The sequence below is a fragment of the Phyllostomus hastatus genome, unplaced genomic scaffold, assembly GCF_019186645.2.
Source record: "Phyllostomus hastatus isolate PE091 unplaced genomic scaffold, TTU_PhHast_1.1 phas_scaffold_555, whole genome shotgun sequence".
Lineage (NCBI taxonomy): Eukaryota > Metazoa > Chordata > Mammalia > Chiroptera > Phyllostomidae > Phyllostomus > Phyllostomus hastatus.
This window is the reverse complement of record NW_025334036.1, coordinates 13,009,104-13,151,233: the sequence shown is the minus strand read 5'-3', so window position 1 is coordinate 13,151,233 and position 142,130 is coordinate 13,009,104. Positions and strand designations below refer to the sequence as shown.

General features: G+C 53.4%; 1 protein-coding gene across 1 annotated transcript; it reads left to right on the top strand.

Annotated features, from left to right (window-relative positions):
• Window positions 1-37,065: 37,065 nt before the first annotated feature.
• Window positions 37,066-138,645, top strand: ATP10A (ATPase phospholipid transporting 10A (putative)). The gene is given in 22 exon segments (XM_045825045.1): window positions 37,066-37,643; window positions 77,751-77,955; window positions 98,188-98,273; window positions 103,796-103,902; window positions 104,507-104,638; window positions 105,667-105,797; window positions 108,544-108,796; window positions 111,580-111,797; window positions 114,808-115,002; window positions 115,848-116,424; window positions 122,213-122,316; window positions 122,477-122,603; window positions 123,273-123,457; window positions 125,389-125,719; window positions 128,400-128,476; window positions 130,311-130,436; window positions 134,041-134,241; window positions 136,615-136,695; window positions 136,772-136,876; window positions 137,468-137,655; window positions 137,799-138,286; window positions 138,289-138,645. Coding segments are annotated over 22 exon segments (4,521 nt in total). The 5' UTR covers window positions 37,066-37,200; the 3' UTR covers window positions 138,450-138,645.
• Window positions 138,646-142,130: the final 3,485 nt, after the last annotated feature.

Here is a 142,130-nt window from a genome sequence, read left to right as displayed (position 1 = left end):
CCATAACAGGCTCTTTTCTCTTATTATTTTGGAAGCATTCTCTGAATAAATTCCGAGTCAGATTTCTGACATAACCAACAACACTCTCCTCCTCGATTCCGTTTCAGTCAGGATATTCCCGGGGAGCAGATGCGGTGAGAAGCAGCTAAATCTTGTTAACGATCTTGTATGTACAAAAAAAAAAAGTTTCCTAGAAAGTGCTCAGTTGCAACAAAAATGAGTGCAGGAGAGAAAAAAGAAAGAATTCATCTGTGCCCTTGGGTTATTCTTGTTCTGGTAGAATTAGCGGTATTGATTTTTATTTGTAAGCATAAAGCTGATTTCATTTTTTCTTTGTCCTTGACTGAATGAATACATGTGTCAGCTAAAGTTCTCTCCTAGGGAGTCACAGCCCCTGGAGGTGAGACAGAGCTCTACCGCATTTACCGGTGGTTCTGAGAAATTGCCGAATCTCTCTGGGTGCCTTTGCACGGACAACAGAAGCAATTATGTTCTCAGAGTCAAGTTAGATCAGGCAAGGGAGAGTGCATGCATAAATGGAAAGCATTCAAAAATAGAAACTATTATTGCTATTTTAATTTGCATTCTCTTAACTAATTCATCCTGGGATTAGGCCGACAAGGAATCCGAACATCTGGTTGACCCATCCACCGCATTTCTGTAAAAAAGGATCCGGCGGGTCTCTGTTGTGGAGTGAATGACGTCTGGTTCTTTAATTCTCTACGCGTTGCCTACAAATCTTGTCATGCCTGGTTTTCTCTGCACGCAAGGATATTGAGACAGATGTCACAGATGAACAAGGAGGTTTTCAAGAGAACAAACACTGGGGCCCTGATTGGGTAACTCAGTTGATTGGAGCATCATCCTGATATACCCAGGTTGCCGGTTCGATTCCCAGTCAGGGCACATACAAGAATCAACCACTAAATACATCAATAAGTAAAACAATAAGTCAATGTCTCTCCCTTTCTCTTCCTCTCTAGTAAACATTGCCGAATGTTTCCTTAATTCTCCATGGTTTTTCTGAGCCTCTTAAAGCGGCTTTTGTTTCACACTGCCATTTCAAGGATATTTGTATAGCAAACAGCTTTGCAAACAGACACAGCATCTCCCTCTGGGGCAGCTGGTAGATGTATTTCCTGACCAGAATAATACAGATAACATTTCCTTCTGTGGCACTTGTTGGGTTTTCCTAACAAAGTCACTGTCCACACTATTCACGGGGGAGAGGGCCTCTGGGGTGAGCCAAGGAGAGAGGCCTCAGGAGAAACCAAACCCGCTGACACCCTGACCTTGCACTTCCAGCCTCCAGAACTGTGAGTACGTGTCTGTTGTTTAAGCCTGCAGCATGATGGAAGCCCTGGCAAACTAATACACTACTTCACAATTGAAGAAGTCCTCAGGCTGGGTAGCTCAGTTGGTTAGAGTGCACTTCCTTATATGCCAAGGTTGCAGGTTCGATCCCCAGGCAGGGCATTTATAGGAATCAACCAACGAATACATAAATGAGTGGAACAACAAATCGACATCTGTCTCTCTTATTATTCTCTCTAAAATCAGTCCATCAGTAAAAATTCTCAGAATCCACATTCTCAGTGATTCCTATGATCCCCAGAGAGTGGTAGTATTTTATAACCTTATCAATTGGGAAGTACTTCCTTAAAGCTTGTCACATTATTACCCTGCTGGGATGCAGGCTCCTCTCCTGGTCTTCTTTTAGAAATAGTGAAGAAATGGCCGCCACTCGCCACATAATAGCCCTCCACAAAGATGAGCAGTCTGAAGAAATCATCGTTTCCAATCTGAATCAACGACCCTCCTAAGAAGCCCGCCAAGAAAAAGAAAATGAAATCTGTCTGGTCTAAAAGGGCACCCAGTAAAAGAGCTGGGGGAGGGGCGGCAATCAGAAACAGTGGCGCCCAGGAAAAGTGGGCAGCGGGTTTCATTTCTCCTTCCCTTCCTGTGGCGCGTGGCGTTTAGTTTCCATGGAAATCCAGGACTGTGGGAGATTTCTCCCCACGGGAGCCCGAGGCAGATTTTGAGGTTAGTCTAAGACAGTGATTTATGGAGCTGACGGGAAGCGGGCAGGCAGGGTGGGGGCGGGGAGGGGGCGCTCACCTGTGGCCTGCAAGTGCCCAAGAGTACTCAAAGCATCCGAAGGGCCCACTGTCCCGAGCCTTAAGCCACCAACTGGAGAAGTCTTTGTCGGGTAAAAAGACAAACCTCTCCTTTTTTGCTCATGGAAATTTTATTTGCAAAATCCAGACGGGCTCCCTGGAATCTCCAGCTGTTACCACACATCCGTCCACACCCCCGCCTGCTCCAGGCCTCTGCTCTGGCCTGGCTCCCGGCGCCAAGGTCCTGGAACCCTGTGGACCTGATGCCTCCTCCCACCCTAGCTTCGCGTGAAGAACGACCTGGGGAGATTTTAAAACTCCCAATTTCCTCGCCCCACCCCCCTCAAGCCCGCTCTCCCCAAATCAGAACCGTCAGCCTCTGGGGCGCACGCGGCTGGGGCGCAGGCGGCTGGGGCGCACGTGGCTGGGGCGCACTCGGCTAGAGCGCACGACTGAGACTTGGCGCAAGGGTGCCCCGGCTGGGTGCGCTCTGCGGCCTACAGTGGGGCTCGCGGTGATGGCAGGGCTGAGGCACCCGCGATGCTGCCTCCTGCCGTCCTCCTTCCCCTCCAAGTTCTGCCACTCCCCCACGCCCTCCCGGCTGGTCGGGCTCCGCTCTTCCTTTGGGGTCTCTCCCAGGGCAGCTGAAATCACAGGTTCACAGTCCCGATTTTGTCACCTTGGCCGCCCTGCCAGGCAGCTGTCTGGCCAGTGAGGTGAGAATCGTAACAGCCCTTCCCGAAGTGTTTTTTCTCAGATGCCAAGTTGCCACAGGAAAGGTTAAGAACGCCCCACATGGATTCTCCCCAACAGGATCAGATGACCCAGGAAAATCCGTGCTCAGCCTGTCCACGCAGAAGTCCTGATAGCCCGTTTCCAGCTCACCCCTCCTGGGCTCCCTTGTGGCAGCTCACCGTCCACCCCTACAAGCTGGGGACTCCCCGGCTCTCCTCCCTCACCCCACATTACCCTGGCCCAGCCCTGTCCTGTCTAACGCCCTGGCACCCCTCGGATCCAGCCCCTCCCCTCTGACCCTGCCCTGGGTCCCCTTCTCTCCTGCTGCACCAAGGGAGCAGCCTGGGAGACCCCGGGGTGGGGTGCGGGGCTGCTAACATTGCCCCTTCCTGGGCCAGTCAGGATAGCACAGCTGCTGTCTCCATTGCACATACCCAGGTTGCGGGTTCGATCCCAGGCTGGGGCACATACCAGAGGCAACTGACTGGTGTTTCTCTCTCGCATGGGTTTTCCGCTCCCTCCCTTTCTCCCTCCTTTCTCCTCTCTCTAAAATCCATAAACATGTCCTTGGGTGAGGATTTTTTTTTAATTAAGAAGTTCATCTAAATGATTTTGGAAGGCACTTCCAGCTTCCAAATGTTATGTTTCTATGGCTATAACACCAAGTGCCTCTTCCTCTTCACAAACGAGGCCATGCCTGAGCTAGGCTCTCAAGAAATGCACTTCACACCCCCACGGGGGAAGGAATTCATCCCTCCCGGGATGTTTCAAGGACCTTTGTACAAACTTGCACTCTCGAGCAGCCACCTAAGCAGATGTGGGAACACTCGGTGGGGGGGCCAGGCCCCTGCAGAGTGGGCGGGAGGTGGGGTCTGCAGTCTGGCCCCACAGTCTGCTGAGGAAGACAAAAGGAGCACAAACGAAACCAGTGGTAGGAGTCAGAGGCCAAGTGGACTCTGCGCTTCAGCAATAACGGTTCTGGAGGTGGAGTCTTCCCGGGGGCCACCCACTGTTGGCTTCCCTTTGGTTTAAGCCCCTCCCCCTTCCCCATGTACCTGCCCTACTGCTGGGACCTTCCCAGGCCCTGGGATGCGAAGACCCAGCGGCGGGAGAGAACTGAGTGGATGGAATGACCTTGTGGGTATGACTTTCCATCCAGCTCTAAGAGTCTCAGAAGCAGGAATAAGGCACTTTGACCTTGGGCCAACAATTGTCCTGCAGCGGCTGTGCGCTGTGAATGTGCAACTATACATACATTTATTTTTAATTATCACCTGACGATATGTTTATGGATGCTCAGAAAGAGAGGAAGGAAAGAGAGAGAAGGAGAAACGTCGATGTGAGAGAGAAACATCGGTTGCCTCCCATACACGACCTGACCAGGGATCGAACCTCCATAGCCTTTGTATCTCTTCATCAGGGGATCTCGTGCATTTACCTCAGCGTTTTTGCAACATCCCTGAAGGTCATTATCACTTACACAGAAAACATTCATGGTTGGTCACACAAGTCTATGGCCTAAACTTTCAGTTCCAATTCCAGCACCTGTGTGGTATTAAAACAGGGTTGTGTCTGCCCTGGTCTGTGCAGCTCAGCTGCTTGGAGCATCATCCCATAAACCGAAAGGTCCCGGGTTCAATTCCCAGTCGAGGCACACCCTAGGTTACGGGTTTGGTCCCCGGTTCAGGCCTGTACAAGAGGCAACCGATCGATGTTTCTCTCTCTCCCTCTCTCTCTCTCCCTTCCTCTCTAAGCATGTCCTCAGATGAAAATTTTTTAAAAAAAGAAAGAAAAACAAAACAGGTTGTATCTTCCCATCAGGGTGGGAAGCTGAAAACACTCTCCGAGGTTAAACATAGAATGAACCAACACAGCCACCTTGCTCAGAATTCTGCAGCCACCAGCAAGGCCTGAATTTCTCTTGCTAAGCAGCCATAGAATCTCTGAGAAACTGTCATGAAATGAACAGTAGTGGCAGGAACTATTTTTAGAGACAGACCTCACATCTAAAACAAATACCGAAAAATCACAGTGGGATACGATTTGAAGTTCAAAGGACAATTCCATTCAATCGAGACCTGCTCCGCCCCCCCACTTTAGCCCCTCGGGACAAATGGCCGTCTGAGAGAAAAAAAAGGAAAGAGAAAGCAGAAACTTTTGTTCCTCTCCAATAATCTCTCCGCCAGCTTCTGTTCATCAGCTCCTCCCGGGAGCAACGGTGTGTTTATGGCAGAGCTTTGGTCACCATGGAAACACGTCACAAAAGGTCCAGTGCGGAAAGAGCTGAGGTTTTCTGGTTGCCATGGACGATGTTTCGCTAATGGTTTTTCAAGGCTGGGGATGGAGGGACGTGCATGCCTGTTTGTATCACAGATGACAGCCTGTCGTGTGTGACTTTCAGCATTCGCCTTCGGTCACATTTTCTTCTCCTTTGTCTGAATTCCAATTTCAGAGAACCAATGAATCTCCCAGAATGCTATAAACACCACACACCACCCTCAGTAAGGAATGTTATTTGTTTCATAAAACCCAATGGTAGGAAAATAAAATACTGCATCTTCATGAGCAGCAGGTGGGGGGGGCATCCTTTTAGGTTGTGCCTCTCAGCCTGGGGTCTTCACGTCCAAGCAGGGACCCCAGAATCTATGGGCACTTAGAGCCATGACAGGGAGGAAATTCTGGGGGGTTGTTTGCCTCCCGAATTTGAGTTATAGGTTCTGGCAAGACAGGGGCTGCCCGCGCCTTCTGTCGAGCCTCTGTATCCATGGTGACTGGCAGAATGCAGGCTCTTCATTCATTCATTCATTCATTCATTCACTCACTAACTCCTCTAAAAAGCATTTATGGAGCACCCACGCTGTGTAAAGCCTGGGCACAACCTGAAGTAGACCCAAACATGAACTCAACATTGTGTCATTTGTCATGGTGCCCCTGCAGACACAGTGTCCCATGTCCAGGGACAGAGGTTTGAGTAGGTAATGTCTTTTTAAATGGCTTACGACACAGAAGCTTTTCCTGCCGATAGCTAAGGAACAAACGCACTAACTCAGAAAGAATGAAGAATGAACCCATTCCTGCCACGTTGGAGGTCTCCCTAATGGAGCGGCTACAGGAGAGGGAAGGACCCTTCACATGGCCACGTGACCTTCACAACGGCATCTGCTTCCTTAGCCAAGTTTCAGCAAGACGCTCTGTGTGTTGTGGCGGGCTATTGTTGACTCCTTGTGTTCGTGTTATTTTGCCATAAGCACGCAGCTTCTGTGGTGTTGGAGTCCACAGGGGTTGGGGGGAAAATTCAAAAACCTTGCCATCCACTCATGGATTCAACTAGGACTGAGTGAGATCCCCAAGGAGCCAGAAGGGCCTTGAGGTCTACGTGCGCACAGCATCCCCCCGACTTCTGAGGGTGCGTCAGCCAATCCCAGCGAGGGCCTTGGGACATCCAGCCGGTTCTCGCTGTCATCGCCTTCCCAGAGCCCAGCTGGGTAAGACCGACCTTCACAGCGAACCCCGGAGACTTCCACCAACACCACCACCGATGAGGTCAACACAGAGCAGTGTGGGCGAGCCCTTCTGTGTGGGGACACCTGGGGATCCCCGGGCTGTGACCTCCTTTAGGTCGCTCTGGAGGCAGCCATTCTCAGCAGGGTCTGTGGCATGCACAAGCATCCTCTCCACCATGCTTTTCCCTCATAAGACAAAGACAGGCTCATCGCCTGATTTCCCAGCATCTTCTATTTCGGTTGTCTATGAACCCTGAGGCCCGACTACAGCAGGGTTCCTGCCTATGGATGGAGACTGTGTGACTGCCTCCCTGCTTGTCCCCAAGATGACTGTGGCATCTCAACAGCAGCTGACAGTGTCAACGCCCTTCCAGCAAGCTCGTCTTGGGTCTGGGAGCAGAGACAGAGCCATCCCCTTGAGTCAATTCAGCAACTCGAAGAACACTCTGGAACAAAACCACTCTCCCTCCTCCTGAGCCAAAGAAACACTTATTGCTGCCCCGTCCGATCTCCATCGGTTCTAGAGGGGCCACTCTTAGGGCTCGTCCATCTGTCCCCACTAACACGCGCCTCCACCTCGCTCGTCCAGAGTTTGTCTTTCAAACGATGAACCCGCCTGGAGGGACCATAAGGAAGTCTTTCTCATTTCCTTCCATTAAGGAAACTCCAGTGTGCCAAGTTGTCTCGTGCATCCCGACTTTTTTATTTATACCCCCCATCGGAGTCTTGCACCTTCGTGCATTGCATTTACAGGTAGGTGCCCCCCAAATTCGAGCCCCGTGATAGAAAACACACCTCTGAAAGGCATCAAAACATTTACACTGTAATCCAAACAGAGTATCCATTTCCACTCCGAATGCGCGCTCTCGAGAGTGTTCTCTCCCTCTCTCCCTCTCTCTCTCCCTCTCTCTCTCTCTCTCTCTCTCTCTCTCTCTCTCTCTCTCTCTCTCTCTCTCGATCATACTTGGGAAATGGCAGTCTCGGGCTGGCCAAAGTCCATTTCACAGCACTTGGCTCCTAATTGAAATTTCACAGCACAACACTTAAGACACGGCTCCGAATTGCATCGAGATTTAAGCAAATGTGTTTTCCCGGTCGCTTCACTGTACGTGACTTCCTCTCAGCTGTATGCTTCTCATGATTTGCTGTCAGCTGCTGTTACAATGAAGACCTTCAGTACTTGTTTCAGGATATTCTAGAATGTTCTATGTCCCTGTAGGTTGAATTCAACTCAATAGTGTCCTTAACAGTCTCACCCTATTGGGTGCCTTTAGTTTTTTTTTTTAATTCTCAGGTGAGAAGATACTGATTGAATCTGGAGAGAGAGGAAGGAAGAGAGATGGAAGGAGGAGCTAAGAGATGTGGAACATGGGCAGCCTTTATTTTATGTTTTATTGATTTGAGAGAAAGAGAGACAGTGATTTGTTGTTCCATTTGTTGACGCATTCACTGGTTGATTCTTGTAAGTACCCTGACTGGGAATCGAACCTGAAACCTTGGTGTATCGGGATGATGCTCTAACCAACTGAGCTACCCGGCCAGGGCTAGAAACACGTCTTAGCTTTTTTCCCTTTCCTTACTTAGGTAAGAGTGGGAGGCTCTAGCCTTCTGGAGTGATCAAGCCCCTCCCCCAGGCTCAGAGATGTCTCTGGAAAAGTACTTCCTCTTGAGATCAGTGCTTCCTGTGGACAAAGGCTCTGGGCTCTCATTTCACGTGGCTCCTTATCTCCTCCCCTTGCCTGAAGTGTGAGGATATTTTTCTCTGGTTTCCCTGCAATGAGGTGCTAAGTCCTCTGTAGTAAAATCAATGAAGCTTTGAAGGGTCCCCAGGGGTGGCGTGCCCAGGAGTTTTTAACTCTCAAGCTGGTCTACACACATCGCCACGTCAGATCCCGAGCTCCGGACTCCACCGGTCTCTGCTGTGGGCCTGCTGCTCTCAGCTGTCACACCCAGTGTCTGACGGTCTTTCCGGTTTGGGGGTGGCCCTTTGCCCCAGGACCTCGATGTTCTGATGGGTCTAGAGAAGTCGCCGATTTCCATTTGTTCTGCTTCATTCCTTTCAGGGAGGAGGCACATGATGGCTTCCGGACTCTTGATGCTTGAGCGCTAAAACCAGACGTCCAGATGTGTGATTTGAGACATAAGCAATCTACAAAATATAAACCCAGGCGGCCAAAAAACATGTGATCAAGTAAGTATCTTGCAAGATGAGGGCCTTTAGGACCCTGCCCCCACTTTCCCAGGCACATGGAGGTTTTGTCTTGTTCCTTTTTCTTATGCGTTAGTGTAACAGGGTGTGGCCAAGAGGGGGCCCCAAATAGGGATTTGTAATGGGGTCCAGAAGAGCTTGGAGATGACAGGCTTCACACCACAGGGCCACACCTGCCCGGAGTGCTGGCAGCTGTGGCCAATTGTGGGCGGAGCCTGAAATGCGGCTGCAGAGGAAGATTGGCGCTGGGATTTAAACGGAGGTGCGGCAGACATTTGGGGTCTCTCTCTTTGGGACCACGCATCTGTTTAGGACCATGAGACTTTGGTGTCTTGGTTGAGACCAAGTGGCTTCAGAGGTGCTCCCTTTGCCACGGGGAGGGTGCTGGGAGGACTGTGTGCATTTGTGGGGAACTTTAGTTTGTGTTATTTCAAATAAATAATGAATTCCTTTCCTTTTCACTGATCTCTGGTATTAAGAGACATCTTCCCTCAGGCGGCGGGCAAAGCGAACCTAGTACAAGAAAGGAACCCCTGGAGAAAAAGGGGGGTCTTTTATATGATTCAGTCCCCCCCCCACCGTCTGTTCTGTAACATTAAGACAACTTCCAGAATTCACGATGTGGCCTTGTGGGTGATCTATGCGCCAGGTCACCCTCGTGCCCCCCATTCTGCTGGGCGCCCCCAGAGCATACAGTTGACATCCTCGTGAATAGAACATGCCAGCCTCAGCTCTTTTCTTGTTTTCATTCAGTTTTATTATTTAGGTGTGGTAAGGCCAACAACAGGACGCGTCTGTCACTGAAGATATCTGTTACACCAGGTGATCCCAAGAATGACACCACGCCTCGGAGAGCCCCACAGGGGAGCACCAGTGTTGGTCAGGAGGCAGAGGGAGTGAGGAGGAAACAAAGGCAAGAGCCCCGGCTGGGTGGCTAGTGGGTTGGAGCATCATCCTGTAAACCGAAAGGTCATGGGTTCGATTCCTGGTCCAGGTATATGCCTGGGCTACGAGTTCGCTCCCCAGTCTGGGCACATAAGAGAGGCAATGATCAATGTTTCTCTCCTCTCTTTCTGTCCTTTCCCCTCTGTCTAAGGTTAATAAGCATGTTCTTGGGTGAGAATGAAAATGAATGAATGAATGGGGAAAAAACCATAGGCAAGAAGTTTTATTGTGGTTTTCACAGGGAAAAAAATGAATGAAGCAGGTGAGCATTCTTAGGATTGGCTAGTTGGAATGACTTCTGTGGATGCTGGGGCCAAAGTACCATCCTCAGCTGCCCACTGCCCAGTCCTGGGCTGAGGGGGGCAGGTGGATAGTAGCCTGGAGTGTCAGTGCCCCACAGAGGGGGTGGTTGGTTGGTTTGCATTTGGGAAGTGAACACTTAGGAAGAAGATCCCCCACCCCCACCGAAGGAGAAGGTGAGGGGTGATGAGGGATGATGAGGTTGACAGGGGGCCAAGGCCAGGGGACTCGGGCGTGTCACCAGGTTGTCTGGAACGAGGAGCATCTGGCACGCGCATGCAGCAGAGATGTTACAGCGTCGAGGACACAGAAGTTAGAAACATGTAGAGTCTCTACGCTTCTCCACACAGGTGTGTCTGTTGGCAGCCAGAGAGATGAAGAACCAGTTCCTGTTTGCCGTAGCCAATTTCACAGGCGTCACACCAGCCACGGACTCTGCCCGGAGCCCACAGATTAAAACAGTCTTTGGCTGTCCCCACAGCTCCCCTCTGCTGGCACCCTCAGGAGACATTGGTAGACCAGAATTTCATGGAAATGCTGCTTGTTTTCTGACTTGCGCATGGGGGAGATACATGCCTATCGTAGACCTTCATACTCTCAGAGCAACCCTTCCCTTCCTCGGGGAAAGAATCTACATATGTTCTTAAAATATGATTATTTTTTAAAGATTTTATTTATTTATTCTTAGAGAGAGGGAAAAGGAAGGGGAAAGAGAGGGAGAGAAACATCAATGTGTGATTGCCTCTCATGCACCCCCTACTGGGGACCTGGCCCACACCCCAGGCATGTGCCCTGACCGGGAATCGAACCAGTGACCCTTTGGTTCATAAGCTGATGCTCAATCCACTAAGCCACATCACCCAGGGCTAAAATATAATTATTAATGTAAGAATTGTGAAATAGTGATCCCTACCAATTCATAAACAGTGTTAAAAATGTCTTTAAGCACAAAGGATTTGTAGGAGCGGGAGTCCTGTCGCTGACATCCTAAGACAGATACCAATTTGGGATACAATTAATTTGGGGGCCGTTGGAAAGCAATGCATTTTACATGACAGCAGATGGTCACAACTAATTACTCTGTGAGGAATACTTGTAACTTGGTTATTTTTTCTTTAATATAGTTTCTGTGATCACTTGAACTCATTTATGGAAAGAGCTAGCTTTCTTTTTTTTTTTTTTAATTTTACCATGTGTTGCCATGTACAATGTGCACTTTTTGGCCCAAGTTTTTGAGGGAAAAATAAGGGTGCCTGTTACACATGGATGTAATGATTACATACCATGGGGTATAATAATCCCATGTATAGTGTGCACAAAATGTGGGTGCACATTATACACAGCGAAATATGATATTTATTGATTTGAGAGATGAGAGAGAGAAGGGGATAAGACAAAAACTGAAATAAAAATTCTAAAAGAAAACTATTTTTAACAGCATCCATTTTATTCTGGTCCTTCACAGACCTCCTGTCTTCTCCCCGTTTTCTCCTCCGTGTGTGCTGAGGACGCTCCGTGGCGTCTGCCTCCCAGCTGCCCCCGATCACAGGGGGTCCAGCAGCCTCCAGCCTGGCACCGTGGAGCCCAGGCTGCAGTGGAGGGGGGATGGGGTACTGTGTCTGGGGGAAGCCCAGGGGCCCCCACTCTGCCACACAAACACACCGAACCTCAACTACCTTTGGTATTTTGAGGTGACCTTTGGGGCCACCAGGGACTCTTCCCACACCCCCATTCTGACTGCACATCTCAGCATTTGATGTGAGATGCCCCGCCCTTTCTTCAGGGTGGTCTTCCCTGCCCTCCGCACCCCCCTATTTTGGAGATGAGGAAGAAGAGGGGAGCCGGTAGGGGGCCCATTCTTTAAGCATCTTGACTTCTCTGCAGGAGCGCCCTGATGGGCGCAAACACCCAAACAGCTTCTCTGAGGCTGAAGATGCTGGCAGAAAGCAAGGAGGGGGTCCCCCTGCCTGACCTTCCCCACCCCCCCCACCACATTCATGGCCACGTCCAACCTTGACCTCCTCAATCACTGAGCATGTCCTTTTCTACTCTGGTACTGCGACACTTGGCAGGAGGCAGAAACAAAATCTCAGACCATGAACTAGAAAAGAAAGGTAAAAACAGCATTGACCCTGGCTGCTGTAGCTCAGTGGATTGAGCACGGGCCTGTAAAGCAAAGGGTTGCAGGTTCAATTCCCAGTCAGGGCACATGCCTGGGTGTGGGCCAAGTCCCCAGTAGGGGGCGTGTGAGAGGCAACCACACATTGATGTTTCTTTCCCTCTCTTTCTCCCTCCCTTCCCTTCTCTCTAAAAATAAATAAATATATAAATAAATAAATATAATTTTTTTAAAAAAAAAACATCATTGGGGGCAATAGCAGTTGCTGAACATGCTCTATCCATCAGGGGACCAGTGAGTCTCGAGTCTCGAATGCGCTCTCGGAGTCCTCAAGGTACGTTTCAGCCCTGCGCAGGGACCCGGCCATAATTCACTTCCTCTAATGACTTCCCGCAGCCTGCACACACAGAAGGGGACTGTGCCTTTGTCCCACGGTCTCAGCGCTGACCGAAGCCTTCCTGCCAACGGCTAAAAGCCCTTTTTTCTTTCTGATTTACTTCAACAGTTGTGCCCAATAGTAAGTGGCCAACTTCCACCTTCACAGAGTAAACAGTGGGCTTGGAAAAATGCACACTTTTTTTTTTAATTTCAGCTGGTGGCCTGAAATATAGATAGATATATCTAAACAAAGATATATATATCTTTGCAGGAAACAAAAACTTGGGGATACAAACTACTCCAGTTTATGTGTTAGAAAGGGATCGTGGCCTCTGAAATCAAATCTGCTGTGGACGGAAGAAGGTTCCCCTGGGTCATGACAAGTTGCCTTCTGTGCCGCCTCTCTTCCGTCCACGCCTCTCGCTGAAGGCACGTGCCTGGAATATCTTTTAAAACAGAGTATCATTGAGTCCTGGCTCAGTAGCTCAGCTGGTTAGAGCATTGTCATGAAATGCCAAGTTGTGGGTTCAATCCCTGGTCAGGGCACATATAAGAAGCAACCAAGGAATACACAAATAGGTGGAAGAACAAATCAATATTTTTTTCTCTCTCTCCCTAAATATCAGTAAATATTTTTTTAAAAAGACAGGGCATCATTTATTTTACAATCATATATCATAGTGAATCTCCCTAGAAGACATCCAAGTAAACGGATACTGAAACATTCATAACTGAGGTGGAAAATTAGCAAGAAGCAGAGTGTCACGGGACCCGAAGGTAGGGAGGTGACATGGAGGATGAGCCTGAGAAAGGGTGTCTGGAATATTAGGGACAAGCATCGCATAAGCTGGCTGTTCTAAGATGTCATCAGAAGGGCACATTCTAATTACATTTTTTATTACTTTAGAGAGAGATCGAGAAGCATCAATTCATTGTTCCACCTATCAATGCGTTCATTGGTTGATTCTTGTATGTGCCCTGACTGGGGATCGAACCTGCAACCTTGGCGTATTGGGACAACAGTCTGAGCTGCCCAGTCAGGGCAGAAGTGCATGTTGTATATCAGGCTAGTCAAAGGGTCATTGTGAGGAATGGTCTCATGTCATCATGGGCTTCATGAGCCAGACTTGTCTGCAAGATTTGATTTACGTGAAACAATCCATCAGCATTCACACCCAATACATATACATCGCATATATGGACGATGCACGTGTGTTGTATATATTGCTTATATATATGCATTCTAAGATAGTTCCATAGATGTTATATAATTTTCTCTTGCAGATCTGTAGGAATACCTATCACTTCAGATGGTCTAAAGATCTCCTTTGCTTCTTTCAAAAGAAAATCTCTCTCCTGCATGGATGAGCTTATAAGGACGAGCCATGCTTTCTCTCTGTTGTGTCTTCATTCACCGTGGCCCCTCCCTGCTAAATCTTGAGATACACAGTTTATTTATTTTATTTTTTTAAAGATTTTATTTATTTTTTATTTTTAGAGAGGGAAGGGAGGGAGATAGAGAGAGAGAAACATCAATGTGTGATTGCTGGGGTTATAGCCTGCAACCCAGGCATGTGCCCTGACTGGGAATCAAACCTGCGATACTTTGGTTTGCAGCCTGCGCTCAATCCACTGAGCTACGCCACCAGGGGAGATACACAGTTTATACCTCAGCTTTTCCTTAAACCTGCTGCAAGGAGAGAGAAAAGGGCGTGGCGGGGGGGGTGGCGGCGGGGTGGCAGCGGTAGGGGGAGAAGACCTGAGAGCTCGTGGCTTCTGAAAACTCTGAGAAGCAAATGTTGGTCGTACACGTAAATCAGCTTTTTACGTGCACATTTTAGTCTACTCATGAAAGAGGGGAGTAAAAACCTCAGAGAGCCTCATGCACATACTATAATTAGCAGTAGATGGCTCCTCCGGAAATCCCCTCTGTGCTACTGACCCGCATCCATAAAATGCATCCTGGTGTTTTGTTTTTTCCCTAACACTGAAAATTAAAAGGAGGCGCTAGCCAAGTCCACATTCTCCTGGCTGGTGGGGCCTCTCGGCCCACAACAAAGGAAAGGCTTTGCTTTATCAAAGAGCCATCCGCACCGCGGTCTCGTGTGAGCAGATGTTTTCAGATTAAACTATTGGCTCCTTAAGTAGCCAAGTATAGCCAAATGATTTGTTGTTTTTAATTAAATCCGATAACTGTTACTGCCACTTTTGCACTAATCTTGGAGACTGTGGTGGTTTTGGAGCAGATGAATCTAGCTTCAATAACAGCACCCTGCAAAGTCCCTTTTTTTTTTTATTAAATTTAAATTAGTTGGAGAGTTTCAATAAGTCATCGTGGAAAAGAAGAGTGAGTGAATATTATGGGATCAATCAATCTATTCCTGTCCGCGGAAGAAGACAAGCTCATATGAGCTGTGAGGCAGCCTCTGAGAGGTAAGTCTCCCGAAAGCGCTTCGGGAAATAACTCGTGAGCGAGACACCGAGATTACAAAGGAAACATTTGTAGTTTATCTTCAAGGTTTCTATTCCAGTTGCGCTCTTTCTGCTTCTTGCTCTGACCTCACAGCTCTTCTGAGTCACCGACATTATCAACATAATACACCACTTCTGTGCAAAGTCAACCCAGTTGGAGGACAAAAAGAGGAAAAAAAAGATGACTAAAAGTATTTGAAGTGTGTTTTTAAACCTGGTATACCACCGACATAGAGTTCATTTCATAATAAAGTAAAGCTTTAAATTGCGTGTCTTTCCTGAAAATGGGAATGGAGAATACAGTGAGCCATCATGTTAATGAAGAGTCCCTTCAGCCCTGGCCGGGTGGCTCAGCTGGTTGGAGCATCATACCATGCACCAAAAGGTTGCAGGTTCGATTCCCAGTCAGGGCACATATGATTGATGTTTCTTTCTCACACTGATTTTTCCTCTCTCTCTCTCTCTCTCTCTCTCTCTCTCTCTCTCTCTCTCTCTCTCTCTCTCTCTCTCATATCAATAAGCATGTCCTTGGGTGAGGATTAAAAAAAGAAAAAGAAGAAGAGGAGGAAGAAGCATCCGGACTAAGACCAATCTGTCTGACCTTTCTGGATCACGGCATTTCAAACCAATAGGATTTGACTGCCTCACACAAAAACGAAAGCTGCGCCATTGAGATTCCTCGGGGAATTAAAACTCCAAAAGACAAACACTAAACACTCATGTTATTGAATCACTACACTGTATTAATCTGCAAGCCAACTTGACAGAGAATTCTCAATCTCTATGAAACTCTACGCATTTGTCAGTAAAAGACATTTCCCAAGAAATTCCTCGGACTAAACACATATATCTTGGCCAAGGATGCCATCATATATCAAATAGAAAATGAAGGAGGCACTCTTCTTTCTGCAGGGATGATAAAAGTTCCACCTTGGATGACACATCTCAGTGGTAAGAGTCCCAACGGGCAGCTCTTCGGTGACAAAGCCCCATCAGAGGACAGACCCCCTCACGGCTGCTTCGCACAGTGCAAACGCTGCCCTGTTCAGGCATGGAGCAGGTCGAGTCTAATTTATTTTTACAGAGAGGAATTGTTTGTGGGAAAGTCACAGGTTTTCAGGGAAACGGAATGATGACGCACACGGGTTATACATTTAGAATGCCGAGGAACATTCCTCAGGAGCTTCTGACAAATGGCCGTGTCATCCGGCCCGCAAAGCCTCCAGCTGCCGGCCTGGACTCTTCCAGGGCTCCCAGAGCCAGCCAGGTGCCCACCCGCCCACGGCAAACACTGGCGGAGGGTGTCGTGCTATTAGAAATAAATGTCATTCCAACATCTCCGTGTTGGAACCCACCAAATACGCCGCGTGAATTTGATTTGTTTCCTGCATCAACGTTAGAACTCCCTTTATGACTCAAACGGCTGAGAGACGCAGGGGTGAGGGAGCCCACGACCAGCCGGGTGTGCATTTTGCTTCCTGTTTTTTCAAAGCCCAGGTTCTGTTCTCTGTCTTGGTTGCTGCCTGGCTCTGTCCTCCTCTCCCTGTGTGATAGCCAAACCATCTAGGGCTTCCTTTCCTCTGTTTTCCACGCCCAAGCACCCCACAAATCCTGGGACCCACCCGCCTCGGGGCCTGCCGGTCAGCGCCTCAGCCTTGCTTAGCACCCCAGGAGTTTGTTGATTGACTCTTAGACTTACGCACAGAGCTTGTTCGTGTCTTAGACCGCTTCTAGACCAAACACAAATCTGGAAGAAGAGAGCTCTCTTTATAAGATTTCCCAGTAAAAGCAGAAACGTGGGCTTGGCGTAAGTGACTGAAGTGTGAGTTCATTTTAGGAACATTAGCTGCTTTCTTCTTTCAGTAAATAAGACACTTCTGTGGGAAAGATAAAATAGGGCCAGACAGACGATAAAAATTACCTCTTTATGGGAAGTCTAGGGAAAGAACCTAAATGGAAAAGGAAGCAGCACTGGGGGTTCAGCCCCTTGGATCGATGTTTTCCCCAGAAAGAATTCTACAGCTAGTGGGGCGAGGCTCCCTACACCCTCTGAATTCCAGGGCGTATCCAACCTCGCGCCCTGCACTTGGCGGTGCGGGCGGTGCGGGCAGGGCGGGAGGTGCGGGAGGTGCGGCCGCCGCTAGGTGGCAGTGTTGTCTACGGCGGGTTTTGCCTTGTGATGCGGAGGGACAGACGTCCAAATTACACCCCCGCCCCACCCCACCCCTGCACCGTGTCCTGTGCTCCACTTGAAAGAGGTCACAATGCCTTTTTGCCTTCGAGCCCTGTGGCACCTGTCAGAGGCCTAAGCAGAGCCAGCGCCCTCTGCCACCTTGCCCCAAGCCTGGGGTGTGTTGGGAGGATGGGTAGGGCCAACCCCCAGCTATATCACATGGATACCTTCTCAGATGGGTATATTGCTATGAACTATTACCCGTATTTTGCCGGGTATGACGCACACGCTTTTTGCCCAACTTTTTGAGGGAAAAATAAGGATGCAGATGATACATGGGTGGTACTAATTCCATATCTATATACACTTTTTTTCATCTTCATATGTGCTTATGCGTTGGAAGTGTAACTCTGCAAAGCACTAACGATATCCGTATGCAGAATAACACCCTGGAGTATGATCATCCGTTTTGTTTCTAAATGTAAATAAATAAAAACAAATGGGTTAACAAGTTAAAATGAAAGATTTTGTTTTCCCTGACAGTTTGGGCCAAAAATGTGGGTGCGCATTATAAACAGGGACCGCGTTGTCCTGATAATAATCCGCTTCCAGGTCAGTGTGGGCATCAGTAGCGCCTCAGAAGCTGCTCAAACGCTGGCTCTTCCCGCGAGGTGTGCCAGCGGGTGAGAATCACCGGAAGGAGCGCAGGTGAGGGGCGCCCCCTAGAGACCGGGCTCTGGGTGGGTTCTGGGGTTCGACCGCCGGCAGGGCCAGCCCCAGGGCTGCGGGGCCCACGTTCACGCCCTTGGCCCTGTGCTGTGCTGAGGTTTAGGCGCATCCGGTCTGTGCCCAGGCGCCCCTACCAGCACAGGAGGGCTCGGTGAGGGACTTCCTGTGCAGCCCCGGGAGCCTGAACACGACGAAGAAGGCAGCACAGCTTTCTGCGGAGCCTAGAGACGGAAAAGCCATTCGCCACCCGCCTCCCCCGCAGTCTCAGCCGGCCACGAAGGGCACCATTTTAAGAACTAGAATTTCCCAGAGCCCCAGACACGCTGAGAACTTCCAAAGAAAGCTGCTTTTGTCCTTTGAAGGTTTGGCCAATATTTAACTTTCTCCCTGACTGAGACTATTTCTTGCATCGGTATTTCGAAGGTTCCCAAGAAAGCTATGCTCATGAGGCAAACATTTTTGATTTGCAAGGATGTGGGCTGGCAGTGCCTGGGCAAGGGAAGCCCCTGAGAAATTACTGCGGATCAATTGGAGCCCTGAAGAGGTGCCCGAATATTACAGTGACGAAGATGACAAAATGTTTGGCCAGCTGCGGTGCCCCCATGAGACAGCTAAAATGCCAGTCGGTTGATATATACATATATATATTCTTCTAGCAACAGGTAAAAATGGTGGATTGGGGGGAAATGCAAATTAAACAGAAATTTTAGGGTCAAGAGTTTTTTTTCTCTTTCTGTTTAATTTTTTTTAATTTATTAACTTTAGAAAGAGAAGGGGAGAAAGAGAGAAAGAAACGTTAATCTGTTGTTCTACTTGTTGATGCATTCATTGATTGATTCTCGTATGTGCCTAGACTGGGGATAGAACCCACATATCTTGGTGTGTCAGGATGACACTCTAACCACTGAGCTGTTTGGCCAGGGACAGCCCTTTCTTAACAAAGTGTATGTTGTATGTAAGGCTTTGGATCTGGCTCTGGGTCCCACAAACCATTGTCGGCATCTCTGCAGGTCGTTAACTTTTCTTTGAACACAGATCAAAAATGGTCACATCATATCCGTCTGATAGATTTAATACATTTAACTATTTCCTTTTAATTAATGGTTCTGGTGTGGGTGATTTTTCATTAATGATCCTGAAACTAATATCCCTGTAAGCTTTTATGTGCAGGATTTTTGCAGGAGAAAAGCTTACACGTGAAATATGACTTTAAAAGGCTGGCATTTGTATCATTCTTGATCCATTTCGCCAAATCGCTCTCCAGAAATCCAACCTTTCATGACATATAGTCTTTGGGGCAGGATACAAAGCTACTGTTTTATCTTTCTTACAGCCCTCGCCAGGACTTGCTATTATCTCAAATTTTCCCTGTCTTTGACAACAGGCAAGATGCTTTTTCATTTGAATTTTTGTATTTGAGAGGTAGCAAATTCTTTATCTTGACGAGACTATGTTTTACCCTTTGTGCATCTTGCTCACATTCTATTCATCACCCTGTTTCTGCTCATGCATTCTCCCTTTGTTTTTATTTTTATGTTTTATTTTTTAAGATATCCTCACCCCAGGATATCTTTGTTTATGAGAGAGAGAGAGAGAGAGAGAGAGAGAGAGAGAGAGAGAGAGAGAGAGAAATGTGAGAGAGAGATATCAACCGGTTGCCTCCCATACATGCCCGGACTGGGGATCGAACCTGCAGCCTTTTGGTGCACCGGACGACACACCGATGAGCCACCTGGCCGGGCTCCCTCTCCCTTTTAAAGGCCCAGTCACCCCTGAGCAAAGAGAAGTTGAGGTTCGTTCACACTGGACTCTTTTCCCTATGACAATATTTCTGAATCAGATCTGCCCTGAGCCTCTTCACAGTGACCAGCCTTGTTTCTCTTGGACGCTCGGATTTGGTTGTGTCCAGCCGTGCCCACCATAACCCGACGCACTGACCCCCGGCTGCCCTGGGCCTGCTGGTCTCTGAGGTCGGGAATAGCTGAGTTCAAGTTTGTTCTGCATGTGTTTTCATGGGATCCAGACCCTGCTGACACACCTGTGATCCCTGTGGTCAGCTCGGGCCGGCATCTGACCCTGGCTGAATGTCATAGTGTGGAGTGCCACCTCTCTGTCCCCACCCCTTATTCTGACTCCTGAGGGGGACCCCACCTTTAGCCAATTCACCCAGTCCTCCCCTAAGCCCGTTATTTCCATCCATTCTCTGCACACCTGTAGAAATGTCCTCAGATGGTCACATGCTTCTCCTTCCCCTTCTCTTCACAGCTGGCGTTCTCATCACAATCAACCATCACTCCGTTCCTCTCGGGTTCACCCTGCGCCAGGCCCCACCCTGGTTCTGGTGGCGGACCCCTGAGACTCAGGGGAGCTGGGTGGGCCCCACCCCCAAGGTGCTCCAGACCCTCCGAGCCAGCACAGTGAAGCGCCACGACCTGTGACTAGGACTGTCTGAGAAGTAACCTCACGGCGTCCCCAGCCGTCCCATGGGTGTGGGGGCCTGCTGTCCACATCTGATGGATGGCGAGTCTTGCAGAGGCGAAGTTGTCTCCTGAAGCTCACAGAACCGGGGGTGTCGAGTCAGGGTGCTGCTGTGACAGGCCAGGGGCCCAGCCCCGAGCAGGGCTGCCCGGGGCCAGCTGTAGTGATTGGGTTTTCGACTTCGTGCGAGAAAGATTTCAGTGACCGTGAGGATCCATTTATTGAAGCTGGGGACAGTGAAACAGGGAGGGGCTTAGCTTGGAAGCCACATCAGGAGAGCCCAGGCGGGGCTGCCTTCGCTCACTGGGAAGTCAGAGAACAGGGGGCCTTGGGGACAGGCTCAGGGGTCAGCTTGGGGCGAGCTGCCACTGCCCACTGCCTAAAGTGTAGGAGACTCGAGCCTGTGAGGAAAGAAGTGGGGGCAGGAGGGGGGGAGGGGTGGGGGCTGCTCCCCACAGAAACCATCTGATCTGCCCTGGGAACTGTCTGCCCCTGCTATAAATTGCACAGCCACTATGTCTAGCGACCTGCCTCAGTTTCCCTATTCCACCCGCCAAGGAGTGTTCCTAGCTTCTCACAGACCTGTCTCATTCCCCTTCAGAGACTCCCACCCCTAAAATCTTTGAGGGGTGAGGAGGGAGGGGGGTTTCTTTGTCTCCAGTAACTGCTTCCTGCCGACAAGGCAGCCTCTCTCTCTCCTGTCTCACTGCTACCAGCCCCCGCTTCAAGACACATTCCCAAGGACCCTCCCCTGCCCCAGGATGTCCCGAGGACATGGGCCCCTTTGCTCATGTGCACAGGCAACAAATCCAGGCAGTGCCAGCTCTTCTAATGGAAAGACCCACTCCCGGGCCTCGACTGGCCTGCGGGACATCTCACCTGCGCCTGCCCTCTGCAGTGGTGGGGCGGACGGCCACAGTGTCTGTCTGTGATCTCGCCGTGTGGGCAAGGCAGGACCCTGGACGCCTGTGTGCTGTGCTCTCTGGGCCAAATGGATCAGCGTGGACGGTGGTCGCAGCCGGAGCTCAGTTCTCGTCTGGGTTCGCTGGTTCCCGGCAGAACCCAGCTCCCTGCGGGTGTGAGGCTGAAGTCTATGTGGTCTTGCAGGGCGTCACTCAGCTGCCAGAGGGCACTCGGCCCTGGCCACTTGGACCCCTCCAATCTGAACATGCCGCCCAGCTCTTCACGGCCAGCCGGATGCTGTCTGCTGCTGCATCCTTGCTGGTCTGTAGACTCACCTGCTCAGGTCGGGCCCACCCCCTTTGATGAGGGACCTTGGTGACATGCACATTATCCCTTAGTTGCCCAGGCAGGGGTCCATCAAGGGGAAGGGGTTATATGCAGCTGGTGCACAGGGCCAGGGGACTCAGGGACCATGTACAACCCTGCCCTCCACACCCCCATGAGGGGATTGCGCCAGCACCTACTGGGGAGGGTGCTGACCCGGAAACCCTTCTTTCTCTCTCGGACCTCGGAGGGCAGTGCATTCGTGGCCGCTTGGAAACCAGGGTAACCAAACAGGTGTCGGGGCGTCGAGAAAGCTCTGGCGTTGTGTGGCCTTCAGGTACCAACGCTCGACAGAGGAAGGAGCTGGTCTGCGGGTCACAGGGCGACACTGTGCTCAGACCCCAGAGGACGTGGTGGGGGGGCCCACCCAACCCCACCAAACCCCACCCAGCATGATCGCAGCAGGGGCTTGGGGGCGGGGTGGCTGCCAGCCCGCCCCCTGCCAGGTTCAGAGCCTTCCGCGCCACCCGGCTGTGGGAACTGCAGCCTGCGGGACAGAGGAGGGCGGTGCTCAGCCTTGGCACCAGCCGGGTCACAGGCGTCCCCTCCACCCCGGCGTCCAGCCCTGGGCACGTTCCAGCCTCCTCCGCAGCCCCCAGCAACTGGGGCAGAGGACGGGCAGGCCTGAGACACAGGGGACGCGCACGTGGTACAGGAAGCTCAGGTCCAGAAACGCAGACCCCGGAGGTCAGAGGGCAGCGTTACGTGAGATTTGACTCCCACCATCTGTCCTTAACAGGGATGCAGAGAATATTCCTACACAGTCTTCCTGGCCGCCCCCAAGACAGCGAGTGAGTCCAATCTGTCATCTTTACTAAGCGGCGTGGGCATGTGGTGAAGGGAAAAACCCACAGGGTTTGGGGGGGCCTCGGTGAAGGGTCACGTCCCCCCTCCCCTCCCCCAGCCACACCCCACTGGGGTGACACTGGCCGCAGACTCTGGCTTCAAGGGGATTTCCTTTTATGTCACTTCACTGTAAGTCCCGGGAGATTTCCGCCGTGCCAGCTTGGGATTCAGCCATTCCCAGTGTATTACCCCATCTTTCCCTTTCACTCCTATTTCATTTATATGTTTCTTAACTCCCAGAACACATTCGAGCTCTTGGAGGCCCCTTTGTCATAGCGGTCACTGCCACTGGGAAGTTGTATCTTCCCGTGTTATGTGTATACACACACTACATGTATGTGTATGTAATATATGGATTATTACAATGTGTGATAGCATATGCGATAATGTATCATTTGTGTATTAACTTATAATGCTCGACTTACAATAGCTCGACTTACAATGGTCTGAGTTACAAGGCTTGGCGTTAGGATAGTTCGACTTTACAATGGCGCAAAAGCGAGATGCAAGAAGGCTAGAAGCAACTTTATGTTGAATTTTGAATGTTGATCTTCTTCCGGGCTGGTGGGTGATATTGGGTAAGAAACAGTCTCGAGAGTGACGCTGGGCAGGGCAGTGAGCTGTGGCCATCAGCCGCACGCTGGGAGCACAAACAACCGATACACCACAGAGAACGGCTTCGCCCGAGTTTTGGGATTCTGTGTGTGTGTTTCCCATCCCACCACGTCCACAAAATGCCCATCTGTGTCTCCTGCCTCTGGCGAGAAGAGGAGAAAGGTGGCCATGACTCGAGATCAAACTCAAGGTCACACCCCACCTGTGAGCTCAGGTAAGTGTTCTGAGCACAGGTCAAGCTGTGGTGTTCAGTGGGGTTGGTGCGTTGAATGCAGTTTCGACTTACGCCGGGGTTATTGGGACATGACAACGTCATCACTCCAGGAGCATCTGCAATAGCATTAAACACGCACACATTCCATGCATGTGATAAACACAATATTTATGCAGTTACATGCACACAGGCAGTCGGTGTTGGCATTCAGTGACGTTTCCCCTGCTCTCTGGACTCTCCTTCCTCTGGAAGCGCTAGTAGTTCCCCTCACACGTCAGCTTTTCCTTCGACGGGAGGCCTGCGGGGCGTAGCACCAGGGTGGGGCAGAGGATAGAACCCGCCTGCAGTCAGGCCACCCAAAGGTGCTGGGTCCGGCAGGTTGTTGGAGCCACACACTGCGTCGCTTATGAGCAAAGGGTCGAAAGTGAGGGCTCGCTGCCACTGTCCCCCTTCAGCCGCCACCCGGCCTTTGCACTGAGAGACCCACGCCTGCTTCCCAAGTCCCCTAGGGGACAGCCCCCGCTGGCCCTCAGATATTCGGACTGCTCCATCGGGCCTCACGCATCTCTCAAGGTGGCCTCCAAATTCATGGCCCACGCTGGCCCCTTGCCTGTGTCCCCGAATCCATGGAGTTCCTTGGTCTTTTAAAAGTCCCTCTTCTGCCCTGGCTGGCATAGCTCAGTGGATTGAGCTCGGGCTGTGAACCAAAGCATTGCAGGTTCGATTCCCAGTCAGGGCACATGCCTGGGTTGCAGGCCACAGCCCCCAGCAACCACACATTGATGTCTGTCTGTCTGTCTGTCTCTCTCTCTCTCCCCTCCCCTCCTTTCCCTCTCTAAAAATAAATAAATAAAATCTTAAAAAAAAAAAAAAGCCCCTCTTCTGGCCCAGGCCAGGTGGATCAGTGGGTTGGAGTTTCATCCCATGGACCGAAACTTTTCGGGTTCAGTTCCTGGTCAGGGCACATGCCTGAGTTGCAGGTTCAATCCCTGGTCGGGGCCCATCTAGGAGGCAACCAATCAATGTTTGTTTCTCACATTGGTGTTTCTCCCTCTCTCCCTCTCTCTGTCTCTCTCTCTCCCTCTCTCCCTCCCCACCCCTCCCCACCCTGCCCCACCCCACCCCTGCCTCCCTGCCTCCTCCTCTCTTTAAAAAATCAACAAGCATGTCCTTGGGTGCGGATTGAAAAAACAAAAGTGTTCCTTTCTGAACCAACGTGAATGTCAGCAACTGGAAAACAAAAGCTGATTTGGCATTGCAGGCTAGGTGGGTCAGAGTTCATCTTGATAAATTTCAAAGGCAAGGAACGGCCTTGACTTGAATTGTCCGTGCATAGTTTTTCAAGCGGGAGAGGAGGGTGCTTCATAATCCGGTCCTTTCCCTTTGATCTGGCCCTGGGGCTGAAGGATGCAGCGTGCCTTGGCCAAACTCTGTCAGTTTAAAGGTCTGCTCTGGGAAACGAGGTCATGGTGGAGAAAGAGAAGCAGGGAGTGGGGGTAAAGGAAGTTCCAACAGTGACTCCGAGAACTGAGATGGTTCCCTTCTGGTGCAAGTGAGAAATGTGGGCTCATGAAAAAATTAGAATGACATGAAACTGGTTCTGATTTATATCTGTTGTTATCACATTTCACATTTCCATGTCATCGCAGGGAAAATTGAGTTTTCCATTTTATTTTCCAAACCCTATGATGGCCCCTCCTCGTCCTGCCGACTCGATCACGTCCCTGAATGAGCCCATACTGTGGATGAAGCCATGGTCCCACAAAGGACACAGGGGCGTCAACAATCTTTCAAATCCTGCAATGGATAAATAAATTATACAGCACGCCCTGACAGGGTGGTTCAGTGGGTTGTAGCGTCATCCCGTGCAGTGAAAAGCCGTCGGTTCGATTCCCAGTCAGAGCACATATGGGAGGCAACTGATCCATGTTTCCATCTCATGTCGATGTCTCTCTCTCTCTCTCTCAAATCAATAAATGTATTCTCACGTGAGGATTAGAAAAAAGTATACACCACAACCAAGTCAGATTTATTGCAGGTATTCAAGGCTGGTTCAACATTCAAAAATCAATCAATGTCATCTACCCATCCACAAATAAAAGGAGAAATCAACAAATCACATGTCAATCAACAAACCAACAAGTCACATGATTGCACCAATAGATACAGAAAAAGCATGAGACAAAATCTGTCATTTATGATAAACACCATCAGTAATCTAGGAAGAGAGGGGAACTTCCTCAACTAAATCTTTAAAAACCTACATCTGATATGACCCTTAATGGTGACAAAGTACAAGCTTTCTACACCAATGGGGAACAAGGCAAGGATGTCCCACCTCCCTGCACTTTCCAACACCCTACTGGAAGTCCTAGCTGATGCAATAAGACAAGAAAAGGAAATAAGAGGCATGCAGTTTGGGAAGAAGAGATAAAATGGTCTTTGTTTGTGGATGGCATAATTGTCTCTGTAGAAATTCCGATAGAGTTAACAACGAGAGAGTATAGCCAGGTGGCAGGATGCAAGGCTCATGTACAATAACCAATTGCATTCCCATGCACCGTCAGTGAGCAAGTGCTATTTGAAAGAATGGTCCTTTGTGGTCCTTTTGACTTCATTTCCTAGTATATAAGATGCAACTTTTCTCCATTTTCCAGTGGTGGGTTTTCATCCTCTGCACCCAGCCTGGGTTCCAGTTCACGGTCAGGGCCATAGGCACCGTGAATCCACTAATTCTTCAAGGTCAGTCACAAATGCCTCCATCTTATCGAAGGTTTCCAATTCCCAAAGATTACCTTCTTGGAGTTTGGGGTTCTCACCAAGCTTTTCTCACCTCCATTCATTTGATTTAATTCATTGTATTGGGTCCAGGGAGTTTACTGGGCTCTAGCACTTCCTATTAAATGGTCTCTACCCTGTAGTAACTCCTGGCTCCTTCCTTGGGTTGTATAATTTGGGTCCATTATTCATCAAATTATAAGCTTACTGAGGACAGAAACTCCTGCACTTCCCGTTGTTCCTGGGTTACTGACTACTCTTAAAGGCAGCTGGTGTCACTGCAAACTGGCTCAGTGCCAGGTGGCCCCGGTGACACTGCAGACACCTGCCCTCAGAAAACAATCCCGCAGTCAGAGAAGACCTCAATGAGCAAGCTGACAGCAATGCCCCTATGAAAAGGTACGTCCCCATAGTCAGGAAGAAAAATATTCCTACAAGATATTAAAGCACTTAAATTATTTCTACTTATTAGTTTTTTTAAAGAGAAACACCCATTTTTTTGTCCCATTTATTGATGCATTCAGTGGTGGATTCTTGTATGTGCCCTGACCGGGGATCGAACCTAAAACCTTGGCATATGGGGACGATGCTCTAACCAACTGAGCTATCCAGCCAGGGCTGAGACATGTTTTAAAATGTCCTTAATTCAAATTGTGTGATGTCGACACAGGAAAGGACAGCCAGCCAAGGAAACAGAACATAAAGTCCTCAAATAGAATCAAGTATACAGAGACGAGTATACGATAAAGGCAGCGCCTTAAATTCTCGAGTACACGGTGGGGTTAACCAGATGGCGATTTAGAAAAAGTAAAAGTAAAGCCACACTTTACCCTCTACATCAGACTATACGACAAATGTAACAGAAATTTTGAAACTACATTCTAGAAGAAAACGAGAGTAAATATTTTCCCCACCGGAAGTAACAAAACCTCCCCAACTATGACATGACCCAACCTCAACCTTCCTAATGATGACTCAAAATTCAAAACTTAGAAACAGTGAAAAAAAAAAAAAAGACCAGATAGAAATCTGGAGAAGATCTAGAATGACTTTGAGAGGAATAAAGGATCTGCAGCCCTCAACCACAGGAAGAGATAAGCAATCTCACTCGGAACAGGAGTAGTACAAATGAAAGCTAAACAACAATACTGCTTTTGGCTTCCTGGGAGGACAAAAACTCAAAGGCGTGGGGAAACACCGTGCTGGATGGTCTCTGTGGAAGCAGAGGCTCTCAGACACTGGAGGTGATCCTGCCTCCGGGGAAAGGCGGCCACGTCCAGCCAAACCGCAGACGTGTTCCCTCTTCCACTCTACGGTCACGTGTCTAGGAATCCGGCTTAAAGGCACGCTTGCAACACTGGGCAAAGATGTGGGCCAAAGGGCCTTGTTGCAGCAAAGAGCAGACCGAGCCCATGTGTCGAGAGAGCAGGAGGCTGACTGTACTTCACCTACCATTTCATGGTACGAAAGGAGGAGGCGCTGGGCAGGGGTTATGGTACGGTTGGCAGGTTTTTCTATATATTTTTTTTATTGATTTTTAGATAGAGAAAGTGACAGAGTGAGAGAAACATTGATTTGTTGTTTCATTTACTGATGCATTCACTGCTTGATTTTTGTATGTGCCCTGAGTGGGAATCGAACCCACAACCTTGGTGTATTGGGATGCCGCTCCAACCAACTCAGCTACCTGACCAAGGCCGTCTATGTTCTTCTCTTGACTTCTGTATTTGCTTAAAATAAATTTGAATCATAAAATGTTAAGCACTGCCCCTCCTTTCCCTCTGAAATGAGCCCTGGGGGAAGCTCAGGAGATGACTTTTTGATTATTCACCCCAAGGATCTCCTTCATTAAAGCAAACTTCTGAGTGTGGCCCAGGCCTCTTCAGGAGCTGACAACGGCCCTCAACGTGGGGACCACTGACAGTTTCCAGAGCCTGAAAGCCATCGCTGTCTGAGATGCGCACCTGGCTGCTCTACGGAGAAATATTTTGTTGCCATCACAATCCCTTCTCTCTCTTCAGTTTAGGATCCTGGCCGTACTGCAGGCTCCTGTTGGCTGCATGCGCTGCCGTTGGCAGCGGCCCAGGCTGTCTGCACGCGACCGCGTGAGACGTGCTGGCTGTGGCTTGTGCTCGCTCTTGCTTTTCAGCACTGTCTTTCTGGGCCCCTTGGCAGCGCTGTTCTGGGGAGAGGGCATTGCAAGCTTCAGCGGGACTGTTCCACGCCCCTTTCACAGCCCAAACCTGCACCCCACCCACGCAACTCTAGAAAGCCATCTTGCAAACACATGAATCACATGAAACAAGATTGCATTTATAAATAGAAAGTGCAAGGGGAGTTAGCTGCTAATCAAAGGGCGGGGGCAGTGGCATATTAAAATGCCAGCCACACACTTTCACCACCCCGAGATTTTTAATTCCTATAAAGGCTGGCTTGGACCAGAGCTCGGTCCTCCCACCTGAATGAATAAACATTTCCATTCCTGCCCAAATACCTTTCCCTTGTGCTTCCTAATCCTTTATTTCCCACCACCACCCCCCCCCCAGCTCAGAAGGAAATACAAGGTAACAACGTTAGCATCCTAGAGGAATTTCCCGTCTAACTCTTTAAAAAAGTTTTTTTCAATATTTTTATTGATTCCAGAGAGAGAGAGAGAGAGAGAGAGAGAGAGAGGAGAAAGAGAAACAGATCAGTTGCCTCCCTCATGCACCCCGATTGGGAACCGAACCTGCAACCCAGGCATGTGCATTGACTGGGAATCAAACCTGCAACCCCTTGGTGTACAAGGTGACGTTCTAACCAGCTCAACTACCCAGCCAGGGCCCATCCTTGTGATCGTGGTGGTTATTACAGTGTGACACATAGTAGGTGCCTAATAATTATTTACTCATGTTGCGAAATAGTTGCTGCCTAGATTGGCTGACCTAGAGAAAAATCCTAATAGGACTCTGGCCCTCTTGGAAAGCAATTTTTCTTTCTTATTAGATGATTACTTTCCTCTCTTAACAATTCCTTCACCAGAAAAAACAGCACACTGTTAGCTAGATCTACTAATCAATCCAGTTATTATCTATCATATAATATATTATTTTCCCAAACATAAATTTGGTCACTCTCTGTGAAGACTGTGAGCCCTCTTTCCTCCCCGGCCCATCCCCCCACAGCCTGGCTGTAGCGACCATTTCCTGGATAAATCACTTAATGAATAAATTAATCTTAAGTAATAGCTTCATGTAGGGATTGCTAGAGGTTGAATCATGCCCCCGACCCAGCCGACCCCACACCACCAAATTCATCTGTTGAAGTCCTGACCCCCACCCCACCCCCACCTCAGAATGTGGCCTTACTCGGAAATAGCCACAGAAACTGTGACCCATTAAGTTACGATGAGGTCACACAGAGGAGACGGCCCTAATCCAAGGGACCTGGTGTCCTTACGAAAAGGGCAGTGTAGAGACAGACACTCGCCCCGGGGAGAATGCCCCTCCAAGATGAGGACGGACACGTACCCAGAAGGGACATCTAAGAGGTTCCGCAAACCACTGCAGCGAGGAGCGGGGCCTGGGACAAAGGCCCTGGCTGCCCCCGAGGGAACCGGCCTTGCGGGCTGACGCTGCATCTCAGACTTGCAGTCCCCCAGGACGGGAGACAGCGCCTTTGTGCTGCGTCAGCCTCTGGTCTGCTGCTCCGTTACCCCAGGCCCAGCAGACTACTGCAGGGATGGCTCCTGTCTATGCTGTTTGTGTCTCACGAATGAGACATAACACACACTGTTACCACCATCTTCCACTTCCTTTTTTCATTCATAATGGAAATAATGTAGGAGATTGAATATCTTTCTTCACCTGCACATTCAATTCCACCTCGTTTAAAATAAATAAATAGTTGTATAGCCCTGGCTGGTGTGGCTCAGTGGATTGAGTGCCAGCCTGCCAACCAAGGGGTCGCCAGTTTGATTCCCAGTCAGAGCACATGCCTGGATTGTGGGCCAGGTCCCCAGTAGGGGGCGTGTGAAAGGCAATCACACATAGATGTTTCTCTCCCTCTCTCCCTTCTTTCCCCTCTCGCTAAGAATGGATAGATAGAATCTTTTAAAAAAATAAAAATAAATAGCTGTATAATATAAACTTATCTTTTCTCTGATACGTTATTATTCACCTCTAATGTATTAGAAGGTTAGGGTTTCATGGCACAAGAATACATTAATACATTAATGAAATGTGTGGAGTTGATCTTATCTTTTGGGGCTTCTGGGTTTTGTTCTTGTTTAGAAAGACCTTGCCACGTCAACATTAAACAGATAGTATAATTTCTGTGATTTTTAAAACTTTAAATAAGTTTAAATAACCAGCCCACCTAGAATTTAGTCTATGGGATGACATTAGGATTTGACTTTTATCCTAAAATAATCAGTTTTTTCAATGGCACATATTGAACAGGCCATTCTTTCTTCCTGCAGTGTGAAATTTTACATTTTCCCCAGACTAAATTTCCATATATACAGAAATTTGTTCCTGGGCTCTTTATTTTTGTCCCTGTCGTACATGCCTGCCTGAAACCGCCAGAAATCTACCTTTAAGTGACATCTATTAAGATATGTTCCTCTCTTTTTGGCAGTGAAATGTGTACTGTTTGTGTGTGCACTGTATCACTTGATATTCAAACATTTCATGCTAGATATGTTAGTTATAAAGCACAATAACGTGCATGAACAACAGTTATCCATCACCGCAAAACAAATTACCCAACGTGGTGGCTTAAAACAGCGACAACCATCATTTCTTCTGAGTTTCTCTGGGTCAGGAATCCAGGAGCTGCCCCGCTGGTGGTTCCGGCTTGGGGTCCTTTAAGACCACAAGGTCCACCCAGGAGCTGACCAAGGCTGCACCCCCCGAAATACGTGACCGGGGCGGAGGGGCCCACTTCCGGGCGGCTGGCGGTGGGCAGGAGGCCTCAACTCCTTGCCACACGGATGACACAGTGAGAACCACATGCCCGAGGGACCTCACAGCACTGGCAGCTCAAGTGACCGGGAAGAGAGGCTGAGCTGCGGTGTTTCACGACCAGGCCTGGGAGGTCACCCCCCGATGTTCCCCAGGGTCCCGTTGCTCATGCGCAGCATCTCCGTTCAGTGTGGGCGTGGGCGCTGCCCCGGGTGCGACGGCGGTCCCTGGGGGCCACAGCATCCGACACCCGTAAACCCACCGCCCAGACCACGCCTCTCACTCACATCTACCCCTCCCCGAGAATCCTCCAGCACCCTACTCCCCTTTGCTATGTATCATTCCTCCCTGTTTTTTCAATGCCTGCAAAAAAAACCACCAAAAAAAACAAACAAACAAACAAAAAAACTCTGTCTTTTCACCCAGAAAGGCTCATGCTCCCAGGCCGACTCTCAGATTTGGGGCTTCCTCGGCAGATCTGCACGGAGAACTCATCTTTTCCCAGAGCGCCTAGCCTACATAACTATAAAATGTATTTCCCTGTATTCATTAGGCTTCCTCACTGACCTGCTACCAACTGCCTCTCTCAGACATGCCTTTCGGTCTTCTCGAGAAATTTCTTTCATCTTCTAGAGACACAGTCCCAGTTTTAGAGCACGAGTAGATGTTTATCCTTCACAAAAATATCTCGTCTTGTGCAAGGGAATTTAGTTTGGAGAAGAACGGAATGATTGTGTTCAGGCAGGCATCCTAAAATAGAAATCTTTACTTCGGTCTCTGGAACTGGTCCCTTCTTGGATTTGGGACATTATCAGGAATTCAGATCAGTGGATCATGCGCCAATTAATCTAGCCTGATTTTTTCATAGCTCTGTAGTCTGATAATTTTTAAATGACTATCACAGCCTTGTTAATGAATGGACAGCATCTGGGCCTAGTTTGACACATGACAAATTCCAGAATCTCTTATGCTTTTTTGAAAAACCGGGCACAACTACCTCTTGACCAGTAGCTCAGTGGGTTAGAGCATTGTCCCGATACGCCAAGGCTACAGGTTCGATCCCCGGTCAGAGCACATACAAGAAGGAACCAATGAGTGCATCACTAAGTGGAACAATTAATCAGTGTTTCTCAATCTCTCTATCTCAAATCAATAACTTTTTTAAAAAATTATAAATTAAGGGCAATCACAATTGTAAACGTTGGGTAAATGCTGTCAGGGTAAGACGCTGCAAAATGTGTTTTCTGCTCACTCCTCAGGTATTTACTAAGCCAGCTTCACCCTGTCGAAGGAGCTAATTCTTATCCCTGGCTGGTGTAGCTCAGTGGATTGAGCACAGGCCTGTGAACCCAAGGGTTACTGGTTTGATTCCCAGTCAGGGCCTGGGTTACAGTCCAGGTCCCCAGTAGGGGGCGTGCGAGGGGCAACCACACACTGATGTTTCTCTTTCTTCCTCCCTTCCTCTCTCTACAGATACATGGTACCAAGATCTCTTGGTACGTGGAAGCAGCACATAATCGCCTCCACGCGTCCATGAGAAAGTAACTTCCAGAGTTACTTCTGTCCCGCAGCTAACTTCCAGAGTTACTTTCTCTGCAAAGTAACTTTCCCATGCCCTCTACCTGCAGGAAGGATCTTTTCATCCCTCCACTGGCCTCAGCTGGGAGTCAGGTAGCTTCTGACATCCCCCCAGTGTGCCTCTCTCTGGGCCTGGCCTCTCTTGTCACACTGACACTTTGCTTGATGTCAAACAGACACCTCGAACTTCACATAGCTTCATGCTGGCTCAAAGGACAACTTCTACCCTCCCAGTCTGGGGAGGGTCCCCTTCGCGTGGAAGATGTATCTCTCTCTCTTAGGGACAAAGGAGGGTCAATGGGTCCTCCTTTTGGCTCTGGCTGTTTCTCAAGGACCTTTAATTCACAATAATCAATAATTTGCCCAAGTGGCACAACTTAGTGGCTTCTTTGGCTCCCCTTCATCCCGAAGTGATTAACTCAACTCTTTTTAAAATTGATTTGAGAGAGAGAAAGATTGTTCCACTTATGTGTGCGTTCATGGGTTGATTCTTGCATGTGCCCTGACCAGGAATCGAACCCGCAACCTTGGCGTATCTGGATGATGCTCTAACCCACGGAGCTACCTGGCCAGGGCCTCTACTTTTGACTGTCACCCTCAGTCCACCACCTCTTTCTCTCATGCAAACATTCCCCCTGTCGGCCAAGCCTGCTGAGTCTACCCGGGGAAATACTTCCAGTTTTCCGCTGTCCGTCACTGCCAGGACTAAGCCCCCTCTGAGTGCATCGCCTGGCCGTTCCCACGGTCCCAAACCCATCTTCCACTCAGAGGGAAACCGGACCCTCATCTCGAGCCCTGCCCCGGGCAACCCACGGCTTCCTGTTGCATTTGGGCCAAATCCAGAGGCCGGCCAGCTGCTTCCAAAGGCCACAGCAGCCGGCCCGCTGGCCCCTCTGCCTAGGGCCCATTCTGGTCATGCTCTTCTCCACCCCTCCAGAGCTGCTCCGTGACCCCAGACGGCCCTCCCTCTGCGGGGTCACCTCTCTGAGCACAGACTCGGCTCCCAGACTCCCAGCCTGCCTGCCCCCGCCCCCTGCCCCAGCCCTTGCCTCTGCCTCAGCAACTGACTCCAATTTGCAGCTTCCTGGCTGTCCTTGGCTTGGTTTCTTGAATGGCCCATGGCCCCCCACCTGCACCCTGGCCACAGTGGCCTGAGCCACCATGCCCCCTCCCCGGGACCACTGCTGCGGCCTCTTCCTGCCTCCCTGCCTGCTGGTCAGGCAGCAGCCCGTGGGCCAGGCCCACGGCTCCAAGGCCGTCCTTGTCCCGCAGCTAAAAGCTAAACCCAAGTCCCTGCAGGCTCCGTCTCTGCTTCCCGCTGCCTGGGCCCGACACCCACGGTCCCCCCCAAGTTGCCTGTGCAGCATGCTCCCTTAGACCTCTGCTCAAGGCTGCCTGGGGGTCCTTCTGACAGCCCAGCGACGCCGCCCAGACCCCTGTGCCCTGTGACCCCCCTGGTTGGAATTCCTCCGGGAGGACGTGTGGCCCTGAGAGCAGGGACTATGTGGTTGGGTCCCGGCCTGCCTTGCTCGGTACTGCCTGTGTCACGGGACACTGACTGCAGTGAGTGCGGTGGCGAGGGCATGGCTTCCCCTCACCATGCACTTCTCCATCACCAGCCCGGCCGCCTGCAGCCCCGCTCCACCTGGACAGGACCCGGAGTGGGCAGAGGTCAAGGGCTCCGTCCGGCAAGCCGGCCCCCACTTCAGGGGCCACCTCAGGTCCTCAGCAGTGCTTCTGAACAAGGGGGATATCATTGGAGGATCCCAAGTCCCCCTCCTTGGGTCCCAGTAATTTCCTGGAGTGACTCATGGGACTCAGAGATGTTTCACCTACTACAGTTCATTGCAGAAGGCTGCCACTCAGGAGCAGCCACGTGGGAGAGACGCCGAGGGGCCACATAGGAGGAGACGGGCCAGGGGCTCCCGAGCCCGCCCCGAGTCCACAGCTCTCCCTGTGGAAGCTCTTCAAACCCCATTGCACGGGCATCATCGATTACATCACAGTCTTTGGTGATTGATCCAACCCACGGCACCTCCTCCTCTCCCAGGAGGTCAGGGGGTGGGACTAAACATTCTAAACCTCTAATCCCCTGGTTGGTTCCCCTGGCAACCAGCCCCCACCCTTAGGTGCCTGAGGATCCAATGTGTACTTCTTACCCGGAATCATGACACCACACAGCGTCTTCCTGCCAGAATGTTAGATCCACATTGTCTCGAAGGGTCCTCCGCATGTCCCCAGGGCCTATCGCATGCCAGGCACACAGGAAGTGACGAATAAATACTTCCGTGTGAAAATGACTTGGCCAGGGCCCCATGGTGGGACCTCCTTAGGGCCCCATGGTGCAGAGGGAGAGCCCAGAGTCCGTCCTCCCCGGCCTGCCCCAGCCAGGACAGGTCAAGAGCATTCAAGTTCAGCTGGCAGGAAGCACCCAAGCTCAGTCCCCCGTGGAGCAATCTAAGGAGTGCCCCTCCCACAGCTGGTTGGTCAGAGCAGAAGTCCTTCTGCACAGGTCAGCAGGTCGTGCAGTGTGGGAACCTGCCTGTGGGAAGGCGGGCTGAGCCAGGCCGCAGCGGGGAATGGGGCTGGGGCTGGTGGAGCGCCAGGTGGCAGGTTCCAGGCCTGGGAGGCAGTGTGACCCTCGGAACCTCGGAACCTCGGAGCGGAACGCGGAGGGGCGAGAACAAGGCCTGTTCTGAGGGGGGTAAGGAGACCTCTCGCCCTGGGGCTGGGCTGGGCGTGGTGGGGGGCGGAGTGAAAACGCCCAGTTGGTGCCAGTCCCCTGAGGGCCTCCAGGGACCTCTGCGGAGCCAGCCTTCGACTTTGTAAGCAACGGGGGACGCGTGTGCGGGGGCTCCCGGGTAAGAACAGGAAAGGGTCCCATAGCCTCGCGGGCAGCGTGCAGGCTGGTTGAAGCGAGGAGGCTAGGAGGCAGGGAGAAGCATCCAGGGGCCCCGGGGCACCCTGGGGGCAGCCGCAGGGACCCAGGCGCCTGCCGGCCCCAGGCCTCCGCAGCGGGTTGATGATGGAGCGAAACCTGTGTGCATGTGTGTGGCCTTTGCCAGAGAGACCAGGGAAGCTGTGGCCCTCCACGCGCTGTGTCCTCAGTCTGGGAGGCCGAGGGTCCGCTGTGAGATCTGATTCCCTTCCCTGGAAAGGCAGGGACTTGGGCCAAACCTCCCTCCGATCTGGGCCTCTGCACACCGATGTCATAACTCCAGGAACAGCAGGGGTCGGGGAAGCTGGACCCGGGGCGCGGGTCACTGTCTTAGTAACGGACACTCTCCCCTCCTGATGCTGGATTCTTGTAAACACCGAGGCCCGTGGCAAGGCTCCCTGTAGGGATGGGAGACCCTGGCATGGCCGCCGGGTGGGTGGGAGACAGGGTGCGGGAGGTGAGGGCCATCCCGAGAGAGGGCCACCTTGAAGAGGCCAGTGGTTTCAGCCAAGTTAGAAAGGTGACTTATCAGCAGGCACCCTGGGGGGGAATCCAGGCCCGCAGAGGCTGTGGGGCTGCTGAGATGATAGGGGGTCCCCCTGTGGGAGGAGAAATGAGGGGCTGGCCTGGCGGAGGAGGAGGCTGGCCACTCCCCCAATCCAGACAGATGGTACCCCAATTTGTGGCTTTCACCGAAATCCCCAGCCATGGTCTCTAGGGCAAGAAATCCTTATTAATGCATTCATTGGTTGCTGCTTGGATGTGCCCTGGCCCAGGTTCGAACCCTAAACCTTGGGAATCTGGACAATGCTCTAACCAACTGAGCGACCGGCCAGGGCTCATGTCTGTACTTCTGCAGTGGGGGCCCAGACCTCAGAGCTGTGGCACATCTGGGGGTTGTTACTGTGGACACGGGGCTCCCTCGCCCCTTCTGCCATGCCAGCCCATTCTCCACACACTCTCCTTCTCTGGTTGCCCGTGGCTAGTGAGGGGGGTCCTTTGCCTCGACTAATACTTTGCTCACGTCTGAGACACTCTCCTGGTCCCTCCTCTCTTCCCAACTTGCACCCTCAATGCCCTGTCCCTGTCCTGGTCCCGGAGTGCCCCTCAGAACCACAGCACACAAGGGCTATTCTGTCCCTCAGAGTTTACCCGAGAGGAAGAGAGGCTCCTTTGCCACAGCGCCACACTCCTCCCTTCGATTTTTTTTTTTAAGTCCTATTTGGAGAAGGCAGGCAGCGTGCTTATGGGAAGGAAAAAGTCTAGTTCACCCAAGAAGCGAGTCTTCAAGTAGGCGGAGGCGGGGCAGGGGCAGGGAGGGGAGTAGAGGAAAGGGGGGCACGGCGCCCGCGAGGGGTGTCCCCAGAGCAGATGTCCTGGGTAGAGAAGGTATGCATGAGTCATTCGGATTCCGCTTCTGGCTGATTCCAGGAAGGGGCTTTTAACCCGGGGACCCCAGCCCGCGCCCGTGCGGGAAGCCGGCTGCCCCGGAGGAGCCTGGTCTCCGACCCTCCACAGCGCCCCCTTTCCGGCCGGGGTCCGCGCGCCGCCACGTTGGCGCGCTCCGCTGCTTCTGGGAAACGGAACTGAGCGGCTCTCAAGTTTGCTGCCCGGCTCTTTGTGCTTCCCGCGCCTTGCGGGGCGGGGCGGGGCGGGGCGGGGCGGGAGAGTGCGCGTAAGGGGCCTGGGCGGCCGCGGGCCGGGCGGGGCTCGCGCTGACCGTCGTGCCTCCTGCAGGCAGGGAGCCCGCGCCGCCGCGCCCCGGCCCCGGGCGATGATCACCTAGGAGGCTGGCGCGGGCGGGCGCGAGCGGCGGAGGAGAGGGGCGCGGCGACGCGCGGCCATGGAGCGGGAGCCGGCGGCGGCGGCCGAGGAGCCCGCGCCCCCGGGCAGGCGGAGGAGGCGGCGGCGGCGGCGCCGGGAGGGCAGGACGCGCACGGTGCGCTCCAACCTGCTGCGGCCCCCGGGCGCCGAGGACCCCGCGGCGGGCGCGGCCAAGAGCGCGCGGCACCTGGCGGACAACCGGCTCAAGACCACCAAGTACACGCTGCTGTCCTTCCTGCCCAAGAACCTGTTCGAGCAGTTCCACCGCCTGGCCAACGTGTACTTCGTCTTCATCGCGCTGCTCAACTTCGTGCCGGCGGTGAACGCCTTCCAGCCCGGCCTGGCGCTGGCGCCGGTGCTCTTCATCCTGGCGGTCACGGCCTTCAAGGACCTGTGGGAGGACTACAGCCGCCACCGCTCCGACCACGAGATCAACCACCTGGGCTGCCTGGTCTTCAGCAGGTGAGCCGGCGGGCCGGGCGGGGGGCCCCGGGCGCTCCCGGCATTTGGTGCTGGGCACCGGGTGGGGGTGACCAGGAGAGTGGCTGGACTCCGGACAGAGTGTCCGGCCTCGAGGGGCCGGAGGGCCCGAGAGAACGTTGTGCCGCGGGAGGGCCCCTGTGCGCCCAGGGACGGAGAGCAGGAAAGTTTAGATGCTGGGGCGCAGGGGGTCCCCTGGCCAGATTGCCACTCAGACCTCGCCTCTGAGCCAGAATGACCCCAGGGCTGTAATCCAGGGCAGCTAGGCGTCCTCAACCTCGGCTGTTCCCCCCTTATAAGTAAAAAAGAGGGAAACGCATTGTCAGGCGCCCTGGCCTGCTAGTCCCTGCCTCTCTTTGGCTCCACTCCGCGGGCCAGGACGTTTAATAACTTTAACCACCAACGCAGGAATGCGAACCTCAGTCTTAGGTGGCATCTCGTTTCGGGCCAACAGAGTGACACTGCCACCAAGTTCTGCTTTGGGACACACTCGGGGTAAAGGGCAGGGGTCATCACAGCAGCGTCTACACCCCGACGTGAGCTGTGGGCCCAGAGTTGGCTGCTTCATCCTCTTCGAGTTAACCCTTTTCCAGATGGAAAGACTGAGGCCCCAGGGGGTTGGCGTGGCATCGTGCCTGCGGTTAGTACCAGGGGGCATTATCCCTCCTCTCTCCCCGCACCTCCCAGGACCCAGAGGCCTGTCCAGGAGGCCCAGTGTCCCTTTTTCCTTTAGTCCCACCTGAAGGGAGACACTTGGCTGCAGGTTCACTCAGGAGCCCACCTGCAGGCCACGCCCCTCGGGGAAGGGTGTGGTCTTGGCCTGGGTGCAAAGCTCAGTCAGAGTCTCCCTCCCATTGACCCGGCCAGAGTGCTGGTGTGGGGGCTGATAGGAGCCTCCAAGGCGGAGGACGTGAGTTTCGTCCACCTCTGTGTCGTGTGAAGGGGCTGCAGGAGGATCCTTAACGTTCTCAGTGTCAGACTGTACCCCCCACCCAAAAGATGGGGGTCCCAGTTGTTCATGCCTCCTAGGATAACTTTCAGGGGCATCTGACCTTTTGGCATCTCTGGGCCACACTGGAAGAAGAAGAGTAGTCTTGGGCCCCACATTCAATACCCAGCAACACGTAATCACAAACAAAGTTTCATCGTGTTTTAAGTAAATTTACGATTTTGCGTTGGGCCGAGTTCACAGCCATCCTGGGCTGCATGCGGCCCACGGGCCTCGGGTTGGACACCCCCGACCAGAAATGAAGACCATGAATGCCTCTTCTTGCCTTTGAGTATCTCCAACCCTCCTAGCTATGCCACGCGGGCTTTATAAACAGATGCTCAGAGACGTCCAGTGACCTGCCCAAGGCCACACAGCTGCTGAGCAGCAGAGCTGGAATTTGAACCAGGTCTTCCCAGCCGGGCAGCTTTTCCGATACTCCCTCGCTGGAGCTTCTCAAATTTCTCCAAGACTCACTCAAGAGGCTTCTAACGACGAACAAGGGTTAGGCTCCGTCCCCAAGGTTTCTGACCTGGCTCTTCAGGGGCCCAGGAATCGGAATCTTTGATGCACACCCGGGTGCTGCTTCTCAGGCGGCTCCCGCCTGGAGTCGCGCCGCCCGGCTTCCAGTTGGAGTGCCCGCCAGTCAGCAGATGTGACGTGGCTGCCCAGGGCTGTGGGGTTTCCTGGCTCCGGGGCACCAGAAGCATGCAGCTGAGACGGGGGAGGGGGGAGGAGGGGCGCGCCTGAGGACACACGCGTCCTCAGTGGCCCCGGGGTGAGGACTCCTGGCAGCCGGGTGGCTGCCTTCTGCACCCAGGTTTCAGCCTTCACACGAGTACCACTTTCTGTTGTCACCCAGCCCGCTGCTCCCGTGACCTCCTTTTGACAAGGCCTGGGGCCTCAGGACATACGCTTCGTTTTCTGTCGGTTGACAAAGCGCTTTCGAGTCAGTGTGACCCTCAGAGCAGCCGTCCCCCTGCCCCACACGCCGGTGGGGAACCCGAGGACGGGGACCCAGAGCAGCCGTCTCGATGCCGTGACCTCGGCAGTCTTCCCTCGGGGCCACACCTGCCCAGTGTCTCTCCTTCCCCCCTGACCCGACCTGGATTCTCGCAGGATCCGGACAGCCCTCGGGGCGGGTGTTCAGGACTACGGGTGCTTTCAGGAGCTCCCCGACACCTCCCAATGCCCGAGTCAAATTCCTTGGATGCTTTCCCAGGGAGAGACGGCCTTCTCCCTGGGCTGGGCCCATGGGCATGTCTGCCTGGGTGACAGCGGGGAGAGAGGGACCGTCTGGGGACCGGTCGTCCCTTCCCAGAAGCCAAGTCCAACTCCTCCAGGCCCGGAAAGTCTGGCGTCCATGGCGTGTTCAGGGCTGGGCTCTAGGAGTGACGGTGTCCGAGCCCTCCCTCTTGTCCTCTGGGGACAGCGAGTGACTTGTGTACCTGTGGCAGGCCAGGCTGCGTGTAGCTGCCTCCCAGGCCCTTCCTGGTGGCTCACACCGGTGCTCTGACCTGGTCGTCATGGAGCCAGGGCCCCGCCAGGCCATGGAGACGGAAATGAGGAAGCTGGGTGTGTCAAGGAGCTTACCTTGGGAACCGACTGCAATGTGGGGCGTGTCCACGGGGAGCCCTGGCCAGCCCCGGGCTGCAGGGTGCAGGGAGGAGAGCCCTTGCAGACCAGGGCGTGAGGCGGAGGACCAGGGAGGATGTGGGCAGATGACGGGCCGGAAGGGCAGAAGCTGCAGGGGAGACACCGCAGGGTGGGGCGCACGACAGGTTCCGTGCACCCCGAGGCTGTAACCAGGTCACAACCCGCCCGTGCGGGGTCGAGGTGCCGGCTGGAAGCCTCGGGTCTGGGGGAGTCAGCAAGGGGACCGGCCTGGGAAACTCGGGAACAGACTCGTTCTGGGTCAGGCCAGCGTGCCTTCAGTGCCCTTCCCACAGAGACCGAGGGAAGTCCGGTCGCAAACAGTCAGCATCTATTCTGTGTCGTGTCATTGCCCTGGTGGGTATGCAGTGCAAAGGGCTGTTCTGCCAAAGCGTGGGGACAGGCAGGTGAGAGCGCCCTTTCATCGGGCGGGGCTGACACTGTCTCTGCTCGGTGGAGCCACTGCAGGCAGCCACTGCAGACCGGGGTGGCGTTTCTGGTCGGCGTGGGCCTTGGGTCCCCTCTCCGCGGGAACCCCCCATCCAGCTGGTTAGAAAGGCAGCCCCCAGGCCCCCCTCTGGCCCCCCGCTGAGCCCTGGACGACGACAGGAGCTGGTGTCTACATCGCAGCTTCATTCGCACACGGGGGTTCGAGAAGCCGTCTTCTATGTCCACGCCCTGTGTTTAGGGCAGTTCTTCGAGCCCTGCCCAGTGCGTGAGAGAGCGCCGTGGGTGACCCTAGGGGGTCGGGTCCTGCCTGGGTCCCCCACCTGGTGGGAAGGTCAGTCTGGGTGTCCCTTGGCCGTGGTGCAGCTAGTGGGACAGCCCAAGAAGCCCTTTTTGGTCACGTGGACCTGCTGGGAAAGGCTGGTGGGAGAAGCCACGTCCCTGCGGGCCACAGGTGGAAAGAAAGGAGGTGTCTGAGTCCGATCCCCCCACCTGATGCTCCCAGGCAGGGGGTCGAGGGTGACAGGGCTCAGGTTTCTGTTGTGGAGGGCTGGGACCTCCCTTGGCTGATGGGCGGCAGCCTCCAGTACTGTGGGGGAGGAGGGACCAGGCCAGCAGGGCGGATGGGCAGCGAGTGACCGAGGGCCCAAGGCCGATGGGGCTGGAAGAGGAGAGGGACAGGAGCAGGGGGGATTCCGGTGGCGGAAGGGGGGGCCGTCACCGGAGGAGGACGTCGTGAGGACATTGACGAGGAGTCAGGGGGCGTGCGTCATGGAAAGCACCGTCTTGCACCTCTTGAACCTCAGGGGCGAGCGGGAACCGCACACCACCAAACCTGCCTCCGCGCCCAGAGGCAGGCAGCCCCTTGGAAGGGCCCGGGCCTGCCCCGTGGGGAGCCAGCACAAGCCCCTGCCGCAGTTTCCTAACTTGTTAAGTGAGTGCTGGGCCCAGGTCCACACGCCCCTCCTGGCCTGGATCCTGTGGCCCCAGGAGGGGCAGCACCCTTGTCCCGCAGGTCCCCTCCCTCTGCCTCAAGCCCCGCCTGCGTCGCTGTGTAATGTTTTCCCTTTGGCTTCAGGAGCTTGGTGTCGACACCTTTCTGTCAGTGCCCCCAGAGTGTGGGGACAGTAGTGTTTATGTGTGAAACAACCCGAGGTGACTTTGCCCTTGACCTTCTGGGCTCCGGATTTGGATTCGAGTGTGGCATCTGGTGCCTTTCCGTCACCTTTGGGGAAAACAGGCCGTCTGGGGTCGCTGTCCTGCTTATCTCGGAGTGACTGTCCTTCTCGTCCCTGCCCCTTCCTGCCATTCTCAGTTTGTTTCCCAGGCTCCCCAGGGTTATAGCTCCAACCTGCTGCACTGAGCTTCATGGGTTTTTTTTTCCCCTTTTTTCTTTTATTCCCAGAAGAGCCTGAAATGACATCCAACAAAGTTCCCCTTTTTTAAAAAAAAATTTTCAAGATTTTATTTATTTATTTTTAGAGAGAGGGGAAGGGAAGGAGAAAGAGAGGAGAGGGAGAGAAACATCAATGTGTGGTTGCCTCTCAAGCGCCCCCTACTGGGGACCTGGCCTGCAACCCAGGCATGTGCCCTGACTGGGAATTGAACTGGCGACTCTGGTTCGCAGGCCCGCGCTCAATCCACTGAGCTACACCCACCAGGGCCAAAGTTCCCCTTTTGAGGTCTGTTCCTGTCTCTGGTGTCCCCTCGCACGTGTCCTGCCTTTGCTGGGGAGCCCCGTCTCTCTCGGGCCAGTGGCAGCTCACCTTCCCGAGGGAGCCTCGGCGTCTCTGTGTCACTGGGAGTAAGGGACTTGCACACGCAGACATCGGGACAAGACCCAGGACACAGGGACACGCCAGAACCAGATAGGTCCTCGGGTGTGCCAGGCCCGAGGCATTGCCATTCATGTGGTTTTTGGAAATAAATGGTTTTTGATACTTGTCATATGACCTGTGTGACTTGGCGCATGGGGTCCAGCTGTCGCAAAAGAATCTTTTTTTTTTTTCTAAACATTTGGTTGCCCTTTGAAGGTAGGCATAGGGCTGGCTTTTCTTTTCTTTTTCTTTTTCTTTTTTTTTTTTTGGTTTCTTTGTTTTTAATCCTCACCCAACGATATGTTTATTGATTTTAGACAGAGAGGAAGGGAGGGAGAGAGAGAGATGAACATTGAAGTGAGAGGGAAACACCAATGGGTTGCCTCCTGTACATGCCCTGACTGGGCATCAAACCCACAACCCTTAGTATGCACCACAACTGGGAATTGAACCTGCAACCTTTTGGTGCACAGGACGATGCTCCAACCAACGGAGTCCCGCGGCCAGGGCCGGGCTGTTGTTTTTATTGCCAGTGTGAGCCCAGCATTGTACATGTGCCGTTCTGTCTTAACTCCCCAACAGCCTTTTCATTCTCACATCCCCATTTCACAGATGAGGAATCAGAGGTTTCCCCACCCCCCGCCTGCCTGTCAGGAGCCGGCAGTGCGGGACTTGACCCGGCGGTGTCCTGCTCTGACCCCACCTTCCTAATTTTTCTTCTGCTGGTCACCCCCCACCACCCCACCCCCACTCCCATGCCCACCAAGAGCACAAGGCTTTATTTTTGAATTAAAACATTTAAAATTGTGTTCATCTCAAAAGATGTCTTCATTTCCCTTGTGCCTTTAGATACAAGAAAAAGTTATTTCCTTGTGATGAGAACTGTTAGGGTTTATTTTCCTCTAACCATAAGCAAATACCGCATAGCAGTGTTCGCTCTGGTTGCTGTGTTGTGCAGGATGCTCCCAGGACTGACTTATCTTTTTTTAAACGATTTTATTTATTTATTCTTAGAGAGAGGGGAAAGGTGGGAGACAGAGAGGGAGAGAGACATCAGTGTGTGGTTGCCTCTCACGTGCCCCCTACTGGGGACCTGGCCTGCAACCCAGGCATGTGCCCTGACTGGGAATCGAACCGGTGACCCATAGGTTCACAGGCTGGTGCTCAGTCTGCTGAGCCACACCAGCTGGGGCCCCAGGTCTTATTTATCTTGTAGCCAGAAGTTTGTCCCTTTTGACCATTGATATCTAGTTCCCTGACCCGCCTACCTGTGGTAACCACAGATCCCATCTGTTTTTCTGGTTTGTTTGTTTGTTTTTTTAGCGATACCACATAACTGAGATCAGACAGTGTTTATCATTTACTCTCTGACTTATTTCCCTTAGCATCACGCCTTGTAGATGCACACACTTTGTCACAAAGGGCAGGATGTTTTCTTCTGTGTGGCCGAGTAACGTTCCATTGCACATATAGTAGAATACTAATATATGATATGAGACAGACACGTCACATGTTCATCTGCCGATGGACCCTTAGGTTGCTCATGTGTCTTGGCCACTGTAAATAAAGCTGCCATAAGCAGGGGCTGCGGATCTGTCTTTGACATAGCGTTTTAGGTCGCTTTGCACAGATACCCAGAGGTGGGGCTGCTGGATCATAGGGTCGTTCTATTTTTTTTTAAGATTTATGTATTTATTTTTAGAAAGGGAAGGGAGGGAGAAAGAGAGAGAGAGAGAGAAACATCAATGTGCGGTTGCTGGGGGCCGTGGCCTGCAACCCAGGCATGTGCCCTGACTGGGAATTGAACCTGCAATGCTTTGGTTCGCAGCCCGCGCTCAATCCACTGAGCTACACCAGCCAGGGCTCAGGGTCGTTCTATTTTTAATGTTCGGAGAAAACCCTATCCTGCCCCATCGACAGGGACAACAGTTTCCTTTCCCCACATCCTCCCCAAAGCCTGTCCCCTCTTGTCTTTGCCAGTGGCCATCCGCCCAGGCGCGCCATGGCACCTCCTCGTGGCTTGGACTCCCTGATGATTAACGATGTTCGGCATCTTTTCATTCGTACGTTCTTTGAAAAATGTCTCTTCAGGCCCTTCGCCCAATTTTGGATTGGATTGGAAACCTAGCCATCTGTGGTGCTGCTCCTTTGTCATTTCTGTGACCTCCGGGGCCCAGCGAGCCTGGCCCTGTCACCACACGGGGGATTCCCAGGGTCATCACCAGGCGGTTGGTCGTGGTGGAGATCATCTGTTCTGGAAGGGGCAGGCGTGTCCCAGGTGGTGGGGGCACGCCTGTGGGCGGGACACCGAGGCATCACAGCAACTGCTGGTCTCTGTGGTCCTTGGCACTTCGGGGCCAGCCACCAAGTGTTTTGTGATGTCCTTGACTTGCTCCAGACAGTCCCCAGGAGGACCCGCCCTGTCCCCAAGGCCCTCATCGAAAAGTGCTTTTGAAAGTCCATGTAAAGTCGACGCTTCCCCACATGTCCGCACTTCCCGACTTGGGGATTTTGAGAAGGGGCTCCGTGACCTAATGTTCCCCGTATCCATGCCCTTCCCCACGCTGTGGCCAGCTCCTTGTTGAATTCCCACCACAGGGGAGCTCCATGCGCTTGTTGGCGTGAGGCTTATCTTGCTATATATAGTGCATCGAAAGAACTCACAGGGAAGATGGAGAGGCTATTTTGATGTCTGCTTTTTTAGACTCCTCCCAGCATGGCATTCTACATGGACTTGTTTTGCCTATTCCCAGAATGCAGTTTGTAGACAAAGCCCCCCCCCACTCCCCCCGCCCCCGTGGCATACCCTCTGGTTATTTTCCCACCGGGGATCCTGGATTTCGAACTACTTTGCCTACCAAGCTATTTTTGCTAGATAATAATGAAGTCCTTGGCTCCTTCGGAGTCACTCCAAGACCACCGAAACCCCTCGGTGGGGCTGGACGCTGGGCAGGTGGTGACGGCTGTCCTCAGCCCTGTCCCCTCATCTGAGCGGGAGGGGGGACAGCAGCTTCTGAGGTTGAGATGATGTGCAGAGAGGTGGAGCAAAGCCAGGCGGGCGGGCTGGTGTCTGACCAGGCACGCCACGCCCATTATTATGGCTATTGTACCTACTGTTGCACCTCCTGCTCTTCTACCTATGAGCGTTTGGTCAAAATGTTTTTTTTTTTAATAATATAATTTCAGTAAATATTTCAGTATTTATCTCCTCTTTCTTTTCTTTAAAGATTTTAAAATTATTTTTAGAGAGGGAAGGGAGGGAGAAAGAGAGAGAAACATTAATGTGCGGTTGCTGGGGGCCATGGCCTGTAGCCCAGGCATGTGCCCTGGCTGGGAATCGAACCTGCGATGCTTTGGTTCGCAGCCCGTGCTCAATCCACTGAGCTACCCCAGCCAGGGCTCAAAATGTTTCTTAATATTGGTACTCTGAGGAAGTCCTACTTCCAGCCAAAGCAAAGACATTTCTGTCATTGGGCCTGTGTTGTTTTATGATGGGTTCATGGATGGTCTATGAAAATCATTTTTGAAATATGGAAAGCATCCCATCGCTAAGTTCGAGAACCCCTGATAATCCAAAGGTACCCTTGGGTGGCTCGTCACTAGAAAAGCACTCTTTTCTGGTGGAAATGGTAAAAGCACTCTTTTCTAGGGAAATGGCAAAATTAAGGCACTGTTTATTAGAAAGCGGTATTGGTGCATTTTATAAATCCAGTTGGATTTGATAAATAACCTTGTTTCTAAGCATCAAGTGAGTTTAATTCATTGACCTATTTTGTGGTGTCTTTGGAATTCTCAATTTTGCTTATCAAGTGCAATTTTCTTTAAAAAATACAGTGTTCAGTTTTCTTTTTTAAAAAAAAGATTTAGTTATTTTTAGACAGAGGGGAAGGGAGGGAGAAAGAGAGGGAGAGAAATGTGGATGTCAGAGAGAAACATCCATCAGTTGCCTTTACACGCCCCAATGGGGGACAGAACCTGCGACCGAGGCCTGTGCCCTGACTGGGAATCGAACCTGCGACTTTCCGCTTCGCAGGACGACGCCCAACCCACTGAGCCACACTGGCCAGGGTGCCTTGGGACTCTAGCTAGTCCACACACAGTGTGTCTGCTGTGCATGGGAGGTGAACCTGCCAGTGCTCAGTGGTGGGCAGTGTCCTGTCTGTGACGCCCTAGCCCCTCGTCAGGTGGCTCCCAGACTCTGGGTCTCACCCAGCAGCAGCATTTCTCCCAACAGGCTGACCGGTGGGGGAGTGTTCCCCGCATGCAGTGCCTCGGAGGGAGTGGCCGAGTCCCTGGCTGAGCTTTTCTGCCCGCCCCACGCCCAGCACACAGGGGCTCCCTTCTGCCTTGTGGGACCTCATTGTCACCTCTGTCTCGAGTCCATTCTCTCTCTGTCTCAGTCGTCTTCAGTGACAGAGACCCAGGAAATCTGTCAACTCTGAACACTCAGCACGTTCCACAGATCAGCCCAGAAAGACAGTTAGGAGGAGGAAGCAGCATGTGGTGTGGCTCTCGGGACACCCTCAGATCTGGCCTCTCGGAGCAAACAAGCCACGTTTACACGCACATCCACGTGGTTCGTTTGAGACCAGCGAGGGTGCCAGCTTCCCTCTGCGTTCAGCAGTCTTCAAACGCACGTGGCATGTGTGGACCCCCTGAGAAGGAGTGCTTTTACTGAACTGCCCGAGCGCGTACTGAAAACAGCTGGCAAATCGTGGCCTCGGCCGTGACATTTGCACCTCGCCTGGTCCCGTCGCCCTCCCTTTCCCGTTGATGCCTGTGGCCGTGACAGGTGGCACTCTAGCCAGACGTGTGTGCCTTTTCCTGGGGCTCACTCACCTGGCACTGCGACTTGCACCGTCACATTCTTCATGTATGATTTTGGAAAGAAAATCGTGGCTTGGAGTGCGATGGGAAGTTTGATTTTTCTCGCTGAGATTAGGTGGCTGTCTGTCACTGCTCGGTGAGCACGCCGTGGCTGGGCCCCGAAGCTGTCTGGGGTCTGAGAGCTGGCAGCAGGCGGCTGCCCCTGTAAACAGGTCACCGGTCACCGTGAACCTCCCGGCTTCGGGCCTCCCTTTCTCTTTTATTTTCCTCTAGTGACATTTTTATATTGATTTTTAGAGAGAGAAAGAAACGTTGATGTGTTGTTCCACAAATTCATGCATTCCTTGGTTGCTTCTTGTACGTGCCTTGACTGGGGATCGAACACAGAACCTTGGTGCATCTGGCTATTTCCCATCCTGCTGATTCTTCTGTGAAGTGCCTCACAGGACTTTATGGGGATCCCTTCCCTGTGCCACCTCCTGCCTGTGGACCAGCCAGGGAGCTGCGTGTTTGATTCTTTGCTCTGTCCCCAACCAGCGCACACGGTGACATCTTAAATCTGTTCCAGCACCGTCAGTCCTGTGCCAGCCTTGTCTTGTTCTTGTCTGTGCTGTGTGGACACCTGGGGCCTTGCTGACCCTGGACGGATAGCCCCTCCCAGGACTAGCCACTTCCTAGAGATAGTAAAGGACTTACCTGTGAGGAGGGGTCCACCCGCAGGGCCCTCCCCCCCACCGCCCCGGATGAGAATTAAGTCTACCAAGACATGATCTGCTTGGGGAGGAAAGGTGGCCAATCTCTCAAAGGAGAAGGGCCAGGAGCCTTTTCCTCAATGGGCTTTTATTGGGTTCATTTGCACAGGAATACAGGAAAAGCTCATTAATCATGGTCAGGCAGTAAGGATCAAACGATAGATAACATACAAAGAACTTCTGAGGGCCTATTCTGAGTCAGGGTCTATTAGCTAAAGGGCTGCAAAACTTTTGGAGACAAACTCATTTCCTGCTCAGACCTTTATCATTTAATTAACAACATTTTTAGCAAAGCAGGTTTCACAGGATTTTAAGCATTCTTTCTCAGGCCTGATCACCCTGGGGAACCCGCCCTTTCCAGCACAGGGCTGCACCCACCTCCAGCATTGTTTCAGGCTTAAGGCATTATTTCAGGCTTAGGTCAGGCAGGGGAAGTAAGGCAGCCAAGAGATTAGGGAACTTCTCGCAGACAGGATGAGGACTCAGGCTTTGTCAAAGCCAAGGGGCGAGGGTCCAACACCCCCTTTTGCTGTAGCCCCCCAAATCCTTCCTTGGGGGCCTCCCACGTGATCATGCCTGTCTTAGGTTGTTCCCTCCTTGGGGAATCTTACTCATCATTGACTAACTGACCAAGTTTTGGGGGCCAGTTATGGATGAAGTAAAAGGAGCAGAAGCGGTACTCCTGCCAGGGAGATAAGCTTTGTCTCCTCAGTGGCTTATGGTCCAAGGTCACTCCCTCAGCCTTAGCCTTGGCGGGGGTTACAGTTTCTGAAACCAGGCAGGGCAGTTCCCAACACCCACCTGTGAGTTACCTGTCATGTGCTCACCAGCCAGTCCAGAGCCCACACCCCTAAACGCCCCTTTATCGGGCTCCCACACCCAGGGCCACTGTCCCTGCCCTCATAACCCCAGGGCCACGTACCAGACAGCTGGAGACAGCCCCTGTGCCCCAAAGCACACTGAAATCACTCCGGCACTCTCACTGTGTGTATCTGAAGGTCCCACAGGAAGAGGCTGGTTTTTATTCTCTACTCATGAGTGCGAAAGCTCTCCCTGCATTTTAAAAGCTTTCAGGAACACAGAAATTGTTACCTATTTCCTTTTGATTACCCGAGAACTTCAGTTTCTTAAAAATAAGACATCCTCAAAGTGAGTATATTAGGGACGTGGGCACAGGCAGAAAAATATCTCTTTGAACTTCATAGCCCTATGAAGTGGATCTTTGGTTCAGAACGCCTCTGAACGTGCCTTTTGTCCATGGTGTGTGTGAACTTGAGGTTGCTATTGACAAGGCTGTGCTTTTATAGAGGGTCCAGCTGGCCCAGACATGGAAGGTGGTGAGAAACCTAAGTCTCCTTATCTCAAGGTCATTTCCACTGAGCAACAGACTCTCGCCCCTCATTTTGAAAACGTTCAGATTGCTGTGGAATGACAGACAACCCACGGGGAGTAATCAACGTTGTTGAAGCAGACCGCAAAGGCATTCCAGCTCCTGTGTGCTTGGTGACGCCGCGCCGTTTGCTGCTGACATTCGGGCTCCTCCCCATCACTGGGTGGGATAGTTAAGGAATGTGTCAGCCCCGCCTGATTGACTGTGACAGGGGTTGATTGATTGAGGGAGAGGGAGAGAGAAATATCTATTTGTTGTTCCACTCACTGATGCATTCATCGGTTGATTATTGTATGTGCCCTGACCGGGAATCGAACCCACCACCTTGGTGTGTTGGGATGATGCTCTGAGCAATGGAGCCACATGGCCAGGGCAACAGAAGTTTCCAGGGTGGCGGGGCTTGGTCACTGTTGGGAGAGGGTGATGTCACTTTAGGCACACACCGCAGCACCGGAGACCAGGGGAGGAGGCAGAGAAAGAGCCAGGGACTCCAGCCCTTCCCAACAGTGCCTGCCCGTTGAATATTCTGGAATTACAAGTTTCTCATGTTAACCAGCAAGAGCTTCGAGAAATAGCTTCTAGGATGCATGGGGTGTGCGGCGATAGCCATGGGCATGGTGTGATTCACCCAGATGGCTCAAATGTTGGGGTTTCACGTTGGGTGGCCATGCATGTGGACTTATTTTGGGGGTGAGCTCCCCGTGAATTCCGTAAAGGAACTTTTCTATTCTGCGTCCCCGGGTGAGCTCTGCAGGGCTGGGGATCCGGGAAGCTGAGGGACGGGGGTTGAGAGAAGAGCATTCATTCGGAGATGTCTATAAGAGCCGAGTCCCAAACGAAAGCCATCAAGTCCCAAAGCCTCAGGCCACCAAGGGGCTCACTGCTGAGGAATAAGGACTGCACTTTGAGTATGTTGGTTGCAGACTGAAAAAGGAAAGTCTCCCAGTTTCTGTCCCAGTGATGTCTGGATCAGGTCACATGAGTTCCTGCTGAAGCTCGGGGAAGCTGGGCCTGGACGGGGCACACACTTGTGGAAAGGGGCCAACCCGAGGGGCAGGTGCTGTGTGACAGACGGGCCTTCTGGTAGACCCTGAGGCAGGGTGAAGGGGGCCTTCATGCTGCTCTCAGGAGCACCGATGAGAAGGAACTGCCCCGGCTGTCTGGCCTCAGATAGCCGCAGCTGGTCCAGCATGACCTCATCTGAGCTCAGCTAATATCTGCAAAGACCTGTTTCCACATAAGGTCATGCGCTGAAGCTCCAGGTGGACCTGAGTTTTATGGGACACTGTTCACCGCATCACATGCCTTTGTTCACTGTGGGCCCTTGCAAGTGTGCGTAGAAAGGTTCCCCCCTTCCTTCCTTCCTTCCTTCCTTCCATCCATCTAAGGATTCCACTTTGGTGGTGAATAATGAGTTATTAACAGCAGAGGGTTATGTGGCTCTTCAGAGATCCATGCCAATGCATGTTTTCTAGATGTTTCCCCCCAGATCCATCAGTGAGGTAGTGCCCATGGGAGCCTCTGTGAGTGCAGGCACTGTGTCCTGTTCTTTGGTGACATCTCCCCATGCCTGTCACCATGCCTGGCCCATCATAGGAGCTCAGTTAGAGTCTGTGGGTAAGGAGAAACTCAGAAAACATAGTACATTAATCCATACAGAATTTGGGGGAAAATATACTTGAAGACACTCTAACTGAGTGCCAAGAATTTTGAAGCTGTTGTTAGATCAATACTGGTCATTTCAACTCTATGAGCGCCAGCCTGTGTGGCTCAGTGGGCTGGGCATCATCCTGAAAACCAAAAGGTCACCGGTTCGATTCCCTGTTGGGGCACATGCCTCAGTTTCAGGTCTGGTCCCCAGGCAGAGGTGAACTGATAGATGTTCCTCTCCCTTTCTTTTCCCCTCCCTTCCCCTGTCTCTAAAACCATAAACTAAAAATAAAATTAAAAAAATAAAGAACTCTGAGAAAGCTTGACTTACTCATCTCTGCACACTGAACATCCAGAGAATTCCCAGCTGTGGGGCCTCCCCCTGTGAGGAGTGGCCAGCCCACAGTGTTCCCTGGAAAATGCCCTCCGGGAGAGACACTGTGTCCATGAACCACGCCAGGCTGCCTCCGAGCTGGCATCAGCAGGCAGAATTTGTTACAGTAACAGCCCCACACCACGAGGAGGACCTCGCGTGGCAGGAGCCTGTGACGGCCCCAGCCACACACGCCTTTGGGATGACGGGGCTCCCGGGAGGGGACAGGGTGTGGGTGGAGATGGCGGAGATTCCAGACGTCCAGACAGAGTGGAGGGGGTGCGGGGCCAGCCCGTCTGCGGAGGGTGGGGCCCGGTGGGGTGGGGGAGCTGGGTGGGTGGCTGGGAGTTCTGTTTGCATTTCCTGGCGATTCGTCACTCGCCCCGAATATAATTTTGGCTTTGAGTAACGTGGTGAGGCAGCCAGAGGAGCAGAAGTGTGCACAGCCCGAGGCTGGGAGGCCAGAGCAGCGTGAGAGCCCCGGGAACCTGGTGACTTTTGTGAGTCCGAGGACCAGGATTGATTTCTCCTAATTGAAATACGGATGGCCATCAGCTGTTCGATATTGAAAGTGACGCGTGTCCCAAAGCTATTTTTTAAGGGTCTAATCACTACAGTGAAGAGAGAGAATCTTGATGTGTCAGACCTTCCTGGGATAGCTTGGGGGTGGGAAAATTAGTAAGAGCCCCAGACCACAGAGAGAAGGAGTGGAAAGAAGAAAATAACAAAGTCGCCCCTTTTCTGCACTCAGAAATACTGTTAGCCTGGTGTGTCTCGGGTGTTGTATTATGTTTGTCACTTCGATATTATGTTTCTTACGTCAAGAAATATTCTGCAAAAATATGATTTTTAAAAAAGATTTTATTAACTTATTTTTAGAGCGGGGAAGGGAGGGAGAGAGGGAGAGAAACACCCATGTGTGGTTGCCTCTCGAGTATCCCCTACTGGGGACCTGGCTCACAACCCAAGCATGTGCCCTGACTGGGAATTGAACCCGAGGCCCTTTGGTTCACAGGCCAGCATTCAATGCACTGAACCACACCAGCCAGGGCAAAAAACTTTCTTTTACTTTCCCAGCATGCAGGTCCGTCTGCCTGTGATGAATTCTTCCCATTTTTCTAAGCCTGAGAAGACCTGTGTATTTCCTTTGTTTTCAAAATAATATTTTCACTAGCTGTAGGAGTGTAGGTGGACATTTTTTTTCTTTTAGTACTGAAAAAGGCGCTGCTTTCTTTTTCGTGATCACTCTGATCTTTGCTTCTCTGCGTATGCAGGGATGTCTCTTTGTTCTCCGTTGCTATGATTCTTTCTGTCATCGACCTGAAGCAGTTTGAATACGATGAGCTTGGGTGTCTGTCATCATTTTCTTCTCGTTTCCTTTGCTTGGGTTTTATTGAGCGTTTGGAATCTGTGGTTGTATAGTTGTTATCAGATTTGGGGAAAGCTGGGTCGTTATTTCTTCAACCGTTTTTCTCTGTCCCACCCGCAGGCACCAATGACAGACACGTTAATTAGACTCCCTCAGGGTGACTGACCTGTTTCTCACTTCCTTCTATTTTTTAAAATTTTCATTTCCTATTGCATAGTTTCTATTGCTGGGTCTAAGTTCGCTATTTTTTTAAAAAACAATGTCCCATGAGCCTTTAATGCCACCAAGTGCGTTTTTTCACCTCAGACTTGGTCGTTTTCAACTCTTGAGGTTTGATTTGGGTCTTGATTTTTGAAATGCCCTCCCTAGCCTTAAACGTCATCTTTCCTGAACGCAGGGATGACAGTTATCAGAATGGTTTTCATGTCACATTCTTCTGTCATCTGCACCCTTTCAGCACCTGTTTGTATCGGTTTGTATGGGGGTTTTTTTCCTGCTTCTTAGTGGGTTATTTTTTCCTGGTCGTTTTTTACCTCAAAGCTATTGCATGTTGTCGTGTTCTGGAAATACCCCTGAGCTCCGTTCTCGGTGCCGTGATGTTCTCAGTGCAGTGTGGAGCCTCGGAGTCTCATCCGTGGCCTTTGGGAGTCGGGATCCGAGTGCCGCTTTCTGTCTGGGATGCGCCTTCTCTCCGGGGCGGAGCTAACTAACTGCATCTGGCCGCTCCACCTGGAGCGCTGGGAAGCAAGAGATGGCGTGCATGCCCAGGATGCTGAGCACCTGGCTCTCACTGGACCCCCGTGAAGTCCGAGATCTTTGCTTTGTTTTTTCTTCAAGTGGCTCTTTCCCTGGCCAGTGGGATGACCCTCTGATGACCTCCGGTGCTCGCTCACTCTCCTGGGGCCTCCCCGGTCTGGGACTCTGCCCTGTAAGCTGCAGCTGCCTCTTCTGCCTGGGCCCTGGGCTGTGTTGCCTCCCCCTGGGGAGGCCTGAGGCTCTGCCTGGTCCCCGTCCTGCCTGCAGCCTGGTGACGTTCTCCGGACACGTGCAGTGCTCCTGGTCCTCATTCCCTTTGGCTTCTGCTGTCCACATTCTGAAAACCATGTCTTTTTAGTGTATCTTGGCCCTGTCTGAGTGGCTCAGTGGGCTGGAGGATCGACCCAGACACCAAAAGGCTGTGGGTTCGATCCCAGGTCAGGGCACATCCCTGGATTGTGGGTTCGGCCCCTGGTTGGGGCACATAGGGGAGGCAATCAGTCAATGTTTCTCTCTCACATGGATGTTTCTCTCCCTCCCTTCCTCTCTCTCTAAAAATCAGTAAGCATATACAAGTGAGGATTTTTAAAAAATGCATTTTGCTGCTTTTGGAACATGGAATGATACCTTGCAGCGTCTAAAACCTCACCTCAGGGATGAGTCGTGTGTGTGGCTGCCCTTCCGCAGCCAGAGGGGAGCGTCATGCGAGGTTTCAGACCTGTGTGTGCCCCTGCGGTCCAAGAAAAATAAAGACAAGCCCGGGAACCAAAAAAAATAATAGCTTGTTTGAGTTTAAAGTGGAACAAAACGAGTATTTTTTCCTCTGTGTTCAAGTCGGGTTGATGGCAGATAAGTGGAGAGGCTTTGATACCACGGGCCAAGCATCCTGCCAGCCTGGGGCCAAACGAAAGTGTTCTTGGAAAAGGGTTTTTTTTGGAGGTGGGGGGTTGAGGCGGGGCTTCGGGTGTCCTTGTTTTGTTCCCGGCCTTTGAATGAGAAAAGAAACGTATTTATTTGTGTAGTAAGGTTACCTCGCCGTGACTGCAGCAGCAATACCACCGAGCTCCCCGCATTCTGGAGCAGGAAGAAACGCAGCTCTGTCCTCGGCCGCCTGGGGGCGGGGCCGGGACCCGCCCGACAAAAGGGTTCTGTGACCCCCGGGGGAGCAGTGCGGGCTCGGTTTCGGGACGTGCTATTTTTAGGTGTGGTTGATTCCCCGCTCCTCACCGGAGAGCTGTCGAAAGTCAAACACGAAAGAAATGCCACCCACCCCACCTCCCCCCACAAAAGCTGAGACTCAGAGGCCCTTTGGTTTTAACCCCTAGGCTCCAGGGACTTCCAGGCCACGCGGGGACCCCAGCTGTCATCCTGGGGTGTCTGCTCTCGGCGCGTGGGTGCATCTCAAGGGCTCCCAGGTGCAGAAGCACAGAACACGCTCTCCCGGGGCCTGTGTGACGCTGTGTGCTGCCCTCTCGCCAGCTTCCAGACCCGTGCCTCGGTTTCTCCCAGCCTCCAGGCGGGGCTTGTGGTGCGGAGGGCAGCGCGGCCCAGCAGCGTGATTGACAGCGAGACTGGGGGACCGGCTGCAGGGGGGCTGAGCTGGGCTGGGCTGGGTTCCAGCCGGCCCTGGAGAGTCTGAGGGCTGGGGTGTGGTGTCCCTTCCCTCCTGCAGTGTCACTAGGGTTTTTCATTTCCTCCCGGTCGGGGTTCAGATCCCTTTTCACATCTGACTGGTCTGGCCCCAGACACTTGAAACAGGACACAGTGCCTTGGGGAGGAGTTCTGTCTCGTCCAGCTGGGTGACCTGCCTGTTTCACCTCGGACCAGGCCCTCCGGGGACAGTGTCCCCAAGGGGCACACTGGGGGACTTCTGGTGTGCCCCACCGACTCCTTTCATCTGTCCCCTCTGTCTTGCCTCTTGGTCATCGTCTCCTGTCCCTTGGTTTCTTCCTCTTCTTTCCTGCCCCAGGTCCTGGGGGCCAGCAACCAGCCCTCAGCAAAGTCCACCTCAATCTTCTTCTTCCTCTTCGTCACCCAACTCTGAGAGCCTGCAGGTGCCCGGGGCTGCCCGAGTCTGCGGGAGACGTCCCCACACCGGCCGTCTGGGCCCTGCGTGTCCCCGATGCTGACGGCGGCCCACCCACACGGACCCACCTAGGACTTGTGTTTTCCCAGTGGCTTTAGGAGGTGAATGGATTGTGGCCAATCTAGTGAAGTGAACATGCCCGCCGAGGCCCTGGCTGGATGGCGCAGTCAGCTGGAGCTTTGGCCTGTGCACCTTAAGGTTGTGGGTTCGATCCCCGGTCGGGACACATACACATATGGGCAGCAACTGGTTGGTATTTCTCTCTCGCTCTCCCCCTCCCACCTGCCTCTCTCTCTCAGACCAATGTGCATATCGTGGGGTGAGGATGAAAAAGCGCACCCACAAGGGTGTTGTCAAAGCTGCCTGTCACCCCTGCTGGACGACGAGGTCGCTGGACCCCACCCCACCCCACCCCACCCCCCACCCAGGCACACAGGTGCGGTTGCCGAGAGGTGGGATCTTGGGTCAGGGCGTCGTTCTTCCCGCTCGGCTTCGGTGAGGTTGAGGTCGGAGCGAAGCCTTCCTCTTGGCTTCCAGCTCCAGTTTTACAGGGGTCTCTGCAGCTCCCCGCCGTCCTGGCTCTGGTGACGCAGTGCCAGCTGCCCGGTGGCCACCCGTGAACTCCCAGGTCCGGTACTTCCTGCCGGAGGCTTTGGCATCAGACCCCGGGCCGCCCTTGGGTCACGCATCCTGCCCAGGGCCACCCGCTCCGTTTCCAGATGGTGCAAACGTGCCTTGTGGAGTTTGGGCCAGTTGTAGGCAGGTGTACGATAAGGCCCTGGTGGTTTTGTCTGGCTGCTCTGATCTCTGGCCATCTCTCTCCGTGTATTTTTAACTTCTGCAAAACAGCCTGTGTGCCCAGAGCCCTCTGGCATCGCCACACTTTGAAAAGAAACAATGAGGCGCATGTCCAGTAAATGGAGCGCCCTCAGGTGTAAGGGAACCAGAAACAAAGCTGGCGAGGGGATGGTCCCGGGGCACTTGAACTGCCCCCAGGAGTTTCGGGTGCCCAGGGCTGAGGCCCCAGCAGACCCTCGCGGTCAGATGGACAGTGCACTCACCTGAGCCTTCCTCCCCGCTCGGTCGCCTGGCAACCGCCTGGTTTTTATGGCAGCTGTCTTGCTGGTGACGAGGGGCCCAGGAAGTTAGGGGCACTTGACTCTCACCTCTCCCCTTCCGCTCCGTAGTTGCTCACCAAGCTGCCCCTCCCAGCCTCGGGGGAAGCTCCTTCGTTTGGCAGAAATATGGGTGTCGAGGTGAAAGTCATGGTCAGAACTAGAGAAAAACATGCGCCTGCCCTTTGGCTATTTCTGGAGAAAGGATGAGTTATGGTTGGAATGAGGGGGCGTGCGTGGGGGAGAGAGGAAAGACGTCAGGGGCGGCTGTTTCATGGGCACGTGGAATGAACGAGAAATCGCTGGTTCCCTGGGCGGCCTGGAGGACGTTTAATCTTCTGGATTCGACGCTCATGGTGGTCAGTAGGTCGCTGGTGCTTCTCAGAACAGGAGTGACAAGGAAGGCAGATGGCTTGGGAAAACACCATTCGAAATAAACAGCACGTGTGTGCCTCTCATCTTTGATTCTAAAATACCTTTTCTCCATAATGCTCTGTGTGGGAATTGCAGGCTTTTTTTCCTTCCTTTGATTTGAGGGAAAGGTAGAAGCTTGTTTTCATGAAGCAAATCGTGAAATGTTCAACAGAAAGAGGTGAACTCAGGAAGAAAAGTAGCCTATCTTGCTTGCTTTTTGGAGACAGAGGGAAAAGGGGGAAGAGAAAGATTGACTGGTTGCCTCCCGTAGGTGCCGTAACTGGGGATCAAACCTACCACCTAGGTTTGTGCCCTGGCCAGGAATCGAACCCATGACCTTTTGGTACACGGGACGATGCTCCAACCCACTGAGCCATGCCAGCCAGGGCCCAGCCTTCACTGTTTATGAACCAAGTTAGCGTTGTCTGTGTTCTGCCCCTAGAAGAGAATCATGACCCTCCAACCTGTGGCCCCAGAAGGTGCTAAATGGGACTACAAGCCGCATGTGCTGGGTTTTCCTCTGAGGCTGACTTGTTGTTAATGCGCCATCTTCCCCAGTAAAACCTCTGAATAGCCCATTCATTCCTGTTCGAGCTTGGAGATGATGCAAAGGTTGGGTCCTTTTTTTTTTCTTCTTTTTTTCTTTTTCTAAATGCCACCATTGAATTGATCATGAGAAAGGACTTTGTGTTTTAAGGAAAGTGACGTCTCCTCTCCTGGATCCCCAGCCTTAGGCTCCCAGAATGAGCGAGAAGGCCCTGCTGTGGGTGGTCGTTTCAGCCCCCGGTGAGGTCCTGGCTCCAAGGCCCCTGTGTGGCCCGGGAGACTGAGTGCCCCCTGCACGGTGCCTCTGTCGTTCAAAAGCAGGCTTGGGAGTATCGTGGAGCCTCCAGCAGGCTCGCTGGTTCGATTCCCGGTCAGGGCACATGCCTGGGTTGCAGGCCAGGTCCCAAGAGAGGCAACCACACATTGATGTCTCTCTTCCTTTCTTTCTCCCTCCCTTCCCCTCTCTAAAAATTAATAAATAAAATCTTTTAAAAAAACACAACACATTCACGCACCCAGCCTGCTGAACGTCCAAGCTTCGCCCAGCCCACCTTCCACGTACCCAGACACGCACATGAGCCTTCAGGTGGGCAGAATCATGTCACACGAGGAACACACTGTAGGGCGTCAGTTTGGACGCCCGGGACCTTGGAGCTGACAGGAGCCGTGCTCGCTGCGGCAGTCCAGCATCGGCACAGAGCATCTGCCGCATATCTGCGGCCCCCTAGCCCGGGAGCAGATCCCCATTCAGAATTCCAAGTACACGGTCCGCTGAGCGAGTATTGCTTCTGCACCATCATCGTAAAGCTGAAAAATCCTAAGTCGAACTCTGTATAGTGAGTTAGGGCCCATCAGCATTTAGCAGGGAGTTCTTCCTTTTCCCCATTCCCTCCTGGCCGTTTCCCAAACCAAAAGCATCTCCCTCCCCAGGGTTTATCGCAATCGAAGCAAATCAGAACCGCCGATGCTCACAGCTCCTACCGTTTCTATGACACTTGGGTTTATACTTCTAAAAGAAATCGGACACGCAGCCCTTATTGGAGTATGGGTATTTCTCAGTCTACAAGGGCAGCTCTGGCTAGGGCAGCTCCGATCTGATTCTCTGGGACAGTTCCGAGTTCCGAGAGGTGGACTTGCCTCCTGTCCGCAGCCACGTTTTGCAGACAAGGGGCCTCACGTTTCCACGCACAGAAGTTGGGCGCCGAGCCGGGCGCGTGGGTGATGGCAGACGTGGACTTGAACCCTCGCTGTGTGTTTTAGTCTCATGCTTTTTCCAGTCTACTGTGATGCCTCCTTGTCGGGTGTCCTTGGTGTCTGTGCCCACATGGACCCTTCTGTTTGCACGTGTGCACACCCACACAGAGGCACACACAGATGCACATGCATTCACATGCGTGCACCACACATACACACTCACAGCTGACGCACTCGTGCACATACATCACACACAGTCACACACACGCATGCACGCCCATCTTGCACAGTAGCATGGGGTGGTGTGCGAGGCGTGTGTGCCCAGGTCTGGAGCAAAGCCGTCCCCAAAGTTCCTCATGAGGAGAAGCCAAGGTCTACAGAGATCGGGTGCTGCCCAGCATGGTCGCAACTGAGCGAGTCTACCTATGGGTTTTCGAGTCCCCGGTCCGGCTCACCCGGCACAGCTGGTGTGTCCGCGGTGAGCCATCCTGGAGATACAAACAGGACGGCAGCTCGCAGTGGAGCCTCGGGAACCCATGTGCTTAGGCAGCCTGTGCCGGTGACACAGGCTCGTGGGACTGGACACTGGGTTTCGCCCGCCTGGGATGAAAGGACCGCCCAGTGGTGGCCCAGCCCTGAGGGACCAGCCCAGATGGAGCAGCCTGGGCTGCCTACTGTGCCTGTCACTCTCTTTGGAGGCCCCTGATGTAGGTGAGTTGATCTGGACACACATCCTCGTGCCTGAGAAGAGAGAGAAAACAGGCTGAACCCAGAGGGCGGGAGGACGTGGCAGGCCCCCGGGCTCTCCGCCGTGTCCTTAGCAGCTAGCATGTGCCTGGAGAGCCACCAGACAGTTGCTGAGTGGAGGGATGGATGGATGGATGGATGGACAGATGGACGAATGAATGACCACACGTAGGAGCCTAGCCCAAAATGTGTGATCCAGGGATCGGCAGGGACAGAGTGATAGAAGTGTGTGAGGGACAGGGAAGGTGGGACCCCATACAGCAGGGGTCCCAACCCCTGGGCCGTGGACCCGCACCGGTCCATGGCCTTTTAGGAACAGGGCCCTGGGCCACACAAGCAGGAGGTGAGCAGTGGGTGGGCGTGCGAGTGAGCAAAAGCTTCCCTCCCGTTACCGCCTCAGCTCCGCCTCCCTCCACCCCACCCCACAAGTCTGTGGGAAAATCGTCTTCCATGGAACTGGTCCCTGGGGCCTAAAAGATTGGGGACCACTGCTGTACAGGACACAGGACACCAACCGGCTTCCTACTAAGGAATCGTGTGCTCTCAGACCCCGAGACAGCCGTGTCCGGGGGTCAGAGGAGGGCGTCCTCCTGTGGCCTGGCCTGGCCTCCTGTCGGGAATGACCACTCCTCACAAGGACCCCTCAGACATGAGAGCAGCACATGAGAGCTGAGTGCTGGGCGAAACGCCGCCGAGGGCTGGCCACATCCGACTCCTTTATAAAATTCAGCTTACCAACTTCCGTTTGCGATTTGTCTTAATTTTTTAAAATTTTTTATTTACTGATTTTTTTTGAGAGAGAGAGAGAGAAACACCGACTTGTTCCACTTATTGATGCATTCATTGGTTGATTTTTATATGTGCCCGGACCGGGGATCGAACCTGCAACCTTGGCATATCAGGATGACACTCTAACCAACTGAGCCACCCGGCCAGGGCTGTGATTCCTTTTAGACAGAATCGTGGCCCCTGCCAAAGACCCCCACATCCTAATCCTCTGGACCAGTGACTATTTTAGGTCACGTGGGGAAGCAGGGTTACGGTGGCTAATTAAATGACCTTATAATAAGGAGCTTATCTTGGATTATTATTAAGGTGATGATAATAATCTTACACGGTCCTCACTGTGTAAGAAAGAAGCAGAGGAGGGGATGGGAGAGATGCAGCACAGTGAGAATGACGGGGCCGCCATCCTTGGCTTTGAAGGTGGGGAGAGAGGCCATGAGCCAAGGGATGCGGCTCTGCCCTTGAACCTCCAGGAAGGGCCGCAGCCCTCCGAGACCTTGACTTTAGCTCTGCGAGACCCGGGTTGGCGTTCCGACCTCCCGAACAGTAGCCTAATAAATCTGTGGGGTGATGAGCCTCTGAATGTGGGGCGATCTTTTGCAGTAGCTCTAGAACGAGGCTCAGGGTTCTCGAGATCTGACTCAGCAGACCATGTACAGACCGTGCAGGCCGGCAAGGACTGGCCCGGACCCTCGTGGGCGCCAACACCACCACCACGGCGTCCAGAGGGGAAAGCCCAGCCCTGGGTCCCCGGTGCTGAGAGACAGCCCCGTCTGGTCTGCAGGGACGGGCAGGCAGCAGCAGTTTCCACGGTGCCCTGTGCCCAGTTCCTGCCCTAAGAAGGAAAGCATGCAGCTGGACCATTCTCAAATAAGGTCTTGGTCCAAAAGCAACATTTTCCTGACTTGAAACAGGAGAATAACAGAGAGAGTCTCTCTGGCGAACAAAGGTGGCTTTGTTGGTGGCGCCGAGCGCATGCGGACCACGTGCCCGCGTCACAGGGAGCGCGTGTTCTGCGAGCTGGTGGGAGACGAGGAGAAGCCCCATCCTTTGGAACTGGGGAGGTTTCCGGCCTCTGGCCCCAGGGCGCCGCGGCCAGCTCGCCCCCTGGGGTCTGTTGGTTATCAGAGCGATGCATTGATGGTGGGGATTCACCACTGTCACGCGGCTGTGTGCTCTGCTGGGCACGTTGCGGTTCACGGGTTAGCACGGGGTTTCCCCAGGGGGACCATGCGGCCTTCCTGTTCGGCTGTGGGAAAGGACGGTGGACCCGACGAGCCTCAGGGCCAGGCTTCCCGGCGCCGGGACGTGTGTGCACTTAAACGCCGGCTGTTCTGTGCCTGAGTGAAAAATTGTCCTAAAATGCACACACTGCGCTGGGTGAGCAGGGAGCTCAGGATGACAGGGGCCAGCACCCCCAGGCTGGCTGCTTGCACCTTCCACGCACCAGAGACTTGTTCACAGCGGCCCGGAGCGCGTCACTGACTGGGCGCTGAGCCCCCCAGGAGGCGGGCACTGTCGCCATTCTGCCCACTTTGCAGACCGGAGCGCTGAGGCTCAGAGCCAGACCTGGCTGCAGAGCTGGTCCGTGCTCACCCTGGCTGGGGTGGTAGCCCGAGGTCTGTCCCCTGCCTGGGCTCCTTGACTCAGCTCCCCTGCCTGATGCCGTCGGGGCGCCCAAGAGCCCCTGAGTGACGCCCAGGTGCCCTGATAGCTGCACATGAGCTCCTGCCTCGGGGGGGTACAGGCTCGGCAGCCCCCTCAAATCCCAGTGTGCACATGACAGCTGTGGGTCAGAGGCATGGGCCGAGTCCCCAGATGCACCCGCCCCCTTTCGGGGATGCTGCGCAGACTGCCCTCCTCTGCTGATGGGGTGGGGGCTGTCACCCCACAAGGGCGTGCTTTTTTTTCTCAACTTAGTCACCTGGAAGGAAACACATTTTCCGTGACCCAGAGTGACTCACCAAACCCCTTGACGGAGGCAGAAGCCCCAAACGGGGCCACGGGCGTGAGCAAACAGTCTCCGGTGTGGTCGCAGTGCTGGTGATAGAATCAGACGGGGGGCACAGGGGCAATGGGATGAGAAGTAGGTGGTTCTGGTGGTCCTCTTGAGGGTCGGTTTGGGAAACTGAGTGGTTCTGCCCACCTTTCCGCACTGAGCTAAGTGGGGTTCAGGGTGTGTCCCGGAGCCCCTCTGTCAGGCTGCCCCTGGGGGTGGGGGTGGCGGTGCCGCGATTCCGAGGGGGCAACGGGTGGTCTGAGCGGCAGGAAGCTCTCGCAGGACCCGGGCTGGGACCCCCTCGCCCTGGAGACTGTCCTTTTGTTGTCTCCGTGCTCGGGTGTCACCCCAGTGCCTGTGGCCCTGGAGGCTGGGGGCTGTCCCACCCGATGGTCGTCTGACACTTTGCAGGAAGCAGAAAGGCCCTTTTTCTCCTGCGGTTGGAATCTTCTCACTGTTCTGGGCTTCCTTCCCGTGCCCCCTCGACCTTTCTCAGGACAGACAGGCCCCGGGAGGTGAGCTGACCCCCAACACATCCTGAGGGTCGCTGTGGCTCCAGGTGCCCACCCCGTCACCTGAGTGAGCAGGTGGGGTCGGCCCCCTTTTCTGCGGAGCAGGAGGTGGTGTCTGGGGCCTGAGGGGCACCCGTTCCCCTCTCCCAGTGGCAGAGGGACAGTAGGCAGCCAGGCGGGCACCGGTGCCCTTACCCCCCCGCATCGCCGTACGCCAACCCCAGGATCACCGCCCTTCGGCTAATCCAGGTGCTTGGAGCAGAGAGCTCCTGCGCCCCAGGCCTCATGAGCATGTACTGGCCTGCAGGATACTCCGATCATTTGGCTTTGGGTCCGGCTGTGCCTGCCAGGGTGCACCGTCTCCGCCGGGAGAGCGTCCGATGTCGGTGACATGGAGGGGCCTGTTAGCGGGTTATTCGGTGCAGACGAGGAAGGGGCAGCTGGGGGACATGTCTGCCTATTCACCGAGTCCCATCCCAGACTGTGGCCCTGACATACTTCTCCAGGGTTCTGGCTTTTAACATTTTTTAAATTTATTAATTTTAGAGAGAGGGAAGAATGGAGAGAGAGAAACATTGATTTGTTGTTCCACTTACTGGTGCATTCATTGGTTGATTCTTGTATGTGCCCTGACTGGGGATCGAACTCACAACCTTGGCGGATCGGGGCAGACGCTCTGACCACTGGACCACCCAGCCAGGGCGCCAGGGTTCCATCTTGAAGAAGCGTAAACCCAGGTTGGCCGTGGCCACGGAAGTCGTACGGAACGCCGTCCTCACCCATCTTGCTGTGCTGACGATGACCTCTGTCTGTGACCCGTGTTTGACCTGGCCCCGGGCACATCCCTAGAGGACGTGACCTAGTGAGGAGCTGGTCGACAGGGAGGTCAGACGGTGTGTCTGGTCCCTGTTGCCATCTCTGTCCCCTGCCCTGGGGACAGCATCTCTTACTAGGGCGTTTCTGCCCTAGAGGGTGAGGATTCCGTCCCTGGCCCCCAGACAAGAGATGGGCAGCCACGGGCCTGGCCACGCTGTGTGGCTGTCCCTGCCAGAGGGGCCACGACGCCTCAGGCACCCCCCGGAGGACATGCATTGGGACAGAGTCCCTGATGTAAATGACAACTCCTGGCACAGAGCAAAGGAGACGTCGGAGAGAGCCTGGAGTCTGGAGAGGCCCCTGGAAGGCGGCCAGTGAGGACAGGCAGCGAGCAGGCAGCCATCCCAGCCCTGGCTGCCGTCCCTCCTGCTCAGGGGGCCGCCTTTCCTCACTCCTCTGACCAGTCCTCACAGGCAAGCCCCCTGCTTTGTGAATTCTGTCCTGGAAAAGTCCCATTGCCTGCTTCCTCACATTCCCACAGCCGCTGAAGGAGTCGAGGGCCCCTCCGAGGTGAGTTCGAATTACGGCGGCCGCTGCCATCTGCCCAGGGACGTGTTGTCCTGAGGCCCCGTCGGCCCTTCCCCCGGAGACACCGGGCGGGTTCCAGGTGGAGGACACCTGTCCAGGCCACGTGTGGCTCTGGCCACGCCCAGGACTCCGGCCCGTGTGTGGATCCATCATCACTCCGGGTCTGTCCTCCGGTGGGAAGATGCCACTGCGTAAAGAGGGGTCAGCACCCACTGTGTGCGTGAACAGAAGCATCTTTTTTTTTTCAAGCCTCACCCAAGGATACATTTATTGATTTTAGAGAGACAAGAAGCGAGGAGAGAGAGAGAAAGACAAACATTGACTGGTTGCCTCCTGTACACACCCTGACCCAGCTGGGATCGAACCTGCAACCCAGGCATGTGCCCTGACTGGGAATCGAACCTGCAGCCTTTTCGTGCACAGGACGACACCCAGCCCACCGAGTAACCCGGCCAGGGTGAACAGAGGCATCGGTTGAACTCCCTGGTGGCATCCTGCTGTGGGAACCTCTGGTGCCCGCAGGGCCCTGACAGACAGCGGCAGACTGACCCTCGGTCACACTCATGAACTCAGACACCCACTGTTGGCGTGGGTCACTTTTTTCCCCCGGCGGATTTCCCGGCACACGGCTCCAGAGTTCAGGAATCAAATGTCTAAAAAAATACGTTCACGTAGTCAGTTCAGAGCTGGCACCTACCTGGCACCCTTTGGGAAAATAAATAGTACTTCTACTAATAACACACAGCTTAAACCGCAGTCAGAACTCTACGTCAGCGGCGTTTAGATTGTTGGCCACGGAAAGAGAAGCCCAAAAACATTAAAGCGATTTTTTTTTCTTCCTTTCAATCTCTAATGACTGGGAGAGTTGAGGGAGGGGTCTGTCACTTGGTCATCTCGAGGGACCACGAGGGAAGGCCCAGAGCTGTCATTATTATGTGTGGAAAATTGGTCCCGAGGTGGCAGGTCCCCACGGCGGGGCCCTGTGTGACAGGCAGTCCCCTGTGGCACCCAGGCCCCGTGGCAGGACTCCACGAACCCCCTGGCCGATTCAGTTCCTCCACAGGGGTTCGTGTTCTATCTTTGTATCTTTGTGCGGTGACCAGGACACGTAACCGGCTCGATTTCCCAAAGAAGAAAGAGAAATATTTTTGTTTCCCTGAATAATGACGGTCAAGAACGTCTACAATTTAGCAATTCCCATGTCTCAGCATTTTCCCCGAGTAATCCAGAACTGGAAGCGTGAGTAGTTTGGGGCCATCTTGGGATGCCTGGTTTCGGAGCAGCCTGGGAGACGTTGGGCCTTGACCGAACCCACTCAGACCCTCAGTATCTTCATGGCAGCCCTGGCTGGCGTGGCTCAGTGGATTGAGTGCCAGCCTGTGAACCAAAGGGTCGCCGGTTCAGTTCCCAGGCAGGGCACATGCCTGGGTTGTGGGCCAGGTCCCCAGTAGGGGGCGTGCGAGAGGCAACCACACATGGATGTTTCTCTCCCGCTCTGTCTCCCGCCCTTCCCCTCTCTCTAAAAATAAATACCTAATAAAAAAAAAGGTAATGACACCACCTCATCCGGGCACTGTGAAGGCACAGCGGAAACACTGACCTCAGTGACCACTGTGGGGTGAGAGTCAGCCTGGCCGGCCTCCCCGTGGAAGCAAAGAGTTCATTGTTTGTTCCGAATTCCAGCCTTGTGGGCCGTTCTCAGAAAATGGGGTCGGGGTGCAGCCCGTTTCCTGAGCTACCGGCTGCCATCGCCACCTCCCTGGAGAAACACGAGATTGGACTCCCACGTCGGGGATCCCCAGGGTGCCTCACGTCTCCCCAGAAGCTATAGCAAAAGAAGTCACCGCCGCTTTGTCAGTTCTAGATTTTAACACCCCTGCTACTCCAGGGCCTTGGGTGTCTGTGACGGGGAGCCTCAGGCAGACTTCCCAGCTGAGCAGCGGGCTGGGCATCAGGGGTCTGCTGCCTGCAGTGAGTGAGAAAACTCTGCTCTTGTGGCTCCTCATCCCCTTAGGATGTAAAACAAGAGGGCAGGACCTTGTCATCGGTGAAGCCTTTACCTTCCCAGTTCTGATTCCAAGGCAGCCCTCCCCCGCTCCAACCCCACATGCCTGAGTGGAGTGGCCGCCGCTGGCATCTCTGGACATCTGGATGCGGCCTTGCATGTCATCTGGGCCCCATGGGGCCACAGGCACCTCAAAGATGGCATCAGAGAGAGCCACAGTGGGGGTACGGGGTGAGAGGCCCCCCGGCAAAGCAGAACCTCTGGGAAATTAGCCTGGGCCCACACAGGTCCCTGGGCCTCCCACGAGGACAGTGGCCATCCGAGCGTGCTCAGGCGACCACACACGCTGGTCCTGGGGTGGTATTTGCTCAGCCCCGCTGCTGGGAGAAGCCGCTGGGGACAGACAGATGGGTGACGCTTCACTGCTGTCTTGCGGGGGCCACTTCACCTCCCACAGAGCAGCACTCCCACAGGCTAACCAAGAACGGTAACCATGTCCTCCCCAGGGGCCTGGCCTCCTTTGAGCAAAGGGAAGTCCTGCCCCGAGAAGCGGAGCTGCAGAGGAAGACGGGACCACACGGAGCAGAAGTGCTCACCACCCTTCGAGGAGCACCGAGCACCTGCAAGGGGAAGCGGGCGAGGTCGGCCCCTGAAAATGGGAACAAAAACTGCTCCAGACCTAGGAGGGTGCTCAGGAGGGCCCGGTGCCTTCAGGGAGAAAGGGGCTGTGTCATGGTTGTGTCACCGGGGGCAGCCACTGTGGAGAACAGCAGGGCGGTTCCTCAAAGTGAAGACTTAGAGCTACCCCGTGACCCAGCCGTCCCAGTTCTGAGTATCAACCCCCAACATTTGACAACGTTCACGCGCAAAGATACGTGCACCCATGTTCATCGCAATGTTATTCACGGTGGCCAAGACATGGAGACAACCACAGTGCCCTTGGATAGAGGACTGGATGAAGCAGTGTGATGCATATACACAATGAGATACTACTCAGTCATAGGGAAAGGTGTGGCTCAGTGGATTGAGTGCCGGCCTGTGAACCAAAGGGTCACCGGTTCGATTCCCAGTCAGGGCACATGCCTGCATTGTGGACCAGGTACCGAGTAGGGGGCATTGGAGAGGCAACCACACATTGATGTTTCCCTCTTTTTCTCCCTCCTTTTCCTTCTGTCTGAAAATAAGTAAAATCTTTAAAAATAAAAATAATGAAAGAGAGAAAGAAGCAGCTATCGCTTATGGAAATGAAGGGTGTGGATTATTAGATACCATGAAGAAATTAGAGCATCTTAGGAAAAGTTCTTAAGAACCCAGGACCTCTCCGAGGTTTAAGACATCACATTATGTACATTCTGCCTGTGTGGTGAGAGCGCCATACCGAGTGAATTCCCATACAAGATATCACCCTGAAAACTAAAAGTGTCTCCAAAGGGTTTTCTCTGCTTTACAAATGTCGAGAGTGTCCCATCCAATTCAGAAAAGACTGTAGTAGAGACGATTTGTCCAAAAAATTAGGTTAAAAGTCACAGAGATCCCTGGCCAGCATGGCTCAGTTGATTAGAGCATTGTCTTGTAACCGAAAGGTTGTGGGTTCGATTCCTGGCCACATGCCTAGGTTGTGAGTTCAATCCCAGGCCCAGGCACATACGATCCCTAGCCTGGGCGTATGCGTGAGGCACCCAAGTGATGTTTCTTTCTTGCATCAGTGTTTTTCTCCCTCTAAAAGAAAACAATGGGGAAAAAATGTCCTCAGGCAAGGGTAAAAATAAAGTCTCAAAGAGGTTTCTGAGTTGTCTGCTCTTGGGTGTCATTTTGCTCTCCCAGGCTCCTCAGCCCTGGGGACATGGGTTCTCCAGCATGTTGTGCTGAATAATTGTGTGATCCTAGCGTTGGACTAGGTGGGCTGGGGGCCTGGGCCTCATTCTAAAAAGCCAGAGGCCCTGTAACCCCTGGAGAGGTCTCCGCCAGCACCACGCACAGCCCTCTGTGACTTCGCCTGGGATGGGTCAGTATCCTTCACCATCCTGACGCCCCCGGGGGCGGTCTCCCACGGAGGGCAGTCTCCCGCGTGCACATGGGCCTCCCACACACATCAGGCCGTTTCTTCCAGCACGGGTAGCTTTTAGGAAACATCTGGAACAGAAAGTATTTTAGAAAACACACTTGTGCCTGTGGTTTAAACCATGGAACCCTTTGGTCGTTTCGTGATGGTAAGCCCCGCCCCTGCACAGTCGCTCCGGCCTCTCTCGGTGCCTCTGACTTGCGGTGGCGTTGACTGCTGGAGCCGCTGGGCGGTGTCAGCGAAGACAGATGTTTCGGTTTAGGGAGAGAGAAGACACATTGTGGACGTTGCGAAACGTTTCTGGGGCAAGTTCGCGCTGCAGATTTTGCCATTTCTGATTCGGTGCCGAGCTCCCACCTACAAGATTTTTAAACTCTGTTGGCCCCGTGCACGTGTGCTTTTGAAACATTTTTTTTTCCCAGAATGTTTGTCCTGGGCACTTTAAAGCATCTGTCCCCAACCTGGGGCCATGTGGTCCGCCCCCCTCGGCCCGCCCTTACCCCCAGGAGGCACTTGGCAATACTGGAGCCGTGTTTGGCTGCGTCAGCCTGTGGGGAGGGGCAGGCAGCAGGCATCTCCCGCCTGGGCCAGAGATGCTGTTCGACCTCCTGGAAAACGAGACAGCCAGCCCTCCACGAGGAACTACGGGCTGGCCTCAGGCGTGCCAGGGTCGAGAAACCTTGCTTTAAAGCTATTGTCTCTGTGTGTTGTATAATGAGTGTGTATTAAATTGGGGGTCGTTTTAGAGTCTCAATGGGTCTTTTTCAAGTGCTGTGAAAATGTTCCCTGTTTCCCTCTCCCTCTCTCTCTGCCCCCACACCCCCCTGCCTTGGTCCACAATCTGAAAAACAGGCCTTGGCACTAAGGATCGTTCCAGGAGATCCTTGGCTCTCTTACCTAAACCTCCCACTCAGGGTTTGCCTCATCACGTCCTGGTTTCTCCTCAGCTCCGTTTGCTCAGAAAAGTGTAGTGCACGCTCTGTTTCGTGAGCCAGAGGTGTTCTTCCGTCTGTTAGTGCCCGGGAGATCTCAGTGCCATCGGTTTTTGCCTGGGAGGTCACTTCCCCGTCTTCTCTTTCCCTCCATTGTGTCCTGTGGATCTTTCTAGATTTTTTTACATGTGCACCTATTTTGACCTTGAACCATGTGGAGGAAGAGAGCATGCATTCAGCTGTCTTGTGTATGAGACAGAGGCCTCCCGAGGTTTCTGGCCAGCGCTCTTTCCGTTGGCACAGAAATGATGAAACCCAATTTTAGCTGGAACATGCCCGACGTACCCAGGGGGAGTTTTGGCAACAGGAACCGTGGTAAGCTGACAGGCAGGCCAGAAGCAACTCATGTTTGGAAAAGAGGGTTTCTCTCTGCGGGGAGTAACTGTCCCGTGCCGTGGACCAGTGTGGATCGACCCTGACCCTGTCGTCTCGTTTTCCGGGCCTCGGTCCGTGAAGCCCTGCGCACCCCACGCTCCTTCACCGAACTGCAGTAAACAATTGCGCCGTTCTCCTAAGTTACAAAAACAAAGTGGCAGCTGTGGCTTTCATTCAAACCACAAATCACGTGGACGATGGGACTTGCTGTTCGTCGGTGGTGCAGTCACGTGCAGCCTGGCCGAGGGAAGACGTTCCCAGACCCGCGTCCTCCGGTGATTTCGCTATCACGCCAACATCACAAAGTAGCGCACGTACATGAACCTGGATGCTGTGGCCCACCGCACACCTGGGCCACAGGCCCCTACGGCGCGCGACTGTGCAAAACAACGCGAGGTCACATCAAGCGCGAGAGGAAATGGTGTGATCGGGGCACGCGGTATAAACATGTCGTGGGCGAGGCTGCCGCTGGCATGACACGACTGTGGTTTCAGAGCCAACTTTTCTTTATAAGAAACAGTACACTCTAAAATAATGATGAAAAGTGCAGTGTAGTGAATACATAAAACAGTAATATAGTCGATTATCATCACCAAGCATTACATACACATAATTGTGCATGCTGTACTTTTTTTTATACAACTGGCAGTGCCGTGGGTGTGTTCACACGGACGTCCCCACAGACACGTGAGCAGTGCAGTGCACTGTGACGTTGTAACAGCTACGGTGTCCCCAGGCCCTGGGCATTTTTGAGTTCCATGATAATCTCAAGATGTATGTGTGGTCTGTCGTGGACAGAAATGTCACTGTATGGCGCTGGACTGTATTTCTGAGTTTATTAGTCAAAGTCAAAACACTCACTTCCAAAAAAAATAGGGGGGAAAGATCATGCCCCAGAAAATGGAAAGGGGAGAGAAAATGGAGACCGTGGCCTTACTCGGTTGAGGGCCCTGTGGGCGGTCGGGAGCCCCCCCGAGAGTGGGAAGGGCTACTGGGGGCTCACTGTGAACGGGCCCCGCTGGAGGAGCCTGGAGAGGTTGCTCAGGATCCCAGGGTGTTGCAGCGGAGGCCCCGAGCCGGAGCCCTGTCCTGCTGGACCTCCTACCGAGTGTGACTCCTTAATTAACTCAATGGGACCATGAATGTCCCCCGCGTTGTGACCCTCAGCGAGAGACTGGCCGGGTGGGAGGCATCATCACTAACTATCCATCATTCTAGAACCAGCCTGCCTCTTGGTGCTGTTTGTGAATCTTTTCTAGGGAAGAGATTTTTCTAGAAAGGGCAGGGCAGCTTTGCGTGCAAGTGTACCACGCAGTACCTGCAGCCAGGAGACGCCCTGTCTGCAAATGGGCCAGTTGGTCCATAGCCTGGCCTCCATAGGCGGCAGGTGTGCCCTGCCCAAGCTGGGAGTGCTTCTCCGAGCTTCCAGGTCATTTATCCCAAAGCCCTGAGAATAAACTGCCCTTCAGCCCCAGAGGGAGGCCGGAGGCCTGAGGCCTGAGGCCGGTGGTGTCGCTCTGCTGCAGCTCAGAGGGCCCCAGCCACAGGTGGCCTCCCTGAGCTCGTGGCCGGTTCAAGGCCCACTTCCCAGTTTGTAGCAAAAACCACAGCTGGATTACTTCTGACCTTGGACGTGGGCCCTGCAGTTTGCAAATCGGCAGGTGTGGTGGCACACGGACCGAAGTTACCGAAGTTGGCTGTGCCATATCTGTGTCAACCCCAGACACGGCGCCACAGGTCTGGAACTGCCCGCCTCCCCACCCTTTCTCAGCCGCTCAGCCGAGCGGAGTTTTATTTTCAGACCACAGTGGTCTCCAGGACGCATGATTTCAAAGGGAAAAAGGGATGAGTCTTTGGCTTAGCGTTTGCCGAGCTGACCTCCTGCAGGCCACCGGATCAACAATACTTTCAAATCCGGCCTTGTGGACCTGCACCAGGCAGATCTGGCCCTCACTGGGCACTTTCCGGGGTGTGAATGAGCATGCACGGGGCGGCTGAGCTCCCTGTCGTCAGTCCCCACGTCTGTGAGTGGGACTGCGGAGTGCGGGGAGGGCGAGGATTTGCTGACGGAAAGGAGGCCCATGGTCTGCACAGGGCTGGCCCGTCCGCAGCCAGCAGCATCCGGGGAATCCGCCCTTTGCTCTGCCACTGTCACTAAGATGATGATGACGATGTCGTCTCAGCACTGACAGAGAAATGGAGTTCTGACCTCTTGCGGGTGTGGAACCGTGTACAGGAGGCCCGCTTCTGGAAAACATCCCTGCCTTTCAAATGACTGCGCTGGACAGGAAGCATGGTTGAGGGATGGACAGGTGCGAAGGGGGAGGAAGGAGGACTAGGGATGTTTGGGGAGGGGACCTTTGATCTTAATAAGTGTGCGTTTACAGGCGTGGGTCACGGAAAGTTGCCGTTGCAAAAAGGGAAGTAAAACTGCAATGATTGTGCACAGAAGCCAGGGACGTTTTCCCAGATGTTGTTCCCTTGGAAACAGAAGGGTGAACCGAGAGGGTTGAAGCAGGAGGTGTGGCACCATAGGCCCTTGCTAGCGTCTGCATCCCTGGGCCCCGCCCATGTGCTGGTGCCCCACCCACGCCCCGCCCACAGCCCCGCCCCAGGCCCCTGGATGGCTGGCTCCCCGCTCAGGGCCCCGCCCAGGGCCTGGCCCCGCCCATTTGGCGCCCCACCTGTCTCATCTCTCAGTGGACACTCAGCTGTCATCGCTGCTTTCCTTCCTGCCAGATGGAAAAACTAAGCAACCCTTTCTGAGCAGCAACCCTTAAACCCTGCCTTCGTGGAGAGCTACAAAAAGTGACTCCTGTCAATTCCCTAGATCAGCTACTGCCTCTTAACGAAGTGCTTGGCATAAAAAGGTAACTACCACGAATAAGTAGTCCGACTCGGCCTAAATAAGTGGCCACAAATGATTCATTTAAGGGGTGTTAAAATTCTTGTTGGCTGCTTGTCTTTCAATAAAATCTCTCACCCCTAGTGATGTTCCCTTTTTCCGACACCCCTGCGTGGTGTTGTGTGGGACCAGAAAGACTCAGATTAAAACTTCACAGTTTAGCGGGACGAAGTGTAAAATGTTGCAAACGGACTTTCCCAGACAAGGACAGTTAATCATAGAAGCTGCTCATTAGCCTAAGAAAAGACCTTCAGAATTTTGAGGGTTTTTTTTTCCCCCTCCTGTGTCAGAAATGTCAAACGTGTTCCACCCGTGACCTTTGACCTTCGGATCAGTGTTTGGCGTCTAGACCCTGCTAGACCCTTCCAGACCCTGAGCAGGTGTCATTTTTGTGGAGAAACCATGGACCGGACCTGGAACATTCATGCCAGCCCGTATTCCCAGAACGAACACCCTCAGGCCTCCTCAGGGTTTAAAGCATCCTTCAGACCCTCCAGCGGGCTTGCACTCCGTGGGGAGGAGAAAACAAGTCTGGTTCGGCATTCTTTCCCGGTGGCGTGTTCCCTCGGGTATGCGTGTTCCACACCCCAACGCTGGGAGACTTGGTGCGCTGCACCCAACGGGAGATGGAGCTGCCGGGGCGGGAGAGGCATCGAGCTCCCGCCTCTGTGCAGAGATCGGACATGCGGCGTGTTCGTCTTCTCCTGCTAGGCAATAAATCACTGCAGATGCAGCTGCTCAAAACAACACACACATATTCCCTCATGGTTCCCGGGGGCCGGGAGTGCAGCCACGCTTGGCTGGGTCTGCCCCGGCCCTCCACAGGCTGCACTTGAGGTCTGGCCGGGGCTGTGGTTCTCGTCTGAGGCTCAGAGCCTCGCCCAGCTCCTCCAGGCTCTTGGTGGGACTCAGCTCTCTAAGGGTGGTCGGACTGGAACCCCGTGCTCCTGCTGGCTGAAGGCCAGAGGCCGCTCTGGGCTCCTGGCCCTGGCCACGTGGCCCCTTGCTTTGCCCTCGGACACTTCCCGAGTGTGACTTCCTGCCTGTGTCCTTGGGCCCCGGTTTATGGGGCTGCTGTGGCTCCGGCAGGCCCACCCACGGGGGTCTCCCTGCTCCTTAGCTCCTGGTGCACGGCCTCGTCACCTTAGTCCCGCTGTAGGAGTGGCTCCCAGTGTGCCCAGCCCCCACCTCACTCAGGGCTGGGGATCTCGGGCCATCTCAGAACCAGCCACCACTTGGGGTGGCAGCTGTCCTGGGAGGAATATCACGTGGGCAAACTAAACAGTGCTCCTTCCTAAAGTTTCTGTGAACAAGCCCATGGTCTCGAGGACCGGGACGATTTTAAACCTCATAATACATAGCACAACCCGGATGTTTCAGGAGGAGCCTGCGGATCCTGTAGGAGGCCGGCGTCAGCCCGGGTAGGGCTACAACTCCGGAGGCCTCGGGGTGACTCCGGAGACTTCTCCGTGGAGAGAAGAGTCCCCCGTCCTCTCCTCCCCGCAGCGTATCCACAGAGACCCAAGAGGACGGCGCGTGCGCAGTTCACTGACGTTCGGGGTGTGGAAACCCAGGGGCGACTGGGTCCGCGAGGCGGCGTCCGAGTTGTGTCGGTGGGGTTCGGTCCTGTCTTCCGTCCCCGCCTTTCTCGGTGCCCACGGCGGCGGGGAGAGTGCGGGGCCTGCCGGGCACAATGACCCTCGGCCACCGGCTCCCTTGGCTGCCGCCATTCTCTCTGGAAGCCGCTCCTCCCAGCCGGACGCGGGTGAAAATGAAGTCCAAGGTCGCGAGGTGCAGGAGGGCTGGCATCTCTTGAGGTCTCTGTCTCCGGCCTGCGGACGTCACGTGGTCTTCCCTCTCTTGCCGCCTCCCTCTGCAGAGATGCAGGCGTCTCTGCCTCCTCTTCAAAGGACACCAGCCCCTTGGGTGAGGGTCCCCCCTATGGCCTCACTGCCACCCTCTTCTGTAAAGGCCCTCTGTCCAAATGCAGGTGCTGGGGGAACAATAAATAGAACGCCCTCCCCACATAACATATTACTATATGTAATATATAGTGTATATAATAATGGTATTGGTGTAACTCTTATATATAATCACAAAAGACAGCTTCATCAACATATGCTATTTATAACATAGAATTATTATAGGTTGCATATAATACTGTATAACCTGTATTATATATATGTACCGTATTTTGCTGTGTATAATGCGCACCCTTTGCCCAAATGTTTGAGGGGGAAATAAGGATGTGCACTCTACGTGGGTAGTACTAATTCCGTATCTGCCTTCTATGACGAGTAAATACCGTAAATTCGTTACCGGGACATAAAGTTTTATTGTTCCTTGTATCTGTTCTTGTGTGTTTTGTAATTATTCGCTCCATAAAATTTCTTGTACCATAACGTGTTCAAAACTAAATGCTAAAATTCCTTCCTAATACAAAAAGCAAGTGTCCAAATTTAAATAAGTACAAATTGAATTAAAAAATTAAAATGGAAGGTTTTTTTTTTCTTGGAAGTTTGGGCCAAAAATGATACAGAGCAAAATACGGTACATATATAACAATGTGCACATAATAGAGTGTGTGAAATATATGTGACACCCTTCGTATAATAAAGACTAATTTCACATCATAAAAAACAAATAGGAGAGAGGCAAGCCGGGACGCTGCAGGGATGGGTGTGGGGCCCAGACCAGCGCTGAGTGCTCTGCACGTGTGCACGGGGCGGGGGCAGGGGGACTTACGTGCGGAATCTGTGGTCTCTTGAGGTCGCGACAGGGTCCTGTCTTGTTGCCCTTCTTTCCCAAGAGATCCCTGAACCTGCGTCTCCGAGGGCCCTGCCTCTGTAGGGACCCCTGTGAGCTGTGGCCTTTTGACAGGCGCCAGGCCTCACTCAGTGCCGAACACGGAACTTTCTGGTGCTCCCTGCGTCTTCACCCACACTGTCCCCAGAGCCTCCTCACCATCACTCGGGGTCTCTAGGCACATCGGGGGCTGTGGAGGGGTCTCCTCTGGCCATCAAATGCTTGCACCAAAGTTAACTTTAAAAACGTGCTCTGGCCCTGTTGAGCATGGCTCAGTGGACTGGGTATCATCTCACAAAGCGAAAGGTCGCCAGTTCCATTCCCAGTCAGGGCACACGCCTGGGTTGTGGGTTCGATCCCCAGTTGGAGCACGTACAAGAAGCAACCAATCGAGGATGTATCTCTCCCTCTCTTTCTCCCTCCCTTCCCCTCTCTCTAGGAGTAAATACATAAAATCTTTTTTAATGTGGGCTCCAAAGGGGCAGGTGAGCTAATGCTTCAGCATTGCAGGCTGCTGGGAAGCGCCGCTATTTTCCGTGAGTTCCATCCATGGAATGCAGTCAAGGTAAACAGAACGCAGGCAGCGCCGGGAGCCTCCCCTCTGTCCTCATCAACACCTCCCTCTGCCTGTCCCCGTGCCAGTCCAGGGCCAGCCGTGTCCCAGCAGCTCCCGCCGCAGCCAAGCCTGTCCAGCTCACCCTCAGAGTGCCCGCTGCCCTCCTCTGGGACGAGCGGTGATTTCGCTTCTGGAAACTTCAGACTTTTTTCGGCGGGCACCCAACCAAGGGTCGGGAGAAGACTAAGGAGCTGTTGTTTGCAGTGTTACAAGGTCAAGGTCTGACCTTCAGAAAAGGAGGAACACAGTTGAGTGTCCAGGACGGAGACGTAGGGTGACCCTGGGCTGGAGCCTGGCGGGATTCTGTCACAGCTGGAGGGCATCCTCAGAGGACGCCAGGCCTTGAGGGACGCGTTGGGTTAGCCCGGGAAGAGTGCTTCTGTGCTCACACTGGGCACCTAATTCCGCAGCCCCCACGGGGTGCGACTACCTCGTGGTTTGGTCTCCCCTTGTCTTGATCTCCGAAGACAGAGTTACATCGAATCTACCTTTGTTGGCCCTAGCAACCAGAGCATGCCTTGCATGTAATTAATTGGTGGATCTTGAATTAGGAGAATACAGGAAAATAGAGGCTTAACATGGAGGCTTAAGCACCTGGCTGGCATAGCTCAGTGTATTGAGCTCGGGCTGCAAACCAAAGTGTCGCAGGTTCGATTCCCAGTCAGGGCACACGCCTGGGTTGCAGGCCATGACCCCCAGCAACCACACATTGATGTTTCTCTCTCTCTTTCTCCCTCCCTTCCCTCTCTAAAAATAAATAAATAAAATCTTTTAAAAAAACCATGGAAGTGGATGCTTCTTCTCCCTCAGCATCTGGGGTAGCAGCTGGTGAGGAGCCTCTAGGAGTTTGCCCCAGTTCCCTCAAACCCACAGCGTGAAATAAACAGGTGTGTGAAACTGTCAGTGCTTCTCGCAAAGCTCTGGAGACAGATGTGGCTGACTCAGTCCCTGAGATCCAGACTCACCGCTTGAATTCAGATTCTTTCGTAACTTTGTTTTATGGACTGGGAACCCGACCGGTCAGAAGGTAGTGGTTAAAGTACAATGTGTTTGGTCAGAAGGTAGTGGTTAAAGTACAATGTGTTTCACTGCATTATTTTTTCAACAGTATCACCCAGAGGCTTTTTAAAATTTTATTCATTAATGTTTAGAGAGAAAGAGAGAGAGAGGAAAAAAGCAACAATTTGTTGTTCTATTCATTCATGCATTTATCCATTGCTTCTTGTATGTGCCCTGACCGGGGATTGAACCCACAACCTTAGTGTATCAGGACAACACTCTAACCAATAATCAGCCTCATGTCTCCATGGATTTGCCTATGCCGGGTTTCATATCAATGGAGTCATACTACTTGTGGCCTTTGTGCATGGTGCTTTTAAAACACTTTCTATTATGGAAATGTTCGACTTACCAGGGAGTCGTCAGAATTGTTACGTGAGCTCCGTGCGCCCAGCCTCGGCCACGGGGCCTCCCGCCGCCGTGCTAACGACAGTCTTCTCCGCAGGGAAGAACAGCAGTACGTGAGCCGGTTCTGGAAGGACCTCCGCGTGGGCGACTTCGTGCGGCTCCGCTGCAACGAGATCATCCCCGCGGACATTCTGCTGCTGTCCTCCAGCGACCCCGACGGGCTCTGCCACATCGAGACCGCCAACCTGGACGGGGAGACCAACCTGAAGCGGCGGCAGGTGGTCCGCGGCTTCTCCGAGCTCGTGAGTGACCCGGGGCCCCGCCCGCCACCCCCCCCCCCGCATCCTAGGCGCCAGGGCCACAGGCTGGCCCCCAGGGCCCCAGAGCTCCTGCACACCCCCATCAGGCTGGGCTGCTTTTCCTAGGTGACGAAGGCGGGACCCAGGCATGTCTGAGGGGACCCCTGACATGCCTGAGCCCTGACTGGTCTGTGGCTATGGGGAACGGGAATTAATCTTCACCCAAGGATGTTTTTTTAATTGATTTTAGAGAGGATGGGATTGAGAGAGAAACATCCATGTGAGAGAGAAACATCCATCAGTTGCCTCCTGTACACACCCTCACCGGGGATCGAACCTGTGACCTTTTTGGTGTACAGGACGATGCTCCAACCCACTGAGCCACCCGGCCAGGGCAGGACTTGGTGTTTACGATTCCGATTTTCACTGTCCACCTTTGGGCTTCTCAAACCTGTGTTTGGAGTCCCTTTAAAGTTACCAGAAACACCGTGACCCGCTGGCTGCCGGCGCCGACCCAGCTGCTGCCCGCGAACAGCCTGTTCCGGGCCCGCGACTCCTCCGGGGCGTGTGTGGCCTCAGCATCCCTGAGTTCCGCGACAGAGGAGCCCCAGCCACAGCCCCCGCGGCACAGCCTGAGCAGCCTGAGCGTGCTTAGGAAGGGAAGTGGGCTCTGACCACTGCACTCCCCAGCTGCCTTGCGGCTGCAGAGGCCAGCCCTGTCAGGATGTCCAACCACCTGTCCCCGCCCTGCCCTCGCCAGGTCTGTGCAGGATGCGGGGGGAGCAAACCGCAGTGCCGGTGGCCCTCGGGGATCCGGACGTGTTTGAAAGGGACGTGGGCTGGTTCTCGCAGCTGCTCCCAACTCCCGCTCTGCCCTGAGTCCTCAGCCCAAGGGTCAGGGCACACACCTGGGCTGGAGGTTCGATCCCCGGTCAGGGCACATACTGGAGGCAGCTGATCCATGTTTCTCTCTCATGTCGATGTTTCTCTTCCTCTCTCTTTCATTGTTCTCTTCTCTTGCTGTAAAATCAATTAAAAAAAAAGACGTCTCCCTGGGCGAGGGTTAAAAAAAGAAGAAACGCCCAAGACCATGAGCTTTTGTGGTTCGGAAACGATGTGACCGGGGAAGGTTTTCCAGTGGCACCTGCTGTGTGTCCATCAGTGCCACCCACTGGGGGTTTCCTCCCTCTGCTGTGGAGCCGCTGAGCTCCCGCAGGGGAGCCGGCCCTGCAGTCAGGACCCTGCTGGCGTTTGGGGCGAGGGGGTTCATTAGGCAGGGGTGTTGGGGTGCTAGCATCCCTGCCTCCCCATCATGCGTGTCTCTGGCCATGTGCTCGGGCTCACCGCCAGCATCTGGCTTATATGCCTCTGTGCCCCCACCCACTTCCACCACAATTTCCTCATTTTAACCTTTTTTTGCACTAAGTATATGCTTGTTAGCTTCCTCAAATCTTTCTTGGAATGAGGCCAATCATGCCGAAAATTAAAGTGCAGGTTTTTTTTTTTTTCAATGAGGCACTCTTCCCCCAAATTAGGGAAGCTGGTGAAGTGTTGGTTAGGGACCCTCAAGGCCAAGTGCAGGCGGTTTCCAGTTTCCGTGTTGATGTGCTGCAGGGTCTGGTCATGAACGTGGCCCCGCTGTTCGCTGCCCTCCCGCCCCGGGGCCCAGCTGCTGCAGGGCTTCCTGAGGTCAGCCTCTCGCTGGGTTTCTCCATGAGACTCCCAGAACCCAGCTCCTAGCCGCGCTCCAGAGCACAGATCGCTGTGTGGACTAAGCCGAGACCAGCCAGGGGACGGCCCCGCTCCGTTCTCGCGATCTCAGCACGGGGTCAGTGGGAAACAGAGAGGCAGGCTTGGGCATCGCTCTGTGAGAGGGGCAGCCGCGGGCGGAGGGGCCAGCTGTCATCCGAACAGCGGCGCACGGGGGCACGCAATGGACGACGCTCTGGATCGCGCACAAAGTCCGGGGAAACATCACACCTGGAGAGCAGAGCGTGCAGGGTCGGAGTGTGGGTCGGAGTGCGGGTCAGGGAGAGCCACCTAGGGGTCACGCTGGTCGACTCTCGGGATTAAGTCCCTGTTTCCTGTCTCCCCATTTTGTCAGCTGCTCACATCCCCGTAATATTTATCTAAAAGCCTCTCCTGCCCACGTTCCTCCCAAAACAGCAGCAGCCGCCCTTCAGAGCTCAGGGCAGCTTTATACAAACGGGGTTTGCAAGCTGCATGTTAAAAATTCACCGGTGGCTGCAGACAGACATCTACTGCGGGGCCCGTGAGTGCCTGAGGAAGGAGATGGAGCCGAGCTGTCATTTATTCAAAATTGCCAAAATGAACATCCAAAGCAATTCGGATTTCAAAACCTATTATTCTCAGCACCCAAAGTCTTCACTATGCATGCACGTTCTAGACCCTGTTTTGGGTGTATTTTTTCACCTTCTGCTTTTTCCCCTTTCTCCCTGAATGTCTAAAGACATTTTTATAGTACCCTTTCCTATATTGTTCTGAAATGTATTATTATTATTACTATTAAATACATGAACCGCCCCCGGGGAAATAAAGATAAGACACTCCGGCTTCCAGAAGCCCAGCGATGGGAAAGCCAGCGCTCCAGCCCTCTGCACAGCGTGCGGTCAGCTAGTGTCCCTCGCAGGGGCAGAGCCGCCCCGGTGGCACTGTAAGATGCCCTGTGTGGCCACTATGATGAGAGGGGGCGCCTGGGAGGACTTGGATGTGGTTTGCACAGCAGAGGAGACAACCGAGGGAGGCCTTGACTGGGCGCGTCCGTCAGGGTCCCGCGGGGAGGAGAAACCACCCCTGCTAAGTCCAGGGCGAGTTCGATGTGAGAAACTCTGGCAAGGGGCGGGGCAGTTAGAAGGGGCGGAGCTAGCCCCAGGGATGCAGTGCCCCCCCCCGCCGCCCACAGCTGACTCTGTGCCCACGGCGTGGCCGAGAAGCTGCAGGGGCCGTGCCAGCCGGAAGTGGGCCCGGAGGGGCGCGGGGAGCTGCCCGCAGGGAGGTACCAGTCTGGGGAACCTGGGAGATGCCAGGGCCAGCTGCTGGCCACCGGGCACTGATGGAGCCAGCTCTAGGGATGCCACCCTCAGTGCATGGCCCCTGACAGAGGCTGGGGTGGGATGGGGCTCCACGAGCCCTTGAGAAAATCATGCCCCGTGTCCTTGTCCTGGGACCGGACAGTGAAGAAATCCACACACCCCTCCACTGGAAGGCCGGCCCCTTCCTCCAGCCGCGTCCCTCTAGCGCCCTCTGCTGACAAGGCACAACATAACCGCTCTTTCCGTCTCTTCCTCGCCAGAAGTCCTTTAGGATGAGCCTGTTTGCTCAGGGAAGGGTAGTAAGAAACAGTCACTTGAACTCGGCGGTCAGGGGGGCTTCCGGAAGGAGGGGCAGAGTCCTTTTGTGAAGGTTAGGATAGGGAGGATTTGTGTGCAACCTATTGGAGGCAATCACACAGTTCAGAATAATTCTCAGAGGTGAAAATAGGAATTTATTTAATGAGAGCACTGGACAAACAGGATGGAACGGCCAGAAGCAGGACCACAGTGCATCTGTGGCCTGTCCAGACCCCCAAATCCAAGTACAAGGCCAGGAGCTCCAGGAACTTAAACCACTCAGCCCTCTGGTCTCAGGCAAATGGAGACCTAGGTATTGAGACTTCAAAGTAAACTTGTGTAGAAGTTGGGCCTGGGCCTGGCTGGGTGGCTTAGTGGATTGGAGCGTCATCCATGCACCAAAAGGTTGTGGGTTCGATTCCCAGTCAGGGCACGTACGGGAGGCAACCGATCAATGTTTCTCACGTGGATGTTTCTCTCCACCCCCGCCACCCACTTCCTCTCTCTCTCTCTAAAAACTCGGTAAATATTTTAAAAGTTGGACCCAAACGCCAAACCTGAAACTGTCGCAGTAATAACTCCTGGGGGACCACGTTTCATCATGCCTCACATCTGTAGTAGCACAAACATTTAAAAACACTGTACGAATGTCTGTCTACAAATCTTGTGAGGTCAACCTTTTCACACCCTTTTATAGACAAGAAACAGAAAAGGTGAAGGGAGGAGATTCTGCCCAGGTGTCCCGAACCCAGGTAGATGCGGGAGCCAGTTCTGGGTTCTGCCGCCTCCTCAGGTGGCGTCGGGGGGCGGGACCTCCAGCATCTGGGTCTTCCGTGTGACACCAGGCATCCGCTCAGACGCGCAGCCTTGCATGTGAAGCTGCATGCATTCAGCCCCAATGTGAATAGAGAAGTTTCTAGTTCATCTGGGACAGCCGGACAGTCCTTTCTGCAGAATTAGGAGCTTTCTAGGTGGCTAATCTTCCTGTAAAATCATTTTCCCCAGAGACTCATTTTTGTGATTTTTTTTCATTCTTTCAACTAGTATGCGTTAAATACCTACCGTGCATCAAACGCAGCTCTGGGCACCACATTGATGAAAACCAGCAAGCCCCATGGGGCCCCCTATGGGGTTCATACGACCTGTGCAAATAAGTTAGGCAGAAGGTGGGTGAGCCACAGGTGCTGAGGAGTAAATGTTAAAGCCAGGCAGGGGTGTGACGTGGCAGGTGGGTGTTGGTATTTCCGGTGGGGGTGGGGCAGGCAGACCTCCCTGGAAACTACCGGAGCCCAGACCTGAGGCCCCGAAAGCCAGTTGGCGTCCAGGAGGAGGCATCTAGGAGGTGACTTCTGTGTTGGTTAATTTACTGACCGAAAACGACCCTCGAGGCCTTGGAAAGGGTAGCTCAGTTGTCCCGATGCGCCCAGGTTGCAGGTTCAATTCCCGGTCAGCACACGTACAAGAAACCACCAATGAACGCGTCAGTGAGTGGAACAACAGATCCCTGTCTCTCTCTCAAAATCAATAAATTTTTAAAAAATTCCCTCCAGTTTCTCTCTTGGATGGACCTTTGGGATTAGTGCCCACATCCCAGCGACAGACACCCACAGGGCCATCTGCTCCTCGCTGGTGAGGTTTGCGGGAAGAGCTATCACCATGAGGCTGCCAGAGCCAGCTGCTCCCAGGCAGCGTGGGCGAGTGCACACGTGTGCGTGCGTGCCTGCTGCGTGCTCCTGCTGAGGAGGAAGGACAAGACTGTCACCGAACTCAAGGGGCTCGCAGGCTGGGGTGCTCTGTTCAAAAACAAGGTGTGGTGGTCCTGGGGTGGTTTCATTTCCCATGGAAGGGAGGCTTAAGCCACAGTTTAGATACACTGTTTGGTCAATTACACATTGAATTCTTCTTTGCAGTTGGCTACACTTATTCCTTGAGTTCCTGTCAGACTCCTCCTGTTCACAGCTGGTCTGCAAAGTACTGTGCTACATTTTAACATTTCTAACAAGACGCATGTGGAATCTCTCCTGGGCGGGAAGGAGTCTGGGAAGCCTTCTTCTCAGAGATGTAGCCAGGGTCCAAGCCTGCACGGACTCTGAGACTTCACGACTGCTTCACGCAGACCTTTTTAAACGTATTTTATTGATTTTAGAGAGAGGGAAAAGGAGGGAGAAAGAGAGGGAGAGAAACATTGATGTGAGACAGAAACATAGATCGGTTGCCGCTGGTATGCATCCCAACCCGGACACCAAGCCTGCAGCCCAAGCATGTGCCCTGACCGGGGACCGAACCTGTGACCTTCTGCTTTGCGGGTGGACACCCAGCCCACTGAGCCGCACCAGTCAGGTGCACGGACGTTTTCCGGCATTCCCATCGACGCTGCGGTGCACCAGGCCCTGTGGGGCAGTGAAAACACAATGCCCTCCCCCAAGTTACTTGACAGAATTCAAGGAGCTCAGAAAAACGACTTTAAAATTTCAACTACGTAGGAGGAAACGATATTCTTTTTTGTTTGTTTCCACCTGCCCATGCTCCCGAAATGATCTCTAGCGCAGGAAAACAAGCGGGTGGGGGGAAAAGTACAGTCCGCAAGATTCTTTCTCCTTAAGCTTTTCGGGTTGTGAGGCTTCGATTAAATCAGCTACCTTCTCTGCTGCGGAATGGAGGGAGGAAACAATTGATCACCCAACTGGCAAACAGAGACAGATGTTGGGTCTGTTCACGGGATCCGTCTCTCTCTAGCCCGTACAGAAAGAATCATGGTTTTCTAGGAGGAACTGAAGTTAAGTCACTAAGCCCGTAATGTATACAGCGGGGCATTTTCATGGTCAGATTTCACAACCGCAGGCTTCTGTGGCAGGATATGAAATATGGAACAGGAAAGACTGGGGAAAGAAAAGGACTCGAGGGCCGCTAACTATATTTAGAGACAAATTTTAATTTCAGCAAGCACAGACATCCAGCCGTTGCTTAGGGAGGTGATGTGATTATTTGTGACTTCCCGTGCATTATAATATCAACTGTGTTCACTTCAGGGGGATGTCATTTTGATGGTCTAATTTGACTCTTTTTGTTTGTTTGTTTCTAATCCTAGTGGCTTTGCCAGATTCTTTCCCTTGAGCCTTGGAATTGCAAATAAATGCTGTGGTGCTTCTGCAAGGAGCTCAGTGCCACGAACTTGATAATACCAGGCTAGCCCGAAGCATTCATCCAAAAATATTTTATTACAGGACTTGGAAACTCTTTGTGTGTGTTTCACTTCATGTAGTACGTGTGGCTAAAAGTGGTGGGGTTTTTTTTCCCCATTTGTGGTGGTGAAAAATGTGAAATGCTATTTTCCTTTGTATTTTCATTGTTAAAAACAAAGAATTTCATCGACTTCCAACTTTCCTAAATGTAGTTGAATTGCATTACAAACTGCCAAGGGGGTGTGAGTCTCTCTGTGTGTGTAGAGTAGGAATTTACCAGCAGGAACGTCAATAATGAGAAATCTCCAGGTAACACTGTTCCTCTTTACAGTTGAGTATGTGGGTGTTGGTGTTACTAGATTCAAGGGGTTCACCATTTGGGGTGCAATATTTCAGAACGAGACCCCTGAGAGCTGTGGTTGTCGCAGGTAGTTTTATGTACTTGACCAGGCAGGTAAGAGAGAGGGAGTTTCACACCCCAAGATCCGTCTCTGGGACCAGAAGAGACCACAGCTTGTATACACAGTTCGGTCAATGCCATGGTGATTTCTCTCTGCAGTTGGCTACACTTACTGTCAATCTCATTCTGTTTACCGCTGCATCTGCAAACTGCTGTGCTACATTGTAAATTTAGCAAGAACCGCCCGGACCTAGAGACCCTGGTCCTCTCCAACACGGGTGCGTTGCAGGCACGTGGGTGTAAGAAGTACGCCTGAGAAGCAACACGAGAACCACAGCAAGTGATGCTGCCTTAGGAAGTTCTCTGGTTCGGGCATCTTTACATGCAAGAGAGGTGATGAGTCTCCCCCGGGGCTGAGATACACTGCGGCAGAGGGGGATCGGGAACCTTCCTTCAGTCTGGTTACCCCAGCGCCTACTGTGTGCCTCATGCGCTAGGGGACGGGCAGCCCGGTCTGTGCTCAGGGCAGTGAGGAACACTTGGTTCCAGGACAGGGTGTCTCTGCCTGGCGTTTCATCCCACCTGTCTTGTGAGCAGAGCCCCACCCCCCAGGAGAAAGTGTCCCCGTAGCCACATCACGAGGCCAGGCACCACACCGGTGTCCATGGCATTTGACTTCTTTGAGGTGCCCTAACCTGGTTTCTGGATTGTTGAGTCTGTTTCCCCGTTGCACGCAGAAGGACTGAGGAAGTTACCTGATGCTTTCAGAGAGCGTGGGTTCCGGCCACGAGTGGGAGTCAGGGGCAGAGAGGTCCGTGTGCACGTTTGCACGCTCGTGATAGTCACCAAAGCCAGGCCTCACAAGGGGAGCTGCCTGTAGGGGAAGCAGACATCAGTAAACACTCTTAACAGGAGTATGCATGAAACCATGCCATCTGGCAGTTCTGCATTTTAGCCCCAAATTAAGTCAAAACTGTAGAGCCCTGGCCAGGTGCTCAGCTCTCTGGAGCGTGGCCCAGCACACCAGAAGGTGGAAGGTTCGATCCCCAGTCAGGGCGCATACGGGAGGCAACAGATCGATATTTCTCCATCTCTCTAAAATCGGTAAACATGTCCTCAGGTGAGGGTTAAAAAAACAACTATGGAAGTAAGTTCAGGGCTTTTCCACCATGGCTAATGACTAATCCCCGTGGTGAAGTGTGCAGAGGGACTGACTGAAGGGGCCGATGGGAGTTTCCGCCCAACGGAGACCAGGCTGGGGGCAAACTGCCCTCGTTTGTAGGTTTTCAGTGGAGTCCTTTCCGGGGTCTGCCTGTCAGAGCGCCCCCCACGCCCCGCCCCCTGTAGAAGGGGAGTCATTGCCGGGGAGGACAGGCCTTCCCGTGGGTTCCAGAGAGTTCCAGGGAGCAGACGCGTGGGCACGCCGGGACGGGGTTTTGTAAGAATTGACATTGTTCAACCAAACATTGTTCTCTGTCACGTACATGCCCACGAGACTCCCCCAGACAAAAACATCTCTCTGTGACTCTTGTGTCTTTGAGAAAAAAAAAGGGTAGAAATTGTTCTCACTCACCTACCAGTCCCGACTTTCCGACAGGCGCACCTGCCTGCTGCTGGCTGCACACACACGCCCTTTGGTTGGGGTGATGAAGGAGACCAGCTTCAAAGGATTATGGGTCTAGGTTTGTTTTGGATGGAACTTCAAATGGTTGGTTTGCCCATGTGGCCTTTATCCGGTGCTGTGGAGCCTTGGCCGCCCGGCAGGAAGTGCGTGAGGACGGACCCTGTGAAGGTCCCGTCTCCACCTCGGCCCCGAGAGACCAGCGCCGCCCCTGGGAGCCGCCCCAGTGTTCTGGGGGTTGGCCTTTCGGGGTGGCGGGTGCAGGGACCGGTATGGTGCAAGGCTGGGTTTTTAGCTGAGATCGGTTTGTCCATCTGGGGCATTGAGACTGGAGGCTCCGGGGAGAGGGGGGCATGGGTATCAGCCAATGGGGAGCCATCATTTATGCCTGTTCTTCTTTTTAAATTTTTCCTTACCCAAAGACACTTTTTTTTTCATTGCTTTTAGAGGGAGAGGGAAGGAGAAAGAGGAACATTGATGTGAGAGAGAAACTAGGTTGCCTCTTGCACGTGCCCAGACTGGGATCAAACCCGAAATGTAGGTATGTGCCCTGACCGGGAGTCGAACCTGCAGCCTTTTGGTTATAGGGGCGACACTCCAACCCACTGAGCCACCCTGCCAGGGCCAGGCACATGCCTTTTGGGTCCTACCATCTTTATCTCTGTCCCCTGGATAAGAAAATGCTTTCTCTCTATAATGCTGTTGTGAGGCTTGGGGGGCAAATTAAGAATGGTTCCTGGCCTTGAGCAGTGGGGCTCCGTGGGTTGGGTGGTGCCCTGCAAAGCGAAAGTTCACAGGTTCGAATCCCAGTCAGGGCACAGGCCTGGGTTGTGGGTTTGCTCCCTGGTCGGGGGGGCCTGTACGACAGGCAACCATTCCATGTTTCTCGCTCACATCCATATTTCTCTCCTCCTCTTTCTGTCTCTCATCCCTTCTCTCTAAAAATAAGTAAATAAAATATATAAGGACGCCGTGCGTGGCACATAGTGCACATGCACAGTAAAAAGCAGTTCTGTCCTCAGTGGCCGGTGGGTCACTGCCACCCACGTGCTGGTGTCCAGGTTGAGCCGGGCTCACCGGTCACCACCGTTCAGGAGACAGACAAGCCGATGCGGAACTGATGATCTTAGGATTAAAAGGACACGGAGTCCCTGTGGAAGTAATTTATTTGGAGAATTCCCTGCGCAAGCAACTTTCGGCTTGTAAAAGCAAAGCCCTTGCTCTGGGCAGATTAATTTTGCTCGAGAAGGAACTCGGCGCAGGGGGCGGCGTCCTTATTTTCTCGCAGAACCAAGTGTCTCGTCTCCTAAGGTGAAAATAGCCTCAGAGAGGTCGGGTGACAGTGAACTTCCTAAACGACGGGAGGTTCTTGAAAGCGGTTGTTTTTAGCTGCTTTGTAAGAATTGTTTAGAAAATGAAGACTTGGGGACAATGAGTGCCACGAGGAAAAAAAAAGAGCTTGCTAGTCCATTTTCACGTACGAGCTTTACCCGCCCTTTTATTATTTTAAACTGCCTCACGGAGTCCTGGCTGGGTGGCTCAGTGGGCTGGAGCGTAGTCCCGTACACCAAAAAGTCACAGGTTCGATTCCCAGTCAGGGCACATACCCGGGATGAGGATTCAATCCCCCATTGGGGCACATACAGGAGGCAGCTGATCAATTTTTCTCTTCCTCTCTCTCCCTCCCTCCCTCCTTCCCTCCGTCCCTCCTCCCTAAAACCAGTAAAACATATCCCCTGGTGAGGATTTAAAAAATTTAAACTGCATTAATGAGATGTAGTTGATACACGATAAGCTGTGCATATTTTAACGGGACAATTTGATGAGTTTCAACATAGCTACACACCGGGGTTACCAGCTACACCATCAAGGTACCAGACATACCCCACACCCCTAAGCTCGTAAGCTCCCCCCTGTCCTTGGGTCCTCACATAACCCCTGACCTTTTCTGGTCACGATAGATAATTTTGGATTTTGTACAGGTTTCTAGAAATGGGCTCCTACAATAAAGTACTTAGGTGGGTTTTTTTAAATTTTTGTTTTGTTTTGTTTATCTGGCTTCTTTCTCTCAGTACAAATAGTTTGAGACTCATCCAAGTTGTTACCTGATCGACAGTTTCTTTTATGGCTAGTATGAATCCAATTATACGGCTTACCCCAACTATATGCCTTGTTATACATCCATCTATTAGGAGGCATTTGGCTTGTTGAAGGATTTTTTTTTTTTTTGGCTGTTAAAAATGAAGGTGCAGTGGAAACTCATGGGTATGTCTTTGTATGCAGATTCGCTTTCATTTCTCTTGGAGAAGCAAAAAAAAATACCCGGGAATAGAATGGCTGGATTGTGTGGTGGTTTGTGTTGAACTTTCTGAGAAACTGCCGCCTGCTCCCCAAAGCAGCCGCACCGCTCTGCATCCCCGAGGCTTCCTGTGCCGCAGAGCCTCAGTTTGAATGGAGAGACGGCGGCCGCCCCATGGGGGTCCCTGGGGACAAGCAAGGGGCGTTTCGACAGCTTTTTAACTTCACTAGGTAACACTGGGCAGTGCGCATACTCACCAGCAGGGTCTGAGAGCCCCTCCCCTCGTTCAGTCCACCCTCACCCGGTGCTTCCTCTGTTACCGGGGTCCTCGGGTGGGTACATGGAGGTTCCTCTCTGTGCTTGACTGTGTACTGTCCCGATGACCAGCGAGACTGAACGTGACCTTCCTTTACCTTTCCTGAGATTTCATTTACTCTTTTCTCATCGTGAAGACGGATGTGGAGCTCTTTGACTTCATCTTTTAATATATTTAACATGTGCAGACAGCTCTTAATATCCCTGAAAACCAGCCATATCTCGGTAAGTTTTAGATACATCGTATCATTAACATTGTTTAGGTAAATGTATGTCCTCATTGCTCCGGTGACTTCTTATTTCCACTAGTTGAAATCTCTTCATTTGGAATTGCCTTCCATAACTTCAAAGCAAATGTTTCAAATGTTCGTATTGCTACTTCTGGGGTTGGGTTGAATCCTGTCTTCCTTCATCTTTTTTGTTATTTTGCTTTATGGCTCAGAATACAGCCACTGCGTGTAAATGGGTGTGTAAATGGGCGTGCCACACTTAGAAGACTGCAGGGTCTCCGGTTGTTGAGTGCGGTGTGTCTGGAAGCCCCTGAGGTGGGGTTTGTTAATGCGAAAGTTGCGTGTGCCTTCCTGGCCTTTCGACTGTTCTCTCAGACACTGTGAAGTGCTGTGCAAACCTCCCCCCAGGGTTGTGGGTTCATTTATGTCTCCTTTTTTTCTGTTCATTTTTGCAGCCTGTCATGTGACATTGTCATTATTAGGACTTTGTAAACTTAGAATTATTTTTCTTTCCTTAATGAACTGAACTTTTTTTTTTGGCCATTTCAGATCAACCCTTTAATTTTTGTTTATTGATTTGAGAGAGAGATTTGTTGTTCTGCTTAATAATGTCTTCATTTGTTGACTCTTGGATGCACTGTGACTGGGGATTGAACCTGCAACCTCGGTGTGTCAGGACAATGCTCTAACCAAGTGAGCTACCTGGCCTGCAACCCAGGCACGTGCCCTGACTGGGAATTGAACCAGTGACCCTTTGTTTCGCAGGCCAGAGCTCAGTCCACTGAGCCATACTAGTCAGGGCTGTTCTTTTTTAAATATAGAAATCCTACTTGATTCAAAGCCACTTGGTCTAATATCAGTATTGGCTCTCTGTGACTCTTTACCAGCTATATCTTTTTCACATTTTTTTTCTTTGGTATCCGTATGTTTTAGTTATATTTCTTACCAGCATCATGTTCGGGTTCTTTAATTCATTCTGATCATGTTTATAATTTCATGAAAAGACTTGTCTTGATTTACTATTAGTGTCCTAATGGGTACATCAGAGTGTGAAGCTTCCATCATTGACCTGGTTGCCTTTTTGCCTTTTCTAAATCTTGGTTTGGTTATTCTTTACCTTCTTTTTATTACTTTTTTTATTGATTGGTTTTAGAGAAAGGGAGAGTGAGAGATGAGGGAGAGGTGAGTGAGAAGCATCACCTTGTTTTTCCTCTTATTGATACATTCACTGGTTGACTCTTGTATGTGCTGTGACCGGGGATCGAACCCACTACCTTAGCGTATCGGGAGGATGCTCTAACCAACTGAGCTGCCTGACCAGAGCCATATTCTTTACCTTCTTAGAAGCATCCCTGGCAGCTTTGGGAAGGTGTTTTTATTACATTGTCCACTGTTTCTCTTTGCCCTCAGTTGGCCGTTGGGTCCAAACTTCCTGTCCTTAATGCTGGATGGCTTTTCTCCTGAGCCTCGATGGCTGAGCTCGCCCGGCCACTCTGTCAGTTTCCCCCTCGTCATCTCCACGTCACTCCCCAAGCTCACACAAGAGCGCCTGGGCCGACCTCTTCGCTCCCTGTCCTCCACCCCAGTTCTCCCCCCACACCAGCCGTCTGCCTCTCTCCTGCGTGGGTGCCATGCAGGAGACCTTTCTCACAAATGCACCTGAGACTCGAGTTCCCTTCCATGCGCCTGGTAAGAAACCTTCGACGTTTCCCTCAGTGATTTCCAAGACAAGGCAGGTTCACCAACCCCCCCCACAGCCCTGTCTTTGCTCGTGCCACCAAGCCACCCACGGTGGGGGAGGAGGGACAAGGTGGCTCATGGCCATGAACCAGACAGACTGGCACAGACAGAACCTGGCGGCTGCTGCAGCTTCACTCTGTGCCGTGGACGCTCGGCACCGAGTTGCATGAAGTACAAACCCTTTTAAGAGGCTATTTTCAAGACCAGCCCTCACTTAGGTTTTGAACTCGGTTTTCTGTAAAACAGCTCTCGCTGCCTGGGGTCTAAAACAGCCCGTGAAGGTGGCGCCAAGCACTGGGCGCCCAGAGGGAAGCAACAGCGTTTGATTTTGCGAATTCAAGCTGAATTCAAGCTCAAACCCCGCGCACTCGGAGCCTTTGAATAGTTTTGCCGTCTGTCATCCGAACTAAAGCCTCGAAGCTTTTTGGCTGAAACAGCAAGAAGGCAGGGGAACAAAGGATGAGAAGGCAGGGAAGAGGGGGGAGCTTTTTCATTTTCAGGTCTGATTTCACGGGAGAAAGGTTGGCTTTTCTGCCGTCAGACAACCAGAGTTCTACTTGATCTACTTGATCTTTGATGATGTCTGCTCTCAGGACAGGCAGGTTTGCAACTAGGAAAGGAAGGCAGCACCCCAAACACCCTCTGGTCAGTTTCCCCTCTGAGCTGTAAAAAGCATGATGGAGCTTCCAGATGCCTCCCATAAGGCCCGCCGGGCCCCCACCCCCAACACCCGTCCCGTGTTCTCTGTCCCTTTGTCTCTCTGGAGATGGTGACAGCATCAGAGGGAGCTACCCTCTGTCTTGTGCTGTATGATGTGCAACCCAGGCTTTGCCCTAGCCTGCTGCAGGCTAAGGAATACAGCCACGCCTACTGCACTGCAGATTAAAGAGTTACTTAAATGTCTTTTGTAACCACTTCTCTCCTAGCTGGGTTTGTACTGGGCGTAAACTCCCAGTGGCCCACTGTATCCACAGAACCGACTGGAGAAAAGATACTTTGACTTAAGGTTTCTTGCACTGTGTGGTGTTTCCCGTCACTAGTATCAAAGTACCTGAGGCTCCACTGGGGTTTTTATTTATCTAATAAATACTCTGAGCCAGGGACCACTGGTGGACCAGACAGCGTCTTTCCCATTCAGGTTAACTAATCAAAAGTGTCGATTTGGAGACACAGCGTTTGCAGTAAGTAAGTAACCGCACGTGTCCATGCACCCATTGGCTGGCTCACCGCTACCCCGTCTGTGGTTCTGACTTCCCACAGGCATGTAGTAAATGCCTGGACTGAATGCAAATTGGACTGAAAATGCAAAATGAGCCTTGAGGTAACTATTTCAGTTCATCGGGGTTCAATGCTTTGCCTAAGTCGATTCAGATATTGTTCACCCTGTGTCTATAAATGTGCAGCTAGATATTTCCTTAGTAAATGAGGAAATCATTTTACTGTGCCACCATGCGGGATGTACCTACCTGGTAAAGAAGGGACTGTGCTTTCTGGAACATCAGAGAAGCCCTTGTGGCCCTGTGGCAGTCCCATCTGCCCCAGCAACAGGTGAGGGGTGCAGCAAGCAGGAGCTCTGGGACCCTCCCTCGGGACACGCGAGGTCTTTGGGGAACGAGCACCCCTCGGCCCTGGGGCTTCTGGGCTGGTGCCCGGGAACCTGAGGTGTAGTGCAGAGCGCCTGGGTCGCTGCGGCCAGCAGTGGGTGCATGAGGGCCCTGCAAGCCCGGGGCAGCGGGGGCCCCTGCCTGTCCCACCTAGGCCAGGGGCTGTCACGACCTGACATGCAGGGGGCACTAAGCCAGGCGGACTGGGGTGGGAGAGGGAAGCAAAGGAAGCCGGTGGGGAAGTGTGCGCCTCTCTGTGGCTGCCCACGTGGCCGGAATCGCGCTGGGAGCGGAGTGGAAACGCACCTCCGCTGCTGCGAGACAGTCCGCCTCCCGGGGGCCAGTGCGTGGGCGGGGTGATGACCTTGGGCCGCAGGTCGGGGGAACTCCGAGTGCTCTGTGACCAGGAACATCTGGACAGGCGAGGAAAAGGGCGTTTTCAGATGCGGGGGGTGCGGGAGGGAGGAGCACCTGCATTTCCCGGGTCGCATTGCGGGTGATGGGCGGGCGCTGTTGGGCTTCGCGCCTTCTCTCACCGGCCCAGGGATGTGGTCCGAACCTCCACGTGGAGGGCAGCGCCTGCTTATCTCGTCTGCAAAGCCACGGTCAACTGTTTTATTTTGCTTTTTTTATTATTAAAAAAATAATAATGGTGTCTGCTTTAACAGGTTGTAAATGCCCTTTCAGACACCACTGCATCCCTGCTTGTTTGGGGGATGGAGGAGGCGTGCTTTTGACTTGAATGAATGCGTACTAGTAATTCGTGTGATGGTAACGCGAAATGCGAGACGGGTCACAGAATCTTCCCCGTGAGTCAGACGTTCATTCAGAGAGACCAGCCTGGGCACTGCGGAACCACACACCGCGCTTCCCTGTGTGGTCGGCAGGGGGCGCAGCACCTGAGCGCGTACGTGTTCTACCCGTCCCCCCTGGAGGGGTTGCCTAGTGCAGACGAGGCGGAGCTGGGCATGCGTGGACGAAGGAAGAACAGGGCACCCACTAAAGGGACTCGGCTCTCAGGTTTCTGGGCTGCTGCATTATGTAGCAGGAGTGCAAGTCCAAGGATAGGGGCCAGGGGCTCCCCAGGGTGTCCCCACCTGTCCTCTTTCTTCCTGCCCATGAAGGTCATACAACATTTCATCCACCAAACTGGAGAAACACCTGGAGTAGAGCAGCCGGAAGGGTGAGCATTTTGATGCCGGGGACACGCGTGCTCTGGAGTGGGGGGTGTCCCAGCTCCGAGTAGCCGGCCACTCTTGCTCCGAGAGCTGTGGAGCTGTGGGTTCACAGGGCTCCGCAGACCTGAGGGATTCAAGTTCAAGTGCCCCCTCTTCACTTGCGGAAGACTCACGTTTGTTAACTAGAAGAATCAGGACTAACTTCCAGGGCTCCTAGGGCTGACTCCACTTGGGGTGACGGTGCTAACCACGCCCCCCATAGGTTGCTGAAGGTGGGAGGGGTACCTACAGTCCAGCCAGGATGCACTGACTTGTTCTGGGAAACATGAAAACCTTAAGACATTTTTAAGTTTCTTTGGAAATTTCTGTAGAATTGATTATACTTTCTGGCTTATTTAACATAGCGTCCTCTTTTCCTGTTAATGCACGATCGTCTCAGTGAGTGAAGGCAGGAAGTTGAAAAACATTTTTCCCAAGTGCAGCCTTCTATTTTTCAGAGAAATAACAACCTGCGGTCCCATGGCATCTGCTTCCCCAGAGATAACTGGAGATAAGTAGTAACTAACTGGAGTCAGGATGTGGAAGCACATTCCTAGCACAGCCTCTCACTTCTTGGGCTCTGACCAGTGTGGCTCAGTGGGTTGGGCATCGTCCTGCAAAGCGACAGGTCTCGGGTTCGATTCCCAGTCAGGGCACATGCCTGGGTTGCGGGCTATGTCCTTGGTTGTGGAGAATATGAGAGACAACCAATCGATGTTTCTGTCTCACATCCATGTTTCTTTCCTTCTCTTTCTCCCTCCTTCCCCCTCTCTCAAGCTCCGTGATGCCTGGTAGCCAAAGAAAACATGTTTTCCATCTCCAACATCTTTTTTCCAGCACCATGAGTTATTACTATAAATAATTAGTGGTAACTGGTGCATAGGTAACTTATTGCTAGAAGAAATAGCTGTAAGGGGAATAACTAGTTAAATCTCGGGATTTGAGAAACAAAACTTTTCCCAATAGAAATTCTTATTTATCTTCATTATAGCGAGTCACTGGTGTAGGTATGCAATTGTGCTTCTATAATTACATAACTCGGGGTAATAAAAGGAAAAAAGGAATTACTCACTCATGAGGCACTTTGAGATCGTGCTGGGAGGTACTGGGATTCTGGGCTGCGTTCTCCTTGGTGATTAATCACTGTCCTCACAGCCCGTTCTCACTGTGTGTTTATGCCTGCTTTCTTTCGCTTGTTTTTTTTTTTATTGTAGTAAAATGTGCATAGCATTTTAACCATTTTTAAGCTTAGGGCTCTGTGGTGTTGATTTTATTGTTGTACAGCCATCACTACCATTCTCTCCATAACTTTTTATCTTCCTCAACTGTGTATCTGCTGTAAAATCAGTGGACTTGGTCCTGGCCGGTGTGGCTCAGTTGGTTAGAGTGTCATTCTGTAAACCAAAGGGTTGTGGGTTCGATTCCCAGTCAGGGCACATGCCTGGGTTGTGGGTTTAGTCCCCAGTCGGGGCATGTACAAGAGGCAGCTGATCAATGTTTCTCTCACATTGATGTTTCTTTCCCCCCTGCCTCTCTCTTCAAGCAATAAGCATATCCTCGGGTGAGGATAAAAAAATAAAATAAAATCCCTGGAGTTAGCATGCTCAGAGGAGAATGCTGCACTGGACCCTCTGATTGTGTCCAGGCTGCAGGAGGCAGGGTTGGCTGTTGAAGGACAAAGTCCTGACCTTGAAGCCGCTTTAGGGTGCAGCAGACAGGGAGCCAAGTGGCTAACTAAACCCATTTCGTATGTGGGAGTGTTACTCCATTACCAAGTAAGTTCGAAACAATTGATACGGGTAGACCTTTCTCATTCAAAAGACATGCCCCAGCGGGGAAAGCCTTTCAAATAAAAAAACTCAGAGGTGGCCGATGTGTCCGTTGCTCCAGCTCCCATAACAAAACACCACAGATGGGGGCGCTTAACCTTGGAGGCTGATTTCCCCACCGTGCTGGAGGGTGGGAGTTCAAGGTCAAGACGTCTGCAGGGTGGCTTCCTTCGGAGGCCTCGTTCCTTGGCTTGCAGACAGCTGTCTCCTCTCTTTTCCTTCTCACGGTCATCCCTCTGCGAGTGTCTGTCCAGACGTCCTTTTCTTACAAGGACACGAGGCAGACTGCGTTCGGGGGTTCCGTCATCAACTGATGAACTCTGAGGGTGCCAGTGGGGGAACGCAGCTCAACCCAGCCCTAAAGATGCCTCCAGTTCCAAAAACCCTCAAAAGCCTCCCCAGTTCCAGAGGAGGCAGGTGAAGCCATGCATCCCCCCCCCACCCCTGGCACGGCCACGTGACCCCAAGGAGCGTGGTTGTCAGTAGCACGCCGCAGCCCGTGTGGCACTCCAATCCCAGAGACGGAATGTCCTACCGCCTCTCAGCCATCCGCACCGCATTTTTCTCAGAAAGAACAATAAACAGAGATGGATGGTGTCCTGGCTCCTCTCCTGGTCTGCCAAGAACAACTCTGGTGTGCTTGGGAACTCGCTTGGTTGACGGCCGTCCTAGACGCGCTATCTGTCGGGCAGACAGCGGCCAGCTGGCTCCAGGCTCATCCATCCGCACAGCTCGCGATAAACCCAGGGCAGCTCGGAGCAGAGCCTCGCTGTGGGAGGAGCCGGGGAGGCCACTGCAGTCCGAGGAGAGAGGATCGGATGGCTAATTAAAATTCAAGAAGAGCCACCCTGAGTGCCAAAGGGTTGTGGGTTCGATCCCCGGTCAGGGCATGTACAACAGACATCTGATCAATGTTTCTTTCTCACATCGATGTTTCTCTTTCTTTATCTCTCCTCTTTTCCCTCTCTCTCTCCCTTCCTCTCTCTCTAAAATCAATAAAGCATAACCTTGGGCAAGGATCAAAAACAAAATAAAATATGCCCTGGCTGATGTGGCTCAATGAATTGAACTCGGGCCTGCAAACCAAAGGGTCGCCGGTTCAATTCCCAGTCAGGGCACATGCCTGGGTTGCAGGCCAGGTCCCCAGTAGGGGGCACCTGAGAGGCCACCACACATTAATGTTTCTCTCCCTCTCTTTCTGCCTCCCTTCCCCTCTAGATAAATAAACAAACAAACAAATTAATTAATTAAAATAAAATACAAGAAGACCCTTTTAAAATGGCACTGCAATTCCAGCTATTGAATTGCGCTAACACCATGCCCCCCTGGAAAATGGTCGGAAGCGACTTCTGACTAATTCCCGCGACAGTGGCACTCTGCACAGAGGAGCGCACTCTCCCAGTGGAGCGAGTGGTCGAGACCTGGGGTGGGGTCACCCTTATCAGTGCCAGTTCTGTGATTTTTAATCACTCGCACTTTTTCTGTGATGTGCTCATGTGAACAAAGACGGTTGCACTTTTCCCTGTGCCGCGGCACTAGGTGGGGAGAAGACTGACGTGCTTGATCAAAGGGAGCTGGCTTAAAAACCCTTTCCTCTGTACTAAAGGCTTCCGCCCTGTCCGTCCTCCTCTCTCTTCCTCCCCGCCGCCCCCCCCACCCCCCTCCCCTTCTCCACCTCTCATCTCTTCTTCACCTGTCATATCTGTCAAGGGCTGGATGCTACATGAAAGGCTTTCTTTGCTCATTTTTTTTATATTGAGCAGAAGAATACAGAAGTTGTTAGCATACCCACTGGCGATATAAATGTTTTTCATCCAAGACCTGTGAAGAATTTTTAGCGTACCTTGAAGAAGTGCCTCACGATAAGTTTGTTTTCCGGGTGGAATTTGCTTCTCCAGTAGGAAATGGGGAGATCCTGATCTATCCCCCCCCAAAATGCTGCCACCCCTTCCTGTCACTAGCAGCTTCCTTTGCTCTGACCTCGGGTTCCCTTGGTTTGCATCATACTCTGAGCTCTGTGGCTCCCTCACGCAGCAGCTGCACTCTCCAGTGATGAGTTATCATTCCCGATAAATGTGGAAGTACAGCCCTGGCTGGTGTGGCTCAATGGATTGAGTGCTGGCCTGCGAACCAAAAGGTCGCAGGTTCGATTCCCAGTTAGGATATATGCCAGGGTCGCAGTCCAGGTCCCTAGTAGGGGGCACACGAGAGCCAACCAGTTGAGGTATCTCTTGCACATTGATGTTTCTCTTCCTCTTTTGCTCCCTTCCTTTCCCTCTCTAAAAACTAAACAAACAAAATCTTTCTTTAAAAAATGGAGGTGCAGGCACTGAGCAGAATCTCCCATATGGGGTTCCCCTGACAGGGGTGTACCCCAGAAAGGCGAGGGCCCCGGGACAGAGCAGTCTGAGCCCCGACTTCTCTGACGTATCCGTGCTGTCGTTTTAGGTCTCCGAGTTCAACCCCTTGAACTTCACCAGCGTCATCGAGTGTGAGAAGCCAAACAACGACCTCAGCAGGTTCCGTGGGTGCATGTGAGTATCATCCGTCGGCCTGAGCTTGTCCTTCTGTCTAACAGATGCTCCGTAGAACCCACAGTTGACCTTGAACAACTCGGGGTTAGGGGCGCTGACCACCACCACGTAATCAAAAACCCTCGTATAACTTCTACTCCCCCAAAACTTAACCAGTAATAACCAGCTGTTGACCACAAGCCTTACCCATAACATACACAGTGGATCGACACCTATGTTGTACGTTAATATATTGCATTCTTCCAATAAAGTAAGCTGGAGAAGAGCAGTGCTGTAAGAAAATCATACAGACGAGGAAATAAATGTATGGTATTTAGTGAAAAAAATCCATGTATGAGCGAACTCACACATTTCCAATCCGTGTTGTTCAAGGGTCACCTGTTTGCACACACACAGAGTTATAAAACAAGCATTTGCTATTCTGCGCCGTGTCCGTAGCCCTTTGGGAATGGTGCCCAGCACCTGCGCACCTTGGTGGCTCACGGGACTCGTTGGTAAGGTTCTGTCAACACTAGAAACGTAACAAAGTGCCTGCAGTGGGGAGGTGTGTCTTTGCTCCCTCCGCAGCCCTGGGAAGGGGTGGGGCAGGGCGGCTGGGCAGACCACACGGGGCCCCCTGAGTGCAAATACAGGGGCCACACTCGAGGAGCCTGAGTGGAAGTTCATTCATTCACTTATTCATCCACCCATCCATCCATCCATCCATTCACCCACACAGTCACTGAATAAGCATTTATTGAGCACCTACTGTGTGCTCAGCTCCGTTCGAGGCTCCGAGAAATAACACGGTGCAGAGAGTAGACAAAAAGTCCTGCCTTCGTGTTTATTTTATCCTAGTTAGGAGAAAAGAAAATAAATGAGTGAACAAAAAATATAACACATAGTAGGACCAATCATCCGGCCCTTTGCTCCAAATGAGAAAGACACAAACGGTGGATTAGGGGCACAGGTTGGTACTTGTTGGAGCCAGGCTGTGGTCAATGGCAGGTACTTATTCTATTCTGTGTTCACGTGCAGTTGAAATTTTAATAATAATAATAATAATAATAATAATAAGTGTGTGGGGGCCAAGATAACATGGGAAAGAACAGGAGTGTCTGTGAGTTACAGGGCGTCTCTCAGAGAACAGATGAGACGTGTGAGCAAAACCTCAGGGTTGGAGGTTGGGCCTGCCCGATCACCGCTCCGCCCCTTGGGTGGCGGCAGGCGAGCGCTCGCAGGCTAGGCTGTCGGGTCTGGACAATGCGGTCGTCCGTCCGGCTGCTGCCCTGCTCCAGGGCCTGAGCGGATGCATGCGCTGCGGAGCGGTCCAGGCACAGACGCGCGGGGGCGCCGTTTCTCAGAGCTCTGCGCGTGAGTTCGCGCCTCTGATTTACCGGCACATCCAGCATCGGGGTGCAAAGCGGAGGTAAGACCTGAAGGAGGCGTAACGACAATCCGGGACAAGGAAGGACAAAGGACACTGCGGAGTCCTGGCCCCAGGCCCCGAGGGTCCGGCCCAGAGCGTCTGTCTCCCTGACACACGGGAACGGGAGCCCAGACTCATGGCCGGGCTCCGCAGCTCACACAGGATGCTCCCGGGAGAATGAGAGAGACGTTCACATGGCAGGAGGGATGAGGCTGCTGGCCTCGGGGCCAGCGAAGGGTGTGTGGCAGGTGGTTAGCCATGAGGAGCCCCAAGGAGGTCAGTTCCGCACGGAAAGAGCGAGGAGGAGGAAGACTCAGAGAGAGCCCAAGAGGAGGGGAAGATTGAGGACTGCTGTTTGATATAAAACCGAGGGAGGAGGGGTCCAAAGGACACCAAGGATGTGGGTCCCAGTGACTGGGGGGGGCAGCGGAGCCCACCCAGGTCTCTGGGTGCTGGAGGCAACATGACCGCCGGGGAGAGGGGTCGGCTGCAGACTGTGCAGCCGGTGGCCATGGAGGGGACCCGGCAGCAGTGAGCACACTTTGCACCTCGTGTTTAAACCGATGCCTTGCTCCCGCCGCTGTCACCTGCGGCTCCTGTCAGCACCTACGCATGCCAGGACTCAGACAGACACGTGCCGGCATGCAGGACCCGTCACCAAGAGCAGCTGCCGCCAGGGAGACTGAGCATCCCCGAGAAGGAACATCCCGGCCGCTTCCCCGTGGGCCCGCATGTGGCATTTGCCAGCGGCCAGGACATGTCCCCAGAGAGCCCTGTCGTCACCCTGTACTTCTGGACAGTCTTGATTTAGACGGGACTGGCCTGAGGCGTCCAGAGGCCGCTCAGTGGCTCGGGTGAAACGTGAAGGGTTGTACCCGCTTGCTCAGGCTGACCACAGACCGAGCAGCTTAGACCACAGAAATTTATTGTCTCGGTTCTGGAGGCTGGAAGTCCAAGGTCGAGGTGTCAGCAGGACAGGTGTCTCCTGAGGCCTCTCTCCTCAGCTTGTAGACGGCCGTCTTCTCCCTGCGTATTCACATCGTCACAGCCTCTGTGCTTGTCTGCTGCTGTGTCCAAATTTCTCCTTCATATAAGGACCCCAGTCATATAAAATCAGGGCCCATTCATTGACCTCATTTTAAGCTGATGATCTCTTCAAAGACTTAACTGCAGATACAGTTATATACTGAGCTACCGGGAGTTCAATGTCAACATAGGGGACTCTGCGTGGCAGACACAGGTGAACCCATACAGAAGGGATAGGCAGCTCAATGGCTTTATACTCTCCTGTGGATCTTTCTGGAATCTGCTCGAGCCTGCTTGGTCTGGGCCCTCAGTGGGACTCTCCTATCACACGTTCAAGGTCATGGGCAGGTGCCAAGCACCTGCTGGGTGCCTCAGTTCCTCAGCCGTGCTGCTGAGGCTCAGGTTCCTTCCCTTCTGCCTCTGACACGGACGGGGCCTGTCCCTCAGGGCTGTGACCCTGGGAACAGTGGATCTGTCCCCTGGCAGCTGCAGCCTGTCCCCCTCACCGAGGCTGACGCCCCTGCCAGCGCTGAGTTCCGGTGTGACGCAGTCTGAATAAGAATCACGATGCGATCATGTAGACGTGTCATATCGAAGACAACTTAACACTTAACATAATAGCTTCCTAGTTTCTATCGGGTGCGTCTCTTGTTCTGAGTGTGCATGACTGGAACGTTGATGGAGAGGATGTGTCCTTTACTGAGAAATAATTTCCAGGTCTGGTTGTCACGGAGAAATAATTATCTGCCCCTGAGAAGTAATTTTCACGTCCGGTTGTCACACACACAGAGAGCTGTGGGGGCGGACCGTCTGTGCATTACAGACAAAGGCACAGGGTCTCAAGTCCAGCATCACGCGGGCTGGTCTCTCGATGCTTTTCCCCGGCCATGAGGAGCTCAGGCTTGAATGTCTTTTGCAAGCGAATTCTGACTCTGTCCGGACTTGCCAAGGGGGGTTGTTAATGGTGTTGAGAGGGGATCCCCTGCACGGTCCTTGCATGCCTTCCACAGAGGAATGAACTTGAAGGTGCTACATGCCAGGCTTGCAGAAGACACGTCCCCAGCAGCCTTCTGGCCTTGATTTTAGCCTCTCCTCTGCACTGGGAAATATGTTTGTTTCCCCGGTTGTGAAGAACACACATTGCGTCTGGGGCTGAGAGTCAAACCTGCCCCCGTGCCGGTGACCAGGAACTGGATGTAACAGGAAGGGCCTGTTCCCAGATTTGCACTGGGGCCCAGGCCAATGGCACTGTGCAGGGAGCTGGTGAGCTTCACGGACCACAGAAGAGCTCTGGCTGGTGTGGCTCAGTGGATTGGGCACCAGCCTGTGAACCCAAGGGTCGCTGGTTCGATTCCCAGTCAGGGCACATGCCTGGGTTGCGAATCAGGTCCCCAGTAGGGGACGCGCAAGAGGCAGCCACACTTGGATGTTTCTCTCCCTCTCTTTCTCCTTCACTTCCCCTCTCTCTACAAAGAAATACAATGTTTTTAAAGACACACAGCAGAGGCACTGGGGCTGTGGTGGGGGGGAGGGGTAGCCAGGACTATCCACTGAAGGTTCCAGAAGGTGGCTTCCTGAAAGGGCCCCGTTGGTGTAGGTTAGTCTGGGCCCCGATTTCAGAAGTCTCCGGGGCCTTCCACGGTGACCTGCTCGTCAGGCTCCTGGGGCCCTGCCTGTCCCAGTGTGGTCTAGCACATGTGGTCCTGGCCAACATGGTGACCATGTGGCCGTCCCTCGTGGGCCAGGAGCAGGAGTTGCAAGTCCAGTGGCTTAAACGAGGACTGTCCCTCTGAGTCTAAATCGCCATGAAGCCACATTTAAAAAATTGTCTCATGGAATTTATGACATTTCAAATTTAATGCATTAACATTTCCAATAACTTTATGACTTTGTAGAAGAACAAGGGATGCATGTAGAAAAGGTTGCTGACACCCATCTCGTTTTGCCTCCCAGAGGAATATGTGTATGTCTGTGACTCAGGTACCAAGTAGCAGGGGTGTTCTCAGCGGTGGGCTGGCGGTCAGCTTCCCCGTCAGCCCCACGTTCCCGGGCCTGCCTCTCTGGCTGTGGCATGTCCCTGAGGTCACAGCACGATGAAATCCTGACACCCGGTTCCATTGTGGGGCTTCGCCACACCAAGCCATTCCACAATGCAGACTGGGTGTCCCGCGGTTGAACTCAGACCTGACACCGTCTGCCTGGAGTTGGCACAGACGGAGCCCCGACGGGTTCGGGGCTCTGTCTGACACGCCGCCCCACCCGAGACGCCAGTGCCAGTCCCAAACCCAGCTTGTCCCCTGTGCTTCTGACCAACCAGGGGTCCCCACGACCTCCCCCTTGGGTTCAGTTAATGTGCCAGAGTGGCTCACAGAACTCCGGAAACCAGTTTACTGTTTGACGAAAGGATGTGATTAAGGGTTTCGATGAACGTTCAGAGGGAGACAACGTGTAGGGCGAGGCACGTGGGAAGGGGCAGGGAGCCCCCCACCCTCCAGCTCCCCCCAGTGCTTCATGGAGGTCTTTCTGCAGAGCAGCCCCCGCCCACAAGCCCACCCAGAGTCACCTGATTAGAACACAAGACACTCCCGACACCCAGGATATCCCAGGGCATTTCGTATTCTGCGTCAGGAACAACCTGCATCAAAGCCCAAGCGTTAGGACAGGAGGTGCCGCGGGGGCTGTTATCACTCAGGAAATGACGAGGGTTTGAGTCGCCCTGTGCTGGAAACTGGGATCAAAGATCAAACATGAGAACAAAAGCTCTTCCTCGCACCCCTGTTTACAAGCGTTTCAGGAGCCCTGCGTCAAGGAACCTGGGCAGGGACCAATACACACATCCCTTTAAGATTTCCCAGAGCCCGTCAGCAAAGTAAACATCCGTCTCTGGAGAAGCTTCTAGAAGCCCTGTGACCCGTGAGCACGAGCTCCACGCTAGCTCTTGTAGAAACCCCTGAGGCAAGCGGTCCCCTCCAGGGTCCCCGTTCCCCCTTGCAGCCCCGGGTCCAGCCTTCCCTCCCCAACGCCGTGCTACTTGGGATGTGAGGCGCATGGAGGCGTTGAATGATGAGTGACAGCCGTTCCTCAACAGCGTGCACGACAACGGGAAGAAGGCCGGGCTGCACAAGGAGAACCTGCTGCTGCGAGGCTGCACCATCAGGAACACGGAGGCCGTCGTGGGCATCGTCATCTACGCAGGTAAGCCCCCCTGCTCCGGGATGGTGGTGGCTTGCCACATGGTCCTCTATGTTCTCAAGCATGGCTCCTTGTTTATATTTTTTCTGATTAAAAAAGTAGCAGCCCTGGCTGGTGTGGCTCAGTGGATTGAGTGCTGGCCTGTGAACCAAAGGGTCGCTGGTTCAATTCCCAGTCAGGGCACATGCCTGGGTTGCTTGGCCAGGTCAGCAGTAGGGCGCACTTGAGAGGCAACCACACATTGATGTTTCTCTCCCTCTCTTTCTCCCTCCCTCCCCCTCTATCTAAAAATAAATAAATCAAATCTTTAAAAAAGAAAAAACTAGCATAGACCCATTGTGGAAAACAAAGGAAAGAGAAAGCAGCCCAACATCTAATAACATCTTGACCAACCAAAAGTGCTCCCTCATCCTGTCTCCCTCCACGTGGCTCCATGGTTGCTACTTATTTCCGATGATTTTTATACCCTGCTCTCTTGACCGAGCCTGTCCCATAAGTATCATTGCCGCTAACGTTGCACTTCGATTCCCAAGATTCCCAGCGTCAGCAGCACATGCCCCGCACTCCCCGCCCTCTGACTCCCCGCGCTCCTCCCCCTCCCCCACAGGACACGAAACCAAGGCGCTGCTGAACAACAGCGGGCCCCGCTACAAGCGCAGCCAGCTGGAGAGGCAGATGAACTGCGACGTGCTCTGGTGCGTCCTCCTGCTCATTTGCATGTCTCTGACGTCAGCGGTGGGTAAGTCTCCTCGACAAGACAGCCTCCAGTGAGTCCGGTGGGCTGCCCCTAACTCAATTCTGTGCCCTGAAGTTAAAGGGCACCTCTGTCACTGGCCGAGGTCCATGGGTGATTTGCAGGGGCCCTGTTGAGAGGTCTGGACACGTGAGGTTGGCCCCATGTGCTACTTTTCCCATTGGAAACTTCCTGAGCAGAAGGATGGTCCACTGGAGTCGTAAGGAGTCCAGTGGACAGAGGGTGTCCAGAACCTGGTGATGAACCACGAGTCATAGGAGCAGGGGAAACCTAAATGCTACTAAATGAGAATTCCACGAAAAGAGGAGAAAAATTCCTTGGAGGCTAGGATGACGCTGGGCTGGCAGTTAGTTGGCTGTGGGCCCTGGGGCTCTACAGCCCGTGACGGCCTCACACCTGGCCTTAGGAGCGCCTCCCAGGCAAGGGTGTCGGACCTCGGGGTGCATGACCTCCGCCACGCCCAGGTGGGTGGGCGTGACATGGCCTCGGCGCTCTGGCGACAGACATAGGCATACGGGACGGGTAAGGGCTCCTGTTACCAGAGAGCTGTGGGACCAGTCCATGAAGTAGTGTGCGTTGCCCTGGGCTTCCCAGAGTCTAAGATATGTGACTTCTGAATCTCCAAGGAGGCACAATCTTGGGCAGTGTTCAGAGCCTGCTGAGGAGGCTGGGATTTGGTGAGGCATCCGCTGCCCTGGGAAATTCCTTTCTGGAAGGTTCTCACTGGCCGCTGCCAGCAGCCCTCCGATTCTTGCGCCCTGACCAGTGGTGCATCCAGAGCCAACAGTGGGAAACCGGATGTGAGCGGGAGGCCCCCATCCCAGAGCCCCCCAGCAGCCCGCTTGCGAGCGCCAACAGTACCACGTGCTTTGCTTTCTTAGCTGACAAGCAAGCGCCTATGGCCCTGTGTACCTATGTTGAGTCCTCGTCTTTGAGTTTTGCTTCAGTTTGCACTTTGCAGTGTCTTTATGTTGCCATCGGCTAAATGACGTTTCTCGTTGAACATCCTGCAGGACACGGACTGTGGGTCCAGCGGTATCAAGAGAAGAAAGCCCTGTTTGAAGTCCCCGAGTCCGACGGCAGCTCCCTGTCCCCCGTCACAGCCGCCGTGTACTCGTTTCTCACCATGGTCATAGTTCTGCAGGTAACAGTGCCACGTGCCCCGAGGTGCCCGCGCAGCCTTGCTGGCAACCGCGTCCTGTCAGCATACCCTGCTGACACTTGCCTGTACTCTCCGCCTTAGAACGGTCACAAATGTGCTTTCCTAACGCGCCGCATTTTATCTTGACTTCTAATTTTTCTAGAGGGTGTTTTCTTGGGTGATTTTCAAGTTCAAATTCTTCTTTGCTGTTCTTAAGATGCTTAGGGTTTGAGGGGTTGGTTGTGATCTATTTTTTTTTATTGTGTTCATTTATTTTTAGACAGAGGGGAAGGGTGGGAGAGGAGAGAAGCATCAATGTGTGGTTGCCCCTTGAGCACCCCCTACTGGGGACCTGGCCCACAAACCAGGCATGTGCCCTGACTGGGAATCAAACCGGTGACCCTTTGGTTCACAGGCTGGCACTCAATCCACTGAACCACACTAGCCAGGGCATTTGTGATCATTTTTATTGTTTTGTTTTTCCATTCAATTCTAAAAAAGTTCTAAATTTTTAAAAAAATTTTTAAATTACAGTTGGCATTTCATATTAGTGTCAGGTGTATGGCATAGTGGTTTGGACAGTCAGATACTTAAAAAAGTGTTGCCCCCAATTATTTCCAGTCCCCATCTGGCACCGTGCATCATTGTTATAATATTATTGGCTCTATTCCCTGTGCTGTACTTTACATCCCTGTGACTATTTTGTACCTACAAGTCTGGAATAATTTTAAGACCTAGAGACAAGTGGCAAAAAATAGTACGAAGAGGTCCCCTGGGTCCCTTGCCACTTTCCCTAATGTGCACGTGTCACCGCAGCACATTGTCAGAACGAAGAAACCAGCTCTGGCCCTTTGGCCTGAACTGAACTCCAGACTTCGTTCCAATTCCACCGGATTCTCCCAACAATGGGGTTTTTCTGTGCCAGGGCTCGAGTCAGACTATCGCATGGCATTTGGCGGCATTGTTTATTACTGTTGTTACAATTGCTGTTACTGTTATTATTGTTCATTCACATGCTCCCTCCGTGACCCCCAGTCACTAACTGAGCATCTGTGCCCAGGAGGAGAGGGGACAGTGAGTGTCACAGCCAGCCTCCTTGGGGCACACAGTAACCACAGGGCATTTGCTCCACCTTTGTCTTCCGTCACCTGTGCTTCTCACTGGGAAACAGCCTCACTTAACTTTCCAAATTAGCAGGGCTTTGTTGGAACTCCATGTGCCAATTTACCTCCCTGTTGTTCTCTTAAAAAGTTCGGCGAAGCCCTGGCTGGTGTAGTTCAGTGGATTGAGTGCCAGCCTGAGAATCAAAGGGTCGCCAGTTCGATTCCCAGTCAGGGCACATGCCTGGGTTGCGGGCCAGGCCCCTGGTAGGGGCCACATGAGAGGCAACCACACATTGATGTTTCTCTCCTTCTCTGTCTCCTTCCTGTCCCCTGTGTCTAAAAATAAATAAAATCTTTAAAAAAAAAACTTTGATGGAAAAAACAAATTGAAACTATAATGGCGTCTAAGAGGTTGAAACTGTGATGGTGACTACATGCATTATTCAAAGAATTTTTATAAGTTATTCTTTTCTCCCTCAATTTTAGTGAGGTGCAATTGACACAGAAGGTCGTATGTGTATTCATCTCAGAGGTGCAACACGATGATTTGATATTCGTACATATTGCAAAATGATCACAATAAATTTAGTTAACGTCCGTCACCTCCCATAGTTACAATTTTGTGTGTGTGTTGAGGACTTTGAGGATCTATTCTCATAGCAAATGTCAAATACCCAGTACAGAATTGTCAACTCTGGTCACCATTCGATCCCCAGGACTGATCTTATAACTGGGAGTGTTTGTACCTTCTGACCCCCTCCACCCATTCTGCACCCCACACCCTGCCTCCGCCAACCACCAGTCTGATCTCTGGTTCTGAGAGTCAGGTTTTGTTTCAATTCCACATTATGAGATCATCTGCTGCAGGTAACAGCACTTGACTTCTTCTGTCTGACCTATTTCGCTTATTTCATGTTATAACTGCCAATTTTGTTCGAGCCTAGAGGTAGCCCTATAATATGCATGGAGCATTAACACACTGAAATTACCAGGAGCACCCATTCCTCTGAAAAATATTCTGAGCCCGGAAACATCAATTCGATAGCGTTATTCTCTGAAGCAAGGAAACAATTCAGCGTTGATTTCATGGAGATTGTTCTTCAGTTGTCACAGTGTAACTGAGTATTTTTCCTGGCGCCTTCTTTGCTCTGCTCTGTATCGCACATCACAGAAACGCTCCTTCAACACAAACCCGGCCTCTGAAAAGACTGTGGGGGTTGTTGTGGTCGAGGGCCGGGCCACCAGGAGCCTGGGGACCTGGTGCCACTGTGCTACGAGGTGACTTTGCTTACGAGGACTCTGACTATGCCGTGTGTTTTTCTCTTTCTCTCTTTCCTCTCCTAGCCTTTCTCAAGCACAACTTAGTAACGAAAACGCTTGCTTCTCTCCAAGCCATGGCTCCATACTTCCAGACACCATAGTGGATTTCCGCTCCGCAAGGGCCCCGTAGGCTGCCCTACTTTAAACACTTTGCCAATATCCTAATACTTTTCCAATAGTGACTCTAAGCCAACCCATGTAAGCTCTTAAAGGTACAGTATAGTCCCTGTTTACTTGTGGTTGTAGTCATTTTTCAGTAGATCAGACTGATTCCACAGCGTCCTGGGCCCCACAGCCGCTCACTCTGGGTGCCTGCTGTCTTCTAGGTCCTGATCCCCATTTCGCTCTACGTCTCCATCGAGATCGTTAAAGTGTGCCAGGTGTACTTCATCAACCAGGACCTGGAGCTGTACGACGAGGAGACCGACTCCCAGCTGCAGTGCCGGGCTCTGAACATCACGGAGGACTTGGGGCAGATCCAGTACATCTTCTCGGACAAAACCGGCACGTTGACTGAGAATAAGATGGTTTTCCGAAGGTGCACTGTGTCTGGCGTAGAATATTCTCACGATGCGAATGGTGAGTGCGGGGGGCGGGGGAGCCGGTGGGGGTTGGACCAGGGAGCGGCTCTGTCGGAAGGGGCACGCATGCGCGTTTCCGTGTGTGCGCGCGTGCGCGCTCTCCCGTCCAGGACTGCTCACTTTTGCAGGAGCCTGAAATGAAACCGAGTACCCCTTACAGAAAAAGGGCTTCTGCGCACTGCAGCGTCGCAGCGTAGAGGGCTGCGGCTTCCACGCTCATTTTCTGCCACCCGAGCAGAGCCCAGAAGGGCAACCCGGAGGAGGTCACTTCTGAGGTGCCCGGTGTCTGAGCCACACCAACAGGCGAGAGATGTTTCTGGGGTCATCCATGGTGGTCTTGTTATGAGCTGAAAATTCTCAGAATTTGTGCCAAATTTGCTGGACGACAATGTCACGAGATCTAGGAAGAACTGAGTCACCTCACGTTGGATATTTTAGGCCGTCTCTTACCCCACCTCACCTTTCCTTATCCCTTGCTGCCTCTGTTCTAATAATGGCCCAGGGAGCTACCGGCTTGGTAAGCTGAGGGTGTGACTAGAGCCAGGTGCCCGTCTGAGCCAGCAGAGGGCGCCCTGTCGAGTTTCTGGAGTTGAGAGACCTGCCCTACAAGTACGAGTCCCCTTCCTACCTGGAACAGCATCCGGGAACAGCATGTGCGAACATCCGTGAGACCTTTCCACAAAACGGAAGCAAATACAAAACAGGGGGGCACCATAGGAAGCTGTCCTTTAGGAAGACTCAGTGGGAACCGTCTGTCAGAACACAAGTTTTATGAGTTTTATAAAACCAAGAATTAGTATGGTGTCTACAAACGTCCTCCATGTAAAATTAAAGCCATCATGTTAAACAGGCCTAAGGACTTACCCACTTGGTTTAATGTTTTATTTGCCATCCAGAATAAAGTGGCAGCATCCCATTCACCCCTGACCTGTTGCCGCTCTCTCCTCTTGGAACCCCGCAGCCTCGTGCAGGAGAGCCCAGCTGCCCACAGGCAGAACTCAGTCTGGCTGTAAAGGACTCAGGGACCCAGCCCAGCAGGTCAGCGGTTGCTCTGCAACTGGGACCTGAAGCTCCAGGGGCAGAACCCCAGCTCTGACTCCAGATGTTGACAGTTGTTGTCCACTTAACACCCAAGGCTCCCACTGCCCCTGGAAGACTCATTTCTGGGGATGACGGAGATGACCAGGCACCTGTGTGGCATTTGAAAGCTGTCCTGTGATCAGTCATCGATGCACTTCCAAAGTCACCAGCGTCTTCCAAGCTTTTTCCCATGACTTTGACCTCTCAAGGTCCCGTTAGGAAAAACAAGCTCAGAGCCCTGCTCATGTATATCTGACCCGGCCACACCAATCTCAGGTGCCGGTGCTGGTGTATGCCCCAGGGCCAAGCGTCACCTGCTCCTGACCTTCATCCTCCCCAAGGACATTCAGGTCATCACAGAGGTCACTGATGGTCAGGCTGTCCAGCGTGGTTGCAAGTCACTGGCCCGCCAGCCCAGGCCAACATCTGACCCAAGGTGGCTGGGCCTCGCAGGTGTGCCCTTCAGGAGGCTGATGCCAACCTCCCAACACACAGGTTTAGAAGCCGGTAGTCCTGTGTCTCGGCTTTGTTCTTGTCGGAGTGCCCCTAGCAGGATCCTGGTGTTGGGGCTACTGCGCCTTGTGGCCGTGGACAGGCGACTCCTTCTTCCTTGTCTCTGTCTTGCTCGTCTATGAATCTAAAGAAAGATGCTGACTGTAAGGCTTGGTCCACAGGACAGATCCACACCCGGTGCATCCCTGCACCCAAGGCCCTACCTCGGTTCCTCTCATGAGCGCCACCTTGTGTCAGGACCCCTGCGCTGCCGCCTGGCGCCTGGCTGCCCTTGCCGTTCTCGGTGGGGTAACCACTTGTTCCGAATGAGTAAGCGCTGGTGGATGGTCTCCTGGTTGCTCCTCCGTGATGACCCAGCCTCCCTAATCGGACAATGCCAGGAAAATGTGTTCAGAGCCACTTTCGAATCCGGAACAGCAGCGTGGACACGCTTCCCTGATCCCTGAGCACCACGTGGCTGCATGGCTGTACTCGCAGCGCCCCCTAAGGGCCGAAGAGGAATCACCGTCCATCCTCCAAGGCACCTTTGCTGGCGGGGCCTGAACCCCGGGGACACCTGTTCACGCTGGGCACCCCCGAGAGGAACAGGAGCCTCTGGGCCGCCCAGCACTGCGTCTGCACGGGCTGAAGGTGGAGAGGGGCCCCTGGGCCTGAGCAAGGAGCCCTCCCTTGCCCCAGGGGGAAAATTCCTCAATATCACATTGTCACTTCTGTGAGACTGCGAGGCTCAGTGGCATCTGTCACGAGGGCCCCAGTGAGCCACGTGGGCCCTCGACCCCAGATACTCTGTGGGCCAGGCCTTCCCAGCCACCTGTCCCCCAGGCCCCGCTCCCACGTAAGCTTCCCCTGAATAGAGGGGAGCGGCGTGAACCTGTCCCGGCTGACTCGGGGCCTATTCGCATGCCAAGAAGGACAGGACCCAGATCGTGGCACCCCACAGGTCTGGGCGCCACTCCACTGCCTGCCCCTGCGTCCCGTGACCTTAGCAAGCTCTCAAATTCTCCGAGAGCTTTCTCGGAGAGAAATTTCTCATCTGTGGAATGGGTTGAGCATATCAACCGCGGCAGGTTGTGCGCAGGCGCAGATAAGTGGGCGCGCCCTCCCTCCCTCATTGAAGGCCGCCTTGCCCTTGATGGAGGATCCGCCCAGCCTCCCCTTGACGTGTCACCCACACCCCTCTCCCCACAGCGCAGCGTCTGGCAAGGTACCAGGAGGCTGACTCGGACTCGGAGGAGGCAGCGCCCAAAGGGGGCTCGCTGTCCCAGCGCGGCAGCATCGGGAGCCACCAGAGCATCCGAGCGCTGCCCAGGACGCAGAGCACCAAGTCGCACCGGCGCACGGGCAGCCGGGCCGAGGCCAAGCGGGCCAGCATGCTGTCCAAGCACACGGCCTTCAGCAGCCCCATGGTGAGTCCCAGAGCACAGCCTGCTCTTCCCCTGTCTGCCATGTCCCCCGTCCATCAGAGCCAACTGTGTTCGGTAACACACACACACACACACACACACATGCTGTCGCTAGCGGTGTTGGCTCTGCTCCGTGGGCACGAGGTCTCCTGGCCACCACCTCCTCCCCGCAGGTGCCGACACGGGGCCCCTCCGCCACCATGGTTCCGAGGCTGGGGGACCTCCAGTGCGCGCCCAGATGGGTGACGGAGAGGAGGCCGGTCTTGCCAAATGAAACAAATAAACCACAGAACAAGACGACAACTGTGAAAAAGCAAAGCCAAATGGAAAAATATATCGTTTTAATGAGATGAGCCCAAAGCCCATAAAACTGGTTTCTCCCCGGTCTGGTCAGCTGCCCAAACGTTTCCGGAAATGAGCCAGCGGCAGCTTCTGAGAGATCCTTTCGCTTCCAAGATGGTTCGGGAACAGAGAGGGAGAGCCCGTCTTGCTCAGTCTGGGCTGGCCTCCGTTTAGGTGGCTGCTGGGTGGGCTTGTGTGGGGCACGTGGCGGGGGGGCTGTCACACTTGGCAGGAGGGAGATTGCATTGGAACAGGTTTTCCTGACGTCTATTTAGCAACATGGGATCCGAAGATTTACATGCACAGAAGCTTATGAGTGCACTGTTTACGTCAGCCGAGCAGTGAAAAATGTATCTGGTGATAAAGGGATGGTCAAATAAAGTATGGGACATCTGTTTTGAAAGCGTTAAAAGCTGTGTTCCCAAAAACAACAGCACCCCCCCCCCCCGCCCCATTATCCGTGGTTTCACTTTAGGTCCACTGTGGTCTGAAACTATTACATGGAAAATTCCAGAACTATATGTCAAGCCACGCTGAGTAGGGTGATAAAATCTTACACCATCCCGCTCCATCCTGCTTGGGGTGTGAATCCCCTCTCTCTCGGTCACCTCCACGCTCCCCGCTGTCAGTCACTCCGTAGCCACATCAGTCACCCAGTCTATTCTCACGGCAGCGCGGGGCTCAAGTTCACGCCACCCCTCCTTAACTTCACAAATGGCCCCAAGCACCAGAGCGGTGAAGCCGGCAGCTTGGACGTGCCTCCGAGACGCCTGCAGGTGCTTCCTTTAGGTGAAAAGATGTGTATGTAGAGGAAAAAACACAGTAAGACCTGCTCGGTAGGGTAGTAATATGGGTGTGATAATTTATAGTTTTAATTTGAACATGTCACCTAAAATGTCATGGCGTGCTGGAGTGTGATATTGTTATGTCACAGGATGGCATGCTAATGATTTTGTCATAAAAGATTTTGTAATCAAAAAGGGGCATTACTGGTGCCAGACCCTTTATGTAAGGGCCCAAACTACTCTCCGTGGTTTCAGGCTTCCACTGGGGGTCTAGAACGTATCATCCATGAGTAAGGGGGGACAGCTGTCATCCCAGGAGGCCTGGAAGAGTGCACATAAGATAGCGTTTGGGGTCCCTGGCTGGCGTAGCTCAGTGGATTGAGCGTGGGCTGCGAACCAAAGCATCGCAGGTTCAATTCCCAGTCAGGGGACATACCTGGGTCGCAGGCCACGGCCCCCAGCAACCGCACATTGATGTTTCTCTCTCTCTTTCTCTTTCCCTTTCCTCTCTAAAAATAAATAAATAAAATCTTTTTTAAAAATATAGCATTTGGGGGAAAATGGGAACTGCCAATCTATGTGTACATTTCTACTGAGATGTAACTGACATGTGACAGTGTATAAGCTGAAGTTGGGAAGTGCAAGTCAAACCGTAAGGAGGTCACCCCCACCTGTTGGAGTGGCTGTCATCAAAAAGGCGGCAGGTGGCAAGTGCTGGTGGAGAAACTGGAACACTTCGGCACTGCTGGTGGGAAGGCACATTGGTTCGGCCACTATGAAAACAGTAAGGAGGCTCCTCGGAAAATTAAAAATGTGCCCTGGCTGGTGTGCCTCAGTGAATTGAGCCCCAGCCTGCAGACTGAAAGCTCGCTGGTTCGATTCCCAGTCAGGGCACATGCCTAGGTTGCTGGTTGAGGGGCATGTAAGAGGCAACCAATCGATATACCTCTCACACATCGGTGTTTTTGTCCCTCTCTTTCTCCCTCCCTTCCTATCTCTGTAAAATAAATAGGTAAAATACTTTTTTAATATTTAAAAAAAATAAAAATGTAAAATAAGGTTCAACATCACCACTTCCGGGTATATAGCCAAAGGAATATATACAATTTTTCTTTAAAGATTTTACTTACATATTTTTAGAAAGAGAGGGGAAGGGAAGGAGAAAGAGAGGGAGAGAAACATGAATGTGTGGTTGCCTCTCACACGCCCCCTACTGAGGAGCTGGTCCACAACCCAGGCATGTGCCCTGACTGGGAATCGAACCAGCGACCCTTTGGTTCCCAGCCTGCACTCGGTCCACTGAACTACACCAGCCAGGGCTGTATAAACTATCTTGATGGTGGGCAATGTAAATGTATAGAAAAGAGCCTGGAAGAAAACAGAAAGCACAAGTTTCAAAAGTTTGTACAGGGTGGGGCAAAAGTAGGTTCACAGTTTGTGTGGAAATTAATATGATAATTAATAATAATGCAGAAATACCTCTGTTTGCATGCTCACAACTGTCAACCCACTTTGCCCCACCCTGAATTACCATAAGGTGGTATGATACAGATTTATTAAGTTTTTTCTATTCTTCTCTGTTATTTCCAAGTCTTTCTGAGTAAGATATGTGACTTTATAATAATATATATTCTTAGATGTATTGCTATATGATAAGAACATGTATACCTGATATAAGAATGTGCTTTTTGTTTCACCTATAAGTTATATATTCTTACACACTTAAAATTATGCATAATTATCATTATAAAATGACATGCGTACGTGTGAGATGAAGGCGTGTTTACAGCTTATAAATAAAGTCAAGGTGCCTTAGTTAGTCAGCCCTGAAGACACGTAGTAGGTCCCGGGGTGAGACTCACCCGCCAGCCTCTGGTCTCCTGCAGGAGAAGGACATCACGCCCGACCCGAAGCTGTTGGAGAAGGTGAGCGAATGTGACAAGCGTCTGGCCGTTGCAAGGCACCAGGAGCATCCGCTGGCCCGCCTGTCGCCCGAGCTGTCCGACGTGTTCGACTTCTTCATCGCGCTCACCGTCTGCAACACGGTGGTGGTCACGTCCCCTGATCAGCCACGGCAAAAGGCAAGTGCCCCGCTAGAGCCCACCACGCCCTTGGCCTTGGGCACGCTGTCAGTTTTCTGGCTTTTCCTTCCCTGCAGGAGCTCAGCAGCTTCTGTCACGGTTAAGGGCACACAGCAGGGCGCTCCCGGCAGGCAAGCCAGCTGGTGGCCTTGCAGTGCTGTCTGTCCTCTGGCTGCAGTGCAGCAGTGAGGTGCCAGGCTGGGGGCCAAGTGGGAGAGGACAGACATCCCCTGAGCCCGGGACAGGAGGGGCGGGGCACAAGGGTAGGTGTCCTACATGACCTACCCAGAGTCTCAAGGTCCCAGCGTGACCGAGGAGAGAGAGGTCAGGACAGGCTGGGGACCCAGACTCTGGGACAAGCCCCCTGGACTGGAATCCTGACTTCACCACCCAGCTGAGCGGCTTGTCATTTGTTTAGAAAGTTTCTTTGGGAGTTGGGAATGTTCTTCGGGCGTTGAAGCTTTTTGTGGATGTAATTCAGAGAAATGTATAAACCAGTCTTTTGTTAAGTGGCGGGGAGGGGAAAGGCTGGACTTGGTGGCTGGCCATGACGAGCCCGTGCCTCCGGAGCTGTTCTGCAAAGCAAGGGGACAGCCGGCACCACCAGCCACACACCCTGAGTCCATCGAGGTCTCGCGGGCGGTGACCCAGGCGACCACATCCTAAAAGGATCACATGTGTTACCTTTAAGGAAAGAGGCCAAAGGATGGTCTCAAGAAAGAGAGGCTGGCCCGGGTTGCGGGTTTCATCGTCCGCCCGAAAATTTGGGGGGTGGGAAGTACAGGCGCGCCCTGTGGCAGCCTGGGCGGGGCCTGGCGAGGACACGGCTTGCCTGTCTCCTGCAGGTGCGGGTGAGGTTCGAGCTGAAGTCCCCGGTGAAGACCATAGAAGACTTCCTGCGGAGGTTCTCGCCCAGCCGCCTGGCCTCGAGCTGTAGCAGCACCGGGAACCTGGGCAACAGCAAGTCCAACCACCGGTCGGGGTCCGGCTTCCTGTCCTCCGTATCCGCGGACAGTGCGCTGGTCAGGCTGGAGGAGAGGCTGGACCAGCCGGCCCGGGCCGCGGGCAGCAAGGACTACAGCGGCGGTGGCAGCGAGGCGGACGGCTGGGCCCCGGGGCGCGCCCCCTCGCGGGAGCCCGAGGCCGAGCTGCGCTATGAGGCGGAGAGTCCCGACGAGGCCGCGCTGGTGTACGCCGCCCGCGCCTACAAGTGCGCGCTGGTGGACCGGCTGCACGACCAGGTGGCGGTGGAGCTGCCCCACCTGGGCAGGCTGACCTTCGAGCTCCTGCACACGCTGGGCTTCGACTCCATCCGCAAGAGGATGTCGGTGGTGATCCGGCACCCGCTCACCGACGAGATCAACGTCTACACCAAGGGGGCCGACTCGGTGGTCATGGACCTGCTGGTGCCCTGCTCCTCAGGTACCCGCCCCTCCCAGAGTCCCAGAAATCAGCCCCGGCCCCGCCCCTTCCTCGGGTGAAGCGATTTTCATGGGGGGAGGGAGAGAGAGAGGCATGGATGTGAGACAAAAGCATCCATTTGTTGTTCCTGGTGTGCACCCAACTGGGGATCGAACTCCCAACATTGATGGTGTGGGGGCGGGGGGAGGGGTGGCAACGCTCCAACTAATCGAGCCATCAGGCCTGGCCCTTGAATGTTCACTTAAAGCCGTACCCATTAGGCCGGCCTCCTGCCCCCCTCATATCCTGGGGACTAGACTGCAGTGTTGGGGGGCAACTCTCCTGGAACAGAGGGGTTGGGGGTCACCGGGTGAGACCTAGTATCAGGTTTCAAGTCTGGACAATGAAGGTTGAGGACGTTTAGACAAGCCGTTCTGGAAGGTTCCTTCCTGTCCTGTGTTGGCCAGTTTTTAGCCCCTGTGTGGAGCTGACTCAGGCCCTCCCCCTGTGGAGGCCTCGGGAGTGGGGGCTACCGGCCTCCCCGCTGGGCCTTCTGTCCTGAGTTTGGGGAGAGCCCCTCCATCTTGGCTCACGTGACTTCGGGACTGAAAGAGGAAGACTCGGAAACCACTGGTGTGGAGAGTGGGACCTGCGTGAGCAGGGCTCACAGATCTTTGCATATGCAAGCCTCTGGGGCTGGGGCCTGGGCCCCCAGTAAACCCCCGACCTGTAGGGGAGAGAGCGGGTGGAGGTGAGGATGCGGCTGGCAAACGGAGGGGACCCACCCTGGCTCCGGCCTCCCCACGGCCTCCCGAGCCGCCTCGTGGTGGAAACGGCTCTGGTAGGAGCTGATCTGCCTCAGAGCCCTGTAGTCTGGGTGCACACCCTTCCTGAGCTCCAGGACAGGGTTCCTTCCTGGCACCCTCTCATGGGACCCCTGACTCGGAAGGCAGGGACCACGCCTCCGTGGGAAAGTGCGCCCGAGCGGCTCTGCCCACTGAAACCCTTCCCCATCACAGACCTGTCACCTCCCAAAGTCCGCCCACCTAAAGGCGCAGAGGTGCCTCTAAAAAGAGTTTGAATGGCCTCTCGGGGGTAACCCACCAAAGGGCCGGGTTTTGCATCCATACACCTGCGGGGTGCTACCCCAGGGTGCGCCAGGGATCCAGTGCACGGGCTGAGGGTGCGTTCCAAGAGGCTTCTTCATTGGAAGACCTGATTCTGCACCCACAGAAAGGGAAACAGCTATAGAATTAGCGGTGCAGAGTTCCTCCAATGCCAAAAAAAAAAAAAAAAAAAGACGATTCGTGTTCTCTTCCACCGTTTTGCAGTAAAGACAGGGTAATGGACCGTGGTGTTTCAGACTTTACCTCTTAAGGCCTAGTGGTGGGGGGGTGCGGGCAGTCCTGCTGAGCTCTGCAAGGGACACGCCAGCCGCTGAGAAGGCAGCAGTGGCCACCCTTGAACTTTGCTGGCTCTGCACTTTTTGAGTGAGTAAAAAGTCTCCAATTTGTATGCGAAGCACAAATGAAATTCTTAACAGTGAGAGTCGGGCGGGCAGGGTCCCAGGTGCAGGCTGGGGCCGGAGAGGCGTTTCTGTAACTGTCACGATGCCCGTTGAAGGGGGAGAGTTCAAAACAAGCAGTCGTTGCGGCTCCCTGCCCTTCTCCGGGAAACTCCCAGCCGTGCGCGGTTCTGGCAGGTTTGCGCAGGGAAGGCCACAGGGGAGACTCCAGGCCATGTAAGATGCAGGAAGTTCAGAGATCCCAGCGGCTTCTCAAGAGTGGGGCTGTAGGAAGGCTTTGGGGTCACCTTGAGCTGGGCAACAGGGACACCAGGCGGTATTGAAAATCTTTCCCCTTTGACCTTGGGGGTGGGCAGGGGTGAAGGGCGGAGGCTGCGTGTGCCTGGGAAGCAGCGTGGCGGCCAAGCTGCTGTGCCCGTGTGCACGTGATACAGTGAGGAAGGCACGCAGTGTCACCCGCCAGACGTAATACCATGTTTTCTTCCAAGCACTCACGGCACTTTTACCAAAAAACACACAAGGAGACTAAGCCGGTGAACTCGACCGTGTTAGAGAGAGTGTGCCGTGGTCCCAGAAGTCGTGTGAGATCAGGTAGCAAGCAGGGGCTTCACTGCCCACCCCCCCCAGCACTCACAGACCTCTGTTCCAATCCCAGGGTGGGCGGCCCTGGGCAAGTCACTCAGTCTGTGCCTCAGTTTCCCCCCTGTGGAAAGGAGATCAGGACGCTGACGTCACAGGAAGCCCCGGGCACAGGGCCTGATGTCCTGTGGGTGTAAAGCCTAAGCTGTGTCCCTTTTCCTTCTCTCCTTCCCCTTGCTGTGGGGGAGGACAGGGGCCTCTGTGTGTGGTCTCCGAGGCACGCCCCTCCCCCAAGTCGAGGGGGAGCAGGGCGCCACCTAATGGGCCTCCAGGGTTGCTGCTCTCCAGCGGGTCAGTCAAAGCCTGCTTGAACCCTGGACACACCTCACCTCCTTCCTTTACCGTCTTACTGAGATGATGCTTCTACAGAAAAATACATTTTTCTAAAGTACAGAGGAATTGGGCATATCACTTTGGACAGTTTCAAAGCACGCCTTAAAATCAGGAGTAGCCGGGACATCTTTCTCTGGGGGAACGCCCAGGGCCCTGAGGCCCATGAAGGCCCTGCCTGCACAGAGACGCCTCAGCATGGGTGCCTGTGGGTCCAGCCTTCGTCCACGGCAGCTGGGGTCCGAGGGGCCTAGCTACCTTCTCCTCCTTGGGCAGCTTTGTTCTGGTGAATGTTCTAGCCACTGCATAGCTCCAACTGCCTGAGGCGACCTTCCCCTCCCGCCTCTGGGCCATTGATTTGGGAGAGAGGAAAGGAAAGAGAGAGAGAGAGAGAGAGGAAACATTGATAGGTTGCCTCCTGTACACACCCAACTGGGATAGAAACCCACAACCTAGGTACGTGTTCTGACCGGGAATCGAACCCGCAACCTTTTGGTGCACAGGAAGATGCTCCAACCAACTGAGCCACCTGGCTTTTGTTATTATTTTAAATTTCAGAGTCCCTCAGGTAGTCACACCTTTACTCAAAGAACAGTCAGAATCTGAAATAAGGTCACCCTCACCTGCGAAGAACAACGTTGTCACAACGCCAGGAGGAAATGGTCATCCAGTTAAGATGACTTCTCGATCTCTTCAGGAAATTTAAATTCCTAAAGCAAAGTAATGAGAGCAGCGTGTCCCATTTCCAGCCTGTTTGTTTGTACATTGTTTCCCCAACTCCGTATTTTTTTAATATTACAGATTCTTTTTAGACTTTCTGTTTTTAACCGTCCTCCTGTGACATTTATAAATTGATTTTAGAAAGAGAGAAGTAGGGAGGGAGGGGGAGAGAGAGAGAATACATCGATTTGTTGTTCCACTTATTGACACATTCATGGGTTGCTTCTTGTATGTGCCCTGACCTGGGATTGAACCTGCAACTTTGGCGCATCAGGATGGTGTTCCAACCAACTGAGCTACCCAGCCAGGGCTGCCCCATGACATTTTAATGCCACAGATATGCTGTGTCTTTGTTTACCTGCTATATGTATACCTCTGCTGGGTATATAAAAAAATTTGGCCTTGAAGAACCAATCTTCAGTGCCTTGACGGGGTGTGGGAGGCACAGGGTAATTGCTCCCAGGCCCCATCTGTCACGGGGTGACTTGGGAACAAACAGCCCTCCTCACGTCTGGTTAGTAGGGTTGCCAGATTTAGCAAAGAAAATACATTGAATGTCCAGTTAAATATACATTTCAGAAAAACAACAGCTAATATTTTTAGTAAAGGTACGCCCTGTGCAATATTTGGGCATCTTATTTCTGTCTTGCAACGCAAACACATGCAAGGGCTATTCCAGGGGTAGAAACTGGACTTTCTATGCAGGACGATTTTTCATAAACAGGAAGAAGATGCACCTCCATTCAGGGGACTGCACAGATGACACCAGGTCCCTCTCAATGGGGCTTTTGTCCATGTGAGTGTCTCATTTCAAGCAGCACTATTTAGGAGCAGCCCAACACACACATTTTGATGAGACTCTTTTTTGAATAACAGCTTCTCCCGTGAATGTTGTATGAAAAGCGTGTGCTCTTTACAAGTGGTGAGCCAGACAGCTAACTAACCCCAGTGGCCCCACTGGAGGTGGTGGGAGCCCGCTCCGGTGCGAGGATGCTCCTGGGAAGTTCCTGCCAAATGGGGAGTGAGGGGGCAAAATCCCAAGGCCACTGTCACCGACAGGTTTAGGTTCTTGTCTCCTGATATTGAAGAATTTAGACCAGGGCCCTGACCTCAGTGTGGCTCAGTGGGCTGGGCATCAATCATCCTGCAAAGCAAAAGGTCGCCGGTTCAATTCCCAGTTAGGGCATGTGCCTGGGTTGCGGGGTTCAGTCCCTATAAATAATTTTTTAAAAAGAAGAATTGACAGCAGAGACACTGATAAAAGCAAAGGGAGATTTATGGAGGCTCTGCAGAGGGTGAGAACACTGAGACAGGGCCCCAGGTTCTGCACCCCAAATGTGAGGTTTAGGGGTGTTTATTGCTTGGGAACCCAGAAATTGCTGGGGTTAACCAATCAAGGTGTAAGATGCCAGGCTTTCCCTCTTTTGGAACACTGGTGTCCCGGGATACGTCAGGGGAGCAAAGCACTCTGGGACTGTGCGGGACTTATTGTGGGTGCAGGAAGGGCCCTTCCCAACCAAGCATTGAGTTGGACTGTGTGGCTTGGCTCCAGATCTGACGGGCTGAGTTGAAAGGAGCCCGGGTAGCCCCCGGGACCATTGTTTCATGGCTGCGTGTTGATCAGTGCCACGGCCCCGGCCGGGCTTGGCTCGCGGGAGCGTTTCTGGGAGTATTCCACCCGCCCCACTGCCAGCTGGAGTGAGGCAGAACGGTGAGGACCCCTCATGACCCCGTGGCCCCAGGACACACTCACTCACCACGCACTGTTGTCACTCACAGAGGGAAGAAAGAGCCTCTGACTTCCAGCTCCTGGGTGTTGGCCGGAGAGGACGCACGCCGCTGCGGATTCCACCGCGGGGGCGGGGCGAGGCTCTCGGTGGGCACATCCGCTCCTTCGGAATAAGCAGCGAGTCTGTCTGTTTCTCGTCTTTATCCACGGAAAACGGACAAGGGTGGCTGTGTGCAGAACTCGCACTAGCTAGCTAACAGCTGATCTCTTAGTTGTGTTTGTTGTTGTTGTGGTTGTGGTTAAACATAGAGAAGTTACCATCTTGCCCTGGCTGGTGTGGCTCAGTTGGTTGTCACGTCGTCCCGCAGACTGAAAGGTTGAGGGTTCGATCCCCAGTGGGGACGCATACAGGAGGCAACCGATCAACGTTTCTCTCTCACGTGGATATTTCTCTCTCTCTCTCTGTGTCTCCCCCCTCCTCTCTCTCTAAAAGCAATAAAAAATGTGTCCTCAGGTGAGGATAAAAAGAGAAAAAAGCCATGGGGATGTAAAGTGCAGCACAGGGAATGTAGTCTACAATATTGTCATTAACTCTGTGTGGTGCCAGGCAGGCGCTGGGAATAGCAGGGGAAACACTTTGTAAAGCATATGATTGTCTAACCACTATGCAGCCCACATGAAACTACTACAAAACAGTACTAAATGTAAACAGTAGCTGGAAAATAAAATTTTTTTAATTTTTAAATAAATCAGTAAAGAGGACACCGCGCAAAAGTAGACCCCCAAGGCCCCGGCCTGGCCCCGGGGCCTCCCCACAGGGGTCTGTTTTCTTGCCCATTCCCCTTTCTGCCTCTGCTCCAACCTAGATGACGCCAGAGGGAGGCATCAAAAGCGAATCCGCAGCCAGACCCAGAATTACCTCAACCTCTACGCAGTGGAAGGCCTGCGGACCTTGTGCATCGCCAAGCGGGTGAGTGGGGCCGCTGCCCGGCGTGCGCGCTCCCAGGGGCCGTGCGCGCTTCCAGGGGCCCCGCGCGCACGCTCCCAGGGACTGTGCGCGCTCCCAGGGGCCCCGCGAGGCCCATGCTCACCGCTCACTGGCGCGGCGCTCAGCGGGCCGTCTCGCGCAGGTCCTGAGCCAGGAAGAGTACGCCTGCTGGCTGAAGGGCCACTTGGAGGCCGAGTCCTCTGTGGACAACCGTGAGGAGCTCCTCTTCCAGTCGGCCATTCGCCTGGAGACGGGTCTGCACCTCTTGGGTAATGACGCTGGGAATGCGCATTACACGGGCGGGGTGTGAGTGTGTAGAGGTGGCCCCGGAGTGGGAGGTGACTTGGCTCTAGGTAGTAGCGGCATCTCTGCACATACTGGGCTCGCTTAAGGAGCCTCCTGAGGCTAGAACAGCCCTCAGGTGGGACCATCCTTGATGGAATGCTCTCCCTATGGCCCAGTTCTGTGGGGTTCCCTGTGTGCCCCTCCAGGCATTCCTCCTGTCCCCCAACTTGCCTGCTTTCGCACCAGAAATAGAAGCCATGCTTCCCGACCTCTGATGCTTAAAAGGGTCCACTCCAGCCCCACCCCAGGAAACAAAAAGAAACTGTGGTTGAGCCCCGAAATGGCTACATTTTACATCTTAAGAGTATTTCCAAGTTGTCTGTGAAGTTCAAAGTCAGCTGCATGTTAGGAAGAGTTGCAGGTGCAGAGGACTCTGGTCAGGGCTTCCAACTCACCCTTGGACTCAGCCATTGATGGCGTCCCCCGCTGTCCCGAGCCGACCACCCCCTCCCCCACGTGTGCAGCCACAGGGGGCAAACTCCAGGCAGGTCCCCATCTGCAGGTTGAGCGGCAGCCGGTGTGTGGGGGCCCCTCGCCCGTAGGGGTCTGGGGCCAGGAAGGACCGGCCCACACACTGCCACGCCTCTGCCCAGGTGCCACTGGGATCGAAGACCGCCTGCAGGACGGCGTTCCCGAGACCATAGCGAAACTGCGGCAGGCCGGCCTGCAGATCTGGGTTCTCACCGGCGACAAACAGGAAACGGCCGTTAACATCGCCTACGCCTGCAAGCTGCTGGACCACGACGAGGAGGTCATCACCCTGAACGCTGAGTCCCAGGTAGGGGTGTTCCGGGGACACGCACCTCGGCCTGCGGCAGCCGCACACCAAGGGCCCCGGGAGGAGCGCAGCGAAATGCTCCAGGAGCCTCTGTGGCTGCTGCTGCGCGCCCAGCCGCTGCCCTCTGCCCTCCGCCTGCGCCTGCCGCCTGCGTTGTTTCCGGCACTTAGCCCGAGCTTGTCGTGGCCTCAGAAAATCCACTGGGGTCTCTCAGTCTCGAAGGGGTACCCACCTCGGCTTTCTTTTCTTTTGTTTTATTTCTAATTTGTATTTACTGACTCTACAGAGAGAGCAAGGGAGATAGAAACGTCAGTTTGCTGCTCCACTTACTCATGCCCTCACGGGTTGCTTCTCGTGCGTGCCCTGACCGGGGTCGGAAACGCAACCTTGGTGTGTTGGGACGACACCACCCAGCCAGGGCCACCTGGGCGTTATTCACGCAGAGTTCAGCCTGCTCTTTCCTGACACACTGTCCAGGTCAGCGGTGTCAGAGGATTTTTTTCCTGAGGTCACAAGGAGCTGGGGCAGCAGATTCATCAGCGCCGACATCCTCAGGATGGCGTGGGCTGTCTCGGGCACGAGGGTTTTCATCCCGTCCCATTTATGTATTTTTTTTTTTCATTTTCACTGGAGGACACTGTTTTCCATTGCTTTTAAAGAGGAAGGGAGAGAGAAAAACATCGATATGAGAGAGAAGCATCAATGGGTTGCCATACATATGTGTCCGGACCAGGGATCGAACCCACAACCCTTCAGTTTTAGAGTGAGGCTCCCACCTACCTGAGCCACAGCGGCCAGGGCCAGTCCCATTTCTGAATGTCAGTCCCTGAGTGTGCAGGGAGCATCTACGACTCACAGAACCGTCTGGTGACACCCTTGCACACCCTGGCCCATGACCGGCTGTGGCCACCAGGCTGTACGTGTCTGTGACTGGCCACCCACCTTTCACCCCAGGCCAACAGCTGGGCCTTCTCAGCCTTTTTCCCCTCCATTCTCCCTCACTGTTCTAAATGGAAAAGGCCCCCCAGAAGTGTGTGTTGAACACAACTAGATCCCCGAGGTGCCTGGCAGGAACCCAGCCACAAAGCAGGGGACTCAGAGCTGCCCGAGTTCTGTGTTTGTTCCTGGACACGGTTGTCTCTGCTACACCCCTGACCCCTGACACGCAGGCTCCCCAGGGGGTCTTCCTGCTCACTCTGGAACTCAGATCCTGTTCAGGAAGAACATTGCCAGTGAAAAGTCTCAGGGATTATGCCTCTTTTTATTTTTTTTAAGATTTTATTTATTTATTTTTAGAGAGGGAAGGAAGGGAGAAAGAGAGAGAGAAACATCAGTGTGTGGTTGCTGGGGGCCACGGCCTGCATCCCAGGCATGTGCCCTGACTGGGAATCGAACCTGCGATGCTTTGGTTCACAGCCCGAGCTCAATCCACTGAGCTACGCCAGCCAGGGCCGGATTATGCCTCTTTTTAAAAACTTCATTTTCCTGCTCAACAGGAAAGTTTGTGAAGAACACTGATCATCGCATTTCTTTTGGGGCCAGTCGTAGCAAAGGCTTCGAGAATGAACCTCATGCCCTGTGCTCTGTGCTGTCCCAGGAAACAGGAGGGGCTCGGCGAGGGCTCCCTCAGTCCCGCCGGCCGGCAACTTCACTGCAACATGGCCCGGCCCCCCAAAGCAAGCAGCCCCTTCCTGCCCTCTGTGCATAGAAGTGGAAATTGATAGGAACCCTAGACCAGCTCCTTCTTTCCTGTGTGGGAAGCCATCCTCTGCAGCCTGGTTTTAGCGGGGCACCTGGGCAGAGCCTGTCGCCTAGTGCCCGGAGAAGACCAGACCCAGACGTGTTCCCCAGATGTGTTTGGGGGTCGGGGGGAGTAACTTGGGCTGTGGTGGGGCCGAGCTGACCACACCGTCCTCTTGTGTGCGTTTCAGGAGGCGTGCGCCGCCCTGCTGGACCAGTGCCTCCACTACGTGCAGGCCAGGGGCCCCTGCCACGCCCCGGACAAGACCTCGGGCAGCGTGAGCGTGGGCTTCTTCTCCCCGGTCTGCCCGCCCGCCGAACCCGTCGCCTCTGGCCCCTGCCCGAGCCTCGTGATCGATGGGAGGAGCCTGGCTTATGCCCTTGACAAAAACCTGGAGGACAAGTTTCTCTTCCTCGCGAAGCAGTGCCGATCGGTCCTTTGCTGTCGCTCGACACCCCTGCAGAAGAGCATGGTGGTGAAGCTGGTCAGAAGCAAGCTCAAGGCCATGACCTTGGCCATAGGTAAGTGGGCAGGCCGGCCCATCTCCTGCACCTGCTTCCTCTCTTCACTTCCTGAAGTTCCTGCCCATCCCATAAGGAGGCACCGTGAGATGGGAAAATGCTTCCTCGCTCTTGTTCTGTTTAGAAAGTCACCCCCAAAACAGTAAAGCAGCAGCCTTTGCAGACAGGACACGTAGATTAGAAAGCCACAAATGTGTAGTGGCCACAGTCGTAGCCACGTGTCAGGGCAGTCCTACAGTCGAGGTTGAAGACGACAGAGCTTGCCATGCTGTTTCCTGGGAGGCCGGTGAGCAACCCACCTGTCCCTGGCGGTCACGGCCACGGTGGAGAACACTGCATGCCCAGCATCGGCCCACGCCCACTCTGGAAGAAAGGTCTTTGCAGGTGGGTCTGGTCACTGGGCAGCCACGACTCCATCCTGCCAGAAGGACCCAGAGTCTTGGGGGTGATGGAGTCCCCATGGCCCCTTGTCTACTGAATTTGACTGACTGCTCCAAGACAAGCATCTAGTTAAATATATCCGTCCTAAGGTAGGAATAGCTGCTAAAGTGTACAAGACTTTCCTTAGGGATGGTGCATCTGACGCTGGTCATTCTTTGCAGACTGTTGGCCGGGAGAGCCCTGTAGGCTCCCCTCTGGTTCTGTTCTTCCTGATGCTCACCTGCCTCCTCCCAGGGTGGCAGCCCCACCCACATCAGGTTCAGGTCCAGCCTCCAGCCAGGCCTGGGGACTCGGCAGCTCCACCTGCTGGTGAGGGCCGGGAAATGCCTCAGGTTGCTTAGAGAAAAGGATGACTGACTCCCTGGGACCCTAGGCATCTGTTTGGTTTTCCTGCATGTAGAACCCACCCCTGGATGAGAGATGGCTCTGCAATAAAGCATCCCCATCTGTGATAATTAGAGTATTTTCCTCAAAAGGTCTGTGACAGCTGTCCTTGCTGACATGGGGATGGCCTCCCTGTCGTGCACAGTTGAGGCTAGTGGAGAGCCTGGGTCTGAAGTGGGGTGTGGCCTGAGTGTGGTTGTCATGGAGACCTTCCCTGAACACCTTGAGGGCTTCCCCGCTTCCCCAGCTGCTGATGGGAGAGAGCAGGGCTCAGGCCTGAGCAGTGAGCTCAGAGTGTCTCCCTGGCCCAGGCGGTAGGGGAGGCAGGTGGCTCCTCCCAAGAGAGACTGTCTCAGAACCACCTTATCCCCATGTGCCCAGAGGGCCCTTCTGATACCCCTGAGCAGTGTCAGAGGCAGGAGCCTAGGAGTCTGCAGGCTGGGGCTGCACCCTCTCCACTAACCTTTGCTCCTTAGAGCATCTGCAGGGAAGGTTGGTGTGTACCTCGGATGACAGACCACGTTTGCACAGCCTGGCGGGTACCAGGCTTAGCCACCGAGTCATGGATGGGGGTGTTAGTTTAAGAAAATGCAGCCCTTGCTGGGGTGGCTCAGTGGATTGAGCGCTAACCTGAGAACCAAAGGGTCACCAGTTTGATTCCCAGTCAGGGCACACGCCTGGGTTGCAAGCCAGGTCCCCAGTAGGGGGTGCATGAGAGGCAACCACATGTGGATGTTTTTCTCGCTCCCTTCCTCTCTCTCTAAAAATACTTTGAAAGAAAGAAAAGAAAATGCAGGTAAAGCCTTGGCTGGATAAACAGAAAAGAAGTAAAAGAGAATTTCAAAAGAGAAAGTAGGGACCCACAAAAACGTCAGCTCATTTCTCTGAACATTAGTCAAAGCATCCATGTGACCAAAGATTAATAACAGAGAACAGTGCCATCCATTATCACTCACTTTGCATGGGACATTCTGGGAAAAGCTGCAGCGAGTGTTAGTGCTTCACAGAATGTCAGTGCCATCAGCGCGGGTGAATCACCCACGTCGGGCCCAGAGCAATAAAGAATAGAAAAATCACGGGAGAGACACGCCCGGTGGCCGGCTACTTGATGAGTCACTTGGACTTCGTGTACCTGCACCACTGTGTATTTGAAACTTGGCACTCTGTGACTTGGGCCCTCCCGGTGTCCTGTTCGGAGAATGGTCACAATCACTGAGTGACCATGACAGAGTCTCTGCTTGCCTCTCCCTGAAGCACCAGCAGCTCTCATGCATGCCTTGTGTGGCTAAACGTTTCCTATCAGCAGCGCCTTGGCCGAGTGAGTAGCAGTTCTTCACCTTGACGGGGCCCTCAGAGGGTGCAGCGGTGAGCATGGCGCTGTTCAGCTCGCAGGGAGTCAGGGTGCAAAAAAGATCCCCACCGTGTCCTGGGCAGGATTGGCGCTCCATTCAGTGTAGGGAAGCACCCAGGGGTGTGTGTCCCGGGATATCCCCAAGATGCTATCTGTGTGATAAAGACTGAGGCTGTTTGGGAAATAAAGCTGGTTCAGGTGAGAGCATCTTGCACGGCCAGACACCATGCGGAGAGCTCTAGCCACTCAGGAGCCCGTGGTGCAGGCTGAATGCTGAATAAAACGATAGCTACTCCAGCCTGCTCTCCGAAGCCCCTCTTGGCATGGCTGGTGGTTCCAGACCTCACACCATGGCCCGACTCACTTCCCCCACAGCCCGTCCTCGCTCTTCCCAGGACCCTGTCATGGGACTCGGCCCAGTGGGGCCCCCGTGAAGGTCCGTCGGGTCAATTTCATTCTGTGTGTCTGAGCTCAACCGATCCTCCCCGCCTGTGCTGTTTCTAGGAGACGGGGCCAATGATGTCAGCATGATCCAGGTGGCCGACGTAGGCGTGGGGATCTCAGGCCAGGAGGGCATGCAGGTAAAGACCCATGGGGGGCGCTGTCCTGGGTGACCCTGCGGCTCACTGTCACATCTTTCCAGGGGCCTCTGTCCAGCAGAGTGGAGGGACTGGCCTTCAGCACAACTGGCGCTCACCCTCTGCTAAGACAGTTGTAAAGGATAAGGTGCAGGTGACTCCATATTTACGAAGCCACGTGCGGGAGATACTTTTGCAAAGTAAGGAGAACCGAGGGTCAGCGTGAGTCTCCGCCTTCTCTGTGGCTGTTACGCCTTGTCCTCAGGTGGCATTTTTTACGTTCCTGCACATGAGCAACGCCCTCTGAAAACCCACCTGACTCTGCTGTGGTTGGAGCCTGGTGTCACCATGATGTGGGATGCGGCCATCGTGACCCACAACACGCCATCCCTGCCCTTCTCCTCTGTCACCTGTCATCTTGACCCATGCTCCAGACGTGGAACAAATGAGTTCGTGACACACGTGCTGCTTTGGGCCCTGGCTGGGTGGCTCTGTGGGATGAAGTGTCATCCCACACATCACAAGGTCGCAGGTTCAATCCTTGGTCAGGTTTGATTCCCAGTCGGCGTGCATTTGGGAGGCTCTCTCTCTCCCTTCCTCTCTCTCTCAGATCAATAAACGTGCCCTCTGGTGAGGATATGTTTTGGATGTCATTTCAGCAATTTCCTATGTTTGATTAACTTCTAATCACAGCATTGTTGAACTTGGTGGAGACTTCAAGGAACAATCTATGCAGGCTGCTGCTTTTAAAAAAGCAGAGTGTGGCCTCCATTCAGTCACTTCTCCCGCAGGGCCGAGCCCTTCGTGGATGCAGCCAGCCAGGCACTGTGTGTCGACCAAGCACTGGGACCAGGTCTGGGCTGGGCTCGCCAGCTTCACCCGCCATGGAAATGGCAATCAGACGCAAAGTCCCGAGCCAGAGGCACAGGGGCTCCCCCTTGAGTCCATCTGACGAGCTGCTGTGTTGGGTCACCTATGTGTGTTTCTTCTGCCATAAAATGGGACATGGGAAAACATTAGTTGAGCAAATGAATGAAATAGTTCCTTCACCCTGACTTTTAATCCTCACCCAAGGAAATGTTTATTGATTTTTTAAAAGATTTTATTTAATTATTTTAGAGAGAAGGGAAAGGAAGGAGAAAAAAGAGAGGGAGAGAAATATCACTGTGGGGTTGTTTCTCATGCGCCCCCTACTGGGAACCTGGTGTACAACCCAGGCATGTTCCCTGACTGGGAATTGAACCAGCAACCTTTTGGTTCGCAGGCTGGCACTCAATCCACTGAGCCACGCCAGCGAGGGCTGGTTATTGATTTTTTGAGAGAGAGAAAGAGAGGGAAAGAAACATTGATCTATTGCCTCCCATATGTGCCCAGACTAGGGATTGAACCCACAGTCCTGGCGTATGTGGGTTCAGTCCCCAGTCAGGGCCCGTATAAGAGTCAACCAATGAATGCATCAGTAAGCAGAACAACAAATCAATGGTTCTCTCTCTCTCTCTCTCTCAGATCAATACATAAAAATTTTTTTAAAAAACTTTTTAATTAAAAAAGAAAGTATGGGAAATAAAAGGCAAACTTTTTTTAAACCCATTAGTTACATATATTTGAAATCTTAAATGAATCCTGTAAAGTGACACCCCTGAACTACAGGACATGATGGAACAGAACCCTTCTTCAGTCGACGGAGATAACGGGAGAGACCAGCGAAACGAGCCTTGGCCCGTCACACACACTGGATTTCTCCACCCGTGTTCCACCTTGTGTGTGTGTGGGGGGGGGGGTAAGACAGACGTTGGCAAGAGGGGCCCCCAGTAACGGAAGTCCCCTCCCTTTCCAGGCAGTGATGGCCAGCGACTTCGCGGTGCCCAGGTTCCGCTACCTCGAGAGACTCTTGATTGTCCACGGGCACTGGTGTTACTCCCGGCTCGCCAGCATGGTGCTCTACTTCTTCTACAAAAACACGGTAGGTACCGGGCGCCACTGGTCTCTGAGCGTCTGTTTGCAAAGGCCTGAGCTGAGACTTAGGAGACCGTTCTGCAAATGCGGCCAGTAGGCTGGCCTGAGGCCACCCCACGGCCCCCCATGGGTGCCATCCTCCTTGCACTTCACCAATGAACCTCCTCACCTGGCCTCTCAGCTCAGACGTCTGTCTCTCGGGCACATGCATCTCGAGTGGCTGCATCTCAGAGGGAGAAGGTTGTGGAAATAGATCGTTCGAGCATGTTCGCTTTGTAACGACAAGTGGAGTAACCCTGAGGTCCAGGGGTCTGCACCAGGTCCCATGGCTAATACAGCCAAGGCCACGTGCATCCCGAGTCCCTAGAATTCTACCTCCTAAGCTCCTAACTGCCCCCGTGACGTGTTTCTCAGGAGCAGGCCAAGATGTAACCACAGACGGGAGTGCCCTAGTCAGTGCTTTCTGCAGAGCAGGCGGGGGGGTTGGGGACTGGCAGCAGTGTGCCCGGCGGTCCTGGATTCAGCTCGGGAGCGCTCAGTCACGCCACTGCTGTCAGGTCGACCAGCACACCCACAGCGGGCTGGGAGTGCACGCCCCAGGCAGGGTGCAGGCTTAGCTCAAGTAGGAAGGGAGCTGCCCGCAGGGTCTGGTCACGCTGCCCCCTTCCAGCCAGCTCAGTCCAAGAGCACCCTTCGGTGAGGTTGTGCCCATCAGGGCTGGCGGGGGTCAGTTCTTTCTGCAGGGGCTGCACTCCAGGGCCTGGTCCAGTGAGCGCTGGTCCTACCATGTGGCTCCTAGTCCCTGCGTTACTGAGCCCGGGGCAGACGGTCACCCAGGGCAGAGGGACACATGGCCAGTGCAGAACCCTGTTCCACATGTAAGGAGGGACAGACAGTCTGCTGAGGAGCTGCTCCCTGACCACCAGGCCCTGATCTCTGCGGCCAAACGGGCAAACCGGAGACAGAATAAGGAAACTCACAGGAGGCGTGGCCTTCCCGGGCAGCCCCGCAGGTCTGCCCCTGTAGGCTGGAGGCTACTGGGCCTGTGCCGAGACCATCCTGTGGTCTTCTGGGAAAAAATCAAGTGCAATACACAGAAAGGCCATTTCTTATTTTATTTTTCTGATTCCAGGAAAAACATCACGCCCACTCTAGACTGCCATCCATTCACCTCTTGTTCATGTTCTTAACTCTTTGTTCTGGAGGTTTAGACCTGTATTTCCCCTCTTCCTTCTGCCCTGCACGCTCTCCCCTGCACTCACCCATGTTTTGAAAGGTCTTCTAGCAAATGAGTACAGATGTTCAGGACCAACCAGGGCATGTCTAACTGGATGGGCTGGGTTCTGGAAATTCCAGTTAGCTTCTGCCTGGGACTCTGCCTGCAGAACTGTCCTGCCGTTACCCAATGACACTCCCGAGGCTCGCGCACACAGTTGCAGACCTCGGAGTCCCTAGCTCCCAAGGGGGGGATGGGTGCTTTGAGTGAGGGTGAGTGGGGCTGGGGGGTGGAACCCCAACCTGTGTCTGTCGCTCATTATTTCTACAGTCTTGAGCAAGTCGTTGGCCGTCGATGGATTTGGGGTTTTCTTAATCCGAAAACAAATCAGAATGTGGGAGTTGAGCCATGCACTCCGTGATTCCTAATGAAAGTGGCCCAGACTGCGGGGAAGGGCAGCCAGCTGTCAGATGCAAATGAGGATGGGGGGGCCTGCCTGGCATGAGGGAGCTGTCCTCACGGAGGGCACAGGGGCAGGCGGGAAGGACAACGCTCCTGTTTTATTCCTCGTATGACGCAAGGCCTCTGTTAACAAGCACTTGATCTACTTGAGAAGTTCAAGGATAATCAGTGTGCCTCCCAAAGTGAGGGAATTCACTTGTTTCAGGGACAAGTCAGCCTTCCTTTCGAATCAAGAGAAGTTTCCATAGCAACAGAGGTTTGGGAAGAGTGCTCCTGGTACCGCAGGAAAGAAAAATCTCGATTACCTTGGTACTTTTTCTTCTTTCTCTCAGCACAGCTTGCTCACTGATGACTCGCGGGGCCGCTGAGCCTGTGGCTGTGGGTGGGAGAAAGGCTGGCGTGGGAGTGAGGCCAGGGAGAAAGTCGGTGAGAAGGCCACGTGTCTGTCGGTCTTCAGTGTGGAAGGGAAGGTGCATCCCATCATAGGTGGGACCAGGGCTCAGGTGGTGTGAGTCGTGGTTGGTCACTTCCACACACAGGCTGTCCTGTTGTCTGACCTTCAGGGCAGGCCCTCAGGGTGTCTGGTCAGCACGCGGAAGCTCAGAGAGGTGGAGTGACTGAGTCAAGGCCAACAGAGTAGGCGGTGGCAGCCCCAGACCAAAGCCCAGGCCGTGATCTGGGGTGGCCAGCCAAAGATTTCCTTGCACCATGGCCCCTCCCTCTTGGGCTAGGTCCCGCCCTCCAGGCCAGGCCCCACCAGCGGTGGAACAGATTGGGTGTGCTATCCATACAGTGGCCACAGTCGCATCATTTAAGATGAGGGACCTCAATTTCCTTTTCTCTGAACCTGGGGCATGGGGGGGGGGGACCACATGGCCCTGCAGAGCCTCCAAGGAAATGACGGCACTGTTAACAGTAAGAACAGAGAACGCAGGTCAGCTCCCACTGGGGGCAAGGGGTTCTCTGAGGCCTTTAATTTAAATGTACTTGCTTGTTACCCCTCACGGCAGCCCCGTGGCCAAGGGGCGCTGCTCTGTGCCCCATCCATGGACAGGGACGCCAAAGCAGGAGAGGTCCAGTGACTGGGCCCTGCTGCGCAGTCCATCGCGGTAGGAATGCTTTGCAATTGCTGGACGGCCGTGCAAGCCCCTCATATAAAAGCATCAGGCCCCTGGCGTTCAGTGGTCAGGCAGAGGTGGGAAGAGACCCGCCCAAGCCTTCCTCTGCTGAGCGTGGGCTGGAGGGGGCTGTGGAGGCTCCCCAACCTCCACTTTCCTGCTGGCAAAGCCAGGGGGTGGGGGAGCGTAAGGACCAGCTATAATGCCTACAGCTCACCCGCCAGGTGAGGGCGCATTGGGTGCCAGCGCTCGGTCGCGGTCAGCCACATTGCTGTCATCGACTTTGCTGCCGTGCCTGTGAGGGTGTCCCCACAACGGGAGTCAATGGTTACTCGCTCTTCCTCATCCCAAGGGTATGTCCCTGCAGAGGGAGGCAGCATCTCGGGAATGTGGCACAGGCAGATTCAGTTTGGGACCACGGAGGAGGGGTATGAGGGAAAAAGCCGAGGGTGACTCCCGTGGTCCCCTGCAAGTAGGAGCGATCCCAGCCAGACCTGGCCAGACCTTCGTTTGCTTTTCAGTGAATGAGTGACTTGTGGCTTTTCTGTCGCAAGGACTCAGTGCTCCGAGGGCCACTCCTGGGAATTCCTGGTGCCCACGGCCCACCCCTTGTGCTCAAGGAAGGGGCACGCAGTGGGCCCTGGAAGAGGAAGAGGGGGTACCGAGGGTGCCGAGTTACAGCTGCCTTGGAGGAAGCCACTGCCCATCAATTCAGCCTTTGCGGTCAGGCCCTGCCGACCCTCAGGCCCCTCGGATGAGACTCCACAAGGGCGTCTGGGAATTGCCCGGTCCCCTTCCTCCTCTCTTCGTTTCAGATGTTCGTGTGCCTCCTGTTTTGGTTCCAGTTCTACTGCGGCTTCTCCGCGTCCACCATGATCGACCAGTGGTATCTGATCTTCTTTAACCTGCTCTTCTCGTCGCTCCCCCAGCTCGTGACTGGGGTGCTGGACAAGGACGTGCCGGCGCACGTGCTGCTGACGGAGCCGCAGCTCTACCGGAGCGGCCAGAACCGGGAGGTGAGCTCCTCCCGCCCCGCCCCCCACTCCCGCCGCCGTTCGTTCACTTTCTGGAAAGCGCGAGTCCCCGGGCCTCCCTGGGACCAGTTCTTCAGGGTCTGTGTCATCAAACAGATCCATAGGGAATTTTTATTTGAGTCAAACTGACGGCAGCTGCAAGGAAGAAAAACCTCGAGGAGTTGAGAAAATGCTCCAGAGAAGGACAGTTTTGCACCTTATTTTGTACGTAGAATCAGCCGTGGAGGCAGAAGAGGGTTACGTGAAGGCCATTGGGTGATAGAGTAGGGAGGCGGGACAAAGCAGAGGGGAAGCTTCCGGGATTGGGTAAAAAGTGAAATGATGGACACACCCTTGACTTCAACACAGGTGGGCACAGAACAGTTACTAGTCAACAATAAATGCGATAATAATTACAGCGAGGGGACTTGTGGTCTCCCTCTGGTGAGGTGGCTGTGCCCCGAGGGGTCCGGAAAAGGGACGCTACCCTGACGTTCCAAAGGTTTGTCATTGTAGGTGCAAAAAGCAGTAGAGGGCTGGGTTAAGGTAAAGATTGACCTTTGCCAGGGGAGATTCCAGCCTGGGGCATGACTACCTGCCATAAACTGCTTTTAGTAAGTTTTCATTTCAGACCATCCTATGCGGTCCCATTAGGTCTCCGGGTTTGCGAGGCCAGCCTGCCGCAGGCCTCCCCTGAGCAGCTAGGGCTTAGCGTGGGGCCCCTTTCCGCCCACGTCTAGAATCCGACCAATGAGAGGAGAGAATGAATTCTGTCCACTTGACTGTGCTTTGTGATTGGTGAAACAAGGTGATTGGCATGGTGGTGGTGTTGGGTTTGTGCGTGCGTCCAGACTCATCGAGAAGTGTACGTTGAATGTATGCAGTATTTGTATATTGGCCTCAGTAAAACTTTTGCTAAAAAGGAGGGTTTTTTTTTAAGTATAATAGGGTAAAAACTATCTCCGCACTAGAGTTTCCAGTCAAATGGACTCCAGAAGAACAGCTGTGATTTTAGCTCGGGACTTCCCAACTGATCGTGATTGTTTGTTTGTTTGTTTGTTTGTTTGTTTGTTTGTTTTAGATATATTGCCCATTTATTTTTTAGACAACGGGAAAGAGGGGGGGGAGAAATTTGAAGTTGCCTCTTGCAGGCTCCCAACCCGGGCCCCCCCACCTGCAACCCAGGCACGAGTCCCAGGCGGGAATCTAACCAGCAAACCCTCCCGCCCGGCAACTGAGCCACGCCCGCCAGGGCTCTGCCTGATTTTATTGTTAAGGAATCTAAGTCAATCACCGTGATAGCTGGTGCCTGAGCGGGGATTTTTTCCTCAAACAACCCCTCCAAAATGGGACTTATTTTGCAAGGGAATTCACAAGAAGACAAACCCACAGGGAAACTGTTGAAAGAGCCAGTGAATACAAACAGATGTAAATGCACGTAAATACGCCACATGGATCGACGCGCTAATTACCAGCTACTCCTCGCCAGCCAACAGAGTGAGCCTTGCAAGGGCTGCTCATCAGCTGGCTGGAAGGATCACGAGTGTGCAGAGGGAATGGGGCTCCACAGCGCCCCCAACCGTCTCTAGTTCAGAATCTGTTTAGGAACCAACTGACTTCCCCTGGTCACCTCTGTTGACCGTGGTGGGTTCCCGCGGAAGTCGGCAGCACGGGGTGGGGACGACTCACGGCAGGCAGATGAGGATGACCCCTGCGTGTACCTGTCATCTGGGGGAATTCCTGTACTCGGCTGGGCCTTGTCTGCCCCACTGTGGGACCAGGACGGGGGAAGTGGGTCCTGTGGACTTAGGCCAACAGGAAGGACGCAGCCGGCGCCTTCCCAAGTGCTCAGGACATGCCCCTTGTGTCTGCTCTGGAACTCACAGGGTCAAGTCCATGCTGTCACCCAGACAAATGAAGATGCATTGAGTCCATAATCAAGGTCATTTTTGCTCTGGGTGTCCAGCTTTGCGATTTTGACATTAGGAAACTCCCATGAACAAATTCTAAGAGATCACTTTTAAGAAACATAGGGGAGCCCTGGCTAGTGTGGCTCAGTTGGTTGGAGCATCATCATCCTGTGCACCAAAAGGTTATGAGTTCGATTCCCGGTCAGGGCACATACATAGGTTTTGGGGCACATTGGGAAGATATTTCTCTCTTACATCAATGTTTCTTTCTCTCTGAGATCAATAAAAAACATATCCTCAGATGAGAATTTAAAAATTTTTTTTAAAGAAAGAATCTTAGGGAGGAAAAATGTTGACAAAGGAGGAGCAGAACTCAGATTTGGAGGGGACGCCCCTACTGTCCGCAGGGGGAAGGTCTGCCGAGGCGCAGACTCGCCTGTAACCACCGCCTGTTCTTGTGTCTCAGGAATACGGGCCCCAGACCTTCTGGTTAAACATGGCCGACGCCGCCTTCCAGAGCCTGGTTTGCTTTTTCATCCCCTACCTGGTAAGTTGGCGCCTGGCACCATCGCCCCCCCAGCTCTCTCGGTGACCCGCAGACCCAGGACGCCACTGTCTTTCAGGCCTACTATGACTCAGACGTGGACGTCTTCACCTGGGGCACACCCATCACCGCCATCGCCCTCTTCACCTTCCTGCTGCACCTGGGCATTGAGACCAAGACCTGGGTAAGCGCTCCAGGCCCGTCACAGCCACACGGGTCCGAGAGATCTGGGAGGTTCTGAGCCAACGGGACTGTGAAGCCGGCCTCCCTGGGGCAAGAAAGGAGATCGATCCACAGGCGGGCCATGCACCTGGTGCCCCCGCTGCAGCCCGCGCCCTGCACTCCTGGGCAGCCTGCAGCTCCCTCCTGCCCTTTCCCCTACTTAACCACGTGCTCTTCTTCCCCCGACGCCCTGACTTCCGTCTCCCCACCTGTGTCCAGGCTGGTCCTCAGGCTCCCAGGCCGCTCCGCCACCTGGTCCCCAGTCCCCCTGTTTCCAATAAGCCCTTAGATTCCAAGGGGTGTCCAACCCAAGGCCTGTGGGCTGCATGCAGCCCAGGATGGCTGTGAATGCGGCCCAACACAAAATAGTAAATTTACCTAAAACATGAGATTTTTTGTGTGATTCTGTGTCGCATTGTATTTAATGTGTGGCCCAAGACGACAACTCTTCTTCCAGTGTGGCGCAGACGCCACAAGGTCAGACAGCCCTGCCCAGGGCGGTGGCGGGCATAGCCACTGACGACCTGCTGTTTCTTTCCCCTCTCCCCACCAGACCTGGCTCAACTGGACAGCTTGTGGCTTCAGCGCCCTCCTGTTCTTCTCCGTGGCTTTCATCTACAACGCCTCCTGTGCGACATGCTACCCTCCGTCCAACCCGTACTGGACCATGCAGACGCTTGTGGGCGACCCCGTGTTCTACTTGACTTGCCTCATAGCACCGGTCACCGCGCTGCTGCCCAGGTGGGTGTCAGGGATGCTGCCCCCCGAGTCCTCCAGGAGCTTGGGGGGCGTTTTCACAGCTATGTGTTCGTCCCCCCTCCAATCTCAGAAAGCTCCTCCGAGGCCAAACCCCACAGCGGGGACTGACTGCATTCTCTTTCCAGGCTGTTTTTCAAAGCCCTGCAAGGGAGCCTGTTTCCCACCCAGCTTCAGCTGGCTCGCCAGTTGGCCAAGAGGTCCCCCAGGAAACTCGGCGCTTCCCAAGAGACTCAGGGACCCCTCCCGGGAGAAGCGAGGCCTGAACCCTCAGAGCAGAGTTGCATCAGCGTCTCGGGGCCCGTCTCCCAGAACTGCACCCCACAGGGGTCTTGGCACACAGCTTGGCCCCTCAGCTCCCCAGAGGCCAGCGGGGAGGCCAGCTCGACGCACGTGAGCGTGCCTTTGAGGGGCGCATTGGACGGTCAGGCCTCGGGGTCCTCCGGGCCCCCGGAGGCCGCTGTGGGAACGTGTCTTGGGGACCCCAAGACGAAACCCCCCAGCACCAGCAGGGCAGCTGCCCTCTCATCCATCTTCAGCCTCTCCAACCTCAGCTCGCTCAACTGGATTTCCTCCCTGTCTCTGGTCAACGGCCTGGGAAGCGTCTTCCAGTTCTCCCGGAGCGGTTTACAGACGGACAAGCGGGAGGCCGAGTTCCTGCCCAGGCCCCCGCCTCCGGACCACCAGGACCTGTGCGGCTTAGGCAGGCAGGCCACCGACTACTTCTAGGGGCCTCGTCCGGGATGGCGAAAACCGTAAAATGGCCTTTTTTAAAATAACATAGATACTAATTTTATTTATGTTTCTTATTTGCACAGAGGAGTTCTACTGAGATGTATTTTATATGTTTCCAGGGCTCGTGCCGGAAACGAGAGGTACCAAAAAAAAAAAAAGTTTATTTTTTAAAAGTTCTAAGTAGAATATATTGAAAAAGAAAACTCAGAGCTTTATCGTATATAAAAGTTGAAAGAGTGACCCTTGAAAAGTGTGTTTAGATTTATTATTGTTTCCCATCTCATTTTGTGAGAAAATGCGGTGTGATTGGGTCAGTTCCTCAGGTGTGACCTCGGCTGCTCTCGCGTGTGAGGGCGGGCACAGGCGGGGTCGCCGGGCGGGCGTGCACAGCAGTAGGGGGAGGGGACGGGGCCAGCTCGTGACCCCGGCAGCAGGTCCCCTGCAGCAGGTCCCCTGCAGTCCATCCTCAGTCTCCACAGTTGGAAGGGTGGGGGCTCCCGGTCACCCACAAAAGGGAAAGTGTGACCTCAAAAACAAGACGAAACGCCTGGATGAAGTTCACTGCCACGTCCAATCCTACACAGGCATTTCGTAAAGATCGCCTTGGCGGTGCCCCAGCCCCTACGCGGGGTCTGGCCTGTCAGAATCATCACAAGCAATAAACAAGCTTCACCTTGTAGAGAGAGCGTGTCCCGTCTGCTGCTGTGTGACATTGTGACTGCGTGACCCAACAGACCATGTCTGAGCACCCCAGGGTGTGTCCTCAAGGCTCGGCCTTTCAGGCGCCTGGCAGGAATGGCCTCGTTCTGAAGCCGCAGGCCACCCTCAATTGGTCTTTTGTGCTCTCTGCAAGACCAATTCTGTGATACCCCCAGCAAGTTCTTTTTCTGCCACTGAAATTAATATTTCCAAGCCAATAATTTTAGAAGTGGTTGAGTTTTTGCCCAGGCTGGTGTGGTTCAGTGAGTTGAGTGCCGGCGGGCGAACCAAAGGGTCACCGGTTCGATTCCCAGTCAGGGTGCTTGCCTGGGTTGTAGACCAGGTCCCCAGTAGGGGGTGTGTGAGAGTTTCTCTCTCTTCCTCCCTCCTTTCCCCATTCTCTACAAATAAATAAAATAAAATATAAGTGGTTGGTTTTTAATTTTAGAGATTTTTTACTCTGCACCTTGCCTTTTAAAGTAACAAGAAATGATCATTAACAATAATAATAATAAATGACACATGATACACTAGCTCCAGCAAATAATCCATATACAGAGAAATGCAAAAATGTTCAGGCAGTTGAGGTTAAGTCATTATACTTCTAAGGTGAAGTCATGAGTTTTAAGGAGAACTGGCCAACGCCAGGGTTAGTATGTCTCTAATTTGAGATCATCACTTGTTATTTTAACTTTTTTATTGATTTTTTTAAAGAGAGGGAGAAACATGGATTTGTTGTTCCACTCATTGATGCATTCATTGGTTGATTCCAATATGTGCCCTGACCGGGGATCGAACCTGCAACCATGGCGTGGATCGAGACTATACTCTAACCAGCTGACCTGTCCAGCCAGGGCTTCATCAGTTGTTATTTTAAACAAAAGTCCACCCACTGGGAGGCATGCGAGTTGTGTAGAGATACTCAACCAGCTTCTTCCTCTTCCTGGACTCCACTCTGTATGACAGCTCAGGGTCTGTGACCCAGAACCTGGGCTTTGGGGGTGCACTTGGCTGCAGTTGTTTCTCTGGAGAACATTCTCAAGTCCTGACCCCGAGTCAGAGACAGCCGTGCCGCAGCAGCCCTGGGGGCCACCTGCCTCCTCCTCTTTGCCCTCCAGACTTGCTGATGCATCAGGGCTCATAAGCACAAACTCCACAGCTTCCACGGAGAGCGTCCCAGGCTGGGGGAAATGTGCTGAGGCCAATTGGTCACTGCGTGTGTTTTTTTTCATCAGTCTACTAAAGACGGACATCTCGGGGACACGTGACCTCCCTGTCCTTGCATTCAGGCTAAAACACAGTGCTGCTGGTGCTTGTGATGTCACTGAAGTGCAAGCTGAAGACGCCACGCCCGGTGGACCGTCACGCCCCCGCCAGCTCCCTCTGCACCTGCGCGGGAAGGCGACTTCAGGACAGCTCTGTGCTCTGACGGAGCGGCTGGGCTGCTGCGAGAAGGCTGAGGATCCCGAGGAACATAAATGCTGCATTTCGCACAAGGACGCACAGAGAGAAGCGTGGCTGCCCACCTCCCTTCTTTAAATACCAGGGAAAGAGCTCTCGTTATTTTAAGCACTTACTATTCCTGAGACTTTCCATGGTGGCGACCACCAAAATGAGCCAAGGCGGCAAGCCAGGGGCTGCCAGCCGTTGCCTGGGTGACAGTCACAAAGGGCAAGACAGACCCTCCAAAGGCTCTGCCCCCCAACCTCGAAGAACCCCGGCAGGTACGGGCCAGGAAGGCACAAGCCCCCTGTCCTGCCGCAGCCACGTGGTCCTAAAAGTCCCGCGGGAACTGAGGTCTGAAGGGACATCAGAGTTCTTAGAAACCGGAGAAGGGGTCAAGTGCAGAGGGGGCGGCTTGGACAGTGGTGTATGTCTTTTGCCGCTGATGTGTAGCCGTGACCCCTTGGGGTGGCCCAGGAGGGGAAGACCGGCCAGACAGACCCCGCGATGCCCCATCCCTGCTCTGTTGGTAATGTCCCGAGGGGTGAGGCCCTCCTGTCGCAGTGCTAGAAGGGCGGGCTCTCTGCCTCCGCACGGAGCAGGGCGGGGCCTGAGCGTGAACCACCTGTGCCCGCCTGGCGCAGGGGAGCAGCTGCCTCTCCACAGCCCGCCTTCCCTATGGGCACGAGCTCCCCCTCGTGGTCGACTGCTGACTGCAGGGTGCAGACAGCCCACCCTAAACACCTGGGGGACCACCAATGGGTTGCTTATTCTGTGCTTCCTTTGCCCCTGGTTCCCACTGAGAGAGGATGTCTCATTTGCAATAATCGGAGAGAGACAGACAAACAGAGTAAGCACATAGATATTTCTCAGGCTTTGACCCTTTTTTTAAAAGTTTTTATTTGTTTTTAGAGAGAGGGGAAGGGAGGGAAAAAGAGGGAGAGAAACATCAATGTGTGGTTGCCTCTCTCATGCCCCCTACTGGGGACCTGGCCCACAACCCAGGCATGTGCCCTGACTGGGAATCAAACTGTTGACCCTTTGGTTCACAGGCTGGTGCTCAATCTACTGGGCCACACCATCCAGGGAAGGCTTTGACCTTTTAAAACAAAAAAAAACAGGCCCCAATTCCACCAGCTTCCTGGTGTGGAAAATTCGAGCTGTTCCAAACACATGCAATTCACCCGATCATTTATAAGCACGTACCATAAACGGGGCTCCATATGGGGTGTCCCTTGAAAACTCAAATGTTTTTAGAGATTACAGAAAAGTCCTTATTTTGGTCTTTTCTGATTGAATCATGCCCTGGAAGCCAATCATGCAATTCTACTGCTGAAAATAATATACTTATATTTTTTAAAAAGGAAGTGTAATATTACATTCCACTGTGTGAAGAGGGAGTGCGATTCTTGGCTACACCTAAAAATTCAGCTGCCTAGTTATTCCTTACAAGGAGCCACAGTGACGCATTCTAAGACACGCGACCCCTTCTGCTGGGCGCACGCACAGAGCCCAGCCACCTTCCTGGGCTCGGGCACAGGTCCTGGCAGCCTCACACCCCATCCGAGACCCGGGAACACCTG